Source organism: Bombus affinis, unplaced genomic scaffold, assembly GCF_024516045.1.
Source record: "Bombus affinis isolate iyBomAffi1 unplaced genomic scaffold, iyBomAffi1.2 ctg00000152.1, whole genome shotgun sequence".
Taxonomy (NCBI): domain Eukaryota; kingdom Metazoa; phylum Arthropoda; class Insecta; order Hymenoptera; family Apidae; genus Bombus; species Bombus affinis.
In genome coordinates, this window is record NW_026108871.1 from 68,893 (window position 1) to 213,071 (window position 144,179).

Below are 144,179 nucleotides of genomic sequence, written 5' to 3' on the forward strand. Positions count from 1 at the left end.
CTATATCACTTATTGCGTTATATAGCTTCCCTATATGACGTATAACGTTATGAACTATTACGTTATAACGTATAGCGTTATAGAGTATTACCTTATATCGTATAAGGATTTATACTATTACGTTATAACGCATAACGTTATATTGCTTCACTATATCACTTATAACGTTATATTGCATCACTATGTGAGGTATATCGTTTATACTGTTACGTTACAACTTTTAACGTTATATTGCATCACTATATCACTTATAACGTTATATTGCATTAGTATATAATAACGTTATGGAGTATTACGTTACAACGTATAAGGATATATTGCATCACTATGTGACGTATAACGTTATGTACTATTACGTTATAACGCATAACGTTACATTGCATCACTATATCACTTAAAACGTTATATTGCACCACTATATGACGTATAACGTCATATACTATTACGTTATAACCTGTAACGTTGTACTGCATCACTATATGACGTATAACGTTATATACTATTACGTTATAACGCATAACGTTACATTGCATCAATATATCACTTATTACGTTATATAGCATCCCTATATGACGTATAAGGTTATGAACTATTACGTTATAACGTATAGCGTTATAGAGTATTACCTTATATCGTATAAGGATTTATACTATTACGTTACAACCTACAACGTTATACTGCATCACTATGTGAAGTACAACCTTATATACTATTACGTTATAAGGTATAACGATATATTGCATCGCTATATGAAGTATAACCTTATATACTATTACGTTATAAGGTATAACGATATATTGCACCACTATATGACGTATAATGTCATATACTATTACGTTATAACCTATAACGTTGTACTGCATCACTATATGACGTATAACGTTATGTACTATTACGCTATAACGCATAACGTTACATTGCATCACTATATCACTTAAAACGTTATATTGCACCACTATATGACGTATAACGTCATATACTATTACGTTATAACCTGTAACGTTTTACTGCATCACTATATGACGTATAACGTCATATATTGTTATAACGTCTAACGTTATATTGCATTACTATATGACGTATAACGATATGGAGTATTACGTTACAACCTATAACGTTATACTGCATCACTATATGAAGTACAACCTTATATACTATTACGTTATAAGGTATAACGATATATTGCATCGCTATATGAAGTATAACCTTATATACTATTACGTTATAAGGTATAACGATATATTGCACCACTATATGTCGTATAACGTCATATACTATTACGTTATAACCTGTAACGTTGTACTGCATCACTATATGACGTATAACGTCATATACTGTTATAACGTCTAACGTTATATTGCATTACTATATGACGTATAACGATATGGAGTATTACGTTACAACCTATAACGTTTTACTGCATCACTATATGAAGTACAACCTTATATACTATTACGTTATAAGGTATAACGATATATTGCATCGCTATATGAAGTATAACCTTATATACTATTACGTTATAAGGTATAACGATATATTGCACCTCTATATGACGTATAACGTCATATACTATTACGTTATAACCTATAACGTTGTACTGCATCACTATATGACGTATAACGTCATATACTGTTATATCGTCTAACGTTATATTGCATTACTATATGACGTATAACGATATGGAGTATTACGTTACAACCTATAACGTTTTACTGCATCACTATATGAAGTACAACCTTATATACTATTACGTTATAAGGTATAACGATATATTGCATCGCTATATGAAGTATAACCTTATATACTATTACGTTATAAGGTATAACGATATATTGCAACACTATATGTCGTATAACGTCATATACTATTACGTTATAACCTATAACGTTGTACTGCATCACTATATGACGTATAACGTTATATACTATTACGTTATAAGGTATAACGTTATATTGCATCACTATATCACTTATTACGTTATATAGCTTCCCTATATGACGTATAACGTTATGAACTATTACGTTATAACGTATAGCGTTATAGAGTATTACCTTATATCGTATAAGGATTTATACTATTACGTTATAACGCATAACGTTATATTGTTTCACTATATCACTTATAACGTTATATTGCATCACTATGTGAGGTATATCGTTTATACTGTTACGTTACAACTTTTAACGTTATATTGCATCACTATATCACTTATAACGTTATATTGCATTAGTATATGACGTATAACGTTATGGAGTATTACGTTACAACGTATAAGGATATATTGCATCACTATGTGACGTATAACGTTATGTACTATTACGTTATAACGCATAACGTTACATTGCATCACTATATCACTTAAAACGTTATATTGCACCACTATATGACGTATAACGTCATATACTATTACGTTATAACCTATAACGTTGTACTGCATCACTATATGACGTATAACGTCATATACTGTTATAACGTCTAACGTTATATTGCATTACTATATGACGTATAACGATATGGAGTATTACGTTACAACCTATAACGTTTTACTGCATCACTATATGAAGTACAACCTTATATACAATTACGTTATAAGGTATAACGATATATTGCATCGCTATATGAAGTATAACCTTATATACTATTACGTTATAAGGTATAACGATATATTGCAACACTATATGTCGTATAACGTCATATACTATTACGTTATAACCTATAACGTTGTACTGCATCACTATATGACGTATAACGTTATATACTATTACGTTATAAGGTATTACGTTATATTGCATCACTATATCACTTATTACGTTATATAGCATCCCTATATGACGTATAACGTTATGAACTATTACGTTATAACGTATAGCGTTATAGAGTATTACCTTATATCTTATAAGGATTTATACTATTACGTTATAACGCATAACGTTATATTGCTTCACTATATCACTTATAACGTTATATTGCATCACTATGTGAGGTATATCGTTTATACTGTTACGTTACAACTTTTAACGTTATATTGCATCACTATATCACTTATAACGTTATATTGCATTAGTATATGACGTATAACGTTATGGAGTATTACGTTACAACGTATAAGGATATATTGCATCACTATGTGACGTATAACGTTATGCACTATTACGTTATAACGCATAACGTTACATTGCATCACTATATCACTTAAAACGTTATATTGCACCACTATATGACGTATAACGTCATATACTATTACGTTATAACCTGTAACGTTGTACTGCATCACTATATGACGTATAACGTCATATACTGTTATAACGTCTAACGTTATATTGCATTACTATATGACGTATAACGATATGGAGTATTACGTTACAACCTATAACGTTATACTGCATCACTATATGAAGTACAACCTTATATACTATTACGTTATAAGGTATAACAATATATTGCATCGCTATATGAAGTATGACCTTATATACTATTACGTTATAAGGTATAACGATATATTGCACCACTATATGACGTATAACGTCATATACTATTACGTTATAACCTATAACGTTGTACTGCATCACTATATGACGTGTAACGTTATGTACTATTACGTTATAACGCATAACGTTACATTGCATCACAATATCGCTTATAACGTTACATTGCACCACAATATGACGTATAACGTCATATACTATTACGTTATAACCTATAACGTTGTACTGCATCACTGTATGACGTATAACGTTATATACTATTACGTTATAACCTATAACGATGTACTGCATCACTATATGACTTATAACGTTATATTGCAACACTATATGACGTATAACGTTTATACTATTACGTTATAACTTATAACGTTATATTGCATTACTATATGACGTATAACGTTATGGCGTATTACGTTACAACCTATAACGTTATACTGCGTCACTATATGACGTATAACGTTATATACTATTACGTTATAAGTTATAACGATATATTGCATCACTATATGACGTATAACCTTATATACTATTACGTTATAAGGTATATCGTTATATTGCATCACTATATCACTTATTACGTTATATAGCATCCCTATATGGCGTATAACGTTATGAACTATTACGTTATAACGCATAGCGTTATAGAGTATTACCTTATATCGTATAAGGATTTATACTATTACGTTATAACGCATAACGTTATATTGCTTCACTATATCACTTATAACGTTATATTGCATCACTATGTGATGTATATCTTTTATACTGTTACGTTACAACTTTTAACGTTATATTGCATCACTATATCACTTATAACGTTATATTGCATTAGTATATGACGTATAACGTTATGGAGTATTACGTTATAACGCATAACGTTACATTGCATCACTATATCACTTATAACGTAATATTGCACCACTATATGACGTATAACGTCATATACTATTACGTTATAACCTATAACGTTGTACTGCATCACTATATGACGTATAACGTCATATACTGTTATAACGTCTAATGTTATATTGCATTACTATATGACGTATAGCGATATGGAGTATTACGTTACAACGTATAACGGCATATTGCATCACTATATGAAGTATAACCTTATATACTATTACGTTACAAGGTATAACGATATATTGCATCACTATATGAAGTATAACCTTATATACTATTACGTTATAAGGTATAACGACATATTGCACCACTATATCACTTTTAGCGTCATATACCATTACGTTATAATCTATAACGTTGTAGTGCATCACTATATGACGTATAACGTCATATACTATTACGTTATAACCTATAACGTTGTACTGCATCACTATATGACGTATAACGTCATATACTGTTATAACGTCTAATGTTATATTGCATTACTATATGACGTATAGCGATATGGAGTATTACGTTACAACGTATAACGGCATATTGCATCACTATATGAAGTATAACCTTATATACTATTACGTTATAAGGTATAACGATATATTGCATCGCTATATGAAGTATAACCTTATATACTATTACGTTATAAGGTATAACGATATATTGCAACACTATATGTCGTATAACGTCATATACTATTACGTTATAACCTATAACGTTGTACTGCATCACTATATGACGTATAACGTTATATACTATTACGCTATAACCTATAACGATGTACTGCATCACTATATGACTTATAACGTTATATTGCACCACTATATGACGTATAACGTTTATACTATTACGTTATAACTTATAACGTTATATTGCATTACTATATGACGTATAACGTTATGGAGTATTACGTTACAACCTATAACGTTATACTGCATCACTATATGAAGTATAACCTTATATACTATTACGTTATAACCTATAACGATGTACTGCATCACTATATGACTTATAACGTTATATTGCACCACTATATGACGTATAACGTTTATACTATTACGTTATAACTTATAACGTTATATTGCATTACTATATGACGTATAACGTTATGGAGTATTACGTTACAACGTATAAGGATATATTGCATCAATATGTGACGTATAACGTTATGTACTATTACGTTATAACGCATAACGTTACATTGCATCACTATATCATTTATAACGTTATATTGCACCACTATATGACGTATAACGTCATATACTATTACGTTATAACCTATAACGTTATACTGCATCACTATATGAAGTACAACTTTGTATACTATTACGTTATAAGGTATAACGATATATTGCATCGCTATATGAAGTATAACCTTATATACTATTACGTTATAAGGTATAACGATATATTGCTCCACTATATGACGTATAACGTCATATACTATTACGTTATAACCTATAACGATGTACTGCATCACTATATGACGTATAACGTCATATACTGTTATAACGTCTAACGTTATATTGCATTACTATATGACGTATAACGATATGGAGTATTACGTTACAACGTATAACGACATATTGCATCACTATATGAAGTATAACATTATACTATTACGTTACATGGTATAACGATATATTGCATCACTATATGAAGTATAACCTTATATACTATTACGTTACAAGGTATAACGATATATTGCATCACTATATGAAGTATAACCTTATATACTATTACGTTATAATGTATAACGACATATTGCACCACAATATGACTTTTAACGTCATATACCATTACGTTATAACCTACAACGTTGTACTGCATCACTATATGACGTATAATGTTATATACTATTACGTTATAACCTATAACGTTGCACTGCATCACTATATGACGTATAACGTTATGTACTATTACGTTATAACGCATAACGTTACATTGCATCACTATATCACTTATAACGTTATATTGCACCACTGTATGACGTATAACGTCATATACTATTACGTTATAACCTATAACGTTGTACTGCATCACTATATGACGTATAACGTCATATACTGTTATAACGTCTAACGTTATATTGCATTACTATATGACGTATAACGTTATGGAGTATTACGTTACAACCTATAACGTTATACTGCGTCACTATATGACGTATAACGTTATATACTATTACGTTATAAGGTATAACGATATATTGCATCACAATATGAAGTATAACCTTATATACTCTTACGTTATAAGGTAAAACGTTGTATTATACAACTATATCACTTATAACGTTTTATTGTATCACTATATGACGAACAACGTCATATAATGTTACGTTATAACGTATAACGTTATAATGCATTTGTTACGTTTCGCTATCCAAATTTTGAAATTTTAAACAATGTAGTAGTCGCTGCCACCAGAAACAGTCGAAGGATTGTTTCAATTAGATATTTCTTGTTAGATTATGTAGCGTTGATCGGAGTTTAGGCCACTGGTCAACAATCTCCACGTTTCGGCTAACCTGCTATGCGCAGGAATACTAGCACGGGAGAGGATTGTTTGGAATAAACAATTATATTATAAATAATTATTACAGGCGGAATTAATGACGAATTATACTAATCATTGATATTATTTATTATTTTAATTATTAATTATTAATAATAATTAAAGTTGACTCACCTGACGTTGGCCTCCGCTGATGAACGGGCAGGCCGCTGGGGTGATTCCGGTTTTACAAAGATCGACACTTCTATAATTTTTCGTTTTAATCTTTATTTAATTTGAACAGTGTAAACAACAGTGTGTCCGGACGTGTTTAACAATTCGAAAGTCTAACACAAAAACTTGAGCCAACTATTGTTTTAATTCTAACTGACTAATAACAATTATTTTATAATTCGAACTGACTAATAACATTTATATCTCGTAATTCTTAAACTCGAACTGGAACGAACAATTATTCTCTAATCCTAACTTAAATTCTAATTAAATCAACTGAACGAACTGATATCAGACTCACTCAAATTCAATTGAACGACTAACAATTACTCTCCTTATTTTCGCTAAATTCTCCTGAACCAGCTAATCACAATTGCTCTATCCTATTTCTTTATTCTAACTGAATTACTCTTCTTTAATTTCGTTAAATTCTCCCGAACGCTAACAATTTCTCTGACTATATTCTAACTGAACCAACTAATGGCAGTTACTCTCTTTTCACAATTACTCTGATTGTTCTAACTGAACCACTAACAATTAATCGCTAACGCTAACGCTAACAATTAATCTGACTCTTCTTTATTTTTCGCTAAATTCTCCCGAACGCTAACAATTACTCTCTTCTATTCCTTTATTCAACTGACCCGCTAACAATTACTCTGATTTGAATTGTGTCGCTACGCTTTTTATAATGACATCCCCAATGGGATGACAGTCACGTGACAGCTCGTTCCGGTGGGAATCGCAATGCTGCAGGTTTTTAGAGTTTCCATGAGAGAACGTGGATTTTGATGATTACAGGTTATGTTGAGTGATGGACACAAAAGCGTCCGCACCTGTGCGAACTGTGTGTGTGTGTTTTTAGTATTCTGTCTCGTTTCGCATGTTGTTTGTTTCCTTAAACTTGTGAATTTGTTTTAGCGCAAGAGGAGGAAGATATGTGAATGGTACGAGATGACGTGATCGACGTGCGTGTGTGAATATGTGCGAAGGATGATGCTGAAGGGGCGGTTTTCCACCCAAGTAGGCACAGTGGCACCTTCGTTGGCGTCGTGTCCTGATGATCTTTTGACAATTTGGTTTTATTTGACAATATGAGATATATTTTGCTCCTTGTAGATTTATATGTCCATATTTGCTATATATTAAGTCGTGTATATTTTATATTACTTTCTTATTATTAGGTTATTAGTTGTGTAACTCCAGTTTCTGATCTATGGAAAGTGGTGAAACGTCTTCACGAAATACAATTTCATTCGTTTTCCTCCCTTGCATTGGCACGCTGTGAGTGGTGTCGACTTCCAAATGAGGTTTTTGCATCTTGATTATTATGCGTTTAATGATAGATACGGAGGTATCTTTGTCAGAGGTTCCCATGCGGACTGTCTCGGTGTGTATCTTGTTATGATTTCTTTTATTTAGTTCATCCTGCTTCTTTCGTGTTTTATTCACTGCATATGATATTTCAGTGCAAGAAGAAGAAGAATTGTAAAGAATCCGTAAGTGGCCCTAGAAGACGCAGTCATCGTGTGAGGTGTTGTCGGCAGGAACGAAGAGTCGAAGTTGTTGAAGAAGTCGTGTGACATTTGTATTGTTTCCGGTTATATACAACGCTATTTCACATATCTATGTATATATATATATTATTATATTATTATATATTATTATACTAAATCTTCAGTTGGTTTAGTTGAATGTTCAGTAATGTAATTTTTACAAGGTGGTTTTGTATATTAGATGAGTAGTTGTTCGATATAATAATATGTGTATATATATATACATTTCACAATGTAATTTTCCATTATGTAAAATATATATATGCATATGTATATGTGCGCGTATTGTTATTCTCATTGTTTCTCGGATCGTTAATTGGTTGAATATTCCGAAATGTGGATTTCGTATATAATTTTCTAGGTTCGTAGAAATGTAAATCTATATATTTATTTCTTTGCGTTTTAATGGTTCAATAACGTATACATACATATATGTCGGAGATGGAAAAACACCGGAACCTCTCCTTGGATTCTCGGGAATACCGTAATGTCGTAATTTAGATTAAACAAATGTCGCTCCGATTGTTCGAGGTTTATGATAGTGAGCTTGGGCTCGAGGCGACAACCAGTCGCCGAACGTAGCCGCGGTCAAGGGATGAACGTTTTATCTAACAAAGGCACAGAGTAACTCTATACCTCCCCTTTAAAGAAATAGCCGTAGCGACACGTGGCAGTAAATATTTCAAAGGTTTCTGTTCCGTGGCTCGCCACACGCAGATCCTATCCTTCGGGTAAGATGATCTCCAGATGTCAATATACCTCCGCAGTATGTTTAGCTAACTTGAGGACCCGCAATAAATCTTAAGATTTAGTCAAGCAAAGTTCTTCATTTAGACAAACAGTCCTTGTTGCAACTACGGGACGATAGGAGAAGCCTATCTTCCACGAACGATGCCCCCGTCAACAACCTCCCCTCAAGGGCGGCCAGCATCTCTTTCAAAACGCCGATATGGAGATCGACCAATTAGCAACAGCGCTAATTTCCCTCACCTTTGGAACGAAAGCTTTCTTTGACGAATCCGAGAATCTCATGTCCTTAGACCCACCCATTATAATTTTCCTCGACGGCATCGTCGAGACGGAGAGTTACTCTCCGGTACGATCTCGACGACGATTCAAGTAACTCTCGGATACGTAGTGATTGCCCCATGCATTAACATTGAGTACAACTTAGACGCTAAAGAAGAGTAGAGTTCGTCATCCCGTTGACCGCGGATTCGTTATTGAGCCTAAGATCATTGTCATTAGCTTCTCGAGTATCAAATTATCGCGATTACTTGTCCAATTCCAACATGGTCATGTTTGCACTAGTAAATATCTCCTCTATTGCATAGTGATCACGTCTAGTGTCAATAGGGATTCGTTTACGCCCTTAACCCTAACTCTAATCGTAACGCCAACCCGACATATATATATATATATATATATTATGAATTTTTCCCAAAGATACGCGTACACATGTGTATATCTATATATGTGTGTGTCGCAGAGTAATCTTGTATACAATTTTCACTTTTATTAGAATGCTGATGTAGTGTAGTATATTTTATTTCTTTTATATTTTATTAGATTACCAATTATTCAGATTCACGAAGTAGGTCACACACACAGATATGCATACACGTGTGTGTATATACATGTGTTTTCGCAGAGAAATCTCATACATTTGAATCGCGGCTTGTTTTATTTATTGGTTCATTTAATTATTTCATTTTATTTGTATTTTATATGTCATTGCTGATTGGTTGTAGTGTTTCTTCTTATTGATTCATTTATTTCATTTTGATTGTCTGTCGTATAATTCTTTTTATTTTGATTGGTTAGTTATTAGTTAATTTATTATTATTGGTCGTGTTTAATTATTCATAAGTTATTGGTTCGTGGCGTCACGTGCGGAACGCGGGACGTGACACCCCCGCCCTTGGCGTTCAAATTTCCGAAGGAAATTTGACTGATCGTAGCAGATGTAGTTGCGATTGGTTGTTGGTCCATCCTAACGGGCAACAGCGCGAACTACAATTCCTTACATCAAAAGATTTCTTTGGGGTTATTGTGTCGTGTTAAGATTGACATTTATGCATTGCAGACAAAATATCGCGGGTTGGAGTTTTGTTATTTGTATTTCACACAATCTACAACGCGCTCTTTGAATTTGTGTGCATAAAAACGTGTTGGAGGGTCTTCGTATGGGTCGCGATAGCCTAAGTCTAGATTATCGTACCCGTCTTTTTATTATTTTTTTATTAGAAATATAATTTATTTGTGAGGTATTAAAGTTACTACATACATGCGTTGATTGGTGGTGGATGTCCCTAATATGTGGTGACTTTTGCCAATATCGAATTAATTATCTATCTGTTAATTATTTTTAACTTTATTTTAGTAGGTGACGTGTAATTCAAATAAAATTAATATTATTTATGTATATGTGTTTCATTGCGCGTGCGTAAGGACTATTCCCTATTCGTGACAATCTAAGATGGCCGTTCATGAATGTCTCTAGTATATGGTGAATTTTATTCATGCGGTTTTGTTATTTATTTGTTAATTATTTGTGACTTTATTTTAGCAGTTGACGTATAATTGAAGTGGGAATAATATTATTCTGTATTTATTTTAGTATGTATAATTATTGTATGTAGTTCATTGCGCATGCGTGAGAACTGCTTCACGCTCGCGACGGATTTCCAAAATGGATGTTTGTGTACGTCTTAAATAAGAGTGTGGTGTTTTGTAAATTTGTTTGATATTGTAATAATTGTTTTGTTACTTAGTTTCAACTCCGTTCTAGTGAAGTGTCAACGTCTAGTTTTGTGTTCGTCATAATGTGTATGTTTAATTTAACATTGTTTTGTATTTGTTGCAATACTGTGTGTTATTTTAATGTAATAGCGTGTGGATTATATCGTTGTCGAAAATATTAATTACTAATAGAATCGTTTCACTGTTTAATTATAAGGTAGTTTATATTTATGTAGCTTTTGTTTAATTGGTTTAATCTAATGCGTGCATAGTGTCACCAGTCACCACTGTGTAGTATAACCTTATTTCTTTATACGTAATTTAATATAGTAATGCTGTAATAGCTTAACACAATATGATAATTCCTAATTTTAATCATGTTTGATTATTAATGCTCGGCTAATCTATCTTGATTAATTTCTAGCCTATTTCTATTTTATTAGCTATTTCTATATCTTCCCTATTAATCTGTTGTTACTTAGTACTTGTGATTTATTATTATTTCATATTTGTATAGTATAATTTTTTGAGCTAATCTATGTATTATTGGTTAAAACTTGTTTATTGAATTATTACCGTTTGTAGTTTCTCAAATCCTATTCCTTCGATGCTGCGTTACCGTGTGTAAGGCATCATCCGGTTTTCATTATATTCAAAATACTTACTACAGATACCTTTATTCATCCTATATTTGTGAGTATAAACATATCATTTAGTTAATTAATTCAATATAAAAGGTAGTGCATTGTGTGAGCGACCGCTATTGTGCATTACAAATCTGTTTCTATATGTGAGGTATAATAATAATCGTGTAATGTAAGTCGAGACTAATTCATGTATTATAGATTAGAACTTGTACACTATATTATTACTGTTCATAGTTACTTCGTCTTTATTCTCCAAGTCTACACGCTATGTCGCTCACGCAAGACACCTACCCGACGTAATTGGCAATCTTGTTGTAAGTTTTAATAGTATTATTTCTTTTCATATATGTCAAGGCAATTGAGGCCAGTTCTTGCATTCGTTTCAGCTGGCAGTCGTATTCTATGTTCTACGGAGTGGATCCATAATTTATCTCTGCGGAATTCCTGCATGTACACTTCCTTCTACAATGATTAGTTGTGGACTAGGTACTTTTTACTTTCACTGCCTTTAATTATGTTATTGAATTAACACGTTTTATAGAACGCAAATAGTAATCTTTCTTTTGTTTTTAGGTTTCCACTATCTGCACTATTCGACAAGCAGTGTCGCACTTACTTTGGTTTAACCACGATATTGTTATAATCGTTTAGTACTATTATATTTTGTATTAAGGTAATTGAAGTTAATTCTTCCATTTGTTTCAGATGGCTGTCATACGTTATGTTTTACGAATATGGGCTTATGGCATGTCTTTGCATATACACTTCCTTTTACAATAGTTAATTGTTCACAAGGTACTTTTCACTTTCACCGTTTTAATCACTTTATTGAATTAATACATTTTATATTTGAGTAATGTTTAGAAAGTACATAGTAATTTCCTTTTCTTTTTAGGTTTCCATTATCCGCATTATTCGACGAGCAGCACTACACTACATACTACTGTACTGTGTTACCTTCTGAAAACGTTTCGTTTATTGTTTATTTCGGTTATGCGCTAATTTTAACTTATTTAAGTGCACTGTTCGCGGAATCCCTTTCACTTCAATCATGACGTTTTGGTTTTCTAAAATTTCTAACACTCTATGCGGTCCCGAATATTGGTCGGAAAATTTTCCTCTTCTGGGTTCCTTTAATAGATATACTAGATCTCCTATTTTGAAATTTTGCGGGTTGATTCGTCTGTCATAGTATTCTTTTGACTTTAATTTGGATTTTATCAGATTTTCTCTTGCCATTTGTTGAACGGTGACGATTTTATCGAACAGGTCTCTGAGATACTCTGCATATGTTGGTTCCATATTCTCCTCGGTTATCATCTCGCCAGTAGGTTCTCTGGCTAAGTGCCCAAAGACTAGTTCGTGTGGGGAGAATTTTGTTCCTTCGTGTACGGAGGTATTGTAGGAGAACATGGCTAATTCCACCCATTCGTCCCAGTTTCTGGAATTTTCGATGTACAGGTTGAGGTATTCAGTTAATACGTGGTGAGATCTTTCGATGGAGCCGTTGCTTTATGGATGGTATGCTGACGTGGTATACCTTTTTAAGCGAAATCTTTTTGCTACTTTTTTCATCAGCGAGGATGTAAAATTTGCTCCCCGATCAGTAAGGATAGCCCTCGGTGAACCGAATCGGCAAATGAATTGTTTTACGAAAACGTCAGCTATCTCGGCCGAAGAGATTCCTGCCATCGGGATCCCGATTGAATATTTTGTCAGTAAGTCTTGGATGGTTAATATGTATTTATTTCCCTTTTGTGTCTGTGGTAATGGACCGACGATATCCATACTAATTTTATCGAACGCTTTACCTGGTGTGTCTGTGAGCACCATGGGTTGCCTTGTTTTTATTCTGGTTAACTTTTTCAATTGGCATTCTTTGCATGTTCTCGCGTATTCCTGGATTTCTTTCTTCATGGTTTTCCAATAGTAGTATTGTCGTACTCTTTGGTAAGTTTTTGTTACTCCCTTATGTCCTGCTACAGGTGATTCGTGCTTTTCTCGTATTATGTTGCTTCGCGCTTCCACCGGTGGGATAATTATTTCCCCGGTACAGATGGTAATAGCTATGGTTTCTCCCACGAATACTTCTTTCAGTTTCCTGATTGTATATCGCCAAGGTATTTCTTCCAGGTTTGTTTTGCTGATGCTAAAGGACGTTAATTGGTTTTCTTTTACCACATCCAGTAAAGATTTCAATGAGTTCAATATATTTTCTGGCGTTATTGGAGAGTTTCGATCTTCCTTTACGGGTAGGGACACGATGTATTTTCCGGAATCTTGATTCAATATTACTCTTCCCAACATTAAATCTCTATAATACGGCAGTTTTCCTGCTTCCTTCATTTCTAAGGCCCCTTTATCTATCGGAGTGCCATGTATATCGACGAATATTATTCTATGGTCGTTTACTCTCGTAATCGAGTCTCGCGTTTCCAAGATTCTTAGCTCTGAAAGTACCGCAGGCATTGCGTCCTTTCCTTGTTGCTGAATTGGTTCGGAAATTGTTATAGGGGGTTCTTCTTCATTCGTTTTATCGATGTCGGTTATCTCTTGAGTGATTGTTTCCTCGTCTGTGTTTACGTCGATTTCGGCTAATGCGTGGTCAAAATGTTTTGTGGGTGTTTCTTCTATGGTGACGTGTTTTCGAATGGAAATTTTTTCTTGTTTTCCTGGTCTATTGTGTTGCGATAGTTCGCGTGGTTTAACTTCAAACGTGGGGGAGTCTTCGGTTAGTGTGTCTAGTTCAAATCTCTTGGGTGCGGGATATCGACTCGGTGAATCTTCCTCTCTTTTCCTGATTGGCAAACAAACCTCAGGGGGGTTTCTAGATAAGGCGTCTACATTCGCGTTTGCCTTACCTTCTTTGTGTATAATGTCGAATTCGAAATCCGCCAATTTTAGTTTCCACTTCCAAATTCTTGAAGTAGGATCCTTGATAGAATGCATCCACACCAGAGGTTTATGATCGGTTATAATGGTGAATTTTCTCCCGTACAAGTACGGTCGGAAGTGCATTGCGCTGTAAACGATCGCTAGGCATTCCTTTTCTATCGTGGAATAATTTTGTTCGGCGGGGTTCAATAATCTTGAGGCGTATGCGATCGGTAGGTCTTTTCCGATAGGTCCTTGGCTTAGTACGCCGCCCACGGCATATCCAGATGCGTCTGTCGTGAGATTGAATGGTTGAGAGAAGTCAGGGTACTGCAAAATGGGTTCTGTTATAAGGGCTGTTTTCAGGGTGTTGAATGCATCTTCTTGGTTTTCCGTCCACTTGAACGCAACGTCCTTTTTTAGTAATTGCGTCAATGGTTTCGCAACCTTGGAGAAATTGGGTATGAACCTTCGGTAATATCCAGCTAATCCCAAAAATTGTTTAACATTTTTTGATTTCCTTGGCCGTGGAAAATTTGAAACTGCCTCGATTTTCTTTGGGTCAGGTTTAGCTCCATTCTCACTGATTACATGTCCCAAATATTTTACTTCGTGCCGTAAGAATTCGCACTTGTCCGGTTGCAGTTGCAATTTAGCTCTCCGTAATCTGTCCATAAGTCGATTAAATTTAATCTCATGTTCGTGAATGGATGTGGAATAAATTACTATATCATCCAGATAAACGAACAGCTCTATTCCTTGCAACCCTGACAGTATCGAATTCATCAACCGCTGGAACGTTGCTGGTGCATTTTTCAGTCCGAAAGGCATTCGTTTGAACTGAAAATGACCATATGGCGTCGAGAATGCAGTTTTGTGGGCATCTTTCGATGACATACGGATTTGGTGGAACCCAGATGCTAGATCGAACGTGGAAAAGTATTTCGCACTTCCCAATTGGTCCAATATTTCAGTGATATTGGGTAGTGGATAGGCATCGCCTATTGTTTTGTCATTTAATTTCCTGTAATCAATAACCATTCCCCATCGTTTATTACCTTGAGAGTCCGGTTTCTTCGGCACGATCCATAATGGGGAGTTATACGGAGATGTCGATGATTCCACAACGTCCGTTTCTAGTAGTTCTTGAATCTGGCGGTTTATTTCTTCCCGATGTACGGGAGGATACCGGTATTGTTTAACATTGATCGGTATCTCATCTGTGGTAGCAATTTCGTGTTGTAAAACGTCTGTTCCTTCTAGTGTCTCCCCTGGGAGATGAAATCTATCTTGATTCTTCCGTATTAGCGCTTCGACGTTCCTCTTTTCTTCTTCATTTAAATGCTCTAGTCGCAATAATTCCATTATTTTGTCGAACCTATTTCCCTCAGATGCTGAAACGGCGTTGCACGTAGTATGAGAGGGCGGAGTAGGAGTTGCAAATTTTTTTATTACTATTGTGGGTACGGTAAATTCGTAATCCCTCGAGGTGGTATTAATTATTCTTAAATAACCACGTCCCTTATGGTTTTTCACGACCGCATTTCCGAAATAGACTCCCTTAATCGGTTCGATTTTGGGGATGAATCCCTCATTTTCCTCCGGATTTGCGATATTTATGGTACAGGGTACCGAACTTCGTTTCGGCACAATTATCATTTCTTTTGTATCAAACGGGATATAGATATCCCCCCATTTGATATGTTTTTGCCCGTAATCCAAACGGGCTCTGTATTTTGCAAAAAATTCGGAACCTAAGATTCCGTCTTGATTGATCAGCAGGGAATCATCAACTACATGGAAAGTAACGGGGTGGCCCGCAACCTGTATTATTGTCTGCCCTAGGGTGACCAGGCTCGTTGCCATAATTCCTCGAACTTCAATTATCTCTTGCTCGTTGATGATCGCTGACTCGGGTAAGGCAGGTTTCTTGATAATGTTAATTTCTGATCCGGAGTCTAGCAGTAGGTTCGCCTTCGTTTTCAAATCTGGGGAGACTATTCTCGCGGTAGGAGTATTTGAGGTTTCTTTTATTTCTATTGAAACCATCCGGAAAGGTCGACGTCCGAATCTGAATCCAACACCCGGTGATACTTGTATGGGACGTTTAGGAATATTTTCAGTAGGTTTAGAATTATTCTTTGAATTTTTATTACAAACCTTTTTGCTTATAGATTCTGTTTTGGGTTTAGGGATGGCTATACTTTTATTCTCTATAGTCTGAGTTTTCTTAGAATTTAATGGCTTGACTTTGAGTTCGATAAAGTTACTTTCTGGTGGTTTTATAGAAGTTTTTGAGGGTGATACGCTCGCTATCTCTTTTCGTATTATATTTGAAACGTTCACAAAATTCGTGGAACCTTGCTTTTGTATTCTTGCCGAGTCAACCGTGATATTAGGCAGGGGATAAACGTCGCCTTTCGTTTCGTCGTTCAATTTCCTAGTTTCTGCCTCTTCTGAAAGTTCTTTGATATTAGTGTTGCTTATTTTGGCTGGGGATTCGGGAGATTTTTCACTCATGATTTCGTCTGTGATGCCGTGCGTCCTCTTGCTACTTAAAGTAACATCGTCTTTTATCGCAGCAACGGAACAGTGTTTGTATTGGAAGGTTGGTTGTTTCAAATAATCAGCATCCCTCCTTTGACTTGGATCTCTTTTGAGATGTTTATCTACGCATTTTTCTTTCCAGGTTATTGCTCTTGCTCTTTTCCTAATATCTTTCTCTATTCCCGGGTCGCTTAGACGATTCCACGACGGCGATACAAATCTCCAATCCTGGTGGTGGTTTCTGATGTTGTTACTATCGTATAGGGGACGAGTGTTGTTTCCATTATAATTATTCGGAGGTGTCGGACGATTCTGCGTCGGCGGCACGAATCTTCGAGCTCGTTCGCATGCCCTTAAAAATTGAAATACCGGTGGTCGATGGCCGTCGAACACTGGCACTGACTCGATCGCGTCTTTTAGTTTAATTGGTTGAAAATTATCATTAATGGGTCTTATTCCTCGCGGAATTAACGGCGTCGATGTGGGAATTTCGGTATCTCTCGATTCCCTACTTGCACGCAGGTCTTCTTCCACTCTGCTTAGACTTGCATTAATGTCGGTTAGTACGCGAAAATTCTCGTCCCACGCTTTCAATTTTTCCGACAACAACGTAATCGTGTCCTCGTTTAGTGAGTCTCGTGCGACCGCCATGTTTTTTTTTTCCTTTCTTTTTGTATATGTTTATGTGTATGTTTCAGTTAATAAATTGAAAAAACTTTAAAACTTTCAGCGTATGTTATTGTTTATACCAACTGTAATCCTCCGTGGAGCGTATCCCACCGCTGCCACAAAAATTTTTATCTATATGTCGGGGATGGAAAAACACCGGAACCTCTCCTTGGATTCTCGGGAATAACGTAATGTCGTAATTTAGATTAAACAAATGTCGCTCCGATTGTTCGAGGTTTATGATAGTGAGCTTGGGCTCGAGGCGACAACCAGTCGCCGAACGTAGCCGCGGTCAAGGGATGAACGTTTTATCTAACAAAGGCACAGAGTAACTCTATACCTCCCCTTTAAAGAAATAGCCGTAGCGACACGTGGCAGTAAATATTTCAAAGGTTTCTGTTCCGTGGCTCGCCACACGCAGATCCTATCCTTCGGGTAAAATGATCTCCAGATGTCAATATACCTCCGCAGTATGTTTAGCTAACTTGAGGACCCGCAATAAATCTTAAGATTTAGTCAAGCAAAGTTCTTCATTTAGACAAACAGTCCTTGTTGCAACTACGGGACGATAGGAGAAGCCTATCTTCCACGAACGATGCCCCCGTCAACAACCTCCCCTCAAGGGCGGCCAGCATCTCTTTCAAAACGCCGATATGGAGATCGACCAATTAGCAACAGCGCTAATTTCCCTCACCTTTGGAACGAAAGCTTTCTTTGACGAATCCGAGAATCTCATGTCCTTAGACCCACCCATTATAATTTTCCTCGACGGCATCGTCGAGACGGAGAGTTACTCTCCGGTACGATCTCGACGACGATTCAAGTAACTCTCGGATACGTAGTGATTGCCCCATGCATTAACATTGAGTACAACTTAGACGCTAAAGAAGAGTAGAGTTCGTCATCCCGTTGACCGTGGATTCGTTATTGAGCCTAAGATCATTGTCATTAGTTTCTCGAGTATCAAATTATCGCGATTACTTGTCCAATTCCAACATGGTCATGTTTGCACTAGTAAATATCTCCTCTATTGCATAGTGATCACGTCTAGTGTCAATAGGGATTCGTTTACGCCCTTAACCCTAACTCTAATCGTAACGCCAACCCGACATATATATATATATATATATATATATTGTTACGTTTCGCTATCCAAATTTTGAAATTTTAAACAATGTAGTAGTCGCTGCCACCAGAAACAGTCGAAGGATTGTTTCAATTAGATATTTCTTGTTAGATTATGTACCGTTGATCGGAGTTTAGGCCACTGGTCAACAATCTCCACGTTTCGGCTAACCTGCTATGCGCAGGAATACTAGCACGGGAGAGGATTGTTTGGAATAAACAATTATATTATAAATAATTATTAATGGCGGAATTAATGACGAATTATACTAATTATTGATATTATTTATTATTTTAATTATTAATTATTAATAATAATTAAAGTTGACTCACCTGACGTTGGCCTCCGCTGATGAACGGGCAGGCCGCTGGGGTGATTCCGGTTTTACAAAGATCGACACTTCTATAATTTTTCGTTTTAATCTTTATTTAATTTGAACAGTGTAAACAACAGTGTGTCCGGACGTGTTTAACAATTCGAAATTCTAACACAAAAACTTGAGCCAACTATTGTTTTAATTCTGACTGACTAATAACAATTATTTTATAATTCGAACTGACTAATAACATTTATATCTCGTAATTCTTAAACTCGAACTGGAACGAACAATTATTCTCTAAACCTAACTTAAATTCTAATTAAATCAACTGAACGAACTGATATCAGACTCACTCAAATTCAATTGAACGACTAACAATTACTCTCCTTATTTTCGCTAAATTCTCCTGAACCAACTAATCACAATTGCTCTATCCTATTTCTTTATTCTAACTGAATTACTCTTCTTTAATTTCGCTAAATTCTCCCGAACGCTAACAATTTCTCTGACTATATTCTAACTGAACCAACTAATGGCGGTTACTCTCTTTTCACAATTACTCTGATTGTTCTAACTGAACCACTAACAATTAATCGCTAACGCTAACGCTAACAATTAATCTGACTCTTCTTTATTTTTCGCTAAATTCTCCCGAACGCTAACAATTACTCTCTTCTATTCCTTTATTCAACTGCCCCGCTGACAATTACTCTGATTTGAATTGTGTCGCTACGCTTTTTATAATGACATCCCCAATGGGATGACAGTCACGTGACAGTTCGTTCCGGTGGGAATCGCGATGCTGCAGGTTTTTAGAGTTTCCATGAGAGAACGTGGATTTTGATGATTACTGGTTATGTTGAGTGATGGACACAAAAGCGTCCGCACCTGTGTGAACTGTGTGAGTGTGTTTTTAGTATTCTGTCTCGTTTCGCATGTTGTTTGTTTCCTTAAACTTGTGAATTTGTTTTAGCGCAAGAGGAAGAAGATATGTGAATGGTACGAGATGACGTGATCGACGTGCGTGTGTGAATATGTGCGAGGGATGATGCTGAAGTGGCGGTTTTCCATCCAAATAGGCACAGTGGCGTACTATTACGTTATAAGGCATAACGTTATATTGCATCACTATATCACGTATAACGTTATGGAGTATTACGTTATAACGTATAGCGACATATTGCATTACTATTTGACGTGTATCGTTATATACTATTACGTTATAACCTATAACATTATACTGCATCACTATATGAAGTATAACGTTATATACTATTACGTTTTAAGGTATAACGATATATTGCATCACTATATCACTTATAACGTTATATAGCTTCTCTATATGACGTATAACGATATAGACGATTACGTTATAACGTATAACATTATATTGCATCTCTATATGACGTATAACGTTATATAGCATCACTATATGACGTATAACGTTATATACTATTACGTTATAACGTATAACGTTATATTGCATCACTATAGCACTTACAACGTTATATTGCATTGCTATATGACGTATAACGTCATATACTGTTACGTTATAACGAATAACGATACATTGCACCACTATATGACGTATAACGTTATATACTATTACGGTATAACGTATAGCGTTATATTGCATCACTATATCAAGTATAACGTTACGGAGTAGTACGTTATAACGTATAACGGCATTATGCATTACTATGTGACGTATAACGTTATATACTATTACGTTATAACCTATAACGTTATATTGCATCTCTATATAACGTATAACGTATTATTGAATCACTGTATGACGTATAACGTTGATACTACTACGTTATAACGTATAACGTTATATTGCATCACTATATGAAGTATAACCCTATATACTATTACGTTATAACGCATAACGTTATATTGCATCACTATATCACTTACAACGATATATTGCATCACTATACTACGTATAACGTATACGTAGTATACTGTTACGTTATAACGTATAACGTTCTACTGCATCACTATATGACGTATAACGTCATATACTATTACGCTATAACGTATAACGTTATATTTCATCGCTATATGATGTCTAACGTTATATAATATTACGTTATAACGTATAACCCTATATTGTATCACTATATGACGTATAACGATATATTCCATCACTATGTGAAGTATAACGATATAGACTATTACGTTATAGCGTATAACGTTATATTGCATCTCTATAAGACGTATAACTTTATATTGCATCACTATATGACGTATAACGTTATATACTATTACGTTATAACGTATAACGATATATTTCATCACTATATGATGTCTAACGTTATATAATATTACGTTATAACGTATAACCCTATATTGTATCACTATATGACGTATAACGATATATTCCATCACTATGTGAAGTATAACGATATAGACTATTACGTTATAACGTATAACGTTATATTGCATCTCTATATGACGTATAACGTTATATACCATTACGTTATAACGTATAGCGACATATTGCATTACTATGTGACGTATAACGTTATATTCCATCACTATGTGAAGTATAACGATATAGACTATTATGTTATAACGTATAACGTTATATTGCATCTCTATATGACGTATAACGTTATATACCATTACGTTATAACGTATAGCGACATATTGCATTACTATGTGACGTATAACGATATATACTATTACGTTATAACGTATAACGCGACATTGCATAACTATATGACGCATAACACTATATTGCATCACTATATGACGTATAACGTCATATTCTATTACGTTATAACGTATAACGTTATATTGCATCACTATATGACGTATAACGTTATATACTATTACGTTATAACCTATAACGTTATACTGCATCACTATATCACTTACAACGTTATATTGCATCACTATATGACGTATAACGTTTATACTATTACGTTATAACTTATAACGTTATATTGCATCACTATATGAAGTATAACCTTATATAATATTACGTTATAGCGCATAACGTTATATTGCCTCACTATATCACTTACAACGTTATATTGCATCACTATATGACGTATAACGTCATATACTGCTACGTTTTAACGTATACCGTTATATTTCATCTCTATATGACGTATCGCTTTATATTGCATCACTATATGACGTATAACGTTACGGAGTATTACGATATAACGTATAACGACATAATGCATTACTATGTGACGTATAACGTCATATACTATTACGTTATAACCTATAACGTTATACTGCATCACTATATGACGTATAACGTTATATACTATTACGTTATACCCTATAACGTTATACTGCATCACTATATCACTTATAAAGTTAGATTGCATCACTATATGACCTATAACGTTATATACTATTACGTTATAACGTATAACGTTATATTGCATCTCTATATGACGTATAACGTATTATTGCATCACTATATGACGTATAACGTTATATACTATTACGTTATAAGGTATAACTATATATTCCATCACTATGTGAGGTACAACGTTATATACTATTACGTTATAACGTATAACGTTATATTGCATCTTTATATGACGTATAACGTATTATTGCATCACTATATGACGTATAACGTTTATACTATTACGTTATACCTTATAACGTTATATTTCATCACTATATGAAGTATAACCTTATATAATATTACGTCATAACGCATAACGTTATATTGCATCACTATATCACTTACAACGATATATTGCATCACTATACTACGTATAACGTCATATACTGCTACGTTATAAACTATAACGTTATACTGCATCACTATATCACTTACAACGTTATATTGCATCACTATATGACGTATAACGTTATATACTATTACGTTATAAGGTATAACTATATATTCCATCACTATGTGAGGTACAACGTTATATACTATTACGTTATAACGTATAACGTTATACTGCATCACTATATGACGTATAACGTTATATACTATTACGTTATAACTTATAACGTGATATTGCATCATTATATGAAGTATAACCTTATATAATATAACGTTATAACGCATAACGTTATATTGCCTCACTATATCACTTACAACGTTATATTGCATCACTATATGGCGTATAACGTTATATACTATTACCTTATAAGGTATAACGATGCATTGCACCACTATATCACTTATAACGTTATATTGCATCACTATATGACGTATAACGTTATATACTATTACGTTATAACGTATAACGTTATATTGCATCACTATATGACGTATAACGTTATATACTATTACGTTATAACCTATAACGTTATACTGCATCACTATATCACTTACAACGTTATATTGCATCACTATATGACGTATAACGTTATATACTATTACGTTATAAGGTATAACTATATATTCCATCACTATGTGAGGTACAACGTTATATACTATTACGTTATAACGTATAACGTTATACTGCATCACTATATGACGTATAACGTTATATACTATTACGTTATAACTTATAACGTGATATTGCATCATTATATGAAGTATAACCTTATATAATATAACGTTATAACGCATAACGTTATATTGCCTCACTATATCACTTACAACGTTATATTGCATCACTATATGACGTATAACGTTATATACTATTACCTTATAAGGTATAACGATGTATTGCATCACTATATCACTTATAACGTTATATTGCATCACTATATGACGTATAACGTTATATACTATTACGTTATAACGCATAACGTTATATTGCATCACTGTATCACTTACAACGATATATTGCATCACTATACTACGTATAACGTCATATACTGTTACGTTATAGCGTATAACGTTATATTGCATCACGATATGACGTATAACTTTATATTGCACCACTATATGACTTATAACTTTATATTGCATCTCTATATGACGTATAACGTTATATTGCATCAGTATATCACGTATAACGTTATGGAGTATTACGTTATAACGTATAGCGACATATTGCATTACTATATGACGTATAACGTTATATACTGTTACGTTATAACGTATAACGATATATTGCATCACTATTTGATGTATAACGATATAAAATATTACGTTATAACGTATAACATTATATTGCATCTCTATATGACGTATAACGTTATATTGCATCAGTATATCACGTATAACGTTATATACTATTACGTTATAACGTATAACGATATATTGCATCACTATATGATGTCTAACGTTGTATACTATTACGTTATAACGTATAACGCTATATTGCATAACTATATGACGCATAACATTATATTGCATCACTATATGACGTATAACGTCATATACTATTACGTTATAACGTATAACGTTATATTGCATCGCTATATGACGTACAACTTTATATTGCATCTCTATATGACCTATAACGTATTATTGCATTACTATATGACGTATAACGTTTATACTATTACGTTATAACTTATAACGTGATATTGCATCATTATATGAAGTATAACCTTATATAATATAACGTTATAACGCATAACATTATATTGCCTCACTATATCACTTACAACGTTATATTGCATCACTATATGACGTATAACGTTATATACTATTACGTTATAAGGTATAACGATGTATTGCTTCACTATATCACGTATAACGTTACGGAGTATTACGTTATAACGTATAAGGACATAATGCATTACTATGTGACGTATAACCTTATATACTATTGCGTTATAGCCTATAACGTTATATTGCATCCCTATATGTCGTATAACGTTATATACTATTACGTTATAAGGTATAACGATGTATTGCATCACTATATCACTTATAACGTTATATTTCATCACTATATGACGCATAACGTTATGTACTATTATAACGTATAACGTGATATTCCATCATGTTATGACGTATAACTTTATATTGCACCACTATATGACTTATAACTTTATATTGCATCACTATATGACGTATAACGTTATACACTATTATGTTATGACGTATACCGTTATATTTCATCTCTATATGACGTATCGCTTTATATTGCATCACTATATGACGTATAACGTTATATACTATTACGTCATAACGTATAACGATATAGTGCATCACTATATGATGTCTAACGTTATGTACTATTACGTTATAACGTATAACGCTATATTGCATCACTATATGACGTATAACTTTATATTCCACCTCTATATGACGTATAACGCTGTATACTATTACGTTATAAGGTATAACGATATATTCCATCACTATTTCACTTCTAACGTTATATTGCATCACTATATGACGTATAACGTTATATACTTTTACGTTATAAGGTATAACTAGATATTCCATCACTATGTGAAGTATAACGTTATATACTATTACGTTATAACGCATAACGATATATTGCACCACTATATGACGTATAACTTTATATTGCAGCTCTATATGACGCATAACGTTATATACTATTACGTTATAACGTATAACGATATATTGCATCACTGTATGATGTCTAACGTTATATAATATTACGTTATAACGTATAACGCTATATTGCATCACTATATGACGTATAACGTTAGATACTATTACGATATAACCTATAACGTTATACTGCATCTCTATTTGACGTATAACGATATAAAATATTACGTTATAACGTATAACATTATATTGCATCTCTATATGACGTATAACGTTATATTGCATCAGTATATCACGTATAACGTTATGGAGTATTACGTTATAACGTATAACGACATATTGCATTACTATGTGACGTATAACGTTATATACTGTTACGTTATAACGTATGACGATATATTGCATCACTATATGACGTATAACGTTATATACTATTACGTTATAACGTATAACGTTATATTGCATCGCTATATGATGTCTAACGTTATATACTCTTACGTTATAACGTATAACGCCATATTGCATCACTATATGACGTATAACTTTATATTGCATCTCTATATGTCGTATAACGTTATATACTATTACGTTATAAGGTATAACGATGTATTGCATCACTATATCACTTATAACGTTATATTTCATCACTATATGACGCATAACGTTATGTACTATTATAACGTATAACGTGATATTGCATCATGATATGACGTATAACTTTATATTGCACCACTATATGACTTATAACTTTATATTGCATCACTATATGACGTATAACGTTATACACTATTATGTTATGACGTATACCGTTATATTTCATCTCTATATGACGTATCGCTTTATATTGCATCACTATATGATTTATAACGTTATATACTATTACGTCATAACGTATAACGATATAGTGCATCACTATATGATGTCTAACGTTATGTACCATTACGTTATAACGTATAACGCTATATTGCATCACTATATGACGTATAACTTTATATTCCACCTCTATATGACGTATAACGCTGTATACTATTACGTTATAAGGTATAACGATATATTGCATCACTATTTCACTTATAACGTTATATTGCATCACTATATGACGTATAACGTTATATACTTTTACGTTATAAGGTATAACTAGATATTCCATCACTATGTGAAGTATAACGTTATATACTATTACGTTATAACGCATAACGATATATTGCACCACTATATGACGTATAACTTTATATTGCATCTCTATATGACGCATAACGTTATATACTATTACGTTATAACGTATAACGATATATTGCATCACTGTATGATGTCTAACGTTATATAATATTACGTTATAACGTATAACGCTATATTGCATCACTAGATGACGTATAACGTTAGATACTATTACGATATAACCTATAACGTTATACTGCATCTCTATTTGACGTATAACGATATAAAATATTACGTTATAACGTATAACATTATATTGCATCTCTATATGACGTATAACGTTATATTGCATCAGTATATCACGTATAACGTTATGGAGTATTACGTTATAACGTATAACGACATATTGCATTACTATGTGACGTATAACGTTATATACTGTTACGTTATAACGTATGACGATATATTGCATCACTATATGACGTATAACGTTATATACTATTACGTTATAACGTATAACGATATATTGCATCACTATATGATGTCTAACGTTGTATACTATTACGTTATAACGTATAACGCTATATTGCATAACTATATGACGCATAACATTATATTGCATCACTATATGACGTATAACGTCATATACTATTACGTTATAACGTATAACGTTATATTGCATCGCTATATGACGTACAACTTTATATTGCATCTCTATATGATCTATAACGTATTATTGCATTACTATATGACGTATAACGTTTATACTATTACGTTATAACTTATAACGTGATATTGCATCATTATATGAAGTATAACCTTATATAATATAACGTTATAACGCATAACATTATATTGCCTCACTATATCACTTACAACGTTATATTGCATCACTATATGACGTATAACGTTATATACTATTACGTTATAAGGTATAACGATGTATTGCTTCACTATATCACGTATAACGTTACGGAGTATTACGTTATAACGTATAAGGACATAATGCATTACTATGTGACGTATAACCTTATATACTATTGCGTTATAGCCTATAACGTTATATTGCATCCCTATATGTCGTATAACGTTATATACTATTACGTTATAAGGTATAACGATGTATTGCATCACTATATCACTTATAACGTTATATTTCATCACTATATGACGCATAACGTTATGTACTATTATAACGTATAACGTGATATTCCATCATGTTATGACGTATAACTTTATATTGCACCACTATATGACTTATAACTTTATATTGCATCACTATATGACGTATAACGTTATACACTATTATGTTATGACGTATACCGTTATATTTCATCTCTATATGACGTATCGCTTTATATTGCATCACTATATGACGTATAACGTTATATACTATTACGTCATAACGTATAACGATATAGTGCATCACTATATGATGTCTAACGTTATGTACTATTACGTTATAACGTATAACGCTATATTGCATCACTATATGACGTATAACTTTATATTCCACCTCTATATGACGTATAACGCTGTATACTATTACGTTATAAGGTATAACGATATATTCCATCACTATTTCACTTCTAACGTTATATTGCATCACTATATGACGTATAACGTTATATACTTTTACGTTATAAGGTATAACTAGATATTCCATCACTATGTGAAGTATAACGTTATATACTATTACGTTATAACGCATAACGATATATTGCACCACTATATGACGTATAACTTTATATTGCAGCTCTATATGACGCATAACGTTATATACTATTACGTTATAACGTATAACGATATATTGCATCACTGTATGATGTCTAACGTTATATAATATTACGTTATAACGTATAACGCTATATTGCATCACTATATGACGTATAACGTTAGATACTATTACGATATAACCTATAACGTTATACTGCATCTCTATTTGACGTATAACGATATAAAATATTACGTTATAACGTATAACATTATATTGCATCTCTATATGACGTATAACGTTATATTGCATCAGTATATCACGTATAACGTTATGGAGTATTACGTTATAACGTATAACGACATATTGCATTACTATGTGACGTATAACGTTATATACTGTTACGTTATAACGTATGACGATATATTGCATCACTATATGACGTATAACGTTATATACTATTACGTTATAACGTATAACGATATATTGCATCGCTATATGATGTCTAACGTTATATACTCTTACGTTATAACGTATAACGCCATATTGCATCACTATATGACGTATAACTTTATATTGCATCTCTATATGTCGTATAACGTTATATACTATTACGTTATAAGGTATAACGATGTATTGCATCACTATATCACTTATAACGTTATATTTCATCACTATATGACGCATAACGTTATGTACTATTATAACGTATAACGTGATATTGCATCATGATATGACGTATAACTTTATATTGCACCACTATATGACTTATAACTTTATATTGCATCACTATATGACGTATAACGTTACACACTATTATGTTATGACGTATACCGTTATATTTCATCTCTATATGACGTATCGCTTTATATTGCATCACTATATGATTTATAACGTTATATACTATTACGTCATAACGTATAACGATATAGTGCATCACTATATGATGTCTAACGTTATGTACCATTACGTTATAACGTATAACGCTATATTGCATCACTATATGACGTATAACTTTATATTCCACCTCTATATGACGTATAACGCTGTATACTATTACGTTATAAGGTATAACGATATATTGCATCACTATTTCACTTATAACGTTATATTGCATCACTATATGACGTATAACGTTATATACTTTTACGTTATAAGGTATAACTAGATATTCCATCACTATGTGAAGTATAACGTTATATACTATTACGTTATAACGCATAACGATATATTGCACCACTATATGACGTATAACTTTATATTGCATCTCTATATGACGCATAACGTTATATACTATTACGTTATAGCGTATAACGATATATTGCATCACTGTATGATGTCTAACGTTATATAATATTACGTTATAACGTATAACGCTATATTGCATCACTAGATGACGTATAACGTTAGATACTATTACGATATAACCTATAACGTTATACTGCATCTCTATTTGACGTATAACGATATAAAATATTACGTTATAACGTATAACATTATATTGCATCTCTATATGACGTATAACGTTATATTGCATCAGTATATCACGTATAACGTTATGGAGTATTACGTTATAACGTATAACGACATATTGCATTACTATGTGACGTATAACGTTATATACTGTTACGTTATAACGTATGACGATATATTGCATCACTATATGACGTATAACGTTATATACTATTACGTTATAACGTATAACGATATATTGCATCACTATATGATGTCTAACGTTGTATACTATTACGTTATAACGTATAACGCTACATTGCATAACTATATGACGCATAACATTATATTGCATCACTATATGACGTATAACGTCATATACTATTACGTTATAACGTATAACGTTATATTGCATCGCTATATGACGTACAACTTTATATTGCATCTCTATATGACGTATAATGTATTATTGCATTACTATATGACGTATAACGTTTATACTATTACGTTATAACTTATAACGTGATATTGCATCACTATATGAAGTATAACCTTATATAATATTACGTTATAACGCATAACGTTATATTGCCTCACTATATCACTTACAACGTTATATTGCATCACTATATGTCGTATAACGTCATATACTGTTACGTTATAACGTATACCGTTATATTCCATTTCTATATGACGTATCGCTTTATATTGCATCACTATATGACGTATAACGTTACGGAGTATTACGTTATAACGTATAACGATATAATGCATTACTATGTGACGTATAACGTTATATACTATTACGTTATAACCTATAACGTTATACTGCATCACTATATGACGTATAACGTTAGATACTATTACGTTATAAGGTATAACGATGTATTGCTTCACTATATCACTTATAACGTTGTATTGCATCACTATATGACGTATAACGTTATATACTATTACGTTATAGCGCATAACGTTATATTGCATCACTATATCACTTACAACGATATATTGCATCACTATACTACGTATAACGTCATATACTGTTACGTTATAACGTATAACGTTATATTGCATCACTATATGACGTATAACATTATATTGCATCTCTATATGACGTATAACGCTGTATACTATTACGTTATAATGTATAACAATATATTGCATCACTATTTCACTTATAACGTTATATTGCATCACTATATGACGTATAACGTTATATACTATTACGTTATAACGTATAACGATATAGTGCATCACTATATGATGTCTAACGTTATATACTATTACGTTATAAGGTATAACTAAATATTCCATCACTATATGACGTATAACTTTATATTGCACCACTATATGACTTGTAACTTTATATTGCATCACTATATGACGTATAACGTTATATACTGTTACGTTATAAGGTATAACGATGTATTGCATCACTATATCACTTATTACGTTATATTGCATCACTATATGATGTATAACGTTATATACTATTACGTTATAAGGTATAACTAAATATTCCATCACTATATGACGTATAACTTTATATTGCACCACTATATGACTTGTAACTTTATATTGTATCACTATATGACGTATAACGTTATACACTATTACGTTATAACGTATACCGTTATATTTCATCTCTATATGACGTATCGCTTTATATTGCATCACTATATGACGTATAACGTTATATACTACTACGTTATAACGTATAACGATATAGTGCATCACTATATGATGTCTAACGTTATATACTATTACGTTATAACGTATAACGCCATATTGCATCACTATATGACGTATAACTTTATACTGCATCTCTATATGTTGTATAACGTTATATACTATTACGTTATAACGTATAACGCTACATTGCATCACTATATGACGTATAACATTATATTGCATCTCTATATGACGTATAACACTGTATACTATTACGTTATAATGTATAACGATATACTGCATCACTATTTCACTTATAACGTTATATTGCATCACTATATGACGTATAACGTTATATACTATTACGTTATAAGGTATAACTAAATATTCCATCACTATGTGAAGTACAACGTTATATACTATTACGTCATAACGCATAACGATATATTGCAACACTATATGACGTATAACTTTATATTGCATCTCTATATGCCGCATAACGTTATATTGCATCAGTATATCACGTATAACGTTATGGAGTATTACCTTATAACGTATAGCGAGATATTGCATTACTATGTGACGTATAACGTTATATACTATTACGTTATAACCTATAACGTTATACTGCATCTCTATTTGTCGTATAACGATATAAAATATTACGTTATAACGTATAACATTATATTGCATCTCTATATGACGTATAACGTTATATTGCATCAGTATATCACGTATAACGTTATAGAGTATTACGTTATAACGTATAGCGACGTATTGCATTACTATGTGACGTATAACGTTATATACTGTTACGTTATAACGTATAACGATATATTGCACCACTATATGACGTAGAACGTTATATACTATTACGTTATAACGTATAACGCTATATTGCATCACTATATCACGTATAACGTTACGGAGTATTACGTTATAACGTATAGCGTATTGCATACGTATGGCATATTGCATTACTATGTGACGTATAATGTTATATACTATTACGTTATAACCTATAACGTTATACTGCATAACTATATGACGCATAACGTTATATACTATTACGTTATAAGGTATAACGATATATTGCATCACTATATCACTTAGAACGTTATATTGCATCACTCAATGACGTATAACGTCATATAGTGTTACGTTATAACGTATAACGTTATGTTGCATCACTATATCACGTATAACGTTACGGAGTATTACGTTATAACGTATAACGACATAATGCATTACTATATGACGTATATCGTTATATACTATTATGTTATAACATTTAACGATATATTGCACCACTATATGACGTATAACTTTATATTGCATCACTATATGACGTATAAATATATAGACTATTACGTTATAACGTACAACGTTATATTGCATCTCTTCATGACGTATAACGTATTATTCCATAACTATATGACGTATAACGTTTATACTATTACGTTATAAAATATAACGTTATATTGCATCACTATATGAAGTATAACCTTATATACTATTACGTTATAACGTATAACGTTATATTGCATCTCCATATGACGTATAACGTTATACTGCATCATTATATGACGTATAACGTTATATACTGTTACGTTATAGCGTATAAGGATATATTGCACCACTATATGACGTATCACTTTATATTATAACACTATATGATGTATACCGTTATAAACTATTACGTTATAATGTATAACGATATATTGCATCACTATATGATGTCTAACGTCATATAGTATTACGTTATAACGTATAACGCTACATTGCATAACTATATGACGCAGAACATTATATTGCATCACTATATGACGTATAACGTATTATTGCATCACAATATGACGTATAACGTTCATACTATTACGTTATAACTTATAACGTTATATTACATCACTATATGAAGTATATCCTTATATAATATTACGTTATAACGCATAAAGTTATATTGCATCACTATATCACTTACAACGTTATATTGCATCACTATATGACGTATAACGTTATGGAGTATTACGGTACAACGTATAACGACATATTGCATGACTATGTGACGCATAACGTTATATACTATTCCGTTATAACCTATATCGTTATACTGCATCACTATATGACGTATAACGTTATATACTATTACGTTATGACGTATAACGATATATTGCACCACTATATGACGTAGAACGTCATATACCATTACGTTATAACCTATATCGATGTACTGCATCACTATATGACGTATAACGTCATATACTATTCCGTTATAAGCTATAACGTTATATTGCATCATTATATGACGTATAACGTTATGGAGTATTACGTTTAATCGTATAACCTTATATTGCATTACTATATGACGTATAACGTTATGGAGTATTACGGTACAACGTATAACGATATATTGCATCACTATTTGACGTATAACGTTATATGCTATTACGTTATAATGCATAACGTTATATTGCATCACTATATGACGTATAACGTTATATACTATTACGTTATTACCTATAACTTTATACTTCATCACTATATGACGTATAACGTCATATACTGATATAACGTATAACGTTATATTGCATTACTATATGACGTATAACGTTATGGAGTATTACGTTACAACGTATAACGACATATTGCATTACTATGTGACGCATAACGTTATATACTATTGCGTTTTAACCTATAATGTTATACTCCATCACTATATGACGTATAACGTATATACTATTACGCTATAAGGTATAACGATATATTGCATCACTATATGAAGTATTAACCTTATATACTATTACATTATAAGGTATAACGATATATTGCACCACTATATGACGTATAACGTCATATACCATTACGTTATAACCTATATCGATGTACTGCATCACTATATGACGTATAACGTCATATACTATTACGTTATAAGGTATAACGTTATATTCCATCACTATATCACTTATAACGTTATATTGCATTACTATATGACGCATAATGTCACATACTATTACATTATAACGTAGAACATTATAGAGTATTACGTTATAACGTATCACTATATATTGCATCACTATATGACGAATAACGTCATATACTGTTACGTTACAACGTATAACGTTATATTGCATTACTATATGACGCATAACGTTATGGAGCATTACGTTACAACGCATAACGACATATTGCATGACTATGTGACGTATAACGTTATATACTATTGCGTTATGACCTATAACGTTATAGTGCATCACTATATGACGTATAACGTTATATACTATTACGTTAAAAGGTACAACGATATATTGCATCACTATACACTTATAACGTTATATTGCATTACTATATGACGCATAATGTCACATACTATTACATTATAACGTAGAACATTATAGAGTATTACGTTATAACGTATCACTATATATTGCATCACTATATGACGAATAACGTCATATACTGTTACGTTACAACGTATAACGTTATATTGCACTTACTATATGACGCATAACGTTATGGAGCATTACGTTACAACGCATAACGACATATTGCATGACTATGTGACGTATAACGTTATATACTATTGCGTTATGACCTATAACGTTATAGTGCATCACTATATGACGTATAACGTTATATACTATTACGTTAAAAGGTACAACGATATATTGCATCACTATATGAAGTATAACCTTATATACTATTACGTTATAAGGTATACCGATATATTGCATCACTACATGAAGTATAACCTTATATACTATTACGTTATAAGGTATAACGATATATTACACCACTATATGACGTATAACATCATATACTATTACGTTATAACCTATAACGATGTACTGCATCACTATATGACGTTTAACGTTATATACTATTACCTTATAAGGTATAACGTTATGTAGCATCACTATATCGCTTATAACGTTATATAGCATACCTATATGACGTATAACGTTATGAACTATTAGGTTACAAGGTATAGCGTTATAGAGTATTACCTTATGTCGTATAAACGATTTATACTATTCCGTATAACGCATAACGTTATATTGCATAACGTTATATTGCATCACTATATCACTTATAACGTTATATTGTATCACTATATGACGCATAACGTCATATACTATTACATTATAACGTATAACGTTATAGAGAATTATGCTATAACGTATGACTACATGTTGCATCACTATATGACGAATAACGTCATATACTGTTACGTTTTAACGTATAACGTTATATTGCATTACTATATGACGCATAACGTTATGGAGCATTACGTTACAACGTATAACGACATATTGCATGTCTATGTGACGTATAACGTTATATACTATTGCGTTACTACCTATAACGTTATACTGCATCACTATATGACGTATAACGTTATATACTATTACGTTATAACGTATAGCGATATATTGCATCACTATTTGACGTATAGCGTTAGATACTATTACGTCTATTATGCATATCGTTATATTGCATCACTATATAACGTATAACGTTTTATACTATTACGTTATAACGGATAACGATATATTACATCACTATTTGACGTATAACGTTATATTGCACTAGTATATGACGTATAACGTCATATACTATTACGTTATAACCTATAACGTTGTACTGCATCACTATATGACGTATAGCGTTATATACTATTACGTTATAAGATATAACGTTATATTGCATCACTAGATCACTTATAGCGTTATATTGCATCACTATATGAAGTATAACGTTATATACTACTACGTTATAACGCATAACGTTATGGAGCATTACGTTACAACGTATAACGACATATTGCATGACTATGTGACGTATAACGTTATATTACTATTGCGTTATTACCTATAACGTTATACTGCATCACTATATGACGTATAACGCTATATACCATTACGTTATAATGCATAACGTTATATTGCATCACTATATAACTTATAACGTTATATTGCACTACTATATGACGTATAACGTCATATACTATTACGTTATAACCTATAACGTTGTACTGCATCACTATCTGACGTATAACGTTATATACTATTACGTTATAAGATATAACGTTATATTGCAACACTATATCACTTATTGCGTTATATTGCATCACTATATGAAATATAACGTTATATACTGTACGTTATAACCTATAACGTTGTACTGCATCACTCTATGACGTATAACGTTATATGCTATTACGTTATAAGGTATAACGTTATATTGCATCACTATATCACTTATAACGTTATATTGCATCACTATATGAAGTATAACGTTATATACTAGTACGTTATAACGCATAACGTTATATTGCATCACTACATGACGCATAACGTCATATACTATTACATTATAACTTATAACGTTATAGAGTATTACGCTATAACGTATGACGACATATTGCATCACTGTATGACAAATAACGTCATATACTGTTACGTTATAACGTATAACGGTATATTGCATTACTATCTGACGTACAACGTTATGGAGTATTACGTTCTAACGTATAACGTTATATTGCATTACTATATGACGTATAAACGTTATGGAGTATTACGTTTTAACGTATAACGTTATATTGCATTACTACATGACGTATAACGTTATGGAGTATTACGTTACAACGTATAACGATATATTGCATCACTATGTGACGTATAACGTTATATACTATTGCGCTATAACCTATAACTTTATACTGCATCACTATATGACGTATAACGTTATACACTATTACGTTATAACGAAATACGATATATTGCATCACTATATGACGTATAACCTTATATATTACTACATTATAAGGTATAACGATATATTGCACCACTATATGACGTATAGCGTCATATACTATTACGTTATAACATATAACGATGAACTGCAACACTATATGACGTATAACGTTATATACTATTACGTTATAAGGTATAACGTTATATTGCATCACTATATCACTTACAACATTATATAGCATCCCTATATGACGTATAACGTTATGAACTATTACGTTATAACGTATAGCGTTATAGAGTATTACCTTATATCGCATAACGATTTAAACTATTACGTTATAACGCATAACGTTATATTGCATCACTATATCACTTATAACGTTATATTGCATCACTATATGACGTATAACGTTATGGAGTATTTCGTTTTAACGTATAACGTTATATTGCATTACTATATGACGCATAACGTTATGGAGCATTACGTTACAACGTATAACGACATATTGCATTACTACGTGACGTATAACGTTATATACTATTGCGTTATAACCTATAACTTTATACTGCATCACTATATGAAGTATAACCTTATATACTATTACGTTATAAGGTATAACGATATATTGCTTCACTACATGAAGTATAACCTTATGTACTATTACATTATAAGGTATAACGATATATTGCACCACTATATGACGTATAACGTCATATACTATTACGTTATAACCTATAACGTTGTACTGCATCAATATATGACGTATGACGTTATATACTATTGCGTTATAACCTATAACGTTGTACTGCGTCACTATAAGACGTATAACGTCATATAGTGTTACAACGTATAACGTTATATTGCATTACTATATGACGTATAACGTTTATACTATTAAGTTATAACTTATAACGTTATATTGCATCACTATATGACGTATAACTTTATATTGCATCACTATACGACGTATAACGTTGTATACTATTACGTTATAACGTATACCGTTATGTTGCATCTCTATTTGACATATAACTTTATATTGCATCACTATATAACGTATAACGATATAAACTATTACGTTATGACGTATAACGTTATATTGCATCTCTATATGACGTATAACGTACTATTGAATCACTGTATGACGTATAACGTTGATACTATTACGTTATAACTTATAACGTTATATTGTATCACTATAACACTTACAACGTTATATTGCATCACTATATGACGTATAATGTTATATACTATTACGTTATAACGTATAACGATATATTGCACCACTATATGACGTACTACTCGATATTGCACCTCTATATGTCGTATAACGTTATATACTATTACGTTATAGCGTATAACGATATATTGCACAACTATATGACGTATCACTTTATATTGCATCACTATATGTCGTATAACGTTATATACTATTACGTTATAACGTATAACGATGTATTGCATCACTATATGATGTCTAACGTTATATACTATTACGTTATAACGTATAACGCTATATTGCAGCACTATATGACGTATAACGATATAGACTATTGCGTTATATCCTATAACGCTATACTGCATCACTATATGACGTATAACTTTATATTGCATCACTATATGACGTATAACGATATAGACTATTACGTTATAACGTATAACGTTATATTGCATCTCTGTATGTCGTATAACGTATTATTGAAACACTATATGACGTATAACGTTGATACTATTACGGTATAACTTATAACGTTATATTGTATCACTATAACACTTACAACGTTATATTGCATCACTATATGCCGTATAATGTTTTATACTATTACGTTACAGCGTATAACGATATATTGCACCACTATATGACCTATCACTTTATATTGTATCTCTATATGACGTACAACGTTATATAATATTACGTTATAAGGTATAACGATATATTGCACCACTATATGACGTATAACTTTATATTGCATCACTATATCACGTATAACGTTATGGAGTATTACGTTATAACGTATAACGACATAATGCATTACTATGTGACGTGTGACGTTATATACTATTACGTTATAACCTACAACGTTATACTGCATCACTATATAACGTACAACGTTATATACTATTACGTTATAAGGTATAACGATATAATGCATCACTATATGAAGTATAATCTTATATACCATTACGTTAGAAGGTATAACGCTATATTGCATCACTATATCACTTATAACGTTATATTGCATCACTATATCACTTATAACGTTAATTAGCATCCCTATATGACGTATAACGTTGTGAACTATTACGTTATAACGTATAGCGTTATATTGCATCACTATATGACGTATAACGTTATGGAGTATTACGTTACTACCTATAACGTTATACTGCGTCACTATATGACGCATAACGTTATATACTATTACGTTATAAGGTATAACAATATATTGCATCACTATATGAAGTATAACCTTATATACTATTACGTTATAAGGTATAACGATATATTGCTTCACTATATGAAGTATAACCTTATATTCTATTACATTATAAGGTATAACGATATATTGCACCACTATATGACGTATAGCGTCATATACTATTACGTTATAACCTATAACGTTGTACTGCATCTCTATATGACGTATAACGTCATGTACTATTGCATTATAACGTATAACGTTATGGACTATTACCTTATATCTTATAACGATTTATACTATTACGTTATAACGCATAACGCTATAATGCATCACTATATCACTTATAACGTTATATTGCATCACTATATGAAGTATAACCATATATACTATTACGATATAAGGTATAACGATATATTGCATCACTATATGAAGTATAACCTTATATACTATTACGTTATAAGGTATAACGATATATTGCTTCACTATATGAAGTATAACCTTATATTCTATTACATTATAAGGTATAACGATATATTGCACCACTATATGACGTATAACGTCATATACTATTACGTTGTAACCTATAACGTTGTACTGCATCACTATATGACGTATAACGTTATATAATATTACGTTATAAGGTATAACGTTATATTGCATCATTATGTGACGTATGGCGTTTTATACTATTACGTTATAATGCATAACGTTATATTGCATCACTATATGACGTATAACGTTATGGAGTATTACGTTACAACGTATAACGATATAGTGCATCACTATGTGACATATAACGTTATATGCTATTACTTTATAAGGTATAACGTTATATTGCATCACTATATCACTTATAAAGTTATATAGCATCCCTATATGACATATAACGTTATCTACTATTACGTTAATACATATGACGTTATACTGCATCACTATATGACGTATAACGTCATATACTGTCATAACGTATAACGTTATATTGCATTACTATATGACGTATAACATTATGGAGTATTACGTTACAACCTATAACGTTCTACTGCGTCACTATATGTCGTAAAACTTTATATACTATTACGTTACAACGTATAACGATATATTGCATCACTATGTGACGTATAACGATATATACTATTACGTTATAACGCATAACGTTATATTGCATTACTATATCACTTATAACGTTATATTGCACCACTATATGACGTATAACGTCATATACTATTACGTCATAACCTATAACGTTGTACTGCAACAATATATGACGTATAACGTCATATACTGTTATATCGTATAACGTTATATTGCATTACTATATGACGTATTACGTTATGGAGTATTACGTTACAGCCTATAACGTTATACTGCGTCACTATATGACGTATAACGTTATATACTATTACGTTATAAGGTATAACAATATAAAGCATCACTATATGATGTATAACCTTATATACTATTACGTTATAAGGTATAACGATATATTGCACCACTACATGACGTATAACGTCATATACTATTACGTTATAACCTATAACGTTGTACTGCATCACTATATGACGTATAACGTTATATACTATTACGTTATAAGGTATAACGTTATATTGCAACACTATATCACTTATAACGTTATATAGCATCCCTATATGACGTATAACGTTATGAACTATAACGTTATAACGTATACCGTTATAGAGTATTACCTTATATCGCATAACTATTTATACTATTACTTAAAACGCATAACGCTATATTGCATCACTATATCACTTATAACGTTATATTGCATCACTATATGACGTATAACGTTATGGAGTATTACGTTGTAACGTATAACGTTATAATGCATTTCTTTATGACGTATAACGTTATGGAGTATTACGTTACAACGTATAACGATATATTGCATCACTATGTGACGTATAACGTTATATACTAATACGTCATAAGGTATAACGATATATTGCATCACTATATGAAGTATAACATTATATACTATTACGTTATAAGGTATAACGATATATTGCTTCACTATATGAAGTATAACCTTATATACTATTACATTATAAGGTATAACGATATATTGCATCACTATATGAAGTATAACCTTATATACTATTACGCTATAAGGTATAACGATATATTGCTTCACTACATGAAGTATGACCTTATGTACTATTACATTGTAAGGTATAACGATATATTGCACCACTATATGGCGTATAACGTCATATACTATTACGTTATAACCTATAACGTTGTACTGCATCACTATATGACGTATAACGTTATATACTATTACGTTATTACATATGACGTTATATTGCATCACTATATGAAATATAACTTTATATACTATTACATTATAAGGTATTACGATATTTTGCACCACGATATGACGTATAACGTCATATACTATTTCGTTATAACCTCTAACGTTGTACTGCATCACTATATGACGTATAACGTCATATACTATTACATTATGGCGTATATCGTTATAGAGTATTACCTTATATCGTATAACGATTTATAATATTACGTTATAATGCATAACGCTATATTGCATCACTATAGCACTTATAACAATATATTGCATCACTATAGCACTTATAACAATATATTGCATCACTATATGAAGTATAACCTTATATACTATTACGTTATAAGGTATAACGATATATTGCTTCACTACATGAAGTATAACCTTATGTACTATTACATTATAAGGTATAACGATATATTGCACCACTATATGACGTATAACGTCATATACTATTACGTTATAACCTATAACGTTGTACTGCATCAATATATGACGTATAACGTTATATAGTATTGCGTTATAAGGTATAACGTTATATTGCATCACTATATCACTTATAACGTTATATTGCATCACTATGTGACGTATAACGTTATATACTATTACGTTATAATGTATAACGTTATATTGCATCACTATATGTCGTATAACGTTATATACTATTACGTTATAACGGATAACGGTATATTTCTTCACTATGTGACGTATAACGTTATATACTATTATGTTATTACCTATAACGTTATACTGCATCACTATATGACGTATAACGTCATATACTGTTATAACGTATAACGTTATATAGCATTACTATATGACGTATAACGTTATGGAGTATTACGTTAGAGCGTATAACGATATATTGCATCACTATGTGACGTATAACGTTACATGCTATTACGTTATATGGTATAACGTTATATTGCATCACTATATCAATTATAACGTTATATTGCACCACTATATGACGTATAACGTCATATACTAGTACGTTATAACCTATAACGTTGTACTGCATCACAATATGACGTATAACGTTATATACTATTACGTTATAAGGTATAACGTTATATTGCAACACTATATCACTTATGACGTTATATAGCATCCCTATATGACGTATAACGTTATGAACTATAACGTTATAACGTATACCGTTATAGAGTATTACCTTATATCGCATAACTATTTATACTATTACTTATAACGCATAACGCTATATTGCATCACTATATCACTTATAACGTTATATTGCATCACTATGTGACGTATAACGTTATATACTAATACGTCATAAGGTATAACGATATATTGCTTCACTACATGAAGTATGACCTTATGTACTATTACATTGTAAGGTATAACGATATATTGCACCACTATATGACGTATAACGTAATATACTATTTCGTTATAACCTATAACGTTGTACTGCATCACGATATGACGTATAACGTCATATACTATTACATTATAGCGTATATCGTTGTAGAGTATTACCTTATATCGCATAACTATTTATACTATTACTTATAACGCATAACGCTATATTGCATCACTATATCACTTATAAGGCTATATTGCATCACTATATCACTTATAACAATATATTGCATCACTATATGAAGTATAACCTTATATACTATTTCGTTATAAGGTATAACGATATATTGCTTCACTACATGAAGTATAACCTTATGTACTATTACATTATAAGGTATAACGATATATTGCACCACTATATGACGTATAACGTCATATACTATTACGTTATAACCTATAACGTTGTACTGCATCAATATATGACGTATGACGTTATATACTATTGCGTTATAAGGTATAACGTTATATTGCATCACTATATCACTTATAACGTTATATTGCATCACTATGTGACGTATAACGTTATATACTATTGCGTTATAATGCATAACGTTATATTGCATCACGATATCACTTATCACGTTATATTGCATCACTATATCACTTATAACCTTATATTGCATTACTATATGATGTATAACTTTATTGTGTATTACTTTACAACGTATAACGATATATTGCATCACTATGTGACGCATAACGATTTATACTATTACGTTATAACAGATAACGTTATATTGCATCACTATATCACTTATAACGTTATCACGTATAACGTCATATAGTATTACGTTATAACGTATAACGTTGTACTGCATCACTATATGACGTATAACGTTATATACTATTACGTTATAAGGTATAACGTTATATTGCAACACTATATCACTTATAACGTTATATTGCATCACTATATGAAGTATAACCTTATATGCTATTACGTTATAAGGTATAACGATATATTGCATCACTATATGAAGTATAACCTTATATACTATTACGCTATAACGATATATTGCACCACTATATAACGTATAACGTCATATACTGTTATAACGTATAACGTTATATTGTATTACTATATGACGTATAACGTTATGAACTATTACGTTATAACGTATAGCGTTATATTGCATCACTATATCACTTATAACGTTATCACGTATAACGTCATATGCTATTACGTTATATCCTATAACGTTGTACTGCATCACTATATGACGTATAACGTTATATACTATTACGTTGTAACGGATAGCGATATGTTTCATCACCATGTGACGTATAACGTTATATACTATTACGTTATTACCTGTAACGTTCTACTGCATCACTATATGACGTACAACGTCATATACAGATATAACGTATAACGTTATCTTGCATGACTATATGACGTATAACGTTATGGAGTATTACGCTACAACGTATAACGATATATTGCATCACTATGTGACATATAACGTTATATGCTATTACGTTATAAGGTATAACGTTATATTGCATCACTATATCACTTATAACGTTATATTGCATTACTATATGACGTATAACATTATGGAGTATTACGTTACAACATATAACGTTATACTGCGTCACTATATGACGTATAACGTCATATGCTATTACATTATAACGTATAACGTTATAGAGTATTACCTTATATGGTATAACGATTTATACTATTACGTTATAATGCATAACGCTATATTGCATCACTATACCACTTGTAACGTTATATTACATCACTATATCACTTATAACGTTATATTGCATCACTATATGAAGTATAACCTTATATGCTATTACGTTAGAAGGTATAACGATATATTGCATCACTATATGAAGTATAACCTTAAATACTATTACGTTACAACCTATAACGTTATACTCCGTCACTATATGACGTATAACGTTATATACTATTACGTTATAACCTATAACGTTGTACTGCGTCACTATAAGACGTATAACGTCATATACTGTTATAACGTATAACGTTATATTGCATTACTATATGACGTATAACGTTATGGAGTATTACGTTACAACCTGTAACGTTATACTGCGTCACTATATGTCGTAAAACGTTAGATACTATTACGTTTTAAGGTATAACGATATATTGCATCACTATGTGACATATAACGTTATATGCTATTACGTTATAAGGTATAACGTTATATTGCATCACTATATCACTTATAACGTTATATTGCATTACTATATGACGTATAACATTATGGAGTATTACGTTACAACATATAACGTTATACTCCGTCACCATATGACGTATAACGTTATATACTATTACGTTATAACCTATAACGTTGTACTGCGTCACTATAAGACGTATAACGTCATATACTGTTACAACGTATAACGTTATATTGCATTACTATATGACGTCTAACGTTATGGAGTATTACGTTACAACCTATAACGTTATACTGCGTCACTATATGTCGTAAAACGTTAGATACTATTACGCTTTAAGGTATAACGATATATTGCTTCACTATATGAAGTATAACCTTATATACTATTACATTATAATGTATAACGATATATTGCACTACTATGTGACGTATAACGTCATATTGCATCACTATATGTCGTATAACGTTATATACTATTACGTTATAACGTATAACGATGTATTGCATCACTATATGATGTCTAACGTTAAATACTATTACGTTATAACGTATAACGCTATATTGCAGCACTATATGACGTATAACGATATAGACTATTGCGTTATATCCTATAACGCTATACTACATCACTATATAACGTATAACTTTATATTGCATCACTATATGACGTATAACGATATAGACTATTACGTTATAACGTATAACGTTATATTGCATCTCTGTATGTCGTATAACGTATTATTGAAACACTATATGACGTATAACGTTGATACTATTACGGTATAACTTATAACGTTATATTGTATCACTATAACACTTACAACGTTATATTGCATCACTATATGACGTATAATGTTTTATACTATTACGTTACAGCGTATAACGATATATTGCACCACTATATGACCTATCACTTTATATTGTATCTCTATATGACGTACAACGTTATATAATATTACGTTATAAGGTATAACGATAGATTGCACCACTATATGACGTATAACTTTATATTGCATCACTATATCACGTATAACGTTATGGAGTATTACGTTATAACATATAACGACATAATGCATTACTATGTGACGTGTGACGTTATATACTATTACGTTATAACCTACAACGTTATACTGCATCACTATATGACGTACAACGTTATATACTATTACGTTATAAGGTATAACGATATAATGCATCACTATATGAAGTATAACCTTATATACCATTACGTTAGAAGGTATAACGCTATATTGCATCACTATATCACTTATAACGTTATATTGCATCACTATATGACGTATAACGTTATATACTATTACGTTATTAGTTATAACGATATATTGCATCACTATATGAAGTATAACCTTATGTACTATTACATTATAAGGTATAACGATATATTGCACCACTATATGACGTATAACGTCATATACTATTACGTTATAACCTATAACGTTGTACTGCATCAATATATGACGTATAACGTTATATACTATTGCGTTATAAGGTATAACGTTATATTGCATCAGTATATCACTTATAACGTTATATTGCATCACTATGTGACGTATAACGTTATGTACTATTACGTTATAATGCATAACGTTATATTGCATCACTATATGACGTATAACGTTATATACTATTACGTTATAACGGATAACGGTATATTTCTTCACTATGTGACGTATAACGTTATATACTATTATGTTATTACCTATAACGTTATACTGCATCACTATATGACGTATAACGTCATATACTGTTATAACGTATAACGTTATATAGCATTACTATATGACGTATAACGTTATGGAGTATTACGTTAGAGCGTATAACGATATATTGCATCACTATGTGACGTATAACGTTATATGCTATTACGTTATATGGTATAACGTTATATTGCATCACTATATCAATTCTAACGTTATATTGCACGACTATATGACGTATAACGTCATATACTAGTACGCTATAACCCATAACGTTGTACTGCATCACTATGTGACGTATAACGTTATATACTATTACGTTATTTCCTATGACGTTATACTGCATCACTATATGACGTATAACGTTATATACTATTACGTTATGAGGTATAACAATATAAAGCATCACTATATGATGTATAACCTTATATACTATTACGTTATAAGGTATAACGATATATTGCACCACTATATGACGTATAACGTCATATACTGTTATAACGTATAACGTTATATAGCATTACTATATGACGTATTACGTTATGGAGTATTACGTTACAGCCTATAACGTTATACTGCGTCACGATATGACGTATAACGTTATATACTATTACGTTATGAGGTATAACAATATAAAGCATCACTATATGATGTATAACCTTATATACTATTACGTTATAAGGTATAACGATATATTGCACCACTATATGACGTATAACGTCATATACTATTACGTTATAACCTATAACGTTGTACTGCATCACTATATGACGTATAACGTTATATACTATTACGTTATAAGGTATAACGTTATATTGCAACACTATATCACTTATAACGTTATATAGCATCCCTATATGACGTATAACGTTATGAACTATAACGTTATAACGTATACCGTTATAGAGTATTACCTTATATCGCATAACTATTTATACTATTACTTAAAACGCATAACGCTATATTGCATCACTATATCACTTATAACGTTATATTGCATCACTATATGACGTATAACGTTATGGAGTATTACGTTGTAACGTATAACGTTATAATGCATTTCTTTATGACGTATAACGTTATGGAGTATTACGTTACAACGTATAACGATATATTTCATCACTATGTGACGTATAACGTTATATACTATTACGTTATAACCTATAACGTTGTACTGCATCACTATATGACGTATAACGTTATATACTATTACGTTATTACATATGACGTTATATTGCATCACTATATGAAATATAACTTTATATACTATTACATTATAAGGTATTACGATATTTTGCACCACGATATGACGTATAACGTCATATACTATTTCGTTATAACCTATAACGTTGTACTGCATCACTATATGACGTATAACGTTATATACTATTACGTTATTACATATGACGTTATATTGCATCACTATATGAAATATAACTTTATATACTATTACATTATAAGGTATTACGATATTTTGCACCACGATATGACGTATAACGTCATATACTATTTCGTTATAACCTATAACGTTGTACTGCATCACTATATGACGTATAACGTCATATACTATTACATTATGGCGTATATCGTTATAGAGTATTACCTTATATCGTATAACGATTTATAATATTACGTTATAATGCATAACTCTATATTGCATCACTATAGCACTTATAACGTTATATTGCATCACTATATCACTTATAACAATATATTGCATCACTATATGAAGTATAACCTTATATACTATTACGTTATAAGGTATAACGATATATTGCTTCACTACATGAAGTATAACCTTATGTACTATTACATTATAAGGTATAACGATATATTGCACCACTATATGACGTATAACGTCATATACTATTACGTTATAACCTATAACGTTGTACTGCATCAATATATGACGTATAACGTTATATACTATTGCGTTATAAGGTATAACGTTATATTGCATCACTATATCACTTATAACGTTATATTGCATCACTATGTGACGTATAACGTTATATACTATTACGTTATAATGCATAACGTTATATTGCATCACTATATGACGTATAACGTTATATACTATTACGTTATAACGGATAACGGTATATTTCTTCACTATGTGACGTATAACGTTATATACTATTATGTTATTACCTATAACGTTATACTGCATCACTATATGACGTATAACGTCATATACTGTTATAACGTATAACGTTATATAGCATTACTATATGACGTATAACGTTATGGAGTATTACGTTAGAGCGTATAACGATATATTGCATCACTATGTGACGTATAACGTTACATGCTATTACGTTATATGGTATAACGTTATATTGCATCACTATATCAATTATAACGTTATATTGCACCACTATATGACGTATAACGTCATATACTAGTACGTTATAACCTATAACGTTGTACTGCATCACAATATGACGTATAACGTTATATACTATTACGTTATTAGTTATAACGATATATTGCATCACTATATGAAGTATAACCTTATATACTAGTACATTATAAGGTATAACGATATATTGCACCACTATATGTCGTATAACGTCATATACTATTACGTTATAACCTATAACGATGTACTGCATCACTATATGACGTATAAGGTTATATACTATTACGTTATAAGGTATAACGTTATATTGCAACACTATATCACTTATGACGTTATATAGCATCCCTATATGACGTATAACGTTATGAACTATAACGTTATAACGTATACCGTTATAGAGTATTACCTTATATCGCATAACTGTTTATACTATTACTTATAACGCATAACGCTATATTGCATCACTATATCACTTATAACGTTATATTGCATCACTATATGACGTATAACGTTATAATGCATTTCTTTATGACGTATAACGTTATCGAGTATTACGTTACAACGTATAAAGATATATTGCATCACTATGTGACGTATAACGTTATATACTAATACGTCATAGGGTATAACGATATATTGCATCACTATATGAAGTATAACATTATATACGATTACGTTATAAGGTATAACGATATATTGCTTCACTATATGAAGTATAACCTTATATACTATTACGTTATATGGTATAACGATATATTGCTTCACTACATGAAGTATGACCTTATGTACTATTACATTGTAAGGTATAACGATATATTGCACCACTATATGACGTATAACGTAATATACTATTTCGTTATAACCTATAACGTTGTACTGCATCACTATATGACGTATAACGTCATATACTATTACATTATAGCCTATATCGTTGTAGAGTATTACCTTATATCGTATAACGATTTATACTATTACGTTATAATGCATAACGCTATATTGCATCACTATAGCACTTATAAGGCTATATTGCATCACTATATCACTTATAACAATATATTGCATCACTATATGAAGTATAACCTTATATACTATTACGTTATAAGGTATAACGATATATTGCTTCACTACATGAAGTATAACCTTATGTACTATTACATTATAAGGTATAACGATATATTGCACCACTATATGACGTATAACGTCTAATACTATTACGTTATAACCTATAACGTTGTACTGCATCAATATATGACGTATGACGTTATATACTATTGCGTTATAAGGTATTACGTTATATTGCATCACTATATCACTTATAACGTTATATTGCATCACTATGTGACGTATAACGTTATACACTATTGCGTTATAATCTATAACGTTATATTGCATCACGATATCACTTATCACGTTATCACGTATAACGTCATATAGTATTACGTTATAACCTATAACGTTGTACTGCATCACTATATGACGTAAACGTTATATACTATTACGGTATAAGGTATAACGTTATATTGCAACACTATATCACTTATAACGTTATATTGCATCACTATATGAAGTATAACCTTATATGCTATTACGTTATAAGGTATAACGATATATTGCATCACTATATGAAGTATAACCTTATATACTATTACGCTATAACGATATATTGCACCACTATATGACGTATAACGTCATATACTGTTATAAAGTATAACGTTATATTGTATTACTATATGACGTATAACGTTATGAACTATTACGTTATAACGTATAGCGTTATATTGCATCACTATATCACTTATAACGTTATATTGCATCACTATATCACTTATAACGTTATATTGCATCACTATATCACTTATAACGTTATCACGTATAACGTCATATGCTATTACGTTATATCCTATAACGTTGTACTGCATCACTATATGACGTATAACGTTATATACTATTACGTTATAACGGATAGCGATATGTTTCATCACCATGTGACGTATAACGTTATATACTATTACGTTATTACCTGTAACGTTCTACTGCATCACTATATGACGTACAACGTCATATACAGATATAACGTATAACGTTATGTTGCATGACTATATGACGTATAACGTTATGGAGTATTACGCTACAACGTATAACGATAAATTGCATCACTATGTGACATATAACGTTATATGCTATTACGTTATAAGGTATAACGTTATATTGCATCACTATATCACTTATAACGTTATATTGCATTACTATATGACGTATAACATTATGGAGTATTACGTTACAACATATAACGTTATACTGCGTCACTATATGACGTATAACGTCATATACTATTACATTATAACGTATAACGTTATAGAGTATTACCTTATATGGTATAACGATTTATACTATTACGTTATAATGCATAACGCTATATTGCATCACTATACCACTTGTAACGTTATATTGCATCACTATATCACTTATAACGTTATATTGCATCACTATATGAAGTATAACCTTATATGCTATTACGTTAGAAGGTATAACGATATATTGCATCACTATATGAAGTATAACCTTATATACTATTACGTTACAACCTATAACGTTATACTCCGTCACTATATGACGTATAACGTTATATACTATTACGTTATAACCTATAACGTTGTACTGCGTCACTATAAGACGTATAACGTCATATACTGTTATAACGTATAACGTTATATTGCATTACTATATGACGTATAATGTTATGGTGTATTACGTTACAACCTATAACGTTATACTGCGTCACTATATGTCGTAAAACGTTAGATACTATTACGTTTCAAGGTATAACGATATATTGCTTCACTATATGAAGTATAACCTTATATACTATTACATTATAATGTATAACGATATAAGGCACTACTATATGACGTATAACGTCATATTGCATCACTATATGACGTATAACGTTTATACTATTACGTTATAACTTATAACGTTATATTGCATCACTATATGACGTATAACTTTATATTGCATCACTATACGACGTATAACGTTGTATACTATTACGTTATAACGTATACCGTTATGTTGCATCTCTATTTGACATGTAACTTTATATTGCATCACTATATGACGTATAACGATATAGACTATTACGTCATGACGTATAACGTTATATTGCATCTCTATATGACGTATAACGTACTATTGAATCACTGTATGACGTATAACGTTGATACTATTACGTTATAACTTATAACGTTATATTGTATCACTATATCACTTATAACGTTATATTGCATTACTATATGACGTATACCGTTATGGAGTATTACGTTAGAGCGTATAACGATATATTGCATCACTATGTGACGTATAACGTTACATGCTATTACGTTATATGGTATAACGTTATATTGCATCACTATATCAATTATAACGTTATATTGCACCACTATATGACGTATAACGTCATATACTAGTACGTTATAACCTATAACGTTGTACTGCATCACAATATGAAGTATAACCTTATATACTAGTACATTATAAGGTATAACAATATATTGCACCACTATATGTCGTATAACGTCATATACTATTACGTTATAACCTATAACGATGTACTGCATCACTATATGACGTATAACGTTATATACTATTACGTTATAAGGTATAACGTTATATTGCAACACTATATCACTTATGACGTTATATAGCATCCCTATATGACGTATAACGTTATGAACTATAACGTTATAACGTATACCGTTATAGAGTATTACCTTAGATCGCATAACTGTTTATACTATTACTTATAACGCATAACGCTATATTGCATCACTATATCACTTATAACGTTATATTGCATCACTATATGACGTATAACGTTATAATGCATTTCTTTATGACGTATAACGTTATCGAGTATTACGTTACAACGTATAAAGATATATTGCATCACTATGTGACGTATAACGTTATATACTAATACGTCATAAGGTATAACGGTATATTGCATCACTATATGAAGTATAACATTATATACGATTACGTTATAAGGTATAACGATATATTGCTTCACTATATGAAGTATAACCTTATATACTATCACGTTATAAGGTATAACGATATATTGCTTCACTACATGAAGTATGACCTTATGTACTATTACATTGTAAGGTATAACGATATATTGCACCACTATATGACGTATAACGTAGTATACTATTTCGTTATAACCTATAACGTTGTACTGCATCAATATATGACGTATGACGTTATATACTATTGCGTTATAAGGTATAACGTTATATTGCATCACTATATCACTAATAACGTTACATTGCATCACTATGTGACGTATAACGTTATATACTATTGCGTTATAATGCATAACGTTATATTGCATCACGATATCACTTATCACGTTATATTGCATCACTATATCACTTATAACCTTATATTGCATTACTATATGATGTATAACGTTATTGTGTATTACTTTACAACGTATAACGATATATTGCATCACTATGTGACGTATAACGATTTATACTATTATGTTATAAGGTATAACTATATATTCCATCACTATGTGAAGTGTAACGTTATATAATATTACGTTATAACGTATAACGATATATTGCACCACTATGTGACGTATAACGTTATATACTATTACGTTATAAGTTATAACTATATATTCCATCACTATGTGAAGTATAACGTTATAGACTATTACGTTATAACGCATAACGATAAATTGCATCTCTATATGACGTATAACTTCATATTGCATCACTATATGACGTATAACGATAAAGACTATTATGTTATAACGTATAACGTTATATTGCAACTCTATAAGACGTATAACTTATTATTGCATCACTATATGAAGTATAACGTTGTATACTATTACGTTATAACGTATACCGTTATGTTGCATCTCTATTTGACATATAACTTTATATTGCACCACTATATGACGTCTAACGATATAGACTATTACGTTATAACGTATAACGTTATAATGCATCTCTGTATGACGTATAACGTATTACAGAATCACTATATGACGTATAACGTTGATAGTATAACGTTATAACTTATAACGTTATATTGCATCACTATATGAAATATAACCTTATATACTATTACTTTATAACGCATAACGACACATTGCACCACTATAAGACGTATAACGTCATATACTATTACGTTATAACCTATAACGTTGTACTGCATCAATATATGACGTATGACGTTATATACTATTGCGTTATAAGGTATAACGTTATATTGCAACACTATATCACTTATAACGTTATATTGCATCACTATATGAAGTATAACCTTATATGCTATTACGTTATAAGGTATAACGATATATTGCATCACTCTATGAAGTATAACCTTATATACTATTACGCTATAACGATATATTGCACCACTATATGACGTATAACGTCATATACTGTTATAACGTATAACGTTATATTGTATTACTATATGACGTATAACGTTATGAACTATTACGTTATAACGCATAGCGTTATATTGCATCACTATATCACTTATAACGTTATCACGTATAACGTCATATGCTATTACGTTATATCCTATAACGTTGTACTGCATCACTATATGACGTATAACGTTATAAACTATTACGTTATAATGCATAACGATATATTGCACCACTATGTGACGTATAACTTTATATCGCCCCACTATATGACTTATAAATATATAGACTATTACGTTATAACGTATAACGTTATATTGCATCTCTATAAGACGTATAACGTATTATTGCATCTCTATATGAAGTATAACGTTGTATACTATTCCGTTATAACGTATACCGTTATATTGCATCTCTATATGACGTATATCTTTGTATTGCATCACTATATGACGTATAACGATATAGACTATTACGTTGTAACGTATAACGTTATATTGCATCTATGTATGACGTATAACGTATTATTGAATCACTATATGACGTATAACGTCTATACTATTACGTTATAACGTACAACGTTATATTGCATCACTATACGACATATAACGATATAGACTATTACGTTATGACGTATAACGTTATATTGCATCTTTATATGACGTATAACGTATTATTGAATCACTATATGACGTATAACGTTGATACTATTACGTTATAACTTATAACGTTATATTGTATCACTACAACACTTACAACGTTATATTGCATCACTATATGACGTATAATGTTATATACTAATACGTTATAACGTATAACGATATATTGCACCACTATATGACGTACTACTCGATATTGCATCTCTATATGTCGTATAACGTTATATACTATTACGTTATAACGTATAACGATATACTGCACAACTATATGACGTATCACTTTATATTGCATCACTATATGTCGTATAACGTTATATACTATTACGTTATAACGTATAACGATGTATTGCATCACTATATGATGTCTATCGTTATATACTATTACGTTATAACGTATAACGCTATATTGCAGCACTATATGACGTATAACGATACAGACTATTACGTTATAACGTATAACGTTATATTGCATCTCTGTATGTCATATAACGTATTATTGAAACACTATATGACGTATAACGTTGATACTATTACATTAAAACTTATAACGTTATATTGCATCACTATATCACATCCAACGTTATATTGCATCACTATATGACGTATAACGTTATATACTGTTATGTTATAACGTATAACGTTATATTGCATCTCTATATGACGTATAACGTTATATTGCATCACTATGTGACGTATAACGTCATATACTGTTACGTTACAACGTATAACATTATATTGCATCTCTATATGACGTATAACGTTATATTGCATCACTATGTGACGTATAACGCTATATACCATTACGTTATAACCTATAACGTTATACTGCATAACTATTTGACGTATAACGATATAAGATATTACGTTATAACGTATAACATTATATTGCATCTCTATATGACGTATAACGTTATATTGCATCACTATGTGACGTATAACGTTATATACCATTACGTTATAACCTATAACGTTATACTGCATCACTATTTGACGTATAACGATATAAAATATTACGTTATAACGTATAACATTATATTGCATCTCTATATGACGTAAAACGTTATAAACCATTACGTTATAACCTATAACGTTATATTGCATCACTATATGACGTATAACGATATAAAATATTACGTTATAACGTATATCATTATATTGCATCTGTATATGACGTATAACGTTATATTGCATCACTATGTCACGTATAACGTTATGGAGTATAACGTTATAACGTATAGCGACATATTGCATTACTATGTGACGTATAACGTTATATACTATTACGTTATAGCGGATAACGATATATTTCATCACTATGTGTCGTATAACTTTATATACTATTACGTTATAATGCATAACGTTATATTGCATCACTATATGACGTATAACGTAGTATACTATTACGTTATAACGGATAACGATATATTTCATCACTATGTGACGTATGACGTTATATACTATTACGTTATTACCTATAACGTTATACTGCACCACTATATGACGTATAACGTCATATACTGTTATAACGTATAACGTTATATTGCATCACTATATCACTTATAACGTTATATAGCATCCCTATATGACGTATAACGTTATGAACTATTACGTTATAACGTATAGCGTCAGAGAGTATTACCTTATATCCTACAACGATTTATACTATTACGTTATAACGCATAACGTTATATTAAATCAATATATCACTTATAACGTTATATTGCATCACTGTATCACTTATAACGTTATATTGCATCACTGCATCACTATATGATGTATAACGTCATATACCATTACGTTATATCTATAACGTAGTACTGCATCACTATATGACGTATAACGTTATATATTATTACGTTATATGGTATAACGTTATATAGCATCACTATATCACTTATAACTTTAAATTGCATCACTATATGACGCATAACGTCAAATACTAGTACATTATAACGTATAACGTTATAGAGTATTACGCCATAACGTATGACCGCATGTTAAGTCACTATATGACGAATAACGTGATATACTGTTGCGTTATAACGGATAACGTTATATTGCATTACTATATGACGCATAACGTTATGGAGCATTACGTTACAACGTATAACGATATATTGCATTACTATGTGACGTATAACTTTATATACTATTGCGTTATAACCTATAACGTTATACTGCATCACTACATAACGTATAACGTTACATGCTATTACGCTATAACGTAAAACGATATATGGCATCACTATGTGACGTATAACTTTATATACTATTACGTTAGAATGCATAACGTTATACTGCATCACTATATGACGTATAACGTTATATACTATTACGTTATAACGTATAACGATATATTGCATCACTATATGATGTCTAACGTTTTATAATATTACGTTATAACGTATAACGCTATATTGCATCACTATAAGACGTATAACGATATAGACTATTACGTTATAACCTAGAACATTATACAGCGTCACTATATGACGTATATCCTTATATACTATTACGTTATAAGGTATAACTATATATTCCATCACCATGTGAAGTATAACGCTATATACTATTACGTTATAACGTATAACGGTATATTGCATCACTATATGACGTATAACGATATAGACTATTACGTTATAACCTATAACGTTATACTGCAGCACTATATGACGTATAACGTTATATACTATTACGTTATAACGTATAACGATATATTGCAACACTATATGACGTATCACTTTATATTCCATCACTATGTGAAGTATAACGCTATATACTACTACGTTTCAACGTATAACGATATCTTGCATCACTATATGACGTATAACGATATAGACTATTACGTTATAACCTATAACGTTATACTGCACCACTATATGACGTATAACGTTATATACTATAACGTGGCAACTTATAAGGTTATATTGCACCACTATATGAAGTATAACTTTATATACTATTACGTTATAACGCATAACGTTATAATGCATTACTATATAACTTACAACGTTATATTGCATCACCATATGACGTATAACGTCATATACTGTTACGTTATAACGTATAACGTTATATTGCATCACTACATGACGTACAACGTTATGGAGTATTACGTTATAACGTATAACGACATATTGCATTACTATGTGAAGTATAACGTTATATAATATTACGTTATAACCTATAACATTATACTGTATCACTATATGATGTATAAACTTATATACTATTACGTTATAACGCATATCGTTATATTGCATTACTATATCTCTTACAACGTTATATTGCATCACCATATGACGTATAACGTCATATACTAGTACGTTATAACGCATAATGTTATATTGCATCACTATATCACTTATAACGTTATATAGCATTACTATATGACGCATAACGTTATACTGAGTCACTATATGACGTATAACGTTATATACCATTACGTTATAAGGTATAACGATATATTGCATCACTATATGAAGTATAACCTTATATACTATTACGTTATAAGGTATAACGATATATTGCACCACTATATGACGTATAACGTTATACACTATTACATTATAAGGTACAACGTTATATTGCATCACTTGTAACGTTATATAGCATCCCTATATGACGTATATCGTTATTAACTATTACGTTATAACGTATAGCGATATAGAGTATTACCTTATATCGTACAACGATTTATACTATTACGTTATAACGCATGACGTTATATTGCATCACTGTATCACTTATAACGTTATATTGCATCACTATATGATGTATAACGTTTGTACTATTACGTTATAACTTGTAACGTTATATTGCATTACTATATGAAGTATAACGTTATGGAGTATTCCGTTACAACGTATAACGTTATATACTATTACGTTATAACGCATAACGATATATTGCATCACTATATGAAGTATAGCTTTATATACTATTACGTTATAACGTATAACGTTATATTGCATCACTGTTTGACGTATAACGTATTATTGAATCACTATATGACGTATAACGTTGATACTATTACGTTAAAACATATAACGTTATATTGCATCACGATATGAAGTATAACCTTGTATACTATTACGTTATAACGCATAACGTTATATTGCATCACTATAACACATACAACGTTATATTGCACCACTATACGACGTATAACGTCATATACTGTTACGTTATAACGTATAACGCTATATTGCATCACTATATCACGTATAACGTTATATTGCATCACTATATCACGTATAACATTATGGAGTATTACGTTATAACGTATAACGATCATAATGCATTACTATGTGACGTTTTACGTTACATACTATTACGTTATAACCTATAACATTATACTGCGTAACTATGTGAAGTATAACGTTATATACTATTACGTTATAACGCGTAACGACAGATTGCACCACTATATGACGTATAACTTTATATTGCATCACTATATCACGTATAACCTTATGGAGTATTACGTTATAACGTATAACGACATAATGCATTACTATGTGACGTGTGACGTTATATACTATTACGTTATAACCTACAACTTTATACTGCATCACTATATGACGTACAACGTTATATACTATTACGTTATAAGGTATAACGGTATATTGCATCACTATATCACTTATAACGTTATACTGCATCTCTATTTGACGTATAACGATATAGAATATTACGTTATAACGTATAACATTATATTGCATGTCTATATGACGTATAACGTCATATACTATTACGTTATAAGGTATAATGATATATTGCATGACTATATCACTTACAACGTTATATTGCATCACTATATGACGAATAACGTCATATACTGTTACGTTACAACGTATAACGTTATATTGCATCACTATATCACGTATAACGTTAGGGAGTATTACGTTATAACGTATAGCGACATATTGCATTACTATGTGACGTATAACGTTATATACCATTACGTTATAACCTATAACGTTATACTGCATCACTATTTGACGTATAACGATATAAAATATTACGTTACAACGTATAACATTATATTGCATCTCTATATGACGTATAACGTTATATTGCATCACTATGTGACGTATAACGCTATATACCATTACGTTATAACCTATAACGTTATACTGCATAACTATTTGACGTATAACGATATAAGATATTACGTTATAACGTATAACATTATATTGCATCTCTATATGACGTATAACGTTATATTGCATCACTATGTGACCTATAACGTTATATACCATTACGTTATAACCTATAACGTTATACTGCATCACTATTTGACGTATAACGATATAAAATATTACGTTATAACGTATATCATTATATTGCATCTCTATATGACGTAGAACGTTATATACCATTACGTTATAACCTATAACGTTATACTGCATCACTATTTGACGTATAACGATATAAAATATTACGTTATAACGTATAACATTATATTGCATCTCTATATGACGTAGAACGTTATATACCATTACGTTATAACCTATAACGTTATACTGCATCACTATATTACGTATAACGATATAAGATATTACGTTATAACGTATAACATTATATTGCATCTCTATATGACGTATAACGTTATATTGCATCACTATGTGACGTATAACGTTATATACTATTACGTTATTACCTACAACGTTGTACTGCATCACTATATGACGTATAACGTTATATACTATTATGTTATAACGTATAACGATATATTCCATCACTATGTGAAGTATAACGCTATATACTATTAGGTTATAACGTATAACGATATATTGCATCACGATATGACGTATAACGATATAGACTATTACGTTATAACCTATAACGTTATACTGCACAACTATATGACGTATAACGTTATATACTATTACGTTATAACGTATAACTATATATTGCACCACTATATGACGTATCACTTTATATTCCATCACTACGTGAAGTATAACGCTATATACTATTACGTTATAACGTATAACGATATATTGCATCACTATATGACGTATAACGATATAGACTATTACGTTGTAACTTATAACGTTATATTGCATTACTATATGACGTATAAGGTTATGGAGTATTACGTTTTAACGTATAACGTTATATTGCACTACTATATGACATATAACTTTATGGAGTATTACGTTACAACGTATAACAACTTATTGCATTACGATGTGACGTATAACGTTATATACTATTGCGTTGTAACCTATAACGTTATATTGCACCACTATATGACGTATAACGTCATATACTATTACGTTATAACCTATAACGTTGTACTGCATCACTATATGACGTATAACGTTATATACTATTACGTTATTACCTATAACGTTATGCTGCATCACTAATTGACGTATAACGGCATATACTTTTATAACGTATAACGTTATATTGCATCACTATATGACGTATAAGGTTATGGAGTATTACGTTATAACGTATAACGTTATATTGCATTACTATATGACATATAACGTTATGGAGTATTACGTTACAACGTATAACGACATATTGCATTACTATGTGACGTATAACGTTATATACTATTGCGTTGTATCCTATAACGTTATACTTCATCACTATATCGCTTACAACGTTATATTGCATTACTATAGGACGCATAACGTTATGTAGCATTACGTTACAATGTATAACGACATAACGCATTACTATGTGACGTATAATGTTACATACTATTACGTTATAATGCATAACGTTATATTGCAACACTATATGACGTATAACGTTATATACTACTACGTTATAACGGAAAACGATATATTTCATCACGATGTGACGTATAACGTTATATACTATTACGTTATAACCTATAACGTTATATTGCATCCCTATATGAAGTATAACGTTATGAGATATTACGTTATAGCGTATAGCGTTATAGAGTATTTCCTTATATCGTACAACGATATATACTATTACGTTATAACGCATAACTTTATATTGCATGACTATATCACTTATAACGTTATATTGCATCACTATATGATGTATAACGTTATGGAGTATTACGTTTTAACGTATAACGTTATATTGCATTACTATTGACGTATAACGTTATGGAGCATTACGTTACAACGTATAACGATATATTGCATCACTATGTGACGTATAACGTTATATACTATTACAGTATAAGGTATAACGTTATATAACATCACTATATCACTTATAACGTTATATTGCATCACTATATGATGTATTACGTTTATACTATTACGTTATAACTTATAACGTTATATTGCATCACTATATGATGTATAACGTTATGGAGTATTACGTTTTAACGTATAACGTTATATTGCATTAGTATTGACGTATAACGTTATGGAGCATTACGTTACAACGTATAACGATATATTGCATCACTATGTGACGTATAATGTTATATACTATTACGATATATGGTATAACGTTATATAGCATCACTATATCACTTATAACGTTATATTGCATCACTATATGAAGTATAACGTTATATACTAGTACGTTATAACGCATAACATTATATTGCATCTCTATATCACTTATAACGTTATATTGCATCACTATATGACGCATAACGTCATATACTATTAGGTTATAACGCATAACGTTATATTGCATCACTATATCACTTATAACGTTATATTGCATCACTATATCACTTATAACGTTATATTGCATCACTATATGAAGTATAACGTTATATACTAGTACGTTATAACGCATAACGTTATATTGCATCACTATACCACTTATAACGTTATATTGCATCACTATATGAAGTATAACGTTATATACTATTAGGTTATAACGCATAACGTTATATTGAATCACTATATCACTTATAACGTTATATTGCATCACTATATGAAGTATAACGTTATATACTAGTACGTTATAACGCATAACGTTATATTGCATCACTATATCACTTATAACGTTATATTGCATCACTACATGACGAATAACGTCATATACTGTTACGTTATAACGTATAACGTTATATTGCATTACTATATGACGCATAACGTTACAACGTATAATGACATATTGCATTACTATGTGACGTATAACGATATATACTATTACGTTATAACATATACCGTTGTACTGCATCACTATATGACGTATAACGTTATATACTATTATGTTATAAGGTAGAACGTTATATAGCATCAGTATATCACGTATAACGTTATATTGCATCAAAATATGAAGTATAACGTTATGTACTAGTACGTTATAACGCATAACGTTATATTGCATCACTATATCACTTATAACGTTATATTGCATCACTATATGACGCATAACGTCATATACAATTACATTATAACGTATAACGTTATAGTGTATTGCGCCATAACGTATGACTACATATTGCATCACTATATGACGAATAACGTCATATACTGTTACGTTATAATGTATAACGTTATATTGCATTACTATAGGACGCATAACGTTATGGAGCGTGACGTTACAACGTATAACGACATATTTGATTACTATGTGACGTATAATGTTACATACTATTACGTTATAATGCATAACGTTATATTGCATTACTATCTGACGTATAACTTTATATTGCATCACTATATCACTTATAACGTTATATTGCATCACTATATGACGAATAACGTCATATACTGTTACGTTATAACGTATAACGTTATATTGCATTACTATATGACGCATAACGTTACAACGTATAATGACATATTGCATTACTATGTGACGTATAACGATATATACTATTGCGTTATAACCTATAACGTTATACTGCATCACTATATGACGTATTGTTACGTTTCGCTATCCAAATTTTGAAATTTTAAACAATGTAGTAGTCGCTGCCACCAGAAACAGTCTAAGGACTGTTTCAATTAGATATTTCTTGTTAGATTATGTAGCGTTGACCGGAGTTTAGGCCACTGGTCAACAATCTCCACGTTTCGGCTAACCTGCTATGCGCAGGAATACTAGCACGGGAGAGGATTGTTTGGAATAAGCAATTATATTATAAATAATTATTACTGGCGGAATTAATGACGAATTATACTAATCATTGATATTATTTATTATTTTAATTATTAATTATTAATAATAATTAAAGTTGACTCACCTGACGTTGGCCTCCGCTGATGAACGGGCAGGCCGCTGGGGTGATTCCGGTTTTACAAAGATCGACACTTCTATATTTTTTCGTTTTAATCTTTATTTAATTTGAACTGTGTAAACAACAGTGTGTCCGGACGTGTTTAACAATTCGAAATTCTAACACAAAAACTTGAGCCAACTATTGTTTTAATTCTAACTGACTAATAACAATTATTTTATAATTCGAACTGACTAATAACATTTATATCTCGTAATTCTTAAACTCGAACTGGAACGAACAATTATTCTCTAATCCTAACTTAAATTCTAATTAAATCAACTGAACGAACTGATATCAGACTCACTCAAATTCAATTGAACGACTAACAATTACTCTCCTTATTTTCGCTAAATTCTCCTGAACCAACTAATCACAATTGCTCTATCCTCTTTCTTTATCCTAACTGAATTACCCTTCTTTAATTTCGTTAAATTCTCCCGAACGCTAACAATTTCTCTGACTATATTCTAACTGAACCAACTAATGGCAGTTACTCTCTTTTCACAATTACTCTGATTGTTCTAACTGAACCACTAACAATTAATCGCTAACGCTAACGCTAACAATTAATCTGACCCTTCTTTATTTTTCGCTAAATTCTCCCGAACGCTAACAATTACTCTCTTCTATTCCTTTATTCAACTGACCCGCTAACAATTACTCTCTTTTATTCTAACTGGTAACGATTACTCCCTTTTATTCTAACTGGTAACGATTACTCCCTTTTATTCTAACTGGTAACGATTACTCCCTTTTATTCTAACTGGTAACGATTACTCCCTTTTATTCTAACTGGTAACGATTACTCCCTTTTATTCTAACTGGTAACGATTACTCCGATTTGAATTGTGTCGCTACGCTTTTTATAATGACATCCCCAATGGGATGACAGTCACGTGACAGTTCGTTCCGGTGGGAATCGCAATGATGCAGGTTTTTAGAGTTTCCATGAGAGAACATGGAGTTTGATGATTACAGGTTATGTTGAGTCATGGACACAAAAGCGTCCGCACCTGTGCGAACTGTGTGAGTGTGTTTTTAGTATTCTGTCTCGTTTCGCATGTTGTTTGTTTCCTTAAACTTGTGAATTTGTTTTAGCGCAAGAGGAAGAAGATATGTGAATGGTACGAGATGACGTGATCGACGTGCGTGTGTGAATATGTGCGAGGGATGATGCTGAAGGGGCGGTTTTCCACCCAAGTAGGCACAGTGGCACCTTCGTTGGCGTCGTGTCCTGATGATCTTTTGACAATTTGGTTTTATTTGACAATATGAGATATATTTTGCTCCTTGTAGATTTATATGTCCATATTTGCTATATATTAAATCGTGTATATTTTATATTACTTTCTTGTTATTAGGTCATTAGTTGTGTAACTCCAGTTTCTGATCTATGGAAAGTGGTGAAACGTCTTCACGAAATACAATTTCATTCGTTTTCCTCCCTTGCATTGGCACGCTGTGAGTGGTGTCGACTTCCAGATGAGGTTTGTGCATCTTGATTATTATGCATTTAATGATAGATACTTTGTCAGAGGTTCCCATGCGGATTGTCTCGGTGTGTCTCTTGTTATGATTTCTTTTATTTAGTTCATCCTGCTTCTTTCGTGTTTTATTCACTGCATATGATATTTCAGTGCAAGAAGAAGAAGAATTGTAAAGAATCCGTAAGTGGCCCTAGAAGACGCAGTCATCGTGTGAGGTGTTGTCGGCAGGAACGAAGAGTCGAAGTTGTTGAAGAAGTCGTGTGACATTTGTATTGTTTCCGCTTATATACAACGCTATTTCACATATCTATGTATATATATATTATTATATTATTATATATTATTATACTAAATCTTCAGTTGGTTTAGTTGAATGTTCAGTAATGTAATTTTTACAAGGTGGTTTTGTATATTAGATGAGTAGTTGTTCGATATAATAATATGTGTATATATATATATACATTTTACAATGTAATTTTCCATTATGTAAAATATATATATGCATATGTATATGTGCGCGTATTGTTATTCTCATTGTTTCTCGGATCGTTAATTGGTTGAATATTCCATAATGTGGATTTCGTATATAATTCTCTAGGTTCGTAGAAATGTAAATCTATATATTTATTTCTTTGCGTTTTAATGGTTTAATAACGTATACATACGTACATATATATATATATATATATTATGAATTTTTCCCAAAGATACGCGTACGCATGTGTATATCTATATATGTGTGTGTCGCAGAGTAACCTTGTATACAATTTTCACTTTTATTAGAATGCTGATGTAGTGTAGTATATTTTATTTCTTTTACATTTTATTAGATTACCAATTATTCAGATTCACGAAGTAGGTCACATACACAGATATGCATACACGTGTGTGTATATACATGTGTTTTCGCAGAGAAATCTCATACATTTGAATCGCGGCTTGTTTTATTTATTGGCTCATTTAATTATTTCATTTTATTTGTATTTTATATGTCATTGCTGATTGGTTGTAGTGTTTCTTCTTATTGATTCATTTATTTCATTTTGATTGTCTGTCGCATAATTCTTTCTATTTTGATTGGTTAGTTATTAGTTACTTTATTATTATTGGTCCTGTTTAATTATTCACAAGTTATTGGTTCGTGGCGTCACGTGCGGAACGCGGGACGTGACAGTATAACGCTATATACTATTACGTTATAACCTAACGATATATTGCATCACTATGTGACGTATAACGTTATATACTATTACGTTATAATTCATAACGTTATATTGCACCACTATATGACGTATAACGTTATATACTGTTACGCTATAACGGATAACGATATATTTCATCACTCTGTGACGTATAAAGATATATACTATTACGTTATTACCTATAACGATATACTGCATCACTATATGACGTATAACGTCATATACTGTTATAACGTATAACGTTATATTGCATTACTATATGACGTATAACGTTATGGAGTATTACGTTAGAATCTATAACGTTATACAGCGTCACTATATGACGTATAACGTTAAATACTATTACGTTATAAGGTAAAACGATATATTGCCTCACTATATGAAGTAAGACCTTATATACTATTACGTTATAAGGTATAACGATATATTGCATCACGATAAGAAGTATAACCTTATATACTATTACGTTATAAAGCATAACGATATATAGCACCACTATATGACGTATAACGTCATATACTATTACGTTATAACCTATAACGTTGTACTGTATCACTATATGACATATAACGTTATATTGCATCACTATATCACTTATAACGTTATATTGCATCACTATATGATGTATAACGTTTATACTATTACGTTATTACCTATAACGATATACTGCATCACTATATGACGTATAACGTCATATACTGTTATAACGTATAACGTTATATTGCATTACTATATGACGTATAACGTTATGGAGTATTACGTTACAATCTATAACGTTATACTGCGTCACTATATGACGTATAACGTCATATACTATTACGTTATAACCTATAACGTTGTACTGTATCACTATATGACTTATAACGTTATATTGCATCACTATATCACTTATAACGTTATATTGCATCACTATATGATGTATAACGTTTATACTATTACGTTGTAACTTATAACGTTATATTGCATCACTATATGACGTATAACGTAATATACTGTTATAACGTATAACGTTATATTGCATTATTACATGACGTACAACGTTACGGAGTATTACGTTACAACGCATAACGACATGTTGCATTACTGTGTAACGTATAACGTTTTATACTATTACGTTATAACACATAACGTTATATTGCATCACTATATGACGTATAACGTTATATACTATTACGTTATAACGGATACCGATATATTTCATCAGTATGTGACGAATAACGTTATATACTATTACGTTATAAGGTATAACGATATATTGCATTACTATAAGAAGTATAACCTTATATACTATTACGTTATAAGGTATAACGTTATATTGCACCACTATATGACGTATAACGTCATATACTATTACGTTATAACCTATAACGTTGTACCGCATCACTATATGACGTATAACGTTATATACTATTACGTTATAAGGTATAACGTTATATTGCATCACTATATCTCTTATAACGTTATATAGCATCCCTATATGACGTGTAACGTTATGAACTATTACGTTATAACGCACAACGTTATATAGCATTACTATATCTCTTATAACGTTATGTTGCAACACTATATCACTTATAACGTTATAACGCATCACTATATGATGTATAACGTTTATACTATTACGCTATAATGTATAACGTTATATTGCATCACAATATGACGTATAACGTTATGGAGTATTACGTTACAACCTATAATGTTATACTGCGTCACTATATGACGTATAACGTCATATACTATTACGTTATAACCTATAACGTTGTACTGCATCACTATATGACGTATAACGTTATATACTATTACGCTATAAAGGATAACGATATATTGCATCACTATGTGACGTAAAACGTTATATACTATTACGCTATAAAGGATAACGATATATTGCATCACTATGTGACGTAAAACGTTATATACTATTACGTTATAACGCATAACGATATATTGCATCACTATATCACTTGTAACGTTATATTGCACCACTATATGGCGAATAACGTTATATACTATTACGTTATATGGTATAACGATATATTGCATTACTATAAGAAGTATAACCTTATATACTATTACGTTATAAGGTATAACGTTATATTGCACCACTATATGACGTATAACGTCATATACTATTACGTTATAACCTATAACGTTGTACTGCATCACTATATGACGTATAACGTTATATACTATTACGCTATAAAGGATAACGATATATTGCATCACTATGTGACGTAAAACGTTATATACTATTACGTTATAACGCATAACGATATATTGCATCACTATATCACTTGTAACGTTATATTGCACCACTATATGACGAATAACGTCATATACTATTACGTTATAACCTATAACGTTATATTGCATTACTATAGGACGCATAACGTTATGGAGTATTTCGTTACAACCTATAATGTTATACTGCGTCACTATATGACGTATAACGTCATATACTATTACGTTATAACCTATATCGTTGTACTGCATCACTACATGACGTATTCCGTTATATACTATTACGCTATAAAGGATAACGATATACTGCATCACTATGTGACGTAAAACGTTATATACTATTACGTTATAACGCATAACGATATATTGCATCACTATATCACTTGTAACGTTATATTGCACCACTATATGACGAATAACGTTATATACTATTACGTTATAAGGTATAACGATATATTGCATTACTATAAGAAGTATAACCTTATATACTATTACGTTATAAGGTATAACGTTATATTGCACCACTATATGACGTATAACGTCATATACTATTACGTTATAACCTATAACGTTGTACTGCATCACTATATGACGTATAACGATATATACTATTACGCTATAAAGGATAACGATATATTGCATCACTATGTGAAGTAAAACGTTATATACTATTACGTTATAACGCATAACGTTATATTATATCACAGTGTCACTTATAACGTTATATTGCACCACTATATGACGTATAAAGTCATATACTATTACGTTATATCCTATAACGTTGTACTGCATCACTATATGACGTATAACGTCATATACTGTTATAACGTATAACGTTATATTGCATTACTATATGACGTATAACGTAATGGAGTATTACGTTACAACCTATAATGTTATACTGCGTCACTATATGACGTATAACGTTATATACTACTACGTTATAAGGTATAACGATATATTGCATCACTATGTGAAGTATAACCTTATATACTATTACGTTATAAGGTATGTCGATTTATTGCATCACTATATGAAGTATAAACTTATATACTATTAGGTTATAAGGTATAACGTTATATTGCACCACTATATGACGTATAACGTCATATACTATTACGTTATAACCTATAACGTTGTACTGCATCACTATATGACGTATAACGTTATATACTATTACGTTATAAGGTATAACGTTATATTGCATCACTATATCACTTATAACGTTATATAGCATCCCTATATGACATGTAACGTTATGAACTATTACGTTATAACGTATAGCGTCATAGAGTATTATCTTATATCGTATAACGATTTATACTATTACGTTATAACTCATAATGTTATATTGCATCACTATATCACTTATAACGTTATATTGCATCACTATGTGACGTATAACGTTATATACTATTACGTTATAACGCATAACGTTATATTATATCACAATATCACTTATAACGTTTTATTGCACCACTATATGTCGTATAAAGTCATATACTATTACGTTATAACCTATAACGTTGTACTGCATCACTATATGACGTATAACGTTATATACTATTACCTTATAAGGTATAACGTTATATAGCACCACTATATCACTTATAACGTTATATTGCACCACTATATGACGTATAACGTCATACACTATTACATTATAACGTATAACGTAAGAGAGTATTACGCTATAACGTATGACTACATATTGCATCACTATATGACGAATAACGTCATATACTGTTATGTTATAACGTATAACGTTATATTGCATTACTGTATGACGCATAACGTTATGGAGCATTACGTTACAACGTATAACTATATATTGCATTACTATATGACGTATAACGATATTGAGTATTATGTTTTAACGTATAACTTTATATTGCATCACTATATGACGTATAACGTTATGGAGTATTACGTTACAACGTATAACGATATATAGCATCACTATGTGACGAATAACGTTATATACTATTACGTTATAAGGTATAACGATATACTGCATCACTATATGAAGAATAAGCTTATATACTATTACGTTATAAGGTATAACGGTATATTGCACCACTATATGACGCATAACGTCATATACCATTACGTTATAACCTATAACGTTGTACTGCATCACTATATGACGTATAACGTTTATACTATTACGTTATAACTTATAACGTTATATTGCATCACTATTTGATGTATAACGCTATGCAGTATTACGTTTTAACGTACAACGTTATATTGCATTACTATATGATGTATAACGTTATGGAGTATTACGTTTTAACGAATAACGTTATATTGCATTACTATATGACGTATAACGTTATGGAGTATTACGTTACAACGTATAACAATATATTGCAATACTATGTGACGTATAACGTTATATACTATTACTTTCTGACGCATAACGTTATATTGCGTCACTATATCACTTATATCGTTATATTGCACCACTATATGACGTATAACGTTATATACTATTACGCTATAAAGGATAACGATATATTTCATCACTATGTGACGTATAACGTTATATACTATTACGATATTACCTATAACGTTATACTGCATCACTATATGACGTATAACGTCATATATTGTTATAACGTATAACGTTATATTGCATTACTATGTGACGTATAACGTTATGGATTATTACGTTACAAGCTATAACGTTATACTGCGTCACTATATGACGTATAGCGTTATATACTATTACGTTATAAGATATAACGATATATTGCATCACTATATGAAGTATCACCTTATATAATCTTACGTTATAAGGTATAACGATATATTGCTTCACTATATGAAGTATAACCTTATATACTATTACGTTATAAGGTATAATGATGTACTGCATCACTATATGACCTATAACGTTATATACTATTACGTTATAACCTATAACGTTGTACTGCATCACTATATGACTCATAACGTTATATACTATTACGTTATAAGGAATAACGTTATATTGCATCACTATATCACTTATAACGTTATATAGCATTCCTACATGAAGTATAACGTTATGAACTATTACGTTATAGCGTATAGCGTTATAGAGTATTTCCTTATATCGTACAACGATTTATACTATTACGTTATAACGAATAACTTTATATTGCATGACTATATCACTTATAACGTTATATTGCATCACTATATGACGCATAACGTCATATACTGTTATGTTATAACGTATAACGTTATATTGCATTACTATATGACGCATAACGTTACAACGTATAATGACATATTGCATTACTATGTGACGTATAACGATATATACTATTGCGTTATAACCGATAACGTTATACTGCATCACTATATGACGTATAACGCTATATACTATTACGTAATAACCTAACGATATAATGCATCACTATGTGACGTATAACGTTATATACTATTACGTTATAATTCATAACGTTATATTGCACCACTATATGACGTATAACGTTATATACTGTTACGTTATAACGGATAACGATATATTTCATCACTCTGTGACGTATAAAGTTATATACTATTACGTTATTACCTATAACGATATACTGCATCACTATATGACGTATAACGTTTATACTATTACGTTATAACTTATAACGTTATATTGCATCACTATTTGATGTATAACGCTATGCAGTATTACGTTTTAACGTACAACGTTATATTGCATTACTATATGATGTATAACGTTATGGAGTATTACGTTTTAACGAATAACGTTATATTGCATTACTATATGACGTATAACGTTATGGAGTATTACGTTACAACGTATAACAATATATTGCAATACTATGTGACGTATAACGTTATATACTATTACTTTCTGACGCATAACGTTATATTGCGTCACTATATCACTTATATCGTTATATTGCACCACTATATGACGCATAACGTTATATACTATTACGCTATAAAGGATAACGATATATTTCATCACTATGTGACGTATAACGTTATATACTATTACGATATTACCTATAACGTTATACTGCATCACTATATGACGTATAACGTCATATATTGTTATAACGTATAACGTTATATTGCATTACTATGTGACGTATAACGTTATGGATTATTACGTTACAAGCTATAACGTTATACTGCGTCACTATATGACGTATAGCGTTATATACTATTACGTTATAAGGTATAACGATATATTGCATCACTATATGAAGTATCACCTTATATAATCTTACGTTATAAGGTATAACGATATATTGCATCACTATATGAAGTATAACCTTATATACTATTACGTTATAAGGTATAATGATGTACTGCATCACTATATGACCTATAACGTTATATACTATTACGTTATAACCTATAACGTTGTACTGCATCACTATATGACTCATAACGTTATATACTATTACGTTATAAGGAATAACGTTATATTGCATCACTATATCACTTATAACGTTATATAGCATTCCTATATGAAGTATAACGTTATGAACTATAACGTTATAGCGTATAGCGTTAGAGAGTATTTCCTTATATCGTACAACGATTTATACTATTACGTTATAACGAATAACTTTATATTGCATGACTATATCACTTATAACGTTATATTGCATCACTATATGACGCATAACGTCATATACTGTTACGTTATAACGTATAACGTTATATTGCATTACTATATGACGCATAACGTTACAACGTATAATGACATATTGCATTACTATGTGACATATAACGATATATACTATTGCGTTATAACCGATAACGTTATACTGCATCACTATATGACGTATAACGCTATATACTATTACGTAATAACCTAACGATATAATGCACCACTATGTGACGTATAACGTTATATACTATTACGTTATAATTCATAACGTTATATTGCACCACTATATGACGTATAACGTTATATACTGTTACGTTATAACGGATAACGATATATTTCATCACTCTGTGACGTATAAAGTTATATACTATTACGTTATTACCTATAACGATATACTGCATCACTATATGACGTATAACGTCATATACTGTTATAACGTATAACGTTATATTGCTTTACTATATGACGTATAACGTTATGGAGTATTACGTTGCAACCTGTAACGTTATACTGCGTCACTATATGACGTATAACGTTAAATACTATTACGTTATAAGGCATAACGATATATTGCCTCGCTATATGAAGTATAACCTTATATACCATTACGTTATAAGGTATGACGATATATTGCATTACTATAAGAAGTGTAACCTTATATACTATTACGTTATAAGGCATAACGATATATAGCACCACTATATGACGTATGACGACATATACTATTACGTTATGACCTATAACGTTGTACTGTATCATTATATGACTTATAACGTTATATTGCATCACTATATGACGTATAACGTAATATAGTGTTATAACGTATAACGTTATATTGCATTACTATATGACGTATAACGTTATATACTATTACGTTATAACGCATATCGTTATATTGCATCACTGTATCACTTATAACGTCTATCGCATCACTCTATGACGCATAACGTCATATAGTATTACGTTATAACGTATAACGTTATAGAGTACTACGCCATAACGTACGACTACATATTGCATCACTATATGACGAATAACGTCATATACAGTTACGTTATAAGATATAACGTTATATTGCATTACCATATGACGCATAACGTTATCGAGCATTACGTTACAACGCATAACGACATATTGCATTACTATGTAACGTATAACGTTTTATACTATTACGTTATAACACATAACGTTATATTGCATCACTATATGACGTATAACGTTATATACTATTACGTTATAACGGATACCGATATATTTCATCAGTGTGTGACCTATAACGTTATATACTATTACGTTATTACCTATAACGTTGTACTGCATCACTAATTGACGTATAACGTCATATACTTTTATAACGAATAACGTTATATTGCATTACTATATGACGTATAACGTTATGGAGTATTACGTTACAACCTATAACGTTACACTGCGTCACTATAAGACGTATAACGTTATATACTATTACGTTATAAGGTATATCGATATATTGCATCACTTATGAAGTATAACCTTATATACTATTACGTTATAAGGTATAACGATATATTGCATCACTATATGAAGAATAACCTTATATACTATTACGTTATAAGGTATAGCGATATATTGCACCACTATATGACGTATAACGTCATATTCTATTACGTTATAACCTGTGACGATGTACTGCATCATTATATGACGTATAACGTTATATGCTATTACGTTATAAGGTATAACGTTATACTGCATCACTATATCACTTATAACGTTATATAGCATTCCTATATGAAGTATAACGTTATGAACTATTACGTTATAACGTATAGCGTTACAGAGTATTTCCTTATATCGTATAACGATTTATACTATTACGTTATAACGCATAACGTTATATTGCATCACTATGTCACTTATGACGTTATATTGCATCACTATATGAAGTATAACGTTATATACTAGTACGTTATAACGCATAACTTTATATTGCATCACCATATGACATATAACGTTATGGAGTATTGCGTTTTAACGTATAAAGTTATATTGCATTTCTATATGACGTATAACGTTATGGAGTATTACGTTACAACGTATAACGATATATTGCATCACTATGTGACGTATAACGTTATATACTAGTACCTTATAACGCATAACTTTATATTACATCACTATATCACTTGTAACGTTATATTGCATCACTATATGACGCATAACGTCATATACTATTACGTTATAACGTATAACGTTGCACTGAATCACTATATGACGTATAACGTTATATACTATTACGATATAAGGTATGACGTTATATAGCACCACTATATCACTTATAACGTTATATTGCATCACTATGTGATGTACAACGTTATATACTATTACGTTAAAACGCATAACATTATATTGCATCACTATATCACTTATAACGTTATATTGCACAACTATATGACGTATAACGTCATATACTATTACGTTATAACGCATAAGACTATATTGCATCACTATATCACTTTTAACGTTATATCGAATCACTATATGACGCATAACGTCATATACTATTACATTATAACGTATAACGCTATAGAGTATTACGCCATCACGTATGACTACATATCGCATCACTATATGACGAATAACGTCATATACTGTTACGTTATAACGTATAACGTTATATTGAATTACTATATGACGCACAACGTTACAACGTATAATGACATATTGCATTACTATGTGACGTATAACGATATATACTATTGCGTTATAACCTATAACGTTATACTGCATCACTATATGACGTATAACGTCATATACTGTTATAACGTATAACGTTTTATTGCATTACTATATGACGTATAACGTTATGGAGTATTACGTTACAACCTATAACGTTATACTGCGTCACTATATGACGTATAACGTTATATACTATTACGTTATAAGGTATAACGATATATTGCATCACTATATGAATTATAACCTTATATACTATTACGTTATAAGGTATAACGCTATATTGCATCACTATATCACTTATAACGTTATATAGCATCCCTATATGAAGTATAACGTTATGAACTATTACGTTATGACGTATAGCGATATAGAGTATTACCTTATATCGTATAACGATTCATACTATTACGTTATAACGCATAACGTTATATTGCATCACTATATCACGTATAACGTTATGTTGCATCACTATGTGACGTATAACGTTATATACTATTTCGTTGTAATGCCTAATGTTATATTGCATCACTATATGACGTATAACGTTATATACTATTACGTTATGACGGATAAAGATATATTTCATCACTATGTGACGTATAAGGTTATATGCTATTACGTCATTACCTATATCGTTATACTGCATCACTATATGACGTGTAACGTCATATACTGTTATAACGTATAACGTTAGATTGCATTGCTATATGACGTATAACGTTATGGAGTATTAAGTTAAACCTATAACGTTATTCTGCGTCACTGTAAGACGTATAACGTTATATACTATTGCGTTATAAGGTATAACGATATATTGCATCACTATGTGACGTATAATGTTATATACTATTACGTTATAATACATAACGTTATATTGCATCACTATATGACGTATAACGTTATGGAGTATTACGTTTTAACGTATATACGTTATATTGCATTACTATATGACGTATAACGTTATGGAGTATTACGTTATAACCTATAACGATGTACTGCATCACTATATGACGTATAACGTTATATACTATTACGCTATAAGGTATAACGCTATATTGTATCACTATATCACTTTTAACGTTATATTGCTTCACTAGATGAAGCATAACGTTATATACTATTACGTTATAACGCATAACGTTATATTGCATCACTATACCACTTATAACGTTATATTGCACCACCATATGACGTATAGCGTCATATACTATTACGTTATAACCTATAACGTTGTACTGCATCACTATTTGACGTATGACGTTATATACTATTGCGTTATAGGGTATAACGTTATATTGCATCACTATATCACTTATAACGTTATATTGCTTCACCATATGAAGCATAACGTTATATACTAGTACGTTAATACGCATAACGTTATATTGCATCACTATATCACTTATAACGTTATATTGCTTCACCATATGAAGCATAACGTCATATACTAGTACGTTAATACGCATAACGTTATATTGCATCACTATATCACTTATAACGTAATATTGCATCACTATATCTCTTATAACGTTATATAGCATCCCTATATGACGTATAACGTTATGAACTATTACATTATAACGTATAGCGTTATAGAGTATTACCTTATATCGTATAACGATTTATACTATTACGTTATAACGCATAACGTTATATTGCATAACTACATCACTTATAACGTTATATTGCATCACTATGCGACGTATAACGTTATATACTATTTCGTTATAATGCCTAATGTCATATTGCATCACTATATGACGTATAACGTTATATACTATTACGTTATGACGGATAAAGATATATTTCATCACTATGTGACGTATAAGGTTATATGCTATTACGTCAGTACCTATATCGTTATACTGCATCATTATATGACGTATAACGTCATATACTGTTATAACGTATAACGTTAGATTGCATTGCTATATGACGTATAACGTTATGGAGTATTAAGTTAAACCTATAACGTTATTCTGCGTCACTATAAGACGTATAACGTTATATACTATTGCGTTATAAGGTATAACGATATATTGCATCACTATGTGACGTATAATGTTATATACTATTACGTTATAATACATAACGTTATATTGCATCACTATATGACGTATAACGTTATGGAGTATTACGTTTTAACGTATATACGTTATATTGCATAACTACATCACTTATAACGTTATATTGCATCACTATGCGACGTATAACGTTATATACTATTTCGTTATAATGCCTAATGTCATATTGCATCACTATATGACGTATAACGTTATATACTATTACGTTATGACGGATAAAGATATATTTCATCACTATGTGACGTATAAGGTTATATGCTATTACGTCAGTACCTATATCGTTATACTGCATCATTATATGACGTATAACGTCATATACTGTTATAACGTATAACGTTAGATTGCATTGCTATATGACGTATAACGTTATGGAGTATTAAGTTAAACCTATAACGTTATTCTGCGTCACTATAAGACGTATAACGTTATATACTATTGCGTTATAAGGTATAACGATATATTGCATCACTATGTGACGTATAATGTTATATACTATTACGTTATAGTACATAACGTTATATTGCATCACTATATGACGTATAACGTTATGGAGTATTACGTTTTAACGTATATACGTTATATTGCATAACTACATCACTTATAACGTTATATTGCTTCACCATATGAAGCATAACGTTATATACTAGTACGTTAATACGCATAACGTTATATTGCATCACTATATCACTTATAACGTTATATTGCTTCACCATATGAAGCATAACGTCATATACTAGTACGTTAATACGCATAACGTTATATTGCATCACTATATCACTTATAACGTAATATTGCATCACTATAACTCTTATAACGTTATATAGCATCCCTATATGACGTATAACGTTATGAACTATTACATTATAACGTATAGCGTTATAGAGTATTACCTTATATCGTATAACGATTTATACTATTACGTTATAACGCATAACGTTATATTGCATAACTACATCACTTATAACGTTATATTGCATCACTATGCGACGTATAACGTTATATACTATTTCGTTATAATGCCTAATGTCATATTGCATCACTATATGACGTATAACGTTATATACTATTACGTTATGACGGATAAAGATATATTTCATCACTATGTGACGTATAAGGTTATATGCTATTACGTCAGTACCTATATCGTTATACTGCATCATTATATGACGTATAACGTCATATACTGTTATAACGTATAACGTTAGATTGCATTGCTATATGACGTATAACGTTATGGAGTATTAAGTTAAACCTATAACGTTATTCTGCGTCACTATAAGACGTATAACGTTATATACTATTGCGTTATAAGGTATAACGACATATTGCATCACTATGTGACGTATAATGTTATATACTATTACGTTATAATACATAACGTTATATTGCATCACTATATGACGTATAACGTTATGGAGTATTACGTTTTAACGTATATACGTTATATTGCATTACTATATGACGTATAACGTTATGGAGTATTACGTTATAACCTATAACGATGTACTGCATCACTATATGACGTATAACGTTATGGAGTATTACGGTACAACGTATAACGTTATATTGCATAACTATATGAAGTTTAACGTTATATACTAGTACGTTATAACGCATAACGTCATATTGCATCACTATATCACTTATAACGTTATATTGCATCACTATATCACTTATAACGTTATAGTGAATCACTATATGTTGTATAACATTTATACTATTACGTTATAACCTATAACGTTGTACTGCATCACTATATGACGTATAACGTTATATACTATTACGTTATAAGGTATAACGTTATATTGCATCACTATATCACTTTTATCGTTATATTGCTTCACTAGATGAAGCATAACGTTATATACTAGTACGTTATAACGCATAACGTTATATTGCATCACTGTAGCACTTATAACGTTATATTGCAGCACCATATGACGTATAGCGTCATATACTATTACGTTACAACCTATAACGTTATACTATGTCACTATATGACGTATAACATTATATACTATTACGTTATAAGGTATAACGATATATTGCATCACTATATGAAGTATAACCTTATACACTATTACATTATAAGGTATAACGATATATTACACCACTATATGACTTATAACTTCATATACTATTACGTTATAACGTTTAACGATGTACTGCATCGCTATATGACGTATAACGTTATATACTATTGCGTTACAAGGTGTAACGTTATATTGCATCACTATATCATTTATAACGATATATAGCATCCCTATATGACGTATAACGTTATGAACTATTACGTTATAACGTATAGCGTTATAGAGTATTACCTGATATCGTATAACGACTTATACTATTACGTTCTAACTTATAACGTTATATTGCATCACTATATGACGTATAACGTTATGGAGTATTACGTTTTAACGTATAACGTTATATTGCATTACTATATGACGTATAACGTTATGGAGTATTACGTTACAACGTATAACGGTATATTGCATTACTATATCACTCATAACTTTATATTGCACCACCATATGACGTATAACGTAATATACTATTACGTTATAACCTATAACGTTGTACTGCATCACTATATGACGTATAACGTTATATACTATTACGTTATAAGGTATAACGATGTATTGCATCACTATATCACTTATAACGTTATATTTCATCACTATATGACGCATAACGTCATGTACTATTATGTTCTAACGTATAACGTTATATTGCATCACGACATGACGTATAACTTTATATTGCATCACTATATCACGTATAACGTTATGGAGTATTACGTTATAACGTATAGCGACATATTGCATTACTGCTTGACGTATAACGTTATATACTATTACGTTATAACCTATAACGTTATACTGCATCACTATATGAAGTATAACGTTATATACTATTACGTTATAACTTATAACGTTATACTGCATCTCTATTTGACGTATAACGATATAGAATATTACGTTATAACGTATACCGTTATATTGCATCTCTATATGACGTATAACGATATATTGCATCACTATGTGACGTATAACGTTATATACTGTTACGTTATAACGTATAACGATATGTTGCATCACTATATGACGTATAACGTTATATACTATTACGTTATAACGTATAACGTTATATTGCATCGCTATATGACGTATCACTTTATATACTATTACGTTATAACGTATAACGTTTTATTGCATCTCTATATGACGTATAACGTTATATGCTATTACGTTATAACGTATAACGATATATTGCATCACTATGTGACGTACAACGTTATATGCTATTACGTTATAGCGTATAACGATATATTGCACCACTATATGACGTATAACTTTATATACTATTACGTTATAACGTATAACGTTTAATTGCATCTCTATATGACGTATAACGTTATATGCTATTACGTTATAGTGTATAACGATATATTGCACCACTATATGACGTATCACATTATATACTATTACGCTATGACGTATAACGTTATATTGCATCTGTATATGACGTATAACGTATTATTGCATCACTATATGACGTATAACGTTATATACTATTACGTTATAACGCATAACGTTATATTGCATCACTATATCACGTATAACGTTATGGAGTATTACGTTATAACGTATAGCGACATATTGCATTACTATTTGACGTATATCGTTATATACTATTACGTTATAGCTTATAACGTTATACTGCATCACTATATGAAGTATAACCCTATATACTATTACGTTATAACGCATAACGTTATATTGCATCACTATATCACGTATAACGTTATGGAGTATTACGTTTTAACGTATAGCGACTTATTGCATTACTATTTGACGCATAACGTTATATACTATTACGTTATAACGTATAACGCTATATTGCATCACTATGTGACGTATAAATTTATATTGCATCTCTACATGACGTATAACGCTGTATACTATTACGTTATAAGGTATAACGATATATTGCATCACTATTTCACTTATAACGTCATATTTTATCACTATATGACGTAAAAAGTTATATACTATTACGTTATAAGGTATAACTAAATATTCCATCACTATGTGAAGTATAACGTTATATACTATTACGTTATAACCCATAACGTTATACTGCATCACTATATCACTTACAACGTTATATAGCATCACTATATGAAGTATAACCTTATATAATATTACGTTATAACGCATAACGTTATATTGCATAACTATATCGCATACAACGTTATATTGCATCACTATATCACTTACAACGATATATTGCATCACTATACTACGTATAACGTATACGTAGTATACTGTTACGTTATAACGTATAACGTTATATTGCATCACTATATCACGTATAATGTTACGGAGTATTACGTTATAACGTATAACGACATAATGCATTTCTATGTGACGCATAACGTTATATACTATTACGTTATAACCTATAACGTTATACTGCATCACTATATGACGTATAACGTTATATACTATTACGTTATAAGGTATAACGATGTATTGCATCACTATATCACTTATAACGTTATATTTCATCACTATATGACGCATAACGTCATGTACTATTATGTTCTAACGTATAACGTTATATTGCATCACGACATGAGGTATAACTTTATATTGCACCACTATATGACTTATAACTTTATATTGCAACACTTTATGACGTATAACGTTATACACTATTACGTTATAACGTGTACCGTTATATTTCATCTCTATATGACGCATCGCTTTATATTGCATCACTATATGACGTATAACGTTATATACTATTACGTTATAACGTATAACGATATAGTGCATCACTATACGATGTCTAACGTTATATACTATTACGTTATAACGTATTACGCTATATTGCATCACTATATTACGTATAACTTTATATTGCATCTCTATATGACGTATAACGCTGTATACTATTACGTTATAAGGTATAACGATATATTGCATCACTATTTCACTTATAACGTTATATTGCATCACTATATGACGTATAACGTTATATACTATTACGTTATAACGTATAACGATATAGTGCATCACTATATGATGTCTAACGTTATATACTATTACGTTATAACGTATTACGCTATATTGCATCACTATATTACGTATAACGTTATGGAGTATTACGTTACAACGTATAACGGTATATTGCATCACTATGTGACGTATAACGTTATATACTATTACGTTATAACGCCTAACGTTATATTGCATCACTATATCACTTATAACGTTATATTGCACCACTATATGACCTATAACGTTATATACTACTACGTTATAACGGATAACGATATATTTCATCACTATGTGTCTTATAACGTTATATACTATAACGTTATATTGCATCACTATATGACGTATAACGTCATATACTGTTATAACGTATAACGTTGTATTGCAGTACTATATGACGTGTAACGTTATGGAGTATTACGTTACAACCTATAACGTTATACTGCGTCACTATATGACGTATAACGTTATATACTACTGTGTTATAAGGTATAACGATATATTGCATCACTATATGAAGTATAACCTTATATACTATTACGTTATAAGGTATAACGATATATTGCATCACTATATGAAGAATAACCTTATATACTATTACGTTAGAAGGTATAACGATATATTGCACCACTATATGACGTATAACGTTATATACCATTACGTTATAACCTATAACGTTGTACTGCATCACTATATGATGTATAACGTTTATACTATTACGTTATAACTTATAACGTTATATTGCATCACTATATGACGTATAACGTTATGGAGTATTACGTTTTAACGTATAACGTTATATTGCATTACTATATGACGTATAACGTTATGGAGTATTACGTTACAACGTATAACGGTATATTGCATCACTATGTGACGTATAACGTTATATAATATTACGTTATAACTGTTAACGGTATATTTCATCACTATGTGACGTATAACGTTATGTACTATTACGTTATTACCTATAACTTTATACTGCATCACTATATGACGTATAACGTCATATACTGTTATAACGTATAACGTTATATTGCATTTGTTACGTTTCGCTATCCAAATTTTGAAATTTTAAACAATGTAGTAGTCGCTGCCACCAGAAACAGTCTAAGGACTGTTTCAATTAGATATTTCTTGTTAGATTATGTAGCGTTGATTGGAGTTTATGCCACTGGTCAACAATCGCCACGTTTCGGCTAACCTGCTATGCGCAGGAATACTAGCACAGGAGAGGATTGTTTGGAATAAACAATTATATTATAAATAATTATTAATGGCGGAATTAATGACGAATTATACTAATTATTGATATTATTTATTATTTTAATTATTAATTAATACTAATAATTTAAAGTTGACTCACCTGACGTTGGCCTCCGCTGATGAACGGGCAGACTGCTGGGTGAGTCCGGTTTTATAAAGATTGACACTTCTATAATTTTTTGTTTTAATCTTTATTTATCGTGAACAGTGTAAACAACAGTGTGTCCGGACGTGTTTAACAATTCGAAATGCTAACATAAAACTTGAGCCAACTATTGTTTTAATTCTAACAGACTAATAACAATTATTTTATAATTCGAACTGACTAATAACATTTATATCTCGTAACTCTTAAACTCGATCTGGAACGAACAATTATTCTCTAATCCTAACTTAAATTCTAATTAAATCAACTGAACGAAATGATATCAGACTCACTCAAATTCAATTGAACGAATAACAATTACTCTCCTTATTTTCGCTAAATTATCCTGAACCAACTAATCACAATTGCTCTATCCTATTTCTTTATTCTAACTGAATTACGTTTCTTTAATTTCGTTAAATTCTCCCGAACGCTAACAATTTCTCTGACTATATTCTAACTGAACAAACTAATGGCAGTTACTCTCTTTTCACAATTACTCTGATTGTTCTAACTGAACCACTAACAATTAATCGCTAACGCTAACGCTAACAATTAATCTGACTCTTCTTTATTTTTCGCTAAATTCTCTCGAACGCTATCAATTACTCTCTCTATTTTATTTTTCGCTAAATTCTCCCGAACGCTAACAATTACTCTCTTATTCTTTTATTCAACTGACCCGCTAACAATTACTCTCTTCTATTCTAACTGGTAACGATTATTCCGATTTGAATTGTGTCGCTACGCTTTTTATAATGACATCCCCAATGGGATGACAGTCACGTGACAGTTCGTTCCGGTGGGAATCGCAATGCTGCAGGTTTTTAGAGTTTCCATGAGAGAACGTGGAGTTTGATGATTACAGGTTATGTTGAGTCATGGACACAAAAGCGTCCGCGCCTGTGCGAACTGTGTGAGTGTGTTTTTAGTATTCTGTCTCGTTTCGTATGTTGTTTGTTTCCTTAAACTTGTGAATTTGTATTAGCGCAAGAGGAAGAAGATATGTGAATGGTACGAGATGACGTGATCGACGTGCGTGTGTGAATATGTGCGAGGGATGATGCTGAAGTGGCGGTTTTCCATCCAAATAGGCACAGTGGCACCTTCGTTGGCGTCGTGTCCTGATGATCTTTTGACAATTTGGTTTTATTTGACAATATGAGATATATTTTGCTCCTTGTAGATTTATATGTCCATATTTGCTATATATTAAATCGTGTATATTTTATATTACTTTCTTGTTATTAGGTTATTAGTTGTGTAACTCCAGTTTCTGATCTATGGAAAATGGTGAAACGTCTTCACGAAATACAATTTCATTCGTTTTCCTCCCTTGCATTGGCACGCTGCGAGTGGTGTCGACTTCCAAATGAGGTTTGTGCATCTTGATTATTATGCGTTTAATGATAGATACGGAGGTATCTTTGTCAGAGGTTCCCATGCGGACTGTCTCGGTGTGTATCTTGTTATGATTTCTTTTATTTAGTTCATCCTGTTTCTTTCGTATTTTATTCACTGCATATGATATTTCAGTGCAAGAAGAAGAAGAATTATAAAGAATCCGTAAGTGGCCCTACAAGACGCAGTCATCGTGTGAGGTGTTGTCGGCAGGAACGAAGAGTCGAAGTTGTTGAAGAAGTCGTGTGACATTTGTATTGTTTCTGGTTATATACAACGCTGATATTTCACATATCTATGTATATATATATTATTATATTATTATATATTATTATATTAAATCTTCAGTTGGTTTAGTTGAATGTTCAGTAATGTAATTTTTACAAGGTGGTTTTGTATATTGGATGAGTAGTTGTTCGATATAATAATATTTGTATATATATATATATATACATTTTACAATGTAATTTTCCATTATGTAAAATATATATATGCATATGTATATGTGCGTGTATTGTTATGCTCATTGTTTCTCAGATCGTTAATTGGTTGAATATTCCATAATGTGGATTTCGTATATAATTCTCTAGGTTCGTAGAAATGTAATTCTATATATTTATTTCTTTGCGTTTTAATGGTTTAATAACGTATACATACATATATATATGTCGGAGATGTAGAGACATCGAGCCTTTCTTTTGGAAGATTTCTCAATACTTGGGCTCGGGGTGACATAACTGGTCGCCGAACGTAGCCACGGTCACGGGATGAACGAAATGTTTTACAAAGGAGGTTCCAGTGTTAAGGGATACGCTGTATAAACAATCAAGTCTTGATCAGGAGCAATGCTGGTTTATGTGGAACTGCCTAGTTACGGCGCTTGGGAATTTGTTGATATTCCCGATCGATATGTATTTGATATATGTAACTGTATCTGTCATTTATTTTGCAATCTCCTTGGAGAGTTTACTGTCATCGTCTTGGAGTGAGTCTTAGAGAAACCCTGTGCCTGAGTGAACGTGTCAGTGTGCTATCAAAAAAATATATTAAAACGTACAGAGAGTTTCCCGTTGACCGTGGATTCGTTACAGAACCCAAGAATATTATTAAAAGCATTTGTTTACTTATTGTTTGTTATCTTAGTTAACCGATAAACTAATTGTTTATCAAACTTTGTAAAGAAATATAATTTTATGTAAATACAACCTTTATTGAACATCATGATGGCAAATGCTAACGAAGAATCGTCTCGCGCTCGAAATCCAAACGATAATTCGACATCAGAAGTGGGATACGTGCCGTTTATTACTATGCAAGAGCATTTGACTGTTATGCGAGAGTTGATTCAGACGCTAGTGCAAAAACCGAAAGAAGAACCTAAAAATTTATCGCTTCCGCGCTTTAATCCTGAAATTGCGGGTTCTGACTCAGCTGCATGGTGTGCAGTTGTTAATTTGTATATGAAAGAGAATCCTTTACAAGGCAGTGCGTTGTTTTCCTGCTTTAAGTGGCGCACTGGAAGGATCAGCAGCACAATGGCTTACGCAAGTGCTAGTAGGTAGAGAAGTTACCTGGACAAAATTTAAAGACCTTTTTATTGCACGTTTTGGTGGTAGAGAAACAGCAACTTCGGCGTTAATGAAAATGTCCAACGAAAAACCACTGAAGGATGAAACCTTGGGAGCATTTGGAATTCGTCTTCGCTCTCTCTTGAAAGCGAGGTGGGAAAATTCAACTATGGCTGAGGTGATCAATGCTTCTGTCCTTTTTCAGTTGGCTTCGCAAGATCAACGAATTGAGCGAATAGCACTTACGACTGATATCAAGACAGAGGATCAATTTCTAAGTGAAATGAGAGCATTCTCCTTTGCGAAGAAGAGATCAGTGTCTTCGTCGGATAACTCTTCTGCGGCTCCTGAAGCAAAACGATATAAGATTTCTGATTTTTACCGAAACAAATGTTATTACTGTGGTAACTACGGTCATAAAGTAGAGGATTGTCAGAGAAGAATAAAATTTGGAAAGCAGAAGAACATACAGAACTCGGAGGAAAGGCTAGCTCGGAGGAAAGCTACATTATCAAAAGTGACATGCTTTAAATGTCGCGAGGAGGACATATTGCGCCTTATTGTCCGCTGTTGCGGAAGGGGAAAAATAACAATAATACACCAAAGGGAAGCAATGATTATAATAATGAGCGTCGGGTCGACTTCTGTGTTACGGAAACTTCAATGGGTAGTTTAACTCATCTGGGTGAGTCGTTTCCATTTTATTTTGATTCTGGAGCAGAGTGTTCGCTGATTAAAGAATCTGTAGCTTTGAAATTTTCCGGTAAAAGAGAGACGAATGTAGTAGTCATGCGAGGAATAGGAAATACTACCATTAAGAGTACTTTACAAATTTTGTCTGTTGTATGTATTAACGAATTTACGTTGGAGATAGTTTTCCATGTCCTTGCTGATAAATATTTAAAATATGACATAATGATTGGTCGTGAAATTTTGAGCCGGGGTTTTGATATAAAAATCACTCAAGATAGTCTTGCTATTAGTAGAACAAAAGTAATTAATGTGTGTAATAAAGACACTAAAAATGAGATTAATATTAATGATGTTGATACTGAAGTTATAGGAGAAGATAAAAGCCGATTAATTTCTGTTCTTGGAAAATTTAAAGATTCATTTATTACGGGTTTTCCACGTGTTCGTGTGAATACGGGCCAAATGGAGATACGATTGATTGATCCTAATGTCACAGTACAAAGAAGTCCTTATAGACTTAGTGAGGAAGAGCGTAGGCTTGTTCGGTTGAAAGAATAAACAAATTAATGGAAGCAGAAATTATTCGGCCCAGTAATTCTCCTTTTGCCAGCCCTATATTACTTGTTAAAAAGAAAGATGGCTCAGATAGATTATGTGTAGACTACCGGGAGTTAAATAAAAATACGGTTGCGGATCGGTATCCTTTACCACTTATTGCAGATCAGATTGCGAGGTTGAGACAGGCTAAATACTTTATAAGTCTGGATATGGCTAGTGGTTTCCACCAAATCCCTATTCATCCTAATTCGGTAGAGTTTACAGCGTTTGTTACCCCAGATGGACAATAACGAGTATGTGACAATGCCGTTTGGGTTGAAAAAATGCTCCATCTGTTTTCCAAAGAGCCATTTTCAAAGCTTTAGGTGAACTTGCTTATTCGTATGTTATTGTATATTTGGACGATGTTTTGATTATTGCTGATACGATAGATCAAGCTTAAAAAGATTGGATATCGTGTTGAAAACTCTTGTGGAAGCTGGTTTTTCTTTTAACTTCGCAAAATGCTCTTTCCTAAAAACAACAGTACTCTATTTAGGATATGTAATTCATAACGGGGAGGTACGCCCCAACCCGGGAAAGATACAAGCTTTGAGTTCTTTACCCCCTCCAACGACAGTCACACAGCTTAGACAGTTTATTGGACTGGCTTCTTACTTCCGAAAATTTATTCCAAAATTTTCACAAATAATGAAGCCTTCTATATGCACTCACTTCCAGTAATAAGAACATAAATTGGACAGATAGGCACGAAAGCATAAGACAAAAGGTAATTTCTATATTGACTGATGCGCCAGTGTTGATTATATTTGATCCAAAATATCCAATAGAGTTACATACTGATGCAAGTATGGATGGATATGGGGCTATTCTTATGCAAAAGGTAGAAGGTAAGAACAGAGTAGTAGAATATTTTAGCAAAAGAACTAGCCCTGCGGAATCTAGGTACCATTCATATGAATTAGAGACGTTGGCGGTAGTGAATGCTGTTAAGCATTTCCGTCACTATTTACACGGACGAGAATTTCTTGTTGTAACTGATTGCAATTCTTTAAAAGCATCAAGTAAAAAGGTGAATTTAAATGATAGAGTACACAGGTGGTGGGCTTATCTACAAACCTTCAATTTTGACATTGTATATCGAGAAGGTAAACGTATGACTCACGTAGATTTCTTTTCACGGAACCCCATAGAAATAGAACGAATTAAAAATAACAAAATTAAAGAAAAAGAGATTAATTTGACTGAAATTTCTGAAGGATGGTTGTTAGTGGAGCAACGTCGTGATCCTCAAATTTTGGAGATTGTAACAAAGTTGCAAAAATGACGAACTCACAGAAGACATTGCGAGTACATATGAATTACGGTCTGGTACTCTTTATCGTAAGATACAAAGGAAAGGCAAGACTCTATGTTTACCTATAGTTCCCAGAGGTTTTAGATGGTCCGTTATCAACCATGTGCATCAATCAATTATGCACTTAGGTTGGGATAAAACGCTTGAGAAGTTATACGAGTATTACTGGTTCGAAGGAATGGCGAAATATGTTCGCAAATTCGTAGAGAACTGTCATGCTTGTCAGGTTTCTAAAGCAAGTTCGGGCAAACCACAAGCCGAACTCCACCCTATACCTAAGACCAGCATACCTTGGCATACGGTGCACATGGACATAACGGGTAAGTTGAGTGGAAAAAGTGATTTAAAGGAATATGTCATTGTTTTGATTGATGCTTTTACAAAATTTGTGTATTTACATCATACTCGTAAAATAGATTCTTTTAATACAGTAAAGGCGCTTAAGTCAGCAATATTTTTATTCGGCAGTCCTTACCGAGTTATAGCGGATCAGGGTAGATGTTTTACTGGTAAGGAATTTCAGGATTTTGTCAAAGTAAACATATTAAACTTCACTTAATAGCTACCGGTATTAGTAGAGCCAATGGTCAGGTGGAGCGTGTCATGGGAACCTTGAAAAACATGTTTACAACTGTGGAAACGACTGGTCGATCTTGGCAAGAGGCGATTGGTGAAATACAATTGGCTTTAAATTGCACCACCAATCGTGTGACTAAATCAAGTCCTTTGGAATTACTAATTGGGAAAACAGCAAGACCTTATGGTTTATTGCTTCCCGATGACTTTGTAGAAAAGGAAGTAGATATCTCCAATGTAAGACAGCAGGCTATACAAAACATAGAGTCAAACGCTAGATATGATAAGGAAAGATTTGATAAAACTAAGGCCAATATAGTTAAATTTAATCTTGGAGACTTTGTATTACGTAAAAATGAAGAAAGAAATCAAACAAAATTAGATCCTAAGTACAGGGGTCCATTTATAATAGCAGAGATTTTGGAAGGAGATAGATATATTTTAAAAACGATGGATGGCAAACGGTCGTATAAGTACAGTCATGATAAGTTAAGGAGAATGCCAGATGGTTGTATTCCTGCTGAGTTGGATGTGTGTAGTGATGATATCGGCAACGACAGTGACGATTGAGGTACAGTGATTGAGAAGGAATGTTTTGATCATAACATTTCACACACGCCCAATGTGGTGTTGTGAAGTAATTTGGTGTTTCACACACGCCCAATGTGATGTTGTGAAGTAATTTGGTGTTTCACACACGCCCAATGTGGTGTTGTGAAGTAATTTAGTGTTTCACACACGCCCAATGTGGTGTTGTGAAGTAATTTGGTGTTTCACACACGCCCAATGTGGTGTTGTGAGTAATTTGGTGTTTCACACACGCCCAGTGTGGTGTTGTGATATAATTTGGTATATTCATGTATAAGAGTAGTACTGTGATGTGTTCTGGTGAGAGATTGAGAAGTCTAATGACTGGAGGATTAGAGGATGCAACTAAATAACAGTTTTGAAGAAAGACATTGTAATATGACAGATTGTTGTTTATGTTTGTTAACAAATATTTAGTAAGAATCTTTGTTGTTGTGGTGGGACCCTTGGCTTATTAGAATGTTTTGTTAAATTATAAAAGATGTTAAATTGAGTCTAATGTTAAGAAAACCGAATATTTTAGATGCACCCGAGGACGGGTGATTGTCAGGATGGCCGTGTCGGAGATGTAGAGACATCGAGCCTTTCTTTTGGAAGATTTCTCAATACTTGGGCTCGGGGTGACATAACTGGTCGCCGAACGTAGCCACGGTCACGGGATGAACGAAATGTTTTACAAAGGAGGTTCCAGTGTTAAGGGATACGCTGTATAAACAATCAAGTCTTGATCAGGAGCAATGCTGGTTTATGTGGAACTGCCTAGTTACGGCGCTTGGGAATTTGTTGATATTCCCGATCGATATGTATTTGATATATGTAACTGTATCTGTCATTTATTTTGCAATCTCCTTGGAGAGTTTACTGTCATCGTCTTGGAGTGAGTCTTAGAGAAACCCTGTGCCTGAGTGAACGTGTCAGTGTGCTATCAAAAAAATATATTAAAACGTACAGAGAGTTTCCCGTTGACCGTGGATTCGTTACAGAACCCAAGAATATTATTAAAAGCATTTGTTTACTTATTGTTTGTTATCTTAGTTAACCGATAAACTAATTGTTTATCAAACTTTGTAAAGAAATATAATTTTATGTAAATACAACCTTTATTGAACATCATGATGGCAAATGCTAACGAAGAATCGTCTCGCGCTCGAAATCCAAACGATAATTCGACATATATATATATATATTATGAATTTTTTCCAAAGATACGCGTACGCATGTGTATATCTATATATGTGTGTGTCGCAGAGTAATCTTGTATACAATTTTCACTTTTATTAGAATGCTGATGTAGTGTAGTATATTTTATTTCTTTTATATTTTATTAGATTATCAATTATTCAGATTCACGAAGTAGGTCACAGACACAGATATGCATACACGTGTGTGTATATACATGTGTTTTCGCAGACAAAACTCATACATTAGAATCGCAGCTTGTTTTATTCATTGGTTCATTTAATTATTTCATTTTTTTTGTATTTTATATGTCATTGCTGATTGGTTGCAGTGTTTCTGATTATTGACTTATTTATTTCATTTTGATTGTCTGTCGTATAATTCTTTTTATTTTGATTGGTTAGTTATTAGTTAATTTATTATTATTGGCCGTGTTTAATTCTTCATAAGTTATTGGTTCGTGGCGTCACGTGCGGAACGCGGGACGTGAAACATTACTATATGACGTATAACGTTATGGAATATTACGTTACAACCTATAACGTTATACTGCATCACTATTTGACGTATAACGTCATATACTATTACGTTATAACGTATAACGTTGTACTGCATCACTATATGACGTATAACGTTTTATACTATTACGTTATAAGGTATAACGTTATATTGCATCACTATATCACTTATAACGTTATATTGCTTCACCATATGAAGCATAACGTTATATACTAGTACGTTAATACGCATAACGTTATATTGCATCACTATATCAATTATAACGTTATATTGCTTCACCATATGAAGCATAACGTTATATACTAGTACGTTAATACGCATAACGTTATATTGCATCACTATATCACTTACAACGTAATATTGCATCACTATATCTCTTATAACGTTATATAGCATCCCTATATGACGTATAACGTTATGAACTATTACATTATAAAGTATAGCGTTATAGAGTATTACCTTATATCGTATAACGATTTATACTATTACGTTATAACGCATAACGTTATATTGCATAACTACATCACTTATAACGTTATATTGCATCACTATGTGACGTATAACGTTATATACTATTTCGTTATAATGCCTAATGTCATATTGCATCACTATATGACGTATAACGTTATATACTATTACGTTATGACGGATAAAGATATATTTCATCACTATGTGACGTATAAGGTTATATGCTATTACGTCATTACCTATATCGTTATACTGCATCACTATATGACGTATAACGTCATATACTGTTACGTTATAACGTATAACGTTATATTGCATTACTATATGACTCATAACGTTATTAAGCATTACGTTACAAAGTATAACGACATATTGCATGACTATGTGACGTATAACGTTATATACTATTACGTTATAACGCATAACGTTATATTACAACACTATATCACTTATAACGTTATATTGCATCACTATGTGATGTATAACGTTATATACTATTACGTTATAACGCATAACGTTATATTGCACCACTATATCACTTATAACGTAATATCGAATCACTATATGACGCATAACGTCATATACTATTACATTATAACGTATAACGCTATAGAGTATTACGCCATAACATGTGACTACATATCGCATCACTATATGACGAATAACGTCATATACTGTTACGTTATAAAGTATAACGTTATATTGCATCACTATATGACGTATAACGTCATATACTATTACGTTATAACGGATACCGATATATTTCATCAGTATGTGACGTATAACGTTATAAACTATTACGTTATTACCTATAACGTTATACTGCATCACTATATGACGTATAACGTCATATACTGATATAACGTATAACGTTATATTGCATTACTATATGACGTATAACGTTATGGAGTATTACGTTACAACCTATAACGTTGTACTGCATCACTATATGACGTATAACGTTTATACTATTACGTTATAAATTATAACGTTACATTGCAACACTATATGACGTATAACGTTATGGAGTATTACGTTTTAACGTATAACGTTATATTGCATTAGTATATGACGTATAACGTTACGGAGTAATACGTTACAACGTATAACGATATATTGCATCACTATGTGACGTATGACGTTATATAGTATTACGCTATAAGGTATAACGCTATATTGCATCACTATATCACTTTTCACGTTATATTGCTTCACAATATGAGGCATAACGTTATATACTAGTACGTTATAACGCATAACGTTATGTTGCATCACTATATGACTGATAACGTTATATTGCATCACTATATGACGTATAACGTCATATACTGTTACGTTATAACGTATAACGTTATATTGCATCACTATATCACGTATAACGTCATATACTGTTACATATAACGTACAACGATATATTGCACAACTATATGACGTATCACTTTATATTTCATCACTATTTGACGTATAACGTTATATACTATTACGTTATAGCGTATAACGATATATTGCACCACTATATGATGTATCATTTTATATTTCATCACTATATGACGTGTAACGTTATATACTATTACTTTATAACGTATAACGATGTATTGCATCACTATATGAAGTCTAACATTATATACTATTACGTTATAACGTATAACGACATAATGCATTACTATGTGACGGGTGACGTTATATACTACTACGTTATAACTTATAACGTTATACTGCATCACTATATGATGTATAACCTCTTATACTGTTACGTTATAAGGAATAACTATATATTCCATCACTATGTGAAGTATAACGTTGTATACTATTACGTTATAACGTGTACCGTTATATTGCATCTCTATATGACGTATAACTTTATATTGCATCACTATACGACGTATAACGATAAAGGCTATTACGCTATATCGTATAACGTTATATTGCATCACTATATCATTTACAACGTTATATTGCATCACTATATGTCGTATAACGTCATATACTATTACGTTATAACGTATAACGCTATATTGCATCACTATATCACTTACAACGTTATATTGCATCACTATATGAAGTATAACCTTATATAATATAACGTTATAACGCATAACGTTATATTGCACCTCTATATCACTTACAACGTTATATTGCATCACTATATCACGTATAACGTTATGGAGTAATACGTTATAACGTATAGCGTCATATTGCATTACAATGTGACGTATAATGTTATATACCATTACGATATAACGTATAACGATATATTGCATCACTATATGATATCTAACGTTATATAATATTAAGTTATAATATATAACGATATATTGCACCACTATATGACGTATAACGATATATTCCATCACTATGTGAAGTATAACGATATAGACTCTTACGTTACAACGTATAACGTTATATTGCATCTCTATATGACCTATAACGTTATATACCATTACGTTATAACGTATAACGTTATATTGTACCACTATATAACGTATAATGTTATGAAGCATTACGTTATAACGTATAACGATATATTGCACCACTATATGACGTATAACGATATATTCCATCACTATGTGAAGTATAACGATATAGACTATTACGTTATAACGTATAACGTTATATTGCATCTCTATATCACGTATAACGTTATATACCATTACGTTATAACGTATAACGTTATATTGCATCACTATATCACGTATAACGTTACGGAGTATTACGATATAACCTATAACATTATACTGCATAACTATATGACGTATAACGTTATATACTATTACGTTATAAGGTATAACGATATATTGCATCACTATATCACTTACAACGTTATATTGCATCACCGTATGACGTATAACGTTATATACTGTTACGTTATAACCTTAACGATATATTGCGTCACTATATGATGTCTAACGTTATACACTATTACGTTATAACGTATACCGTTATATTTCATCTCTATATGACGTATCGCATTATATTGCATCACTATATGACGTATAACGTCATATACTATTACGTTATAACGTATAACGTTATATTGCATCACTATATCACGTATGACGTTATGGATTATTACGTTATAACGTATAGCGTCATATTGCATTACTATGTGACGTATAACGTTATATACTATTACTTTATAACGTATAACGATATATTGCGTCACTATATGACGTACAACATTATATTGCATGTCTATATGACGTATAATTTTATATTTCATCACTATATGACGTATAACGATATAGATATTGCGTTATATCCTATAACATTATACTGCATCACTATTTGACGTATAACGTTATATACTGTTACTATATAACGTATAACGATATATTCCATCACTATATGATGACTAACGTTATATACTATTTCGTTATAACGTATAACGTATTATTGCATCACTATATGACGTATAACGTTATATACTATTACGTTATAACGCATAACGTTTTATTGCATCACTATATCACGTATAACGTTACGGAGTATTACGTTATAACCTATAACATTATACTGCATAACTATATGACGTATAACGTTATATACTATTACGTTATAAGGTATAACGATATATTGCATCACTATATCACTTACAACGTTATATTGCATCACTATTTGACGTATAACGATATAGAATATTACGTTATAACGTATAACATTATATTGCATCTCTATATGTCGTATAACGTATTATTTCATCACTATATGACGTATAACGTTTATACTATTACGTTATAACGTATAACGCGACATTGCATAACTATATGACGCATAACATTATATTGCATCACTATATGACGTATAACGTTATATACTATTACGTTATGACGTATAACGTTATATACTATTACGTTATGACGTATAACGTTATATACTATTACGTTATGACGTATAACGTTATATTGCATCACTATATCACGTATAACGTTACGGAGTATTACGTTATAACCTATAACATTATACTGCATCACTATTTGATGTATAACGTTATATACTATTACGTTATAACTTATAAAATATATTGCATCACTATATCACTTACAACGTTATATTGCATCACTATATGAGGTATATCGTTATATACTGTTACGTTATAACCTATAACGATATATTGCGTCACTATGTGATGTCTAACGTTATATACTATTACGCTATAACGTATAACGCGACAGTGCATAACTATATGACGCATAACATTATATTGCATCACTATATGACGTATAACGTCATATACTATTACGTTATAACGTATAGCGTTATATTGTATCACTATATATCGTATAATGTTATGGAGCATTACGTTATAACCTGTAGCGAGATATTGCATTACTATGTGACGTATAACGTTATATACTATTACGTTATACCCCATAACGTTATACTGCATAACTATATGACGTATAACGTTATATACCATTACGATATAATGTATAACGATATATTGCATCACTATATGATATCTAACGTTATATAATATTAAGTTATAATATATAACGATATATTGCACCACTATATGACGTATAACGATATATTCCATCACTATGTGAAGTATAACGATATAGACTATTACGTTACAACGTATAACGTTATATTGCATCTCTATATGACCTATAACGTTATATACCATTACGTTATAACGTATAACGTTATATTGTATCACTATATAACGTATAATGTTATGAAGCATTACGTTATAACGTATAACGATATATTGCACCACTATATGACGTATAACGATATATTCCATCACTATGTGAAGTATAACGATATAGACTATTACGTTATAACGTATAACGTTATATTGCATCTCTATATCACATATAACGTTATATACCATTACGTTATAACGTATAACGTTGTATAGCATCTCTATATGACGTATAACCTTACATTGCATCTCTATATGCCGTATAACGTATTATTGCATAACTGTATGACGTATAACGTTTATACTATTACGTTATAACGTATACCGTTATATTTCATCTCTATATGACGTATCGCATTATATTGCATCACTATATGACGTATAACGTTATATACTATTACGTTATAAGGTATAACGATATATTGCATCACTATATGACGTATAACTTTATATTGCATCTCTGTATGACGTATAACGTTATATACTATTACGTTATAACGTATAACGATATATTGTATCACTATATCACTTACAACATTATATTGCATCACTATATGACGTATAACGTTATATACTGTTACGTTATAACCTATAACGATATATTGCGTCACTATATGATGTCTAACGTTATATACTATTACGTTATAACGTATAACGTTATATTGCATCTCTATATGACGTATAACTTTATATTGCATCTCTATATGCCGAATAACGTATTACTGCATCACTATATGACGTATAATGTTTATACTATTACGTTATAACTTATAACGTTATATTGCATCACTATATGAAATATAACCTTATATAAAATTACGTTATAACGCATAACGTTATATTGCACCACTATATGACTTATAACTTTATATTGCACCACTGTATGACGTATAACGTTATACACTATTACGTTATAACGTATAACGATATATTGCATCACTATATGACGCATAACATTATATTGCATCACTATATGACGTATAACGTCATATACTATTACGTTATAACGTATAACGTTATTTTGCATCTCTATATGACGTATAACTTTATATTGCATCTCTATATGCCGAATAACGTATTATTGCATCACTATATGACGTATAACGTTTATACTATTACGTTATAACTTATAACGTTATGTTGGATCACTATATGAAATATAACCTTATATAAAATTACGTTATAACGCATAACGTTATATTGCACCACTATATGACTTATAACTTTATATTGCAACACTGTATGACGTATAACGTTATACACTATTACGTTATAACGTATACCGTTCTATTTCATCTCTATATGACGTATCGCATTATATTGCATCACTATATGACGTATAACGTTATATACTATTACGTTATAACGCATAACGATATATTGCATCACTATATGACGTATAACTTTATATTGCATCTCTGTATGACGTATAACGTTATATACCATTACGTTATAACGTATAGCGTTATATTGTATCACTATATATCGTATAATGTTATGGAGCATTACGTTATAACGTGTAGCGACATATTGCATTACTATGTGACGTATAACGTTATATACTATTACGTTATACCCTATAACGTTATACTGCATAACTATATGACGTATAACGTTATATACTATTACGTTATAATGTACAACGATATATTGCATCACTATATCACTTACAACGTTATATTGCATCGCTATATGACGTATAATGTTATATACTATTACGTTATAAGGTATAACTATATATTCCATCAGTATGTGAAGTATAACGTTATATACCATTACGTTATAACGCATAACGATATATTGCACCACTATATGACTTATAACGATAAATTGCATCACTATACTACGTATAACGTCATATACTGTTACGTTATAACGTATAACGTTATATTGCATTACTATATCACGTATAACGTTACGGAGTATTACGTTATAACCTATATCATTATACTGCATAACTATATGACGTATAACGTTTGTACTATTACGTTATAACGTATAACGCGACATTGCATAACTATATGACGCATAACATTATATTGCATCACTATATGACGTATATCGTCATATACTATTACGATATAACGTATAACGTTATATTGCATCACTATATCACGTATAACGTTACGGAGTATTACGATATAACCTATAACATTATACTGCATAACTATATGACGTATAACGTTATATACTATTACGTTATAAGGTATAACGATATATTGCATCACTATATCACTTACAACGCTATATTGCATCACCGTATGACGTATAACGTTATATACTGTTACGTTATAACCTATAACGATATATTGCGTCACTATATGATGTCTAACGTTATATACTATTACGTTATAACGTATAACGCGACATTGCATAACTATATGACGCATAACATTATATTGCATCACTATATGACGTATAACGTCATATACTACTACGTTATAACGTATAACGTTATATTGCATCACTATATCACGTATAACGTTATGGATTATTACGTTATAACGTATAGCGTCATATTGCATTACTATGTGACGTATAACGTTATATACTATTACTTTATAACGTATAACGATATATTGCGTCACTATATGACGTATAACTTTATATTGCCTCACTATATGACGTATAAATATACAGACTATTACGTTATAACGAATAACGTTATATTGCATCTCTATATGACGTATAACTTTATATTGCATCACTATACGACGTATAACGATATAAGCTATTACGCTATAACGTATAGCGTTATATTGCATCTCTATATGACGTATAACGCATTATTGAATCACTATATGACGTATAACGTTGATACTATTACGTTATAACTTATAACGTTATATTGCATCACTATATCATTTACAACGTTATATTGCATCACTATATGTCGTATAACGTTATATACTATTACGTTATAACGCATAATGTTATATTGCATCACTATATCACTTACAACGTTATATTGCATCACTATATGACGTATAACGTCATATACTGTTACGTTATAACGTATACCGTCATATTTCATCTCTATATGACGTATCGCTTTATATTGTATCACTATGTGATGTACAACGTTATATACTATTACGTTATAACCTATAACGATATATTGCGTCACTATATGCTGTCTAACGTTATATACTATTACGTTATAACGTATAACGCGACATTGCATAACTATATGACGCATAACATTATATTGCATCACTATATGAAGTATAACCTTATATAATATTACGTTATAACGCATAGCGTTATATTGCATCACTATATCACATACAACGTTATATTGCATCAATGTACGACGTATAACGTCATAAACTGTTACGTCATAACGTATAACGTTATATTGCATCACTATATCACGTATAACGTTACATTGCATCTCTGTATCACGTATAACGTATTATTGAATCACTATATGACGTATAACGTTGATACTGTTACGTTAAAACTTATAACGTTATATTGCATCACTATATGAAGTATAACCTTATATACTATTACGTTAAAACGCATCACGATATATTGCACCACTATATGACGTATAACGTTATATTGCATCACTATATCACGTATAACGTCATATACTGTTACGTTATAACGTATAACGTTATATTGCATCACTATATGACGTATAACGTTTATACTATTACGTTATAACTTATAACGTTATATTGCATCACTATATGAAGTATAACGTTATATATTATTACGTTATAAGGTATAACGATATATTGCATCACTATATCACTTATAACGTTATATTGCATCTCTATATGACGTATAACGATATAGACTATTACGTTATAACGCATAACGATATATTGCACCACTATATGACGTACAACTTTATATTGCCTCACTATATGACGTATAAATATACAGACTATTACGTTATATCGTATAACGTTATATTGCATCACTATATCATTTACAACGTTATATTGCATCACTATATGTCGTATAACGTCATATACTATTACGTTATAACGTATAACGCTATATTGCATCACTATATGACGTATAACTTTATATTGCATCTCTGTATGACGTATAACGTTATATACTATTACTTTATGAGGTATAACGTTATATTGCATCACTATTTCACTTATAACGTTTAATTGCATCACTATATGACGTATAACGTTATATACTATTACGTTATAAGGTATAACTATATATTCCATCACTATGTGATGCATAACGTTATATACTATTACGTTATAACGCATAACGATATATTGCACCACTATATGACGTATAACTTTATATTGCATCGCTATATAACGTATAAATATATAGACTATTACGTTATAGCGTATAACGAAATATTGCATCTCTATATGACGTATAACGTATTATTGCATCACTATATGACGTATAACCTTATATAATATTACGTTATAACGCATACCGTTATATTGCATCACTATATCACTTACAACGTTATATTGCATCACTATATGAAGTATAACCTTATATAATATAACGTTATAACGCATAACTTTATATTGCACCTCTATATCACTTACAACGTTATATTGCATCACTATATCACGTATAACGTTATGGAGTAATACGTTATAACGTATAGCGTCATATTGCATTACAATGTGACGTATAATGTTATATACCATTACGATATAACGTATAACGATATATTGCATCACTATATGATATCTAACGTTATATAATATTAAGTTATAATATATAACGATATATTGCACCACTATATGACGTATAACGATATATTCCATCACTATGTGAAGTATAACGATATAGACTATTACGTTACAACGTATAACGTTATATACCATTACGTTATAACGTATAACGTTATATTGTATCACTATATAACGTATAATGTTATGAAGCATTACGTTATTACGTATAACGATATATTGCACCACTATATGACGTATAACGATATATTCCATCACTATATGAAGTATAACGATATAGACTATTACGTTATAACGTATAACGTTATATTCCATCTCTATATCACGTATAACGTTATATACCATTACGTTAAAACGTATAACGTTATATTGCATCTCTATATGACGTATAACCTTACATTGCATCTCTATTTGCCGTATAACGTATTATTGCATAACTGTATGACGTATAACGTTTATACTATTACGTTATAACGTATACCGTTATATTTCATCTCTATATGACGTATCGCATTATATTGCATCTCTGTATGACGTATAACGTTATATACTATTACGTTATAACGTATAACGATATATTGTATCACTATATCACTTACAACATTATATTGCATCACTATATGACGTATAACGTTATATACTGTTACGTTATAACCTATAACGATATATTTAGTCACTATATGATGTCTAACGTTATATACTATTACGTTATAACGTATAATGTTATATTGCATCTCTATATGACGTATAACTTTATATTGCATCTCTATATGCCGAATAACGTATTACTGCATCACTATATGACGTATAATGTTTATACTATTACGTTATAACTTATAACGTTATATTGCATCACTATATGAAATATAACCTTATATAAAATTACGTTATAACGCATAACGCTATATTGCACCACTATATGACTTATAACTTTATATTGCACCACTGTATGACGTATAACGTTATACACTATTACGTTATAACGTATAACGATATATTGCATCACTATATGACGCATAACATTATATTGCATCACTATATGACGTATAACGTCATATACTATTACGTTATAACGTATAACGCTATTTTGCATCTCTATATGACGTATAACTTTATATTGCATCTCTATATGCCGAATAACGTATTATTGCATCACTATATGACGTATAACGTTTATACTATTACGTTATAACTTATAACGTTATATTAGATCACTATATGAAATATAACCTTATATAAAATTACGTTATAACGCATAACGTTATATTGCACCACTATATGACTTATAACTTTATATTGCAACACTGTATGACGTATAACGTTATACACTATTACGTTATAACGTATACCGTTCTATTTCATCTCTATATGACGTATCGCATTATATTGCATCACTATATGACGTATAACGTTATATACTATTACGTTATAACGCATAACGATATATTGCATCACTATATGACGTATAACTTTATATTGCATCTCTGTATGACGTAGAACGTTATATACCATTACGTTATAACGTATAGCGTTATATTGTATCACTATATATCGTATAATGTTATGGAGCATTACGTTATAACGTGTAGCGACATATTGCATTACTATGTGACGTATAACGTTATATACTATTACGTTATACCCTATAACGTTATACTGCATAACTATATGACGTATAACGTTATATACTATTACGTTATAATGTATAACGATATATTGCATCACTATATCACTTACAACGTTATATTGCATCGCTATATGACGTATAATGTTATATACTATTACGTTATAAGGTATAACTATATATTCCATCAGTATGTGAAGTATAACGTTATATACCATTACGTTATAACGCATAACGATATATTGCACCACTATATGACTTATAACGATAAATTGCATCACTATACTACGTATAACGTCATATACTGTTACGTTATAACGTATAACGTTATATTGCATTACTATATCACGTATAACGTTACGGAGTATTACGTTATAACCTATATCATTATACTGCATAACTATATGACGTATAACGTTTGTACTATTACGTTATAACGTATAACGCGACATTGCATAACTATATGACGCATAACATTATATTGCATCACTATATGACGTATATCGTCATATACTATTACGTTATAACGTATAATGTTATATTGCATCACTATATCACGTATAACGTTACGGAGTATTACTATATAACCTATAACATTATACTGCATAACTATATGACGTATAACGTTATATACTATTACGTTATAAGGTATAACGATATATTGCATCACTATATCACTTACAACGTTATATTGCATCACCGTATGACGTATAACGTTATATACTGTTACGTTATAACCTATAACGATATATTGCGTCACTATATGATGTCTAACGTTATATACTATTACGTTATAACGTATAACGCGACATTGCATAACTATATGACGCATAACATTATATTGCATCACTATATGAAGTATAACCTTATATAATATTACGTTATAACGCATAACGTTATATTGCACCACTATATGACTTATAACATTATACTGCACCACTATATGACGTATAACGTTATACACTATTACGTTATAACGTATACCGTTATATTTCATCTCTATATGACGTATCGCATTATATTGCATCACTATATGACGTATAAAGTCATATACTACTACGTTATAACGTATAACGTTATATTGCATCACTATATCACGTATAACGTTATGGATTATTACGTTATAACGTATAGCGTCATATTGCATTACTATGTGACGTATAACGTTATATACTATTACTTTATAACGTATAACGATATATTGCGTCACTATATGACGTACAACATTATATTGCATGTCTATATGACGTATAATTTTATATTTCATCACTATTACTATACGACGTATAACGATATAGATATTGCGTTATATCCTATAACATTATACTGCATCACTATATGACGTATAACGTTATATACTGTTACTATGTAACGTATAAAGATATATTCCATCACTATATGATGTCTAACGTTATATACTATTTCGTTATAACGTATAACGTATTATTGCATCACTATATGACGTATAACTTTATATACTATTACGTTATAACGCATAACGTTTTATTGCATCACTATATCAGGTATAACGTTCCGGAGTATTACGTTATAACCTATAACATTATACTGCATAACTATATGACGTATAACGTTATATACTATTACGTTATAAGTTATAACGATATATTGCATCACTATATCACTTACAACGTTATATTGCATCACTATTTGACGTATAACGATATAGAATATTACGTTATAACGTATAACATTATATTGCATCTCTATATGTCGTATAACGTATTATTGCATCACTGTATGACGTATAACGTTTATACTATTACGTTATAACGTATAACGCGACAGTGCATAACTATATGACGCATAACATTATATTGCATCACTATATGACGTATAACGTCATATACTATTACGTTATAACATATAGCGTTATATTGTATCACTATATATCGTATAATGTTATGGAGCATTACGTTATAATCTGTAGCGAGATATTGCATTACTATGTGACGTCTAACGTTATATACTATTACGTTATACCCTATAACGTTATACTGCATAACTATATGACGTATAACGTTATATACTATTACGTTATAAGGCATAACGATATATTGCACCACTATATCACCTACAACGTTATATTGCATCGCTATATGACGTATAACGTTATATACTATTACGATATAAGGTATAACTATATATTCCATCAGTATGTGAAGAATAACGTTATATACCATTACGTTATAACGCATAACGATATATTGCAGCACTATATGTCTTATAACGATATATTGCATCACTATACAACGTATAACGTCATATACTGTTACGTTATAACGTATAACGTTATATTGCATCTCTATATGAGGTATAACTTTATATTGCATCTCTATATGCCGAATAACGTATTATTGCATCACTATATGACGTATAACGTTTATACTATTACGTTATAACTTATAACGTTATATTGTATCACTATATGAAATATAACCTTATATAATATTACGTTATAACGCATAACGTTATATTGCACCACTATATGACTTATAACTTTATATTGCAACACTGTATGACGTATAACGTTATACACTATTACGTTATAACGTATACCGTTCTATTTCATCTCTATATGACGTATCGCATTATATCATATCACTATATGACGTATAACGTTATATACTATTACGTTATAACGTATAACGATATATTGCATCACTATATGACGTATAACTTTATATTGCATCTCTGTATGACGTATAACGTTATATACCATTACGTTATAACGTATAGCGTTATATTGTATCACTATGTATCGTATAATGTTATGGAGCATTACGTTATAACGTGTAGCGACATATTGCATTACTATGTGACGTATAACGTTATATACTATTACGTTATACCCTATAACGTTATACTGCATAACTATATGACGTATAACGTTATATACTATTACGATATAAGGTATAACGATATATTATTGCATCACTATATCACTTACAACGTTATATTGCATCGCTATATGACGTATAACGTTTGTACTATTACGTTATAACGTATAACGCGACATTGCATAACTATATGACGCATAACATTATATTGCATCACTATATGACGTATATCGTCATATACTATTACGTTATAACGTATAACGTTATATTGCATCACTATATCACGTATAACGTTACGGAGTATTACGATATAACCTATAACATTATACTGCATAACTATATGACGTATAACGTTATATACTATTACGTTATAAGGTATAACGATATATTGCATCACTATATCACTTACAACGTTATATTGCATCACTATATGACGCATAACATTATATTGCATCACTGTATTAAGTATAACCTTATATAATATTACGTTATAACCTATAACGTTATATTGCACATGTATATGACTTATAACTTTATATTGCACCACTATATGACGTATAACGTTATACACTATTACGTTATAACGTATACCGTTATATTTCATCTCTATATGTCGTATCGCATTATATTGCATCACTATATGACGTATAACGTCATATACTATTACGTTATAACGTATAACGTTATATTGCATCACTATATCACGTATAACGTTATGGATTATTACGTTATAACGTATAGCGTCATATTGCATTACTATGTGACGTATAACGTTATATACTATTACTTTATAACGTATAACGATATATTGCATCACTATATGACGTATAACGTTATATACTGTTACGTTATAACGTATAACGATATATTGCGTCACTATATGACGTACAACATTATATTGCATCTCTATATGACGTATAATTTTATATTGCATCACTATATGACGTATAACGATATAGATATTGCGTTATATCCTATAACATTATACTGCATCACTATATGACGTATAACGATATATACTGTTACTATATAACGTATAACGATATATTCCATCACTATATGATGTCTAACGTTATATACTATTTCGTTATAACGTATAACGTATTATTGCATCACTATATGACGTATAACTTTATATTGCATCTCTGTATGACGTATAACGTTATATACTATCACGTTATAAGGTATAACGATATATTGCATCACTATTTCACTTGTAACGTTATATTGCATGACTATATGACGTATAACGTTATATACTATTACGTTATAACGTATAACGATATATTGCACCACTATATGACGTATAACGATATATTCCATCACTATGTGAAGTATAACGATATAGACTATTACGTTATTACTTATAACGTTATATTGCATCTCTATATGACGTATAACGTTATATACCATTACGTTATAACGTATAACGTTATATTGTATTGTCACGTCCCGCGTTCCGCACGTGACGCCTCGAACCAATAACTTATGAATAATTAAACACGACCAATAATAATAAATTAACTAATAACTAACCAATCAAAATAAAAAGAATTATACGACAGACAATCAAAATGAAATAAATGAATCAATAAGAAGAAACACTACAACCAATCAGCAATGACATATAAAATACAAATAAAATGAAATAATTAAATGAACCAATAAATAAAACAAGCCGCGATTCAAATCTATGAGATTTCTCTGCGAAAACACATGTATATACACACACGTGTATGCCTATCTGTGTGTGTTACCTAGTTCGTGAACCTGAATAATTGGTAATCTAATAAAATATAAAAGAAATAAAATATACTACAATACATCAGCATTCTAATAAATGTGAAAATTGTATACAAGATTACTCTGCGACACACACATATATAGATATACACATGCGTACGCGTATCTTTGGGAAAAATTCATAATATATATATATATATATATATATATATATGTATGTATACGTTATTAAACCATTAAAACGCAAAGAAATAAATATATAGATTTACATTTCTACGAACCTAGAGAATTATATACGAAATCCACATTTCGGAATATTCAACCAATTAACGATCCGAGAAACAATGAGAATAACAATACGCGCACATATACATATGCATATATATATTTTACATAATGGAAAATTACATTGCGAAATGTATATATATATATACACATATTATTATATCGAACAACTACTCATCTAATATACAAAACCACCTTGTAAAAATTACATTACTGAACATTCAACTAAACCAACTGAAGATTTAGTATAATAATATATAATAATATAATAATATATATATATACATAGATATGTGAAATAGCGTTGTATATAACCGGAAACAATACAAATGTCACACGACTTCTTCAACAACTTCGACTCTTCGTTCCTGCCGACAACACCTCACACGATGACTGCGTCTTCTAGGGCCACTTATGGATTCTTTACAATTCTTCTTCTTCTTGCACTGAAATATCATATGCAGTGAATAAAATACGAAAGAAGCAGGATGAACTAAATAAAAGAAATCATAACAAGATACACACCGAGACAGTCCGCATGGGAAACTCTGACAAAGATACCTCCGTATCTATCATTAAACGCATAATAATCAAGATACACAAACCTCATTTGGAAGTCGACACCACTCACAGCGTGCCAATGCAAGGGAGGAAAGCGAATGAAATTGTATTTCGTGAAGACGTTTCACCACTTTCCATAGATCAGAAACTGGAGCTACACAACTAATAACCTAATAACAAGAAAGTAATATAAAATATACACGATTTAATATATAGCAAATATGGACATATAAATCTACAAGGAGCAAAATATATCTCATATTGTCAAATAAAACCAAATTGTCAAAAGATCATCAGGACACGACGCCAACGAAGGTGCCACTGTGCCTATTTGGATGGAAAACCGCCACTTCAGCATCATCCCTCGCACATATTCACACACGCACGTCGATCACGTCATCTCGTACCATTCACATATCTTCTTCCTCTTGCGCTAAAACAAATTCACAAGATTAAGGAAACAAACAACATGCGAAACGAGACAGAATACTAAAAACACACTCACACGGTTCGCACAGGCGCGGACGCTTTTGTGTCCATGACTCAACATAACCTGTAATCATCAAACTCCACGTCTTCTCCTGAAAACTCTAAAAACCTGCAGCATTGCGATTCCCACCGGAACGAACTGTCACGTGACTGTCATCCCATTGGGGATGTCATTATAAAAAGCGTAGCGACACAATTCAAATCGGAGTAATCGTTACCAATTGAATAAAAGAGTAAGAGAGTAATTGTTAGCGGTTCGGGAGTATTTAGCGAAAAATAAAGAAGAGTCAGATTAATTGTTAGCGTTAGCGTTAGCGATTAATTGTTAGTGGTTCAGTTAGAACAATCAGAGTAATTGTGAAAAGAGAGTAACTGCCATTAGTTGGTTCAATTAGAATATAGTCAGAGAAATTGATAGCGTTCGGGAGAATTTAACGAAATTAAAGAAGAGTAATTCAGTTAGAATAAAGAAATAGGATAGGGCAATTGTGATTAGTTGGTTCAGGAGAATTTAGCGAGAATAAGGAGTGTAATTGTTAGTCGTTCAATTGAATTTGAGTGAGTCTGGTATCAGTTCGTTCAGTTGATTTAATTAGAATTTAAGTTAGGATTAGAGAATAATTGTTCGTTCCAGTCCGAGTTTAAGAATTACGAGATATAAATGTTATTAGTCAGTTCGAATTATAAAATAATTGTTATTAGTCAGTTAGAATTAAAACAATAGTTGGCTCAAGTTTTTGTGTTAGAATTTCGAATTGTTAAACATGTCCGGACACACTGTTGTTTACACTGTTCAAATTAAATAAAGATTAAAACGAAAAATTATAGAAGTGTCGATCTTTGTAAAACCGGAATCACCCCAGCGGCCTGCCGTTCATCAGCGGAGGCCAACGTCAGGTGAGTCAACTTTAATTATTATTAATAATTAATAATTAAAATAATAAATAATATCAATGATGAGTATAATTCGTCATTAATTCCGCCTGTAATAATTATTTATAATATAATTGTTTATTCCAAACAATCCTCTCCCGTGCTAGTATTCCTGCGCATAGCAGGTTAGCCGAAACGTGGAGATTGTTGACCAGTGGCATAAACTCCAATCAACGCTGCATAATCTAACAAGAAATATCTAATTGAAACAGTCCTTAGACTGTTCCTGGTGGCAGCGACTACTGCATTGTTTAAAATTTCAAAATTTGGATTGCGGAACGTAACAGTATCACTATATAACGTATAATGTTATGGAGCATTACGTTATAACGTATAGCGACATATTGCATTACTATGCGACGTATAACGTAATATACTATTACGTTATAACCTATAACGTTATACTGCATAACTATATGACGTATAACGTTATATACTATTACGTTATAAGGTATAACGATATATTGCACCACTATATCACTTACAACGTTATATACCATCACTATATGACGTATAACGTTATATACTATTACGTTATAAGGTATAACCTTATATTGCATCACTATATCACGTATAACGTTACGGAGTATTACGATATAACCTGTAACGTTATACTGCATAACTATATGGCGTATAACGTTATATACTATTACGTTATAGCGTATAACGATATATTGCATCACTATATGATGTCTAACGTTATATACCATTACGTTATAACGCATAACGATATATTGCACCATTATATGGCGTATAACGTTATATACTATTACGTTATAACGTATAACGTTATATTGCATCTCTATATGACGTGTAACGTATTATTGCATCACTATATGACGTGTAACGTATTATTGCATCACTATATGACGTATACAGTTATATACTATTACGTTATAACGCATAACGTTATATTGCATCACTATATCACGTATAAAGATATGCAGTATTACGTTATAACGTATAGCGACATATTGCATTACTATTTGACGTATAACGTTATATACTATTACGTTATAACCTATAACGGTATACTGCATCACTATATAACGTATAACGTATTATTGAATCACTATATGACGTATAACGTTGATACTACTACGTTATAACTTATAACGTTATATTGCATCACTATATGAAGTATAACCTTATATATTATTACGTTATAACGTATAACGTTATATTGCATCTCTATATGACGTATAACGTATTATTGCATCACTATATGACGTATAACTTTATATTGCATCACTATATGACGTATAAATATATAGACTATTACGTTATAACGTATAACGTCATATTGCATCTCTATATGACGTATAACGTTATATACCATTACGTTATAACGTATTACGATATATTGCATCACTATATGACGTATAACGATATAGACTATTACGTTATATCCCATAACATTATACTGCATCTCTATATGACGTATAACTTTATATTGCATCACTATATGACGTATAACGTTATATACCATTACGTTACAACGTATTACGATATATTGCATCACTCTATGACGTATAACGATATAGACTATTACGTTATAACGTATAACGTTATATTGCATCTCTATATGACGTATAACGTTATATACCATTACGTTATAACGTATAACGATATATTGCATCACTATATGATGTCTAACGTTATATAATATTACGTTATAACGTATAACGCTATATTGCATCACTATATGACGTATAACGATATAGACTATTACGTTATATCCTATAACATTATACTGCATCACTATATGACGTATAACGATATAGAATATTACGTTATAACGTATAACATTATATTGCATCTCTATATGACGTATAACGTTATATTGCACCACTATGTGACGTATAACGTTATATACTATTACTTCATAACGCATAACGACATATTGCCCACTATATGACGTATAACTTTATATTGCATCACTATATGACGTATAACGTTATATACTATTACGTTATAAGGTATAACGATATATTGCATCACTATTTCACTTATAACGTTATATTGCATCACTATATGACGTATAGCGTTATATACTATTACGATATAAGGTATAACTATATATTACATCAATATGTGAAGTATAACGTTATATACTATTACGTTATAACGCATAACGATATATTGCACCACTATATGACGAATGACTTTATATTGCATCACTATATGACGTATAAATATATAGACTATTACGTTATAACGTATAACGTTATATTGCATCTCCATATGACGTATAACGTATTATTGCATCACTATATGACGTATAACCTTATATAATATTACGTTATAACGCATACCGTTATATTGCATCACTATATCACTTACAACGTTATATTGCATCACTATATGAAGTATAACCTTATATAATATTACGTTATAACGCATACCGTTATATTGCATCACTATATCACGTATAACGTTATGGAGTATTACGTTATAACTTATAGCGTCATATTGCATTACTATGTGACGTATAACGTTATATACTATTACTTTATAACGTATAACGATATATTGCATCTCTATACGACGTGTAACGTTATATACTATTACGTAATAACGTATAACGCGACATTGCATAACTATATGACGCATAACACTATATTGCATCACTATATGACGTATAACGTCATATACTATTACGTTATAACGTATAACCTTATATTGCATCACTATATCACGTATAACGTTACGGAGTATTACGATATAACCTGTAACGTTATACTGCATAACTATATGGCGTATAACGTTATATACTATTACGTTATAGCGTATAACGATATATTGCATCACTATATGACGTATAACGATATAGACTATTACGTTATATCCCATAACATTATACTGCATCTGTATATGACGTATAACTTTATATTGCATCACTATATGACGTATAACGTTATATACCATTACGTTACAACGTATTACGATATATTGCATCACTCTATGACGTATAACGATATAGACTATTACGTTATAACGTATAACGATATATTGCATCACTATATGATGTCTAACGTTATATAATATTACGTTATAACGTATAACGCTATATTGCATCACTATATGACGTATAACGATATAGACTATTACGTTATATCCTATAACATTATACTGCATCACTATATGACGTATAACGATATAGAATATTACGTTATAACGTATAACATTATATTGCATCACTATATCACTTACAACGTTATATTGCATCACTATATCACGTACAACGTTATATTGCATCACTATATGACGTATAACGTTATATACTGTTACGTTATAACCTATAACGATATTGCGTCACTATATGATGTCTAACGTTATATACTATTACGTAATAACGTATAACGCGACATTGCATAACTATATGACGCATAACACTATATTGCATCACTATACGACGTATAACGTAATATACTATTACGTTATAACGTATAACGATATATTGCATCACTATATTACGTCTAACTTTATATTGCATCTCTGTATAACGTATAACGTTATATACTATTACGTTATAAGGTATAACCATATATTGCATCACTGTTTCACTTATAACGTTATATTGCATCACTATATGACGTTTAACGATATATACTAATACGTTATATCCTATAACATTATACTGCATCACTATATGACGTATGACGTTATATACTGTTACTTTATAACGTATAACGATATATTGTATCACTATATGACGTATAACGTTATATACTATTACGTTATAACGTATAACGATATATTGCATGACTATATGATGTCTAACGTTATATAACATTACGTTATAACGTATAGCGACATATTGCATTACTATTTGACGTATAACCTTATATACTATTACGTTATAACGCATAACGTTATATTGCATCACTATATCACTTACAACGTTATATTGCATCACTATATGACGTATAACGTCATATACTGTTATGTTATAACGTATACCGTCATATTTCATCTCTATATGACGTATCGCTTTATACTGCATCACTATATGACGTATAACGTTACGGAGTATTACGTTATAACTTATGACGACATAATGCATTGCTATGTGACGTATAACGTTATATACTATTACGTTATAACCTATAACGTTATACTGCATCACTATATGACGTTTAACGTTATATACTATTACGTTATAACGTATAACGCGACATTGCATAATTATATGACGCATAACATTATATTGCATCACTATATGAAGTATAACCTTATATAATATTACGTTATAGCGCATACCGCTATATTGCATCACTATGTCACTTACAACGTTATATTGCATCACTATATGACGTATAACGTTATATAGTATTACGTTATAAGGTATAACTATATATTCCATCATTATGTGAAGTATAACGTTATATACTATTAAGTTATAATGTATAACGATATATTGCACCACTATATGACGTATAAGGATATATTCCATCACTATGTGAGGTATAACGATATAGACTATTACGTTATAACGTATAACGTTATATTGCGTCTCTAAATGACGTATAACGATATATTGCACCACTATACTACGTATAACGTCATATACTGTTACGTTATAACGTATAACCCTATATTGCATCACTATATGAAGTATAACTTTACCCAGTATTACGTTATAACGTATAGCGACATATTGCATTACTATGTAACGTATAACGTTATATACTATTACGTTATAACCTATAACGTTATACTGCATCTCTATTTGACGTATAACGATAAGGAATATTACGTTATATCGTATAACGATATATTGCATGACTATATCACTTACAACGTTATATCGCATCACTATATGACGTATAACGTTACGGAGTATTACGTTATAACGTATAGCGACAAATTGCATTACTATTTGACGTATAACCTTATATACTATTACGTTATAACGCATAACGTTATATTGCATCACTATATCACTTACAACGTTATATTGCATCACTATATGACGTATAACGTCATATACTGTTATGTTATAACGTATACCGTCATATTTCATCTCTATATGACGTATCGCTTTATATTGCATCACTATATGACGTATAACGTTACGGAGTATTACGTTATAACGTATCACGACATAATGCATTACTATGTGACGTATAACGTTATATACTATTACGTTATAATCTATAACGTTATACTGCATCACTATATGACGTATAACGTTATATACTATTACGTTATAACGTATAACGCGACATTGCATAACTATATGACGCATAACATTATATTGCATCACTATATGAAGTATAACCTTATATAATATTACGTTATAGCGCATACCGCTATATTGCATCACTATATGACGTCTAACGATATAGACTATTACGTTATATCCTATAACATTATACTGCATCACTATATGACGTATAACGTTATATACTATTACGTTATAACGTATAACGTTATATTGCATCTCTATATGACGTGTAACGTATTATTGCATCATTATATGACGTATACAGTTATATACTATTGCGTTATAACCTATAACGTTATACTGCATCACTATATAACGTATAACGTATTATTGAATCACTATATGACGTATAACGTTGATACTACTACGTTATAACTTATAACGATATATTGCATCACTATATGAAGTATAACCTTATATATTATTACGTTATAACGCATAACGTTATATTGCATCACTATATCACTTACAACGTTATATTGCATCACTACATGACGTATAACGTCATATACTGATACGTTATAACGTGTACCGTCATATTTCATCTCTATATGACGTATCGCTTTATATTGTATCACTATATGACGTATAACGTTATATACTATTACGTTATAACGTATAACGATATATTGCATCACTATATGATGTCTCACGTTATATACTATTACTTTATAACGTATAACGCTACATTGCATCACTATATGACGTATAACTTTATATTGCATCTCTGTATGACGTATAACGTTATATACTATTACGTTATAAGGTATAACGATATATTGCATCACTATTTCACTTATAACGTTATATTGCATCACTATATGACGTATAGCGTTATATACTATTACGATATAAGGTATAACTATATATTACATCATTATGTGAAGTATAACGTTATATACTATTACGTTATAACGCATAATGATATATTGCACCACTATATGACGAATAACTTTATATTGCATCACTATATGACGTATAAATATATAGACTATTACGTTATAACGTATAACGTTATATTGCATCTCTATATGACGTATAACGTATTATTGCATCACTATATGACGTATAACCTTATATAATATTACGTTATAACGCATACCGTTATATTGCATCACTATATCACTTACAACGTTATATTGCATCACTATATGAAGTATAACCTTATATAATATTACGTTATAACGCATACCGTTATATTGCATCACTATATCACGTATAACGTTATGGAGTATTACGTTATAACTTATAGCGTCATATTGCATTACTATGTGACGTATAACGTTATATACTATTACTTTATAACGTATAACGATATATTGCATCTCTATATGACGTGTAACGTTATATACTATTACGTTATAGCGTGTAACGATATATTGCACCACTATATGACGTATCACTTTATATTGCATCACTATATGACGTATAACGTTATATACTGTTACGTTATAACGTATAACGATATATTGCATCACTATATGATGTCTAACGTTATATAATATTACGTTATAACGTATAACGCGACATTGCATAACTATATGACGCATAACACTATATTGCATCACTATATGACGTATAACGTAATATACTATTACGTTATAACGTATAACGATATATTGCATCACTATATTACGTCAAACTTTATATTGCATCTCTGTATAACGTATAACGTTATATACTATTACGTTATAAGGTATAACCATATATTGCATCACTGTTTCACTTATAACGTTATATTGCATCACTATATGACGTTTAACGATATATACTAATACGTTATAACGTATAACGTTATATTTCATCGCTATATGACGTACAACGTTATATTGCATCTCTATATGACGTATAACATTATATTGCATCACTATATGACGTATAACGATATAGACTATTACGTTATAACGTATAACGATATATTGCATCACTATATGATGTCTATCGTTATATAACATTACGTTATAACGTATAGCGACATATTGCATTATTATTTGACGTATAACCTTATATACTATTACGTTATAACGCATAACGTTATATTGCATCACTATATCACTTACAACGTTATATTGCATCACTATATCACGTACAACGTTATATTGCATCACTATATGACGTATAACGTTATATACTGTTACGTCATAACCTATAACGATATTGCGTCACTATATGATGTCTAACGTTATATACTATTACGTAATAACGTATAACGCGACATTGCATAACTATATGACGCATAACACTATATTGCATCACTATATGACGTATAACTTAATATACTATTACGTTATAACGTATAACGATATATTGCTTCACTATATTACGTCTAACTTTATATTGCATCTCTGTATAACGTATAACGTTATATACTATTACGTTATAAGGTATAACCATATATTGCATCACTGTTTCACTTATAACGTTATATTGCATCACTATATGACGTTTAACGATATATACTAATACGTTATATCCTATAACATTATACTGCATCACTATATGACGTATGACGTTATATACTGTTACTTTATAACGTATAACGATATATTGTATCACTATATGACGTATAACGTTATATACTATTACGTTATAACGTATAACGATATATTGCATGACTATATGATGTCTAACGTTATATAACATTACGTTATAACGTATAGCGACATATTGCATTACTATTTGACGTATAACCTTATATACTATTACGTTATAACGCATAACGTTATATTGCATCACTATATCACTTACAACGTTATATTGCATCACTATATGAAGTATTACCTTATATATTATTGCGTTATAACGCATAACGTTATATTGCATCACTATATCACTTACAACGTTATATTGCATCACTACATGACGTATAACGTCATATACTGATACGTTATAAACGTGTACCGTCATATTTCATCTCTATATGACGTATCGCTTTATATTGTATCACTATATGACGTATAACGTTATATACTATTACGTTATAACGTATAACGATATATTGCATCACTATATGACGTATAACTTTATATTGCATCTCTGTATGACGTATAACGTTATATACTATTACGTTATAAGGTATAACGATATATTGCATCACTATTTCACTTATAACGTTATATTGCATCACTATATGACGTATAGCGTTATATACTATTACGATATAAGGTATAACTATATATTACATCATTATGTGAAGTATAACGTTATATACTATTACGTTATAACGCATAATGATATATTGCACCACTATATGACGTATCACTTTATATTGCATCACTATATGACGTATAACGTTATATACTGTTACGTTATAACGTATAAACGATATATTGCATCACTATATGATGTCTAACGTTATATAATATTACGTTATAACGTATAACGCGACATTGCATAACTATATGACGCATAACACTATATTGCATCACTATATGACGTATAACGTAATATACTATTACGTTATAACGTATAACGATATATTGCATCACTATATTACGTCTAACTTTATATTGCATCTCTGTATAACGTATAACGTTATATACTATTACGTTATAAGGTATAACCATATATTGCATCACTGTTTCACTTATAACGTTATATTGCATCACTATATGACGTTTAACGATATATACTAATACGTTATAACGTATAACGTTATATTTCATCGCTATATGACGTACAACGTTATATTGCATCTCTATATGACGTATAACATTATATTGCATCACTATATGACGTATAACGATATAGACTATTACGTTATAACGTATAACGATATATTGCATCACTATATGATGTCTATCGTTATATAACATTACGTTATAACGTATAGCGACATATTGCATTATTATTTGACGTATAACCTTATATACTATTACGTTATAACGCATAACGTTATATTGCATCACTATATCACTTACAACGTTATATTGCATCACTATATCACGTACAACGTTATATTGCATCACTATATGACGTATAACGTTATATACTGTTACGTCATAACCTATAACGATATTGCGTCACTATATGATGTCTAACGTTATATACTATTACGTAATAACGTATAACGCGACATTGCATAACTATATGACGCATAACACTATATTGCATCACTATATGACGTATAACGTAATATACTATTACGTTATAACGTATAACGATATATTGCATCACTATATTACGTCTAACTTTATATTGCATCTCTGTATAACGTATAACGTTATATACTATTACGTTATAAGGTATAACCATATATTGCATCACTGTTTCACTTATAACGTTATATTGCATCACTATATGACGTTTAACGATATATACTAATACGTTATATCCTATAACATTATACTGCATCACTATATGACGTATGACGTTATATACTGTTACTTTATAACGTATAACGATATATTGTATCACTATATGACGTATAACGTTATATACTATTACGTTATAACGTATAACGATATATTGCATGACTATATGATGTCTAACGTTATATAACATTACGTTATAACGTATAGCGACATATTGCATTACTATTTGACGTATAACCTTATATACTATTACGTTATAACGCATAACGTTATATTGCATCACTATATCACTTACAACGTTATATTGCATCACTATATGAAGTATTACCTTATATATTATTGCGTTATAACGCATAACGTTATATTGCATCACTATATCACTTACAACGTTATATTGCATCACTACATGACGTATAACGTCATATACTGATACGTTATAACGTGTACCGTCATATTTCATCTCTATATGACGTATCGCTTTATATTGTATCACTATATGACGTATAACGTTATATACTATTACGTTATAACGTATAACGATATATTGCATCACTATATGACGTATAACTTTATATTGCATCTCTGTATGACGTATAACGTTATATACTATTACGTTATAAGGTATAACGATATATTGCATCACTATTTCACTTATAACGTTATATTGCATCACTATATGACGTATAGCGTTATATACTATTACGATATAAGGTATAACTATATATTACATCATTATGTGAAGTATAACGTTATATACTGTTACGTTATAACGTATAACGATATTTTGCATCACTATATGACGTATCACTTTATATTGCATCACTATATGACGTATAACGTTATATACTGTTACTTTATAACGTATAACGATATATTGCATCACTATATGATGTCTAACGTTATATAATATTACGTTATAACGTATAACGCGACATTGCATAACTATATGACGCATAACACTATATTGCATCACTATATGACGTATAACGTAATATACTATTACGTTATAACGTATAACGATATATTGCATCACTATATTACGTCTAACTTTATATTGCATCTCTGTATAACGTATAACGTTATATACTATTACGTTATAAGGTATAACCATATATTGCATCACTGTTTCACTTATAACGTTATATTGCATCACTATATGACGTTTAACGATATATACTAATACGTTATAACGTATAACGTTATATTTCATCGCTATATGACGTACAACGTTATATTGCATCTCTATATGACGTATAACATTATATTGCATCACTATATGACGTATAACGATATAGACTATTACGTTATAACGTATAACGATATATTGCATCACTATATGATGTCTATCGTTATATAACATTACGTTATAACGTATAGCGACATATTGCATTATTATTTGACGTATAACCTTATATACTATTATGTTATAACGCATAACGTTATATTGCATCACTATATCACTTACAACGTTATATTGCATCACTATATCACGTACAACGTTATATTGCATCACTATATGACGTATAACGTTATATACTGTTACGTTATAACCTATAACGATATTGCGTCACTATATGATGTCTAACGTTATATACTATTACCTAATAACGTATAACGCGACATTGCATAACTATATGACGCATAACACTATATTGCATCACTATATGACGTATAACGTAATATACTATTACGTTATAACGTATAACGATATATTGTATCACTATATTACGTCTAACTTTATATTGCATCTCTGTATAACGTATAACGTTATATACTATTACGTTATAAGGTATAACCATATATTGCATCACTGTTTCACTTATAACGTTATATTGCATCACTATATGACGTTTAACGATATATACTAATACGTTATAACGTATAACGTTATATTTCATCGCTATATGACGTACAACGTTATATTGCATCTCTATATGACGTATAACATTATATTGCATCACTATATGGCGTATAACGATATAGACTATTACGTTATAACGTATAACGATATATTGCATCACTATATGATGTCTAACGTTATATAACATTACGTTATAACGTATAGCGACATATTGCATTACTATTTGACGTATAACCTTATATACTATTACGTTATAACGCATAACGTTATATTGCATCACTATATCACTTACAACGTTATATTGCATCACTATATCACGTACAACGTTATATTGCATCACTATATGACGTATAACGTAATATACTGTTACGTTATAACCTATAACGATATTGCGTCACTATATGATGTCTAACGTTATATACTATTACGTAATAACGTATAACGCGACATTGCATAACTATATGACGCATAACACTATATTGCATCACTATACGACGTATAACGTAATATACTATTACGTTATAACGTATAACGATATATTGCATCACTATATTACGTCTAACTTTATATTGCATCTCTGTATAACGTATAACGTTATATACTATTACGTTATAAGGTATAACCATATATTGCATCACTGTTTCACTTATAACGTTATATTGCATCACTATATGACGTTTAACGATATATACTAATACGTTATATCCTATAACATTATACTGCATCACTATATGACGTATGACGTTATATACTGTTACTTTATAACGTATAACGATATATTGTATCACTATATGACGTATAACGTTATATACTATTACGTTATAACGTATAACGATATATTGCATGACTATATGATGTCTAACGTTATATAACATTACGTTATAACGTATAGCGACATATTGCATTACTATTTGACGTATAACCTCATATACTATTACGTTATAACGCATAACGTTATATTGCATCACTATATCACTTACAACGTTATATTGCATCACTATATGACGTATAACGTCATATACTGTTATGTTGTAACGTATACCGTCATATTTCATCTCTATATGACGTATCGCTTTATATTGCATCACTATATGACGTATAACGTTACGGAGTATTACGTTATAACGTATGACGACATAATGCATTACTATGTGACGTATAACGTTATATACTATTACGTTATAACCTATAACGTTATACTGCATCACTATATGACGTTTAACGTTATATACTATTACGTTATAACGTATAACGCGACATTGCATAACTATATGACGCATAACATTATATTGCATCACTATATGAAGTATAACCTTATATAATATTACGTTATAGCGCATACCGCTATATTGCATCACTATGTCACTTACAACGTTATATTGCATCACTATATGACGTATAACGTTATATAGTATTACGTTATAAGGTATAACTATATATTCCATCATTATGTGAAGTATAACGTTATATACTATTAAGTTATAATGTATAAAGATATATTGCACCACTATATGACGTATAAGGATATATTCCATCACTATGTGAAGTATAACGATATAGACTATTACGTTATAACGTATAACGTTATATTGCGTCTCTAAATGACGTATAACGATATATTGCATCACTATACTACGTATAACGTCATATACTGTTACGTTATAACGTATAACGTTATATTGCATCACTATATCAAGTATAACGTTACGGAGTATTACGTTATAACGTATAGCGACATATTGCATTACTATGTAACGTATAACGTTATATACTATTACGTTATAACCTATAACGTTATACTGCATCTCTATTTGACGTATAACGATAAGGAATATTACGTTATAACGTATAACGATATATTGCATGACTATATCACTTACAACGTTATATTGCATCACTATATGACGTATAACGTTACGGAGTATTACGTTATAACGTATAGCGACATATTGCATTACTATTTGACGTATAACCTTATATACTATTACGTTATAACGCATAACGTTATATTGCATCACTATATCACTTACAACGTTATATTGCATCACTATATGACGTATAACGTCATATACTGTTATGTTATAACGTATACCGTCATATTTCATCTCTATATGACGTATCGCTTTATATTGCATCACTATATGACGTATAACGTTATATAGTATTACGTTATAAGGTATAACTATATATTCCATCATTATGTGAAGTATAACGTTACATACTATTAAGTTATAATGTATAACGATATATTGCATCTCTATATGACGTGTAACGTATTATTGCATCACTATATGACGTATACCGTTATATACTATTACGTTATAACGCATAACGTTATATTGCATCACTATATCACGTATAAAGCTATGCAGTATTACGTTATAACGTGTAGCGACATATTGCATTACTATTTGACGTATAACGTTATATACTATTACGTTATAGCCTATAACGTTATACTGCATCAGTACATAACGTATAACGTATTATTGAATCACTATATGACATATAATGTTGATACTACTACGTTATAACTTATAACGTTATATTACATCACTATATGAAGTACAACCTAATATAATATTACGTTATAACGCATAACGTTATAGTGCATCACTATATCACTTACAACGTTATATTGCATCACTATGTGAAGTATAACATTATATAATATTACGTTATAACGCATTCCGTTATATTGCATCACTATATCACGTATAACGTTAAGGAGCATTACGTTATAACGTATAACGCTATATTGCATCACTATATGACGTATAACGTTATATACTATTACGTTATAGCGTATAACGATACATTGCACAACTATATGACGTATAACTTTATATTGCATCACTATATGACGTATAACGTTATATACTATTACTTTATGACGTATAACGATATATTCTATCACTATATCATGTCTAACGTTATATACTATTACGTTATAACGTATAACGCTATATCGCATCACTATATGACGTATAACGATATAGACTATTACATTATAACCTATAACGTTATACTGCACCACTATATGACGTATAACGTTATATACTATTACGTTATAAGGTATAACTATATATTCCATCATTATGTGAAGTATAACGTTATATACTATTAAGTTATAATGTATAACGATATATTGCACCACTATATGACGTATCACTTTATATTGCATCACTATACTACGTATAACGTCATATACTCTTACGTTATAACGTATAACGTTATATTGCATCACTATATCAAGTATAACGTTACGGAGTATTACGTTATAACGTATCGCGACATATTGCATTACTATGTGACGTATAACGTTATATACTATTACGTTATAACCTATAACGTTATACTGCATCTCTATTTGACGTATAACGATATAGAGTATTACGTTATAACGTATAACGATATATTGCATGACTATATCACTTACAACGTTATATTGCATCTCTATATGACGTATAACATTATATTGCATCACTATATGACGTATAACGATATAGACTATTACGTTATATCCTATAAAATTATACTGCATCACTATATGACGTATGACGTTGTATACTGTTACTTTATAACGTATAACGATATATTGTATCACTATATGACGTATAAAGTTTTATACTATTACGTTATAACGTATACCGCTACATTGCATAACTATATGACGTATAACGTTATATACTATTACGTTATAAGGTATAACTATATATTCCATCATTATGTGAAGTATAACGTTATATACTATTAAGTTATAATGTATAACGATATATTGCACCACTATATGACGTATAGCGATATATTCCATCACTATGTGAAGTATAACGATATAGACTATTACGTTATAACCTATAACGTTATATTGCATCTCTATATAACGTATAACGTACTATTGAATCACTGTATGACGTATAACGTTGATACTACTAGGTTATAACTTATAACGTTATATTGCATCACTATATGAAGTATAACCCTATATACTATTACGTTATAACGCATAACGTTATATTGCATCACTATATCACTTACAACGATATATTGCACTACTATATGACGTATAACGTCATATACTATTACGTTATAACCTATAACGTTGTACTGCATCACTATATGACGTATAACGTTATATACTATTACGTTATAAAGTATAACGCTATGTTGCATCACTATATCACTTATAACGTTATATTGCATCACTATATGAAGTATAACGTTGTATACTATTACATTATAAGGTATAACGATATATTGCATCACTATATGAAGTATAATCTTATATACTATTGCGTTATAACGGATAACGATATATTTCATCACTATGTGATGTATAACTTTATATACTATTACGTTATTACCTATAACGTTATACTGCATCACTATATGACGTATAACGTCATATACTGTTATAACGTATAACGTTATATTGCATTACTATATGACGTATATCGTTCTGGATTATTACGTTACAACCTATAACGTTATACTGCATCACTATATGACGAATAACGTCATATACTGTTACGTTATAACATATATCGTTATATTGCCTTACTATATGACGCATAACGTTATGGAGCATTACGTTACAACGTATAACGACATATTGCATGACTATGTGACGTATAACGTTATATACTATTGCGTTATTACCTATAACGTTATACTGCATCACTATATGACGTATAACTTTATATACTATTACGTTATAACGTATAACGATATATTGCACCACTATATGACGTATAACGTCATATACTATGACGTTATAACCTATAACGTTATACTGCACCGCTATATGACGTATAACGTTATATACTATTACGTTATAAGGTATAACGTTATATTGCATCACTATATCACTTATAACGTTATATTGCACTACTATATGACGTATAACGTCATATACTAGTACGTTATAACATATAACGTTGTACTGCATCACTATATGAAGTATAACCTTATATACTATTACATTATAAGGTATAACGATATATTGCATCACTATATGAAGTATAATCTTATATACTATTGCGTTATAACGGATAACGATATATTTCATCACTATGTGATGTATAACTTTATATACTATTACGTTATTACCTATAACGTTATACTGCATCACTATATGACGTATAACGTCATATACTGTTATAACGTATAACGTTATATTGCATTACTATATGACGTATATCGTTCTGGATTATTACGTTACAACCTATAACGTTGTACTGCATCACTATATGACGAATAACGTCATATACTGTTACGTTATAATATATATCGTTATATTGCATTACTATATGACGCATAACGTTATGGAGCATTACGTTACAACGTATAGCGACATATTGCATGACTATGTGACGTATAACGTTATATACTATTGCGTTATTACCTATAACGTTATACTGCATCACTATATGACGTATAACTTTATATACTATTACGTTATAACGTATAACGATATATTGCATCACTATTTGACGTATAGCGTTATATACTATTACGTCTATTATGCATATCGTTATATTGCATCACTATATGACGTATAACGTTTTATACTATTACGTTATAACGGATAACGATATATTACATCACTATTTGACGTATAACGTTATATACTATTACGTTATTACCTATAACGTTATAGTTGATCACTATATGACGTATAACGTCATATACTGTTATAACGTATAACGGTATATTGCATTACTATATGAAGCATAACGTTATGGAGCTCTACGTTACAACCTATAACGTTATACTGCATCACTATATGACGTACAACGTTATACACTATTACGTTATAAGGTATAACGATATATTGCATCACTATATGAAGTATAACATTATATACTATTACGTTATAAGGTATAACGATATATTGCACCACTATATGACGTATAACGTCATATACTATGACGTTATAACCTATAACGTTGTACTGCATCACTATATGACGTATAACGTTATATACTATTACGTTAAAATGCATAACGTTATATTGCATCACTATATGAAGTATAACCTTATATACTATTACATTATAAGGTATAACGTTATATTGCATCACTATATCACTTATAACGATATATAGCATCCCTATATGACGTATATCGTTATGAACTATTACGTTATAACGTATAGCGTTATATTGCATCACTATATGACGTATAACGTAATGGAGTATTACGTTTTAGCGTATAACGTTATATTGCATTACTATATGACGTACAACGTTATGGAGTATTACGATACAACGTATAACGGTATATTGCATCACTATGTGACGTATAACGTTATATACTATTACGTTATAACGCATAACGTTATATTGCATCACTATATCACTTATAACGTTATATTGCACTACTATATGACGTATAACGTCATATACTATTACGTTATAACCTATAACGTTGTACTGCATCACTATATGACGTAGAACGTTATATACTATTACTTTATAAGATATAACGCTATATTGCATCACTATATGAAGTATAACGTTATATACTGGTACGTTATATCGCATAACGTTATATTGCATCACTATATGAAGTATAACCTTATATAGTATTAGGTTATAAGGTATAACGATATATTGCATCACTATATGAAGTATAACCTTATATACTATTACATCATAAGGTATGACGATATATTGCACCACTATATGACGTTTAACGTCATATACTATTACGTTATAACCTAAAACGTTGTACTGCATCACTCTATGACGTATAACGTTATATGCTATTACGTTATAAGGTGTAACGTTTTATTGCATCACTACATGACGCATAACGTCATATACTATTACATTATAACTTATAACGTTATAGAGTATTACGCTATAACGTATGACGACATATTGCATCACTATATGACGTATACCGTTATATACTATTACGTTATAACGGATAACGATATATTTCATCACTATGTGACGTATAACGTTATATACTATTACGTTATAACCTATAACGTTGTACTGCATCACTATATGACGTATAACGTTATATACTATTACGTTATAACGCATAACTTTATATTGCACTACTATATGACGTATAACGTTATATACTATTACGTTATTACCAATAACGTTATACTGCACCACTATATGACGTATAACGTCATATACTATTACGTTATAACCTATAACGTTGTACTGCATCACTATATGACGTATAACGTTATATACTATTACGTTATAAGGTATAGCGTTATATTGCATCACTATATCACTTATAACGTTATATTGCACTACTATATGACGTGTAACGTCATATACTAGTACGTTATAACCTATAACGTTGTACTGCATCACTATATGAAGTATAACCTTATATACTATTACATTATAAGGTATAACGATATATTGCATCACTATATGAAGTATAATCTTATATACTATTACGTTATAACGGATAACGATATATTTCATCACTATGTGATGTATAACTTTATATACTATTACGTTATAACCTATAACGTTGTACTGCATCACTATATGACGTATAACGTTATATACTATTACGTTATAATGCATAACGTTATATTGCATCACTATATGAAGTATAACCATATATACTATTACATTATAAGGTATAACGTTATATTGCATCACTATATCACTTATAACGATATATAGCATCCCTATATGACGTATATCGTTATGAACTATTACGTTATAACGTATAGCGTTATATTGCATCACTATATGACGTATAACGTAATGGAGTATTACGTTTTAGCGTATAACGTTATATTGCATTACTATATGACGTACAACGTTATGGAGTATTACGATACAACGTATAACGGTATGTGACGTAACATCACTATGTGACGTATAACGTTATATACTATTACGTTATAGCGCATAACGTTATATTGCATCACTATATCACTTATAACGTTGTATTGCACTACTATATGACGTGTAACGTCATATACTAGTACGTTATAACCTATAACGTTGTACTGCATCACTATATGACGTAGAACGTTATATACTATTACTTTATAAGATATAACGCTATATTGCATCACTATATGAAGTATAACGTTATATACTGGTACGTTATATCGCATAACGTTATATTGCATCACTATATGAAGTATAACCTTATATACTATTAGGTTATAAGGTATAACGATATATTGCATCACTATATGAAGTATAACCTTATATACTATTACATCATAAGGTATGACGATATATTGCACCACTATATGACGTTTAACGTCATATACTATTACGTTATAACCTAAAACGTTGTACTGCATCACTCTATGACGTATAACGTTATATGCTATTACGTTATAAGGTGTAACGTTTTATTGCATCACTACATGACGCATAACGTCATATACTATTACATTATAACTTATAACGTTATAGAGTATTACGCTATAACGTATGACGACATATTGCATCACTATATGACGTATACCGTTATATACTATTACGTTATAACGGATAACGACATATTTCATCACTATGTGACGTATAACGTTATATACTATTACGTTATAACCTATAACGTTGTACTGCATCACTATATGACGTATAACGTTATATACTATTACGTTATAACGCATAACTTTATATTTCATCACTATGTGACGTATAACGTTATATACTATTACGTTATAGCGTATAACGATATATTGCACCACTATATGACGTATAACTTTATATTGCATCGCTATATAACGTATAAATATATAGTCTATTACGTTATAACGTATAACGAAATATTGCATCTCTATATGACGTATAACGTATTATTGCATCACTATATGACGTATAACCTTATATAATATTACGTTATAACGCATACCGTTATATTGCATCACTATATCACTTACAACGTTATATTGCATCACTATATGAAGTATAACCTTATATAATATAACGTTATAACGCATAACGTTATATTGCACCTCTATATCACTTACAACGTTATATTGCATCACTATATCACGTATAACGTTATGGAGTAATACGTTATAACGTATAGCGTCATATTGCATTACAATGTGACGTATAATGTTATATACCATTACGATATAACGTATAACGATATATTGCATCACTATATGATATCTCACGTTATATAATATTAAGTTATAATATAACGATATATTGCACCACTATATGACGTATAACGATATATTCCATCACTATGTGAAGTATAACGATATAGACTATTACGTTATAACGTATAGCGTTATATTGCATCTCTATATCACGTATAACGTTATATACCATTACGTTATAACGTATAACGTTATATTGCATCTCTATATGACGTATAACCTTACATTGCATCTCTATATGCTGTATAACGTATTATTGCATAACTGTATGACGTATAACGTTTATACCATTACGTTATAACTTATAACGTTATATTGCATCACTATATCACGTATAACGTTACGGAGTATTACGATATAACCTATAACATTATACTGCATAACTATATGACGTATAACGTTATATACTATTACGTTATAAGGTATAACGATATATTGCATCACTATATCACTTACAACGTTATATTGCATCACCGTATGACGTATAACGTTATATACTGTTACGTTATAACCTATAACGATATATTGCGTCACTATATGATGTCTAACGTTATACACTATTACGTTATAACGTATACCGTTATATTTCATCTCTATATGACGTATCGCATTATATTGCATCACTATATGACGTATAACGTCATATACTATTACGTTATAACGTATAACGTTATATAGCATCACTATATCACGTATGACGTTATGGATTATTACGTTATAACGTATAGCGTCATATTGCATTACTATGTGACGTATAACGTTATATACTATTACTTTATAACGTATAACGATATATTGCGTCACTATATGACGTACAACATTATATTGCATGTCTATATGACGTATAATTTTATATTTCATCACTATATGACGTATAACGATATAGATATTGCGTTATATCCTATAACATTATACTGCATCACTATTTGACGTATAACGTTATATACTGTTACTATATAACGTATAACGATATATTCCATCACTATATGATGACTAACGTTATATGCTATTTCGTTATAACGTATAACGTATTATTGCATCACTATATGACGTATAACGTTATATACTATTACGTTATAACGCATAACGTTTTATTGCATCACTATATCACGTATAACGTTACGGAGTATTACGTTATAACCTATAACATTATACTGCATAACTATATGACGTATAACGTTATATACTATTACGTTATAAGGTATAACGATATATTGCATCACTATATCACTTACAACGTTATATTGCATCACTATTTGACGTATAACGATATAGAATATTACGTTATAACGTATAACATTATATTGCATCTCTATATGTCGTATAACGTATTATTTCATCACTATATGACGTATAACGTTTATACTATTACGTTATAACGTATAACGCGACATTGCATAACTATATGACGCATAACATTATATTGCACCACTATATGACGTATAACGTTATATACTATTACGTTATGACGTATAACGTTATATACTATTACGTTATGACGTATAACGTTATATTGCATCACTATATCACGTATAACGTTACGGAGTATTACGTTATAACCTATAACATTATACTGCATCACTATTTGACGTATAACGTTATATACTATTACGTTATAACTTATAAAATATATTGCATCACTATATCACTTACAACGTTATATTGCATCACTATATGAGGTATATCGTTATATACTGTTACGTTATAACCTATAACGATATATTGCGTCACTATGTGATGTCTAACGTTATATACTATTACGTCATAACGTATAACGCGACAGTGCATAACTATATGACGTATAACGTTATATTGCATCACTATATGACGTATAACGTCATATACTATTACGTTATAACGTATAGCGTTATATTGTATCACTATATATCGTATAATGTTATGGAGCATTACGTTATAACCTGTAGCGAGATATTGCATTACTATGTGACGTATAACGTTATATACTATGACGTTATACCCCATAACGTTATACTGCATAACTATATGACGTATAACGTTATATACCATTACGATATAATGTATAACGATATATTGCATCACTATATGATATCTAACGTTATATAATATTAAGCTATAATATATAACGATATATTGCACCTCTATATGACGTATAACGATATATTCCATCACTATGTGAAGTATAACGATATAGACTATTACGTTACAACGTATAACGTTATATTGCATCTCTATATGACCTATAACGTTATATACCATTACGTTATAACGTATAACGTTATATTGTATCACTATATAACGTATAATGTTATGAAGCATTACGTTATAACGTATAACGATATATTGCACCACTATATGACGTATAACGATATATTCCATCACTATGTGAAGTATAACGATATAGACTATTACGTTATAACGTATAACGTTATATTGCATCTCTATATCACGTATAACGTTATATACCATTACGTTATAACGTATAACGTTATATTGCATCTCTATATGACGTATAACCTTACATTGCATCTCTATATGCCGTATAACGTATTATTGCATAACATGACGTATAACGTTTATACTATTTCGTTATAACGTATACCGTTATATTTCATCTCAATATGACGTATCGCATTACATTGCATCACTATATGACGTATGACGTTATATACTATTACGTTATAAGGTATAACGATATATTGCATCACTATATGACGTATAACATTATATTGCATCTCTGTATGACGTATAACGTTATATACTATTACGTTATAACGTATAACGATATATTGTATCACTATATCACTTACAACATTATATTGCATCACTATATGACGTATAACGTTATATACTGTTACGTTATAACCCTATAACGATATATGCGTCACTATATGATGCCTAACGTTATATACTATTACGTTATAACGTATAACGTTATATTGCATCTCTATATGACGTATAACTTTATATTGCATCTCTATATGCCGAATAACGTATTACTGCATCACTATATGACGTATAATGTTTATACTATTACGTTATAACTTATAACGTTATATTGCATCACTATATGAAATATAACCTTATATAAAATTACGTTATAACGCATAACGTTATATTGCACCACTATATGACTTATAACTTATATTGCACCACTGTATGACGTATAACGTTATACACTATTACGTTATAACGTATAACGATATATTGCATCACTATATGACGCATAACATTATATTGCATCACTATATGACGTATAACGTCATATACTATTTACGTTTATAACGTATAACGTTATTTTGCATCTCTATATGACGTATAACTTTATATTGCATCTCTATATGCCGAATAACGTATTATTGCATCACTATATGACGTATAACGTTTATACTATTTACGTTATAACTTATAACGTTATATTGGGATCACTATATGAAATATAACCTTATATAAAATTACGTTATAACGCATAACGTTATATTGCACCACTATATGACTTATAACTTTATATTGCAACACTGTATGACGTATAACGTTATACACTATTACGTTATAACGTATACCGTTCTATTCATCTCTATATGACGTATCGCATTATATTGCATCACTATATGACGTATAACGTTATATACTATTACGTTATAACGCATAACGATATATTGCATCACTATATGACGTATAACTTTATATTGCATCTCTGTATGACGTATAACGTTATATACCATTACGTTATAACGTATAGCGTTATATTGTATCACTATATGACTTATAACGATAAATTGCATCACTATACTACGTATAACGTCATATACTGTTACGTTATAACGTATAACGATATATTGCAACACTATATGACTTATAACGATAAATTGCATCACTATACTACGTATAACGTCATATACTGTTACGTTATAACGTATAACGTTATATTGCATTACTATATCACGTATAACGTTACGGAGTATTACGTTATAACCTATATCATTATACTGCATAACTATATGACGTATAACGTTTGTACTATTACGTTATAACGTATAACGCGACATTGCATAACTATATGACGCATAACATTATATTGCATTCACTATATGACGTATATCGTCATATACTATTACGTTATAACGTATAACGTTATATTGCATCACTATATCACGTATAACGTTACGGAGTATTACGATATAACATATAACATTATACTGCATAACTATATGACGTATAACGTTATATACTATTACGTTATAAGGTATAACGATATATTGCATCACTATATCACTTACAACGTTATATTGCATCACCGTATGACGTATAACGTTATATACTGTTACGTTATAACCTATATCATTATACTGCATAACTATATGACGTATAACGTTTGTACTATTACGTTATAACGTATAACGCGACATTGCACCACTATATGACTTATAACATTATATTGCATCACTATATGACGTATAACGTCATATACTACTACGTTATAACGTATAACGTTATATTGCATCACTATATCACGTATAACGTTATGGAATATTACGTTATAACGTATAGCGTCATATTGCATTACTATGTGACGTATAACGTTATATACTATTACTTTATAACGTATAACGATATATTGCGTCACTATATGACATATAACTTTATATTGCCTCACTATATGACGTATAAATATACAGACTATTACGTTATAACGTATTACGTTATATTGCATCTCTATATGACGTATAACTTTATATTGCATCACTATACGACGTATAACGATATAAGCTATTACGCTATAAACGTATAGCGTTATATTGCATCTCTATATGACGTATAACGCATTATTGAATCACTATATGACGTATAACGTTGATACTATTACGTTATAACTTATAACGTTATATTGCATCACTATATCATTTACAACGTTATATTGCCTCACTATATGTCGTATAACGTTATATACTATTACGTTATAACGCATAATGTTATATTGCATCACTATATCACTTACAACGTTATATTGCATCACTATATGACGTATAACGTCATATACTGTTACGTTATAACGTATACCGTCATATTTCATCTCTATATGACGTATCGCTTTATATTGTATCACTATGTGATGTACAACGTTATATACTATTACGTTATAACGTATATCGATATATTGCATCAGTATGTTATGTCTCACTTTATATACTATTACGTTATAACTTATGACGTTATATTGCATCACTATATGAAGTATAACCTTATATTCTATTACGTTATAACGCATAGCGTTATATTGCATCACTATATCACATACAACGTTATATTGCATCAATGTACGACGTATAACGTCATAAACTGTTACGTCATAACGTATAACGTTATATTGCATCACTATATCACGTATAACGTTACATTGCATCTCTGTATCACGTATAACGTATTATTGAATCACTAGGTGACGTATAACGTTGATACTGTTACGTTAAAACTTATAACGTTATATTGCATCACTATATGAAGTATAACCTTATATACTATTACGTTAAAACGCATCACGATATATTGCACCACTATATGACGTATAACGTTATATTGCATCACTATATCACGTATAACGTCATATACTGTTACGTTATGACGTATAACGTTATATTGCATCACTATATGACGTATAACGTTTATACTATTACGTTATAACTTATAACGTTATATTGCATCACTATATGAAGTATAACGTTATATATTATTACGTTATAAGGTATAACGATATATTGCATCACTATATCTCTTATAACGTTATATTGCATCTCTATATGACGTATAACGATATAGACTATTACGTTATAACGCATAACGATATATTGCACCACTATATGACGTATAACTTTATATTGCCTCACTATATGACGTATAAATATACAGACTATTACGTTATAACGTATAACGTTATATTGCATCCCTATATGACGTATAACGTCATATACTGTTACGGTATAACGTATAACGTTATATTGCATCACTATATGACGTATAACTTTATATTGCATCACTATATGACGTATAACGTCATATACTGTTACGTTATAACGTATAACGTTATATTGCATCACTATATCACGTATAACGTTATATTGCATCACTATATCACGTATAACGTTATGGAGTATTACGTTATAACGTATAACGACATAATGCATTACTATGTGACGTGTGACGTTATATACTATTACGTTATAACCTATAACGTTATACAGCATCACTATATGACGTACAACGTTCTATACTATTACGTTATAAGGTATAAGTATATATTACATCACTATGTGGAGTATAACGTTATATACTATTACATTAAAACGCATAACGATATATTGCACCACTATATGACGTATAAATATATAGACTATTACGTTATAACGTATAACGTTACATTGCATCTCTATATGACTTAAAACGTATTATTCCATCACTGTATGACGCATAACGTTTATACTATTACGTTGTAACTTATAACGTTATATTGCATCACTATAAGAAGTATAATCTTATATACTATTACGTTATAACGCATAACGTTATATTGCATCACTATATCACGTATAACGTTACGGAGTATTACGTTATAACGTATAACGTCATAATGCATTACTATGTGACGTACAACGTTATATAGTATTAAGTTATAACCTATAACGTTATTCTGCATCACTATAAGGCGCATAACGTTATATACTATCACGTTATAAGGTATAACGATGTATTGCATCTCTATATCACTTATAACGTTATATTTCATCACTATATGACGCATAACGTCATATACTATTATGTTATAACGTATAACGTTATATTGCACCACGGTATGACGTATAACTTTATATTGCCTCACTATATGACGTATAAATATACAGACTATTACGTTATTACGTATAACGTTATATTGCATCTCTATATGACGTATAACATTATATTGCATCACTATATGACGTATAACGTCATATACTGTTACGTTATAACGTATAACGTTATATTGCATCACTATATCACGTATAACGTCATATACTGTTACATATAACGTACAACGATATATTGCACAACTATATGACGTATCACTTTATATTTCATCACTATTTGACGTATAACGTTATATACTATTACGTTATAGCGTATAACGATATATTGCACCACTATATGATGTATCATTTTATATATCATCACTATATGACGTGTAACGTTATATACTATTACTTTATAACGTATAACGATGTATTGCATCACTATATGAAGTCTAACATTATATACTATTACGTTATAACGTATAACGACATAATGCATTACTATGTGACGGGTGACGTTATATACTACTACGTTATAACTTATAACGTTATACTGCATCACTATATGATGTATAACCTCTTATACTGTTACGTTATAAGGAATAACTATATATTCCATCACTATGTGAAGTATAACGTTGTATACTATTACGTTATAACGTGTACCGTTATATTGCATCTCTATATGACGTATAACTTTATATTGCATCACTATACGACGTATAACGATATAGGCTATTACGCTATATCGTATAACGTTATATTGCATCACTATATCATTTACAACGTTATATTGCATCACTATATGTCGTATAACGTCATATACTATTACGTTATAACGTATAACGCTATATTGCATCACTATATGACGTATAACTTTATATTGCATCTCTGTATGACGTATAACGTTATGTACTATTACTTTATGAGGTATAACGTTATATTGCATCACTATTTCACTTATAACGTTTAATTGCATCACTATATGACGTATAACGTTATATACTATTACGTTATAAGGTATAACTATATATTCCATCACTATGTGATGCATAACGTTATATACTATTACGTTATAACGCATAACGATATATTGCACCACTATATGACGTATAACTTTATATTGCATCGCTATATAACGTATAAATATATAGACTATTACGTTATAGCGTATAACGAAATATTGCATCTCTATATGACGTATAACTTATTATTGCATCACTATATGACGTATAACCTTATATAATATTACGTTATAACGCATACCGTTATATTGCATCACTATATCACTTACAACGTTATATTGCATCACTATATGAAGTATAACCTTATATAATATAACGTTATAACGCATAACGTTATATTGCACCTCTATATCACTTACAACGTTATATTGCATCACTATATCACGTATAACGTTATGGAGTAATACGTTATAACGTATAGCGTCATATTGCATTACAATGTGACGTATAATGTTATATACCATTACGATATAACGTATAACGATATATTGGCATCACTATATGATATCTAACGTTATATAATATTAAGTTATAATATATAACGATATATTGCACCACTATATGACGTATAACGATATATTCCATCACTATGTGAAGTTATAACGATATAGACTATTACGTTACAACGTATAACGTTATATTGCATCTCTATATGACCTATAACGTTATATACCATTACGTTATAACGTATAACGTTATATTGTATCACTATATAACGTATAATGTTATAAAGCATTACGTTATAACGTATAACGATATATTGCACCACTTATATGACGTATAACGATATATTCCATCACTATGTGAAGTATAACGATATAGACTATTACGTTATAACGTATAACGTTATATTGCATCTCTATATCACGTATAACGTTATATACCATTACGTTATAACGTATAACGTTATATTGCATCTCTATATGACGTATAACCTTACATTGCATCTCCATATGCCGTATAACGTATTATTGCATAACTGTATGACGTATAACGTTTATACCATTACGTTATAACTTATAACGTTATATTGCATCACTATATCACGTATAACGTTACGGAGTATTACGATATAACCTATAACATTATACTGCATAACTATATGACGTATAACGTTATATACTATTACGTTATAAGGTATAACGATATATTGCATCACTATATCACTTACAACGTTATATTGCATCACCGTATGACGTATAACGTTATATACTGTTACGTTATAACCTATAACGATATATTGCGTCACTATATGATGTCTAACGTTATACACTATTACGTTATAACGTATACCGTTATATTTCATCTCTATATGACGTATCGCATTATATTGCATCACTATATGACGTATAACGTCATATACTATTACGTTATAACGTATAACGTTATATTGCATCACTAATATCACGTATGACGTTATGGATTATTACGTTATAACGTATAGCGTCATATTGCATTACTATGTGACGTATAACGTTATATACTATTACTTTATAACGTATAACGATATATTGCGTCACTATATGACGTACAACATTATATTGCATGTCTATATGACGTATAATTTTATATTTCATCACTATATGACGGTATAACGATATAGATATTGCGTTATATCCTATAACATTATACTGCATCACTATTTGACGTATAACGTTATATACTATTACGTTATAACGCATAACGTTTTATTGCATCACTATATCACGTATAACGTTACGGAGTATTACGTTATAACCTATAACATTATACTGCATAACTATATGACGTATAACGTTATATACTATTACGTTATAAGGTATAACGATATATTGCATCACTATATCACTTACAACGTTATATTGCATCACCATTTGACGTATAACGATATAGAATATTACGTTATAACGTATAACATTATATTGCATCTCTATATGTCGTATAACGTATTATTTCATCACTATATGACGTATAACGTTTATACTATTACGTTATAACGTATAACGCGACATTGCATAACTATATGACGCATAACATTATATTGCATCACTATATGACGTATAACGTTATATGCTATTACGTTATGACGTATAACGTTATATACTATTACGTTATGACGTATAACGTTATATTGCATCACTATATCACGTATAACGTTACGGAGTATTACGTTATAACCTATAACATTATACTGCATCACTATTTGACGTATAACGTTATATACTATTACGTTATAACTTATAAAATATATTGCATCACTATATCACTTACAACGTTATATTGCATCACTATATGAGGTATATCGTTATATACTGTTACGTTATAACCTATAACGATATATTGCGTCACTATGTGATGTCTAACGTTATATACTATTACGTTATAACGTATAACGCGACAGTGCATAACTATATGACGCATAACATTATATTGCATCACTATATGACGTATAACGTCATATACTATTACGTTATAACGTATAGCGTTATATTGTATCACTATATATCGTATAATGTTATGGAGCATTACGTTATAACCTGTAGCGAGATATTGCATTACTATGTGACGTATAACGTTATATACTATTACGTTATACCCTATAACGTTATACTGCATAACTATATGACGTATAACGTTATATACCATTACGATATAATGTATAACGATATATTGCATCACTATATGATATCTAACGTTATATAATATTAAGTTATAATATATAACGATATATTGCACCACTATATGACGTATAACGATATATTCCATCACTATGTGAAGTATAACGATTTAGACTATTACGTTACAACGTATAACGTTATATTGC

General features: G+C 30.6%; 1 protein-coding gene across 8 annotated transcripts; it reads left to right on the forward strand.

Annotated features, from left to right (window-relative positions):
* Window positions 1-7,824: 7,824 nt before the first annotated feature.
* LOC126927574 (uncharacterized) lies at window positions 7,825-88,901 on the forward strand. Of its 8 annotated transcripts, XM_050743632.1 has the most exons (5): window positions 7,975-8,135; window positions 8,297-8,422; window positions 67,081-67,185; window positions 87,151-87,198; window positions 87,271-87,796. In XM_050743632.1, exons 1-5 carry the CDS (start codon window positions 8,106-8,108, stop codon window positions 87,310-87,312), a joined length of 351 nt encoding a protein of 116 aa, XP_050599589.1. In that variant the 5' UTR covers window positions 7,975-8,105; the 3' UTR covers window positions 87,313-87,796. The 8 variants fall into 8 exon arrangements, 1 of the variants encoding a protein (XP_050599589.1); XR_007715641.1 differs by lacking the exons at window positions 67,081-67,185; window positions 87,151-87,198; window positions 87,271-87,796 and adding exons at window positions 7,825-7,961; window positions 8,582-8,931 and having other exon boundaries at window positions 8,034-8,135; XR_007715643.1 differs by lacking the exons at window positions 67,081-67,185; window positions 87,151-87,198; window positions 87,271-87,796 and adding exons at window positions 8,582-8,646; window positions 87,884-88,901 and having other exon boundaries at window positions 8,297-8,502.
* The last annotated feature ends 55,278 nt before the right edge of the window (window positions 88,902-144,179 follow it).

Coding starts and splice junctions, on each gene's coding strand:
- LOC126927574 (XM_050743632.1), top strand. CDS start 8,106: ATGATGCTGAAGGGGCGGTTTTCCACCCAA. Junction 8,136..8,296: donor AGGGGCGGTTTTCCACCCAA/GTAGGCACAGTG, acceptor TCTTATTATTAG/GTTATTAGTTGTGTAACTCC. Junction 87,199..87,270: donor TCCGCGCCTGTGCGAACTGT/GTGAGTGTGTTT, acceptor AATTTGTATTAG/CGCAAGAGGAAGAAGATATG.